The 144,179-nt window shown below is 44.3% G+C and overlaps 3 protein-coding genes across 7 annotated transcripts in view; 1 reads left to right on the top strand and 2 right to left on the bottom strand.

The window, feature by feature from the left end:
- Nucleotides 1–8,747: 8,747 nt before the first annotated feature.
- On the bottom strand, nucleotides 8,748–37,031 carry LOC109904284 (transmembrane protein 229b). 2 transcript variants are annotated; one of them, XM_020501525.2, is made up of 2 exons: nucleotides 36,641–37,031; nucleotides 8,748–12,927 (listed from the first exon to the last, which is right to left on the bottom strand). In XM_020501525.2, the coding sequence occupies exon 2, from the start codon at nucleotides 12,726–12,728 to the stop codon at nucleotides 12,156–12,158; it is 573 nt and encodes a 190-aa protein (XP_020357114.1). In that variant the 5' UTR covers nucleotides 12,729–12,927; nucleotides 36,641–37,031; the 3' UTR covers nucleotides 8,748–12,155. The 2 variants fall into 2 exon arrangements, with proteins under 2 accessions (XP_020357114.1, XP_020357112.1); XM_020501523.2 differs by lacking the exon at nucleotides 36,641–37,031 and adding an exon at nucleotides 24,390–25,157.
- Nucleotides 37,032–47,370: 10,339 nt separating this feature from the next.
- Nucleotides 47,371–120,812, bottom strand: LOC116353342 (metastasis-associated protein MTA1). Of its 3 annotated transcripts, XM_031787859.1 has the most exons (18): nucleotides 120,684–120,812; nucleotides 120,501–120,591; nucleotides 109,273–109,340; nucleotides 108,237–108,330; nucleotides 86,266–86,398; nucleotides 84,022–84,085; nucleotides 83,024–83,141; nucleotides 81,416–81,518; nucleotides 78,961–79,060; nucleotides 72,256–72,444; nucleotides 62,851–62,984; nucleotides 62,449–62,630; nucleotides 61,966–62,117; nucleotides 61,222–61,411; nucleotides 59,750–59,839; nucleotides 59,378–59,533; nucleotides 52,585–52,733; nucleotides 47,371–48,108 (listed from the first exon to the last, which is right to left on the bottom strand). In XM_031787859.1, the coding sequence occupies exons 2-17, from the start codon at nucleotides 120,526–120,528 to the stop codon at nucleotides 52,624–52,626; spliced, it is 1,911 nt and encodes a 636-aa protein (XP_031643719.1). In that variant the 5' UTR covers nucleotides 120,529–120,591; nucleotides 120,684–120,812; the 3' UTR covers nucleotides 47,371–48,108; nucleotides 52,585–52,623. The 3 variants fall into 3 exon arrangements, with proteins under 3 accessions (XP_031643719.1, XP_031643718.1, XP_031643720.1); XM_031787858.1 differs by having other exon boundaries at nucleotides 120,501–120,811; XM_031787860.1 differs by lacking the exons at nucleotides 108,237–108,330; nucleotides 109,273–109,340; nucleotides 120,501–120,591; nucleotides 120,684–120,812 and adding an exon at nucleotides 104,388–104,573.
- Nucleotides 120,813–143,144: 22,332 nt separating this feature from the next.
- The window catches only part of LOC109904281 (cysteine-rich protein 2), a 25,410-nt gene continuing 24,375 nt past the window's right edge, over nucleotides 143,145–144,179 (top strand). The window contains exon 1 of one of the 2 annotated variants that reach the window (XR_004202683.1): nucleotides 143,145–143,323. Coding sequence is in view for 1 of the 2 variants with exons in the window: in XM_031787862.1 (XP_031643722.1) it covers nucleotides 143,281–143,323 (43 nt within the window). In the remaining variant the exon portion in view is untranslated. The remainder of the gene's footprint in view (nucleotides 143,324–144,179) is intronic. The other variant, XM_031787862.1, reaches the window with a different exon arrangement.

Consider the following 144,179-nt stretch of genomic DNA (forward strand, 5'->3'; position numbering starts at 1 on the left):
CAATTGACTGCTGTAGGTAAGTTCACACTCTAAATATGCTCCCAACAATTGACTGCAGTAGGTAAGTTCACACTCTAAATATGCTCCCAACAATTGACTGCAGTAGGTAAATCTAGGGTTTAGCACTGCCTTCTTCAGGCGTTGGTAGCAGTATATAGAGTACCATTTAGTTATTTTTCTAGAGCTATATGCTTGAACAGAAAGGTCACTCAGACCAACCAGAAAACAGTTCCTCTTTGACTGCAAGTGGGATTAATCAGGGTCACACAGAGTGTTTCTTAGTAGTTTTAAACAAATCTATAGAAAAGTATACACCTCAGACACATGGTTATGGGCTTAAAAAAAGAAGACACCTGTACCATGTCAGATATAGAGTTGCAATGTATTACATGTTGAGTTTGCACCCAGAGTAGGTGTAATCTATAACACACACCCTGGTCTTCTGTACCGTCCAAACCAGACTGGAGGAGGAGAGACCCGGTTCAGTTTTCCAAGTGGACCAGATGGGGAAAGAGTGACTCAATGAGTCCTAGTTTTCCATAGGTCTTCACTAGACACACACACACACACACACACACACGCAAGCAGGCATGCATGCACACAAACACTCACTGCCACTGTTGACGGCTTATACAACCCCACGCTCCTGCCCTCATACCACCCCCACCCCTGCCCTCATACCACTCCCACCCCTGCCCTCATACCACCCCCACCCCTGCCCTCATACCACCCCCAACCCTGCCCTCATACCACTCCCACCCCTGCCCTCATACCACCCCCACCCCTGCCCTCATACCACCCCCACCCCTGCCCTCATACCACCCCCAACCCTGCCCTCATACCACCCCCCAACCCTGCCCTCATACCACCCCCTAACCCTGCCCTCATACCACCCCCACCCCGGCCCTCATACCACCCTCAACCCTGTTCTCATACCACCCCCACCCCTGCCCTCATACCACCCCACCCCTGCCCTAATACCACTCCCACCCCTGCCCTTATACCACCCCCACCCCTGCCCTCATACCACACTGCACCCCTGCCCTCATACCACCCCCACCCCTGCCCTCACACCACCCCCACCCCTGCCCTCATACCACCCCCACCCCTGTTCTCATACCACCCCCACCCCTGCCCTCATACCACCCCCACCCCTGCCCTCATACCACCCCCACCCCTGTTCTCATACCACCCCCACCCCTGCCCTCATACCACCCCCACCCCTGCCCTCATACCACTCCCACCCCTACCCTCATACCACTCCCACCCCTGCCCTCATACCACCCTCCAGCCCTGCCCTCATACCACCCTCCAACCCTGCCCTCATACCACCCTCCAGCCCTGCCCTCATACCACCCTCCAACCCTGCCCTCATACCACCCTCTAGCCCTGCCCCCATACCACCCTCCAGCCCTGCCCTAATACCACCCTCCAGCCCTGCCCTCATACCACCCTCCAGCCCTGCCCTCATACCACCCTCCAGCCCTGCCCTCATACCACCCACCAGCCCTGCCCTAATACCACCCTCCAACGCTGCCCTCATACCACCCTCCAGCCCTGCCCCCATACCACCCACCAGCCCTGCCCTCATACCACCCTCCAGCCCTGCCCTCATACCACCCTCCAGCCCTGCCCCCATACCACCCTCCAGCCCTGCCCTAATACCACCCTCCAACCCTGCCCTCATACCACCCACCAGCCCTGCCCTCATACCACCCTCCAGCCCTGCCCTCATACCACCCTCCAGCCCTGCCCCCATACCACCTTCCAGCCCTGCCCTAATACCACCCTCCAACCCTGCCCTCATACCACCTCCAGCCCTGCCCTCATACCACCCTCCAGCCCTGCCCTCATACCACCCTCCAACCCTGCCCTCATACCACCCTCCAGCCCTGCCCTCATACCACCCTCCAACCCTGCCCTCATACCACCCTCCCTTCCTCAGTGATTCTTGGTTCAATTGAAAACTTGCCATGAATAACTCAAACACACAATGTTTAAAGACAAATACAGTTGCTGCTGGGAAAGTGGATTCCATTAATACAGGTGGATAACACCCCCTTTCCATATTTGAGCTGGACTGTGGTTGGAGGAGAGCTGGTAAAGTAAGGTACAGGTGAAAGAGGGTGGGGCCTGACGTGTGTGTGTGTGTGTGTGTGTGTGTGTGTGTGTGTGTGTGTGTGTGTGTGTGTGTGTGTGTGTGTGTGTGTGTGTGTGTGTGTGTGTGTGTGTGTGTGTGTCTTCAGGGGCAGAGAGGACACACCCTCTCTCACCTCACCTGTGATTCAAGTGAGCTCATATCTCTACTGGCAGGGCCGTGACTGAACTGAGGGCCAAGCCCTGAGCCCAGGGGCCAGCAACTTAAAGGATCTGTCTAGATAAGTAATAAACCAAGATCCAGGCTTTAAAAACACACACGCAAACACACACACAAACACACACAGACACAGAAAAGGTGATGGATGCAGTGTAAGGAGATGATGAAGAAATCCCTTCAAGGCCGTAATGTCATTGACAATTTAAAAACAGAGGAAAGTCAATTCCCATGAAGATGACGTGAAACAGGAAATTGCCTTAAAGGACCATCTGAACATGTGGTATGTATGGTAACTGATATTTCTGCTTGTGCTCAAGCCTAACATCCCTTTTCGAGTACCACTGATGCATTCCCCATTGTCTGTTATCTCGCGTTGTCATGTGTAATTTGAGTTGCCTCTCAGATGAGAGCTCGCATCTGTATTAGTTAGCGATATTGATTATTTATGTTCATGCTTAGACCGAGGCATCTCTTATTTTTCCTAAAAAAACACTGTTTAATTTGTACCATTACTACCGCCATGTCTAGGCCTAGGACAGTGGTTGCCAACCCGTGGTTCCTCTTTTCTTTAAGGAACTCAATTTTGAAAGTTGTAATATTAGAATGCACAAGTGGAAATTGTAGACCTTAGAGAGCTCTTTATACCTTGTCAGAAACGTCCAGATCCACGACCCCAAGTCAGCTAACGTTTGTTTTTATCTACGTGTTTAAGCCCATAGAGTCACTCAAATATCACACGAATACACATAAGACATGGCAAAATGTGTAGAATTCCAAGAAAATTAGCTTTACAACTGCAAATTGTTCTCTGTACCCCATGATAAAATGTACAGAATTCCAGGAAAATTAGCTTTACAACTGCAAATTGTTCTCTGTACCACATGACAAAATGTATAGAATTCCAGGAAAATTTGCTTTACAACTGCAAATTGTTCTCTGTACCCCATGACAAAATGTGTAGAATTGCAGGGAATGAACTTTAAACCTGCTAAATGTTCTCTCCACCAACAAGAGAGTTGTGAACAGTTTGTGTCATGAACAGTGCTCGTGCCCTTTGAAACAGACGTGGCGTTTGGGAGCCCCTGGCCTAGGCTCCCCACCAGTTTGAGAATCTTATGTTCTAGAGAGCGCGTACTTCACCCATGTAGGCCTAGATCACCGCCCATTCTGAAATGTCAGTGACATAATATTACGTTTTGTACTATTTATTACTTTTTTTCATGTTAAATAAATGCTTATTGTAGCCTATCTAGTTTTAAGGTGATATTTAAGCCATTTGCTCTTGTTGGTCGGGTTGGTTGGTCTGGTATAGAGCTCTTGCTTTAGCTCATGTATGTGTGAGTGTTTAAGTTTTTGCCTAGGCCTACTTTGGATGATTTTTTAAAACTACAACCATTTCTGATGCCAAACTAAAACTATTTTTGGAATTTAATTAGTGGGCCTACACTGTAGACCTAAATAAAACCAGAAGCACCCAAACTGTGTGTTCTGAAACCCAACATGCAACTGGCCTCTGACAAAACAACCCCGCTGATCTCATTATTTTGTAGTGAAAGAGCGACACCGTGTGGCAGAACAACGTTAATGCACTGCAACACTGTGCAGCTTGAGGTGGGTGAGAATGAGAAATGTCAAATCAAATCAAATTTTATTGTCACATGCACCGAATACAACAGGTGTAGACCTTTCAGTGAAATGCTTACTTACAAGCCCTTAACCAACAATGCCATTTTAAGAAAAATACCAAAAAATGTAAGATATAAAGTAACAAATAATTCAAGAGCAGCAGTAAAATAACAATAGCGAGGCTATATACAGGGGGTAACCGGTAAAGAATCGATGTGTGGGGGCACCGGTTAGTTGAGATAATTGAGGCAATATGTACATGTGGGTAGAGTTAATGAAGTGAAGTGACTCATGCATAAATAATAACAGAGAGTAGCAGCAGAGTAATGGGGGGGCCAATGCAAGTAGTCTGGGTAGCCATTTGATTAGATGTTCAGTAGTCTTAAGGCTTGGGGCTAGAAGCTGTTTAGAAGCCTCTTGGACCTAGACTTGGCGCTCCGGTACCGCTTGCCGTGCGGTAGCAGAGAGAACAGTCTATGATTAGGGTGGCTGGAGTCTTTTACCATTTTTACCGCCTTCGTCTGACACTGCCTGGTGTAGAGATCCTGGATGGCAGGAAGCTTGGCCCCAGTGATGTGCTGGGCCATACGCACTACCCTCTGTAGTGCCTTGCGGTCAGAGGCCGAGCAGTTGCTATACCAGGCAGTGATGCAACCAGTCAGGGATGCTCTCAAACTTTTGAGGATCTGAGGACCCATGCCAAATCTTTTCAGTCTCTTGAGGGGGAATAGGTGTTGTTGTGCCCTCTTCATGTCTGTCTTGGTGTGCTTGGACCATGTTAGTTTGTTGGTGATGTGGACACCAAGGAACTTGAAGCTCTCAACCTGCTCCACTACAGCAACGTCGATGAGAATGGGGGTGTGCTCGGTCCTCCTTTTCCTGTAGTTCACAATCATCCTCCTTGATCACATTAAGGGAGAGGTTGTTATCCTGGCACCACACGGTCAGGTCTCTGACCTCCTCCCTATAGGCTGTCTTGTCATTGTCGGTGATCAGGCCAACCACTGTTGTGTCATCGGCAAACTTAACGATGGTGTTGGATTCGTGTCTGTCCGTTCAGTCATGAGAGAACAGAGAGTACAGGAGGGGACTGAGCACACACCCCTGAGTGGCCCCCGTGTTAAGGATCAGCGTGGCGGATGTGTTGTTACCTACCCTTACCACCTGGGGGCGGCCCGTCAGGAAGTACAGGATCCAGTTGCAGAGGGAGGTGTTTAGTCCCAGGGTCCTTAGCTTAGTGATGAGCTTTGAGGGCACTGTGGTGTTGAACGCTGAGCTGTTGTCAGTGAATAGCATTCTCACATAGGTGTTCCTTTTGTCCATGTGGGATAGGGCATCGTGGAGTGCAATAGTGATTGCATCATCTGTGGATCTGTTGGGGCTGTATGCAAATTGGAGTGGGTCTAGGGTTTCTGGGATAATGGTGTTGATGTGAGCCATGACCAGCCATTCGAAGCACTTAATGGCTACATATGTGAGTGCTATGGGTCGGTAGTCATTTAGGCAGGTTACCTTCGTGTTCTTGGGCACAGGGACTATTGTGTTTCGCTTGAAACATGTTGGTATTACAGACTCACAGGGAGAGGTTGAAAATGTCAGTGAAGACACTTGCCAGTTGGTCAGTGTATGTTCGGAGTACACGTCCTGGTAATCCATCTGGCCCTGCGGCCTTGTGAATGTTGACCTGTTTAAAGGTCTTACTCACATCGGCTGTGGAGAGCTTGATCACACAGTCGTCCGGAACAGCTGGTGCTCTCATGCATGTTTCAGTTTTACTTGCCTCGAAGCGAGCATAGAAGTAATTGACCTCATCTGGTAGGCTCATGTCACTGGGACCTCTCAGCTGTGCTTCACTTTGTAGTCTGTAATAGTTTGCAAGCCCTGCCACATCCGACGAGCGTCGCAGCCAATGTAGTACAGTACAATTCTATCTTAGTTCTGTATTGACACTTTGCCTGTTTGATGGTTCGTCAGAGGGCATAGCAGGGTTTTCCTATAAGCTCCCGGGTTAGAGTCCCACTCCTTGAAAGCAGAAGCTCTACCCTTTAGCTCAGTGTAGATGTTGCCTGTAATCCATGGCTTCAGGTTGGGGTATATACGTACAGTCACTGTGGGGACGACATCATCGATGCACTTATTGATGAAGTCAGTGACTGATGTGGTGTACTCCTCAATGCCATCAGAAGAATCCCGGAACATATTCCAGTCTGTGCTAGCAAAACAGTCCTGTAGCTTAGCATCTGCACCTGACCACTTTTCTATTAACTTTTCTATTAACCGAGTGAGCAAAAGCTTGAGACTTCCTTAGATATCATGCACCAGCTGTTGTTTACAAATATACATAGGCTAACACCCCTTGCCTTACCAGATGCTGCTGTTCTATCCTGCCGATGCAGTGTATAACACGCCAGCTATATGTTAGTCATGTCGTCGTTCTGCCATGACTCTGTGAAATGTCCGGTTGGTAGGATATACATTCTTTTAGATCGTCCAATTTATTTTCCAGCGATTATACGTTGGCCAGTAGTACTGATGGCAAGGGCACCCCGATCTCTTTCCGCAATATCTTTTCCGTCTCTTTCTCCTGCGAATGACAGGGATGAGGGCCTGTTCGAGTAAATCCCTCTCGTCCAGAAGCTCTTTTCGGTCATAAGAGACGGTAGCAGCAACATTTATTTCAAAATAAGTTACAAAAAATGCTAAAAAACTAACAAAACAATATGGTTGGTTAAAAGAACCCATGAAACGGCAGACTTCCTCTCCGGCGTCATCTTACACAAAGGCTCTTATTAGTGAAGTTCATCATATACTGTATGTAGGATAACTGCATTGTTTACTTTCTAAATGACCACATGATTTGAGCCGAGGAAATATGACTTTCCCATTTATCCTGTTTCACATCTATCTTAGTTTTTTAAAATCATTTTGGTACTATTTTCACAAGTATGTAGTAAAATGTCACAACTCATAGTACAAAACTCAAAACAGATCATCATCATCTTGTTTTTTCAAAACGTGAAGCACATTTTCAATTGACTATGTACAACACACCAAATCACACAATCACTTTTTCACCAAAACTAATCAGTGTTTCATCTAGAAATACCTTTCATATAATGTAATTGCCTTTCACAATGCAATGCTCACAATACTTTCCATATGATTCTCTTCTCATTTGTTTAAACACATTTCACTTAATCCAACTGTGCTTAATGGTTAATCACTTAAACGTTTGTTAAATCTATAGATTATAAACTGGTTTGTCTACTATATATAGATTTTAAACTGGTTTGTCTACTATATGGAGATATGTCCACAGACGACGCAATCGCAACCACACTGCACACTGCCCTAACCCATCTGGACAAGAGGAATACCTATGTGAGAATGTTGTTCATCGACTACAGCTCAGCATTTAACACCATAGTACCCTCCAAACTCGTCATCAAGCTCGAGTCCCTGGGTCTCGACCCCGCCCTGTGCAACTGGGCACTAGACTTCCTGACGGGAAGCCCCCAGGTGGTGAGGGTAGGTAACAACATCCCCACCCCGCTGATCCTCAACACTGGGGCCCCACAAGGGTGCGTTCTGAGCCCTCTCCTGTACTCCCTGTTCACCCACGACTGCGTGGCCATGCACACCTCCAACTCAATCATCAAGTTTGCAGACGACACTACAGCGGTAGGCTTGATTACCAACAACGACGAGACAGCCTACAGGGAGGAGGTGAGGGCCCTCGGAGTGTGGTGTCAGGAAAATAACCTCACACACAACGTCAACAAAACAGGAGATGAACCTCAGGAGGCTGAAGAAATTCGGCATGTCACCAAAAGCACTCACAAACTTCTACAGATGCACAATCGAGAGCATCCTGTCGGGCTGTATCACCGTCTGGTACGGCAACTGCTCCGCCCACAACCGTAAGGCTCTCCAGAGGGTAGTGAGGTCTGCACAACGCATCACCGGGGGCAAACTACCTGCCCTCCAGGACACCTACACCACCCGATGCCACAGGAAGGCCATAAGGATCATCAAGGACAACAACCACCCAAGCCACTGCCTGTTCACCCCGCTATCATCCAGAAGGTGAGGTCAGTACAGGTGCATCAAAGCTGGGAGACTGAAAAACACATCTCAAGGCCATCAGACTGTTAAACAGCCACCACTAACATTGAGTGGCTGCTGCCAACACACTGAGTCTCCAGCCACTTTAATTATGGAAATTGATGGAAATTGATTGCCACTTTAAACAATGCTACTTATAATGTTTACATACTCTACATTACTCATCTCATATGTATATGTATATACTGTACTCTATATCATCTACTGCATCTTTATGTAATACATGTATCATTAGCCACTTTCAATTATGCCACTTTGTTTACATACCCTACATTACTCATCTCAGATGTATATACTGTACTCTATACCATCTACTCTATCTTGCCTATGCCGTTCTGTACCATCACTCATTCATATATCTTTATGTACATATACTTTATCCCTTCACACTTGTGTGTATAAGGTAGTAGTTTTGGAATTGTTAGGTTAGATTACTCGTTGGTTATTACTGCATTGTCGGAACTAGAAGCACAAGCATTTCGCTACACTCGCTAACATCTGCTCGCATACACTGCTAACCATGTGTATGTGACAAATACATTTGATTTGATCTGAGACTGTAGTGAAGCGAAGTGGTTATTTACCAAACTCACAAATGTATTTTATAAAGTTCTTTTGAAATCACCAGTTGTCATTGAGTGCTTTACAGATATCCAGCCTAAAACCAAAGAGCAACAGATTTATGGTCAAATAAATACATTTATTCCACAAACTATACACAATACATTGTTAAACTGTGTGATATAATACAGTGCAGTATTTCATAATATTGTTTTTTTTTTGTCGATCCAAGAAAACTAAAGTTAGGAAATAAGTACACCTGACAATAACTTTGTTACATGCATACTAAGTCTTAGGTTTATGTGGTGAGAGATCAGCCTCTCCCCCACCATCACTAAACATGCAGACACACACACACACACACTTTCCATTGCATATTTAATTTGTGTGGCTTGTAAATTCTCATTACTATAATTGTATCATCAAAGCAATGGGTTTCTTGTATAAAGACATTAGCAGCACCCAATGTTCTAGGCCTACTGACATATACCGGTAGTTGTACATTAGACTCAAATAACCAGTTAGGGCCTACATGTTTGAATACATTTTTAAATCAAATTTTTAAAATACCTTTGGCGCAATTTTCACAAATATGTGGTACATTTTCACAACTGTTCAACAAAACTCAAAACAGATCATGAAAAAGGCAGTTGTTTCAAAACTATAAGCTCCTTTTGAATTGCCTAAGTACAACACACAGAATGATACAATCACTTTTTCACCAAACAATCTGTGTTTCATCTAGAAATATATATTTACGCATTGCAAGACATGCTCATATACGGGTAATTTCGTTTCACAATGCAATGCTCACATGGCTTTTTATATCATGCACGTCTCATTTGTTAAAATACATTATACTATTACTGAATCCGACTGCTCTTAATTGCTCATCACTGAACAGTTTGTTAAACCTATAAAGTGTTTTGTCTACCACAGATTTTGTACATAATGAAAATGTATGTCTGTAAACTAGAAACACATCAAGTATGATATACCGTAGACTATAACGCACAATAATGATGACTAGGATTTGACTTCACAGTAAGTTTGAAAAAATGAGATGTGATAACTGCATCCCCTATACAGTAAATATGTGTCCAGAATGAAGTTGCTGGGGTCTTTTTGATGTGGGGGGGGGGGGGGTCACACCGCTTAAATAAAATTGCATTGTAACTTTAATATATTCCATTTACATAGCATGCGTCTTTATCCAAAGTGACAACTGTGAGTCTGAAGATTTTCATCTGTGACCCCAATGGGAATTGAACCCACAACTCTGGTGTTGCTTGTGCCGTGCTCTTATGAACTGAGCCACGTACAGGACCATTATAATACATATAATTACAATTCAATACTGTAAAATACAATACATGATTACAATACAGGCAGAAGATGTATGATTGCAATCCCCATGAGCGTACCACCCTCATTCAGGCCATGGATGAGGCATGCAGTGACATCAAGTCCAGAACTAAGGCTTGGATTCACCATGCCAAAATGTTTTTCTCCACGAGCATGAACAATGAGGACATTTACTGCTATGTCGATATGAGCCTATGGCCAAATTCTCAAGACAACCTAATGCCTGTTAAACATTGTTTTGTTTTTTTACATTCCTTTCAATTGGTTACAATACACCTACAGTATGCTGTAATGATATTTGAACAATACATTACATTTCTGCATCAATGATTGTGAAAGATGTCTTCCATTTTCACACCTTTGATCACACATGGTATAGAAATTATGGACATTTGAGGTTCAGTATATTTGAATGGGTAGTGCAAGTGTAATGTGAAAACAGTGTAATGTGAAAACAGTGTAATGTGAAAACAGTGTAATGTACTGTAATTTATAGTACAGTAGCATGTTACATTCAAAGGGCAATTTTTAAACATGTCGTTTTTGCATTTTTTTACTATTGATTAACTGGTTGTTAAAATAACTAAATTGAGAATCATTGTTGTGTTTTGGTGATTAAGTCAATGTTCTTATTGTATTTCACAGTAAACTTGGATCTTTGGATCAATGGTTGTGTGGTGAAAGATGTCTTCAAACAAAATGAATGCACAAAAAGTTTCACAAGTGCAGTACAGTTTGGAGTTTTGTACGAAGAGTTTTGAAAATTCCCCACATACTTGTGGAAATAGCACCAAAGCAATTGAAAAGAAATAAATACTATAATCGTCATCACTTTGCATTGTTGATCTACTGCTTTTGAATCCGCGTGGCTTGAGGTATCCTGGTTGTCCCACACACAGAATGGAATTCTATCTCTAAGGTCCCTCATCTGATTGTGCTGTCTTGTCAAATCCTATGGTTGTTGTTGGGGCCAATATAATCTCTGAAGGAACCCAGAACCAAATCCTATGGTTGTTGTTGGGGCCAATATAATCTCTGAAGGAACCCAGAACCAAATCCTATGGTTGTTGTTGGGGCCAATATAATCTCTGAAGGAACCCAGAACCAAATCCTATGGTTGTTGTTGGGGCCAATATAATCTCTGAAGGAACCCAGAACCAAATCTCGCACCAACTACAGGACTTGGATGTTGGGAAAGATTTGTGGTAATACAGTATTCATATGACACTTCAGATCAAGCGTTCAGGTGCAGTATTTTATCAATTCCTAGAGCACTACTCTCCTGTAAGTTTTCACCCCAACCCTAGTCTACCACACCTGATTCTAATAATTAGCTGGTTGATAAACTGAACCAAGTTCAGCAGGTAGCCTCGTGGTTATAGTGTTGGGCCAGTAACTGAAAGGTTGCTAGATCAAATCCCCGGGCCGACAAGGTGAAAATATGTCATTCTGTCCCTGAACAAGGCAGTTAACCCACTGTTCCTAGGCCGTCATTGTAAATAAGAATTTGTTCTTAACTGACTTGCCTAGTTAAATAAAGGTAAAATACAATGACAAGTGGGGTTAGAGTGCAAATCCACAGGAGGGTAACTCTAGACATTGCCATGGTTCTGGTTCTGAACATAGAAATCCTGATTTCTTTCATTTGGAAGAACAGTAGATACAGCCCACAGTTAATGTAGGTACCTGAGACATCATTCATATAGCATGCTAGGGCATGTGCAATACATACAGTACATTATAAGAGTACACCTAACTGAGTTGTAGACTACCCTAAATCAATTGCTTTTTGAAACAGACTGCAGTGCATACAGAACTCTATCACTAACTTTAGAAAAACATTCTCCACATGACAATGAATTGAAGCTATTGCATTGCTTTAGGACCCAGTCAAATTTGATAGTCAATACAGAACTTACTTCAGATTGCAACCTGAAGCTACATAACTACAGTACTTTGAATGTTGTTAAATAAAAATTCAATGTACATTTCCCAGAAGGAAGAGTTACGATTCAGGGACCGTTTTTCTGGACCCAGATTAAGCCTAGTCCTGGACTAAAAAGCCCTTTCAATAGAGATTATCCCTTGAGAAGGCTATTTAGTCCACTATTAGGGTTATCAGTGTCTTTAAAACCGGACCTCAGTGTTCTTTGCTCAGTCCTCAGTCCACTTTCAGGAAACCATTGACCTCTGTACCTCCTTGTTCAACCCGTTGTCTCCTCCCCCCTCCTCCCCCATCTTCTCCCCCGCCTGCTTCAGACTTGACGTCCTCTGTTCCGTCTGTGTCCATCCTTAGCCGCAGTGTGTTGCGTATAACCAGTTGCTCCGTCATGAACGACGCACAGAACCATGGCAGGGCGTACTCTGCCGTGATCAACCCCATGAAGTTATACTGAAAATGGGAATAATCCCAGGGACATGCCCCGAACTGGGTCAACAACAGCCCTGTACTGAACTCCCAGATGTACGTCCATAGGGTATAGATGAGGCATCGCAGCAGCAGGGGGCATTGGAGAGCTCGGAGGGCCAGGTACATGTGCTCCACAATGAGGATGCAGGTCCCGTAGATGAACAGAGCCCACACACTGGTAACACCAGGGAACTTCCAGTCGCGGTTGACCACAAACTCCCAGGCGGCGGTGAACATGACCTCACAGAAGTAGCCGTGGATGGCGTACAGGTACCAGCGACACAGGACAGTCAGAGGCACCGGTGTAGGGGCTGTGGTTGCCATTGTAGTAGGGGTTATTTGGAATCGCCACGCCTTCGTGATGAGGTAGTCGTGCCTGAGAGTTTTATGCCCAAATGTCACTTTGAGACCTGAAGGATTTTCTCTTGCTCTAATGGTTGTTTTGGTGTATGAGAGGTCCCCTGTTCAATTACACCATTATGACCATCCCTCTCCTTTTATCCCGTGGACGAGAAATACAGGTCTGAGAGGGATAAAGGAGAGAAAAGTGAGTTAGGCAGTGTGGCGTTATAGAACGAGACAGGAGTAACAGAGGTTCTCTGGCTCTCTAAAACCTACCTTGTGTCCTTGTGGTGATGGTGCACAGAGTATTACAAGGACTGTTTTAAGTACAGACAATAAGCCTATTGTGGAAAGTACACCGACTGCTAATGATTAAACTGTAGGTGGGTATAGGACTCTGACCATTCCTTTCTAATGTTGTTGGCTACCGGTCCTCAATCAACATCAGTTTGCATTTCAAACCATGTCAGTTTTCAATTATAGAACCATGAGAAGCAGTAAAACGACGGATCATAAAGTTTAGAATAACCTTTATTCACCAAATACATTTACACATAATAAAAAAAATTATTGGTGATATGGTGCTGCTAGTGATAGACAACATTTAGAGAGACAATACAGACAGCGGAGTTTACGCAAAGTTTACATACAGTACCAGTCAAAAGTTTGGACACCTACTCAGTCAAGGGGTTTTTCTTTATTTTGACTATTTTATGCATTGTTGAATAAGAGTGAAGACATCAAAACTATGAAATAACACATATGGAATCATGTAGTAACCAAAAAAAGTGTTAAACACACCCTTTGCCTTGATGACAGCTTTGCACACTCTTGGCATTCTCTCAACCAGCTTCATGAGGTAGTCACCTGAAATGCATTTCAATTAACAGGTGTGCCTTGTTAAAAGTACATTTGTGGAATTGATTTCCTTCTTAATGCGTTTGAGCCAATCAGTTGTGTTGTGACAAGGTAGGGGTGGTATACAGAAGATAGCCCTATTTGGTAAAAGACCAAGTCCACATTATTTATGGCAAGAAGGTCAGTCAATCTGGAACATTTCAAGAGCTTTGAACGTTTATCCAAGTGCAGTCACAAAAACCATCAAGTACTATGAGGAATCTGGCTCTCATGAAAAAGGAAGACCCAGAGTTACCTCTGCTGCAGAGGATACGTTCATTAGAGTTAACTGCACCTCAGATTGCAACCCAAATAAATGCTTCACAGAGATCAAGTAACAGACACATCTCAACATGAACTGTTCAGAGGAGATTGTGAATCAGTCCTTCATGGTCAAATTGCTGCAAAGAAACCACTACTAAAGGACACCAATAAGAAGAAGAGACTTGGTTGGGCCAAGAAACATGAGCAATTGACATTAAACTGGTGGAAATCCGTCCTTTGGTCTAATGAGTCCAAAAGTAAGATTTTTGGTTCCAACCGCTGTGTGTTTGTGAGGTGCAGAGTAGATGAACGAATGATTTCCGAATGTGTGGTTCCCACCGTCAAGCATGGAGGAGGAGGTGTGATGGTATGGGGGTGCTTTGCTGGTGGCCATGTCAGGGATTTATTTACAATTCAAGGCACACCTAACCAGCATGGCTACTACAACATTCTGCAGCGACATACCATCCCATCTGGTTTGTGCTTAGTGGGACAATAATTTGTTTTTCAACAGGACAATGACCCAAAACACACCTCCAGGCTGTGTAAGGGCTATTTGACCAATGATAGAGATGGAGTGCTGCATCAGATGACCTGGCCTCCACAATCACCTAACCTCAACCCAATTCAGATTGTTTGGGATGAGTTGGACCGCAGAGTGAGGGAAAAGCAACCAGCAAGTGCTCAGCATATGTGGGAACTCCTTCAAGACTGTTGAAAAATAATTCCTCATTAAGCTGGTTGAGAGAATGCCAAGAGTGTGCAAAGCTGTCATCAGGGCAAAGGGTGGCTACTTTGAAGAATCTAAAAATATAAAATATATATTGATTTAATACTTTTTTGATTACTACATGATTCCACTGGGTTATTTCATAGTTTTGACGTCTTCACTATTCTACAATGTAGAAAATAGTAAAATAAAGAAAAACCATTGAATGAGTAGGTGTGTCCAAACGTTTGATTGGTACTGTACATTTTATACAACTAAGTAGAGTGAGCATAGAGCTATAGTCCCACAGTTGACAGTGCAGGTCAGAGCATAAAACCAAGCCATGAGGTCGAAGGAATTCTCCATAGAACTCCAAGACAGGATTGTGTCGAGGCACATATCTAGGGAAGGGTACCAAACAATTTCTGCAGACCTGAAGGTCCCCAAGAACACAGTGGCCTTCATCATTTTTAAATGGAAGAAGTTTGGAACCACGAAGACTATCACTGGAGCTGGACGCCCAGCCAAACTGAGCAATCAGGAGAGAAAGGCCTTGGTCAGGGGGTTGACCAAGAATCTGATGGTCACTCTGACAGAGCTCCAAAGTTTCTCTGTGGAAATGGGAGAACCTTCCGGAAGGACAACCACCTTCCGGAAGGACAACCACCATCTGTCAGGCCAAAGTGTTCAATCTTGGTTTCATTAGACCAGAGAACAAGATTCTCTGGTCTAATGAAACCAAGATTGAACACTTTGGCCTGACAGATGGTGGTTGTCCTTCCGGAAGGTGGTTGTCCTTCCGGAAGGTTCTCCCATTTCCACAGAGGAACTTTGGAGCTCTGTCAGAGTGACCATCAGATTCTTGGTCAACCCCCTGACCAAGGCCCTTCTCCCCTGATTGCTCAGTTTGGCTGGGCGTCCAGCTCCAGGAATAGTCTTGGTGGTTCCAAACTTCTTCCATTTAAGAATGATGAAGGCCACAGAATCTTGTTCTCTGGTCTAATGAAACCAAGATTGAACACTTTGGCCTGACAGATGGAGCTGATCATGTTCAGCTGGGAGAGTTTGTCTTGTAGCAGTTCTGGGATGATGGTGTTGAACGCAGAGCTTAAGTTGACAGCGTCGTCCAACAACCTGTTGGCACTGTAGGCGAACTGCAGTGGGTCGAGGGAGTGCTGGTTTTGTGATGAGAGTACCAGGAGCTCAAAGGTTTTCATGATGAGCGAGGGGAGCGCTACAGGTTCGTAGTCGTTCTGGCAGGACATCTTTTGTTTCTTCGGGAGGAACAGTGCATTACGCTAGTGACTGGTTGAATACATCCATGGAAACCGGGAAGAGCTGGTCAGTGCAGCGCTTAAGTGTGGCTGCATGGAGATACCTTATCTGGGCCAGCAGCCTTCCTGCTGTTCTGTTTTATAAATAATCTGTTGACCTCCTGCTCTGTGATGACAAGTGGTTGGGGAAGGGGAGGGCGGCCTTGGACAGGCTGGGGGAGGGAGCGTGGGGGGTTCCTGGGATGGCAGAGACCTAGAGGAGAGAGGAACCTGGAAAGGAATGGGGAGGTAGGGGTGGGGTAGATGTGTAAGAGTGGGAAGTGGCAAGGAGGGAGATGTGGGTGCTATTGTCTTTGTGATTGAAAAGCCTTTGTGAGTCAAATCTGAAATAAAGTTGGTTTAGTTTATTTGTCAGTGAGTCATCTGCTGCCGGGGGAGCTTTAGGTTTGTAGTTGGTCATGTATTTTAGATTCCAGACAGACAAGCAGCCGTTGTTGGAAGACTGCTGCTCTAGGCTGACTTTGTACTGATGTTAGTTCCTTCATTCCTGAGTGGAGCTTTTTCTTGGTCCCCCTGTTCCTGTTGTTCTTGTACTCTTCCTCTTTGGCAGAGCAGTGAGCCCTGTAGGATTCCTTTTTCGCACTGCGGAGACCCTTAATATTACATATCTGGGGCTATATGTATCAAGAGTCTGAGAGTAGGCGTACAGATTTCAGATCAGTTTTGCTTTTAGATCACAATGAATAAGATTGCATAAAGAGGGGGGACCTGATCCTAGATCAGCACCCCTACTCTGAGAAGCTACATATGGCCCCTGGAATCAGGCTCAACACAATGTTATCATATAAAGAGAGTAATCAAACAATCAATCAAACAAGAAATGCGTCAGTATAGAGAAAGTGGAGTCGACAACTTATGTGGCAGTGTCTACAAACAATCACAGATTACAAAAAGAAAACCAGCCCTTTTGTGGACATCGACGTCTTGCGGTCACATCCTGACCGTAGAGATCCTTTTATTCTCTATGTTTGTTTGGTCAGGGTGTGACTCGGGTGGGAAAGTCTATGCTTTCTGGTTCTTTGTTTTTGGTATGATTTGTTTTTGGTATGATTCTCAATCAGGGACAGCTGTCTATTTTTGTCTCTGATTGGGAATCATACTTGGGTAGCCTTTTTTTCCTTTTCTCAGTTGTGGGTTGTTGTCTTTGTTAGTGGCATGTATAGCCTTACAGAGCGTCACGTTCGTTTTGTTGTATATTGTTTTGTTGGCGACATTCAAAATAAAAGAATGTAAGCTTACCACGCTGCACCTTGGTCCAGTCATTTCCTTGACGACGATCGTGACACTCCCAGACAAATTAAAAAACTTCTTTGCACGCTTTGAGGACAATAAAGTGCCACCGACACGGCCCGCTACCAAAGATTGTGGGCTCTCATTCTTCGTGGCCAACGTGAGTAAAGCATTTAAATGTGTTAACCCTCACAAGGCTGCCGGCCCAGAAGGCATCCCTAGCTGCGACCTCAGAGCATGCGTAGACCAGCTGGCTGGTGTGTTTACAGACATATTCAATCAATCCCTATCCCAGTCTGTTGTCCCCACATGCTTCAAGATAGCTTTCTTCGGAACAGGAACAATGGTGGCTAAGGTAACTGAACTAAATGGCTATCGCCCCGTAGCACTCACTTCTGTCATCATGAAGTGCTTTGAGAGACTAGTCAAGGATCATATCACCTCCACCCTACCGGTCCCCCTAGACCCACTCCAATTTGCTTACCGCCCCAATAGGTCCACAGACGACGCAATCGCCATCACACTACCCTATCCCATCTGGACAAGAGGAATACCTATGTAAGAATGCTGTTTGTTGACTACAGCTCAGCATTCAACACCATAGTACCCTTCAAACTCCTCATTAAGCTTGAGACCCTGGGTCTCGACCCAGCCCTCTGCAACTGGGTCCTGGACTTCCTGATGGGCTGCCCCCAGGTGGTGAAGGTAGGAAACATCTCCACTCCACTGATCCACAACACTGGAGCCCCACAATGGTGCGTTCTCAGCCCTCTCCTGTACTCCCATGACTGCGTGGCCATGCACGCCTCCAACTCAAATCACCAAGTTTGCAGACGACACTACAGTGGTAGGCTTGATTACCAACAACGACGAGATGGCCTACAGGGAGGAGGTCAGGGCCCTCGGAATGTGGTGTCAGGAAAATAACCTGTCACTCAATGTCAGCAAAACAAAAGAGATGATCGTGGACTTCAGGAAACAGCGAAGGGAGCACCCCCTATCCACATTGATGGGACAGCAGTGGAAAAGGTGGAAAGTTTTAAGTTCCTCGGTATACATATCACCGACAAACTGAAATGGTCCACACACAGAGACAGTGTGGTGAAGAAGGCGCAACAGCGCTTCTTCAACCTCAGGAGGCTGAAAAAATGTGGCTTGTCACCGAAAACCCTCACTAACTTTTACAGGTGCACAATTGAGAGCATCTTGTCGGGCTGTATCACCACCTGGTATGGCAACTGCACCACCCAAAACCACAGGGCTCTCCAAAGGGTGGTGCGGTCTTCACAACGCATCACCAAGGGCAAACTACCTGCCCTCCAGGACACCTACAACACCCGATGTTACAGGAAGGCCAAAAAGATCAATCATCAAGAACAACAACCACCCGAGCCACTGCCTGTTTACCCCACTTCCATCCAGAAGGCGAGGTCAGTACAGGTGCATCAAAGCTGGGACAGAGAGGTTGAAAAACTATTTCTATTTCAAGGCCATCAGATTGTTAAACAGCCACCACTAGCACAGAGAGGCGGCTGCCTACCTACAGACTTGATATCATTGGCCACTTAAATAAATGGAACACAAGTCACTTTAATAATGTCACTTGAAGAATGTTTACATATCTCACATTACTCATCTCATATGTATATACTGTATCCTTCACTATCTATTCTTTACTATCTATTGCATCTTAGCCGCTCTGTCACTGCTCATCCATATATTTTATACTTATATATTCTCATCCCATTCCTTTACTAGATTGTGTGTATTATGTTTTGTTGTGGAATTAGATATTACCTGTTAGATACTGCTGCACTGTCAGATCTAGAAGCATAAACATTTTGCTAGACTCACAATAACATCTGCTAACCATGTATATGTGACCAATAACATTTGATTTGAGTAACCCACATGATCTGTGTGAATCACGTGCCCTTGCTTTCTGTAGTGTAAATACCCAGGTCAGACCAGAGACTGTATAAATAAGGGATGCCAGGCCAGACACATAGGCAGTAGGCACCACTAGTATCAGGTGTCTGGAGGCCCTATCATCCTTCAACCACTTTGTCAAAGAACCACTCTGTCATACAACCACTCTGTCATACAGGTACACAGAGCTGTCAGAGACAGTCATGTCATGACCGCAGTAAAATTCCACGTGACCATTGAGTCACGGTAATGTCCTCTTATGCACTCTGGACTTGCAGTGGTAGTATTCAATTCCCTAATGACAATCAGCCAGTCGAACTCTCCATGGTACATGGACCAACCAGAGTGATGTCATCTGCAAACGTCAGTGGTTTGACCGATGCGATGTTGGAGATGCAGTCGTTGGTGTGGAGTGAGTAGAGTAGAGGTGAGAGCACACATCCTTGCGGCGCTCCGGTGCTGAGGGATAAAGAGTCTGAAAGGGATTTTCCAAGCGTCACGTGTTGCATCCTGTTGGACAGGAAGTCAGTGATCAACTGACAGATTGAGCTGAACATGTTCAGCTGGGAGAGTTTATCTTGTAGCAGTTCTGGGATGATGGTGTTGAACGCAGAGTCCAATATCCTTGTATACTGTATGTCTTTGGGTTATCGAGGTGTTTGAGGATGTAGTAAAGGCCCATGTTGACAGCGTCGTCCAACAACCTGTTGGCTCTGTAGGCGAACTGCAGTGGGTCGAGGGAGTGCTGGTTTTGTGATGAGAGTACCAGGAGCTCAAAGGTTTTCATGATGAGCGAGGGGAGCACTACAGGTCCGTGGTCGTTCTGGCAGGACATCTTTTGATTCTTCTGGACAAGAACAACGATGGAAGATTTGAAAAAGGCAGGAACAGTGCATTGCGCTAGTGACTGGTTGAATACGTCTGTGGAAACCGGGGAGAGCTGGTCAGTGCAGCGTTTAAGTGTGGCTGCATGGAGATACCTTATCTGGGCCAGCAGCCTTCCTGCTGTTCTGTTTTATAAAGAGTCTGTTGACCTCCTGCTCTGTGATGACAAGTGGTTGGGGAAGGGGAGGGCAGCCTTGGACAGGCTGGGGGAGGGAGCGTGGGGGGTTCCTGAGATGGCAGAGAGCTAGAGGAGAGAGGAACCTGAAAAGGAATGGGGAGGTAGGGGTGGGGTAGATGTGTAAGAGTGGGAAGTGGCAAGGAGGGAGATGTGGGTGTTATTGTCTTTGTGATTGAAAAGTCTTTGTGAGTCAAATCTGCAATCTGCAAGCTGTTTTAGTTTATTTGGCAGTGAGGGTGTCTGCTGCCAGGGAAGCTTTTAGTTTATCAACTCAGCAAAAAAAGAAACATCCTCTCACTGTCAACTGCGTTTATTTTCAGCAAACTGAACATGTGTAAATATTTGTATGAACCTAACAAGATTCAACAACTGAGACATAAACTGAACAAGTTCCACAGACACGTGACTAACAGAAATGGAATAATGTGTCCCAAAAGTAACAGTCAGTATCTGGTGTGGCCACCAGCTGCATTACCTACTGCTGTGCATCTCCTCCTCATGGACTGCACCAGATTTGCCAGTTCTTGCTCTGAGATGTTCTTGCTCTTGCTCTGAGATACTCCATTCTTCCACCAAGGCACCTAAAAGTTCCCGGACATTTCTGGGGGGAATGGCCCTAGCCCTCACCCTCCGATCCAACAGGTCCCAGACGTGCTCAATGGGATTGAGATCCGGGCGCTTCGCTGGCTATGGCAGAACACTGACATTCCTGTCTTGCAGGAAATCACGCACAGAACAAGCAGTATGGCTGGTGGCATTGTCATACTGGAGGGTCATGTCAGGATGAGCCTGCAGGAAGGGTACCACATGAGGGAGGAGGATGTCTTCCCTGTAACGCACAGCGTTGAGATTGCCTGCAATGACAACAAGCTGAGTCCGATGATGCTGTGACACACCGCCCCAGACCATGACAGACCCTCCACCTCCAAATCTCTCCCGCTCCAGAGTACAGGCATCGGTGTAATGCTCATTCCTTCAACGATAAACGCAAATCCGACCATCACCCTTGGTGAGACAAAACCGCGACTCGTCGGTGAAGAGCACTTTTTGCCAGTCCTGTCTGGACCAGCGATGGTGGGTTTGTGCCCATAGGCGATGTTGTTGCCAGTGATGTCTGGTGAGGACCTGCCTTACAACAGGCCTACGAGCCCTCAGTCCAGCCTCTCTCAGCCTATTGCAGACAGTCTGAGCACTGATGGAGGGATTGTGCGTTACTGGTGTAACTCGGGCAGTTGTTGCCATCCTGTACCTGTCCCGCAGGTGTGATGTTCGGATGTACAGATCCTGTGCAGGTGTTGTTACATGTGGTCTGCCACTGTGAAGACGATCAGCTGTCCATCCTGTCTCCCTGTAGCGCTGTCTTAGGTGTCTTAACAGTACGGACATTGCAATTTATTGCCCTGGCCACATCTGCAGTCTTCATGCCTCCTTGCAGCATGCCTGAGGCACATTCACACAGATGAGCAGGGACCCTGGGAATCATTATTTTGGTGTTGTTCAGAGTCAGTAGAAAGGCCTGTTTAGTGTCCTAGGTTTTCATAACTGTGACCTTAATTGCCTACCGTCTGTAAGCTGCTAGTGTCTTAACGACCATTCCACAGGTACTGTACATGTTTATTAATTGTTCTTGGTTCATTGAACAAGCATGGGAAACAGTGTTTAACCTCTCTAGGGTACGTGGGATGCTAACGTCCCACCTGACCAACATCCAGTGAAAGTGCAGGGAGCCAATTTCAAACAGAAATTCTCATAATGAAAATTCCTCAAACATACATGTATTATACACAATTTTAAAGATAAACTTGTTGTTAATCCCACCACAATATCCGATTTCAAAAAGGCTTTACAACAAAAGCATACCATGCGATTATGTTAGGTCAGTACCTAGTCACAAAAAAACAGCAATTTTTCCAGCCAAAGAGAGGAGTCACAAAAAGCAGAAATAGAGATTAATCACTAACCTTTGATGATCTTCATCAGATGGCACTCATAGGACTTCATGTTACACAATACATGTATGTTTTGTTCGATAAAGTTCATATTTATATCCAAAAATCTCTGTTTACATTGGCGCGTTGTTATGTTTTGCCTCCAAAACATCCGGTGAAAGTGCAGAGAGCCACGTCAATTTACAGAAATACTCATCATATATATTGCAGAAAATACAACTGTTATACATGGAATTAAAGATATACTTCTCCTTAATGCAACAGCTGTGTCAGATTTCAAAAATGCTTTACGGAAAAAGCACACCATGGAATAATCTGAGTACAGAGCTCAGAGACCAAAACAAGCAATACAGATACAGATAACGTATGTTATGGAGTCAACAAAAGTCAGAAATAGCATTATAAATATTCACTTACCTTTGATGATCTTCATCAGAATGCACTCCCAGGAATCCCAGTTCCACAATAAATGTTAGTTTTGTTTGATAAAGTCCATCATTTATATCCAAATACCTCCTTTTTGTTCAAGGATTTAGTACAGTAATCCAAATGCGCAGGCACAAGGTCCAGACAAAGTCAAAAAAGTTATATTACAGTTCATAGAAACATGTCAAACGATGTATATAATCAATCTTTAGGATGATGATGATGTTTAGGATGATGTTTAATTTAAATTGAATGTTTCAACCGGAGAATTCCTTTGTCTTTAGAAATGAAAGGGAACGGAACTAACTCTCACGGGCGTGCGCCTGACTGAGCACATGGCCTTCTGGCAGACCTATGACTCAATCAGCTCTCATTCTCTCCCACTTCACAGTAGAAGCCTGAAACATGGTTCTAAAGACCGTTGACATCTAGTGGAAGCCTTAGGAAGTGCAATATGACCCCACAGACAGTGTATATTGGATAGGCTAAGACTTGAAAACCTACAAACCTCAGATTTCCCAACTCCTGGTTGGATTTTTTCTCAGGTTCTTGTCTGCCATATGAGTTCTGTTATACTCACAGACATCATTCAAACAGTTTAGAAACTTCAGTGTTTTCTATCCAAATCTACTAATAATATGCATATCCTAGCATCTGAGCCTGAGTAGCAGGCAGTTTACTCTGGGAACTGCCCCCTACCCCAAAGAAGTTAAACCCTTTACAATGAAGATCTGTGAAGTTATTTGGATGTTTACGATTTATCTTTGAAAGACAGTGTCCTGAAAAAGGGACGTTTCTTTTCTTGCTGAGTTTAGTTGGTAATGTGTTTTAGTCCGAGGCAGTAGGCACCACTGGCAGTAGGCACCACTGGCAGTAGGCACCACTGGCAGTAGGCACCACTGGTATCAGGAGTCTGGAGACCAGTCTGTCATACAACCACTCTGGCATACAGCCACTCTGTCATACAACCACTCTGTCATACAACCACTCTGTCATAAAGGTACATAGGACTGTTGACACAGCAACACTGGCAGTCATGAGTCATGACCGCAGTCAAATTCCACGTGACCATTGAGTCACGGTAATGTCCTCTTATGCATTCTGGACATGCGTTGGTAGTACCCACTCGCTAACGACCATCAGATAGCTAATGGCCTGGTACTCAGGGCTCTATTGTCCCTTTAACCACTCTGACATCAATGCAAACGTATTTGAAAATCACATCAAACACTTATCATCAAAACAGTATTGTTCTTTTAAAACTCACATCACTGTGATGATCAATTTCAAGAAAGAAGTTCAACAACAAGTTGAAACTAAGTGGAATCCATGGTCCTTGTGGATGTTTTTTCAAAGACTAACACAAAGATAATGACAGTGCTTTCTACGGTGATGATTCATTCAAAACTCCCATATGCATATTAGGGCCTATATATGAGCCCAAGCCCCACAAAAAAACTGAAATAAAATAATGATTGTGCCATTATATAATACCAGATTGATTTATTTTGGCAGGGATGGCATCTTGTGAAGTCATTTGGAATTTTACGATTTATTACAGACTTTATTTTTTTAAACTGATTTTAAGATGTCTTTAGTACATAATTGGTCTAGCCTATACTCCAGAATTAAACAAATTCTAGTATGTGTGGACTGTATTATTATGCATACTGGATGGACTGGTTACCTTCTGCTACGCTCCTTTCTATTCATGAGTCTGGGGGAGAACTTATAGGCCTATGCTATGCTGTTGGTTCGCCTACAATTACATAGAATTTGTATTTGATTTTGTATAGCCTAGTAAAAAGGCATATTTTTATAATTAATAGGCTGACACATTACCTTTAGCTGCAGAATATCTATTCTTCGTGCATTTCCATCTCCTCCTCTCTCTCCTTCATTCCTTTCTCCAGCGTACAGAAAGAAGGGATGTCAAACAGTTTAATGAAATATGTTTTGTTGTGAAAACATGTTACTATTGATGTTCCCAAACAGATTTCACTTGGTTTCCCAAATTAAGCACTGGTTAGCTGCATGAACAGGGTTGGAGAGCCCATGGCATACAGAGCACTGGTTAGCTGCATGAACAGGGTTGGAGAGCTCATGGCATACAGAGCACTGGTTAGCTGCATGAACAGGGTTGGAGAGCTTATGGCATACAGAGTACTGGTTAGCTGCATGAACAGGGTTGGAGAGCTCATGGCATACAGAGCACTGGTTAGCTGCATGAACAGGGTTGGAGAGCTCATGGCATACAGAGCACTGGTTAGCTGCATGAACAGGGTTGGAGAGCTCATGGCATACAGAGCACTGGTTAGCTGCATGAACAGGGTTGGAGAGCTCATAACATACAGAGTTTGGGGCGAAAGTCCCACAGCAAGTGGCTGCATGCACTTCGAACAGTGGTTGATGCAGGGAATGAAACAGTAGCCTACCTGCATTATTGAAAAATGAACCGTAGGAAAGTGGACTCCATTTTTCTTCTGCCCCTGTTCCTGCCCATTTGATAATGGAGCATTCTGAATCTAAACTAATTTGACATATTAGTAAAGACAAGATTAAATTGAGAATAGTCTGATGGGTGAAAATATGATCACTTGATGAGAGAACAGCGACTTTCTCAAATCATCAAGAGCCTATAGTCACATCATGCTGCCCATATATATTTTGATTTAAGACATTCCAGGTAGAATGGCCTTACTGAAGAGCTCAGTGACTTTCAACGTGGCACCGTCATAGGATGCAACCTTTCCAACAAGTCAGTTCATCAAGTTTCTGCCCTGGTAGAGCTGCCCCGGTCAACTGTAAGTGCTGTTATTGTGAAGTGGAAACGTCTAGGAGCAACAACTGCTCACCCGCGAAGTAGTAGGCTACACAAGCCCACAGAATGGGACCGTTGAGGGCTGAAGCAAGTAAAAATTGTCTGTCTAGTGTTGCAACACTCACTACCGAATTCCAAACTGCCTCTGGGAGCAACGTCAGCACAAGAACTGTTCATCGGGAGCTTCATGAAATGGGTTTCTATGGCCGGGCAGCCGCACACAAGCCTAAGATCACCATGCACAATGCCAAGCGTTGACTGGAGTGGTGTAAAGCTCGCCGCCATTGGACTCTGGAGCAGTGGAAACACATTCTCTGGAGTGATGAATCACACTTCACCATCTGGCAGCAGTCCGGCAGACGAATCTGGGTTTGGTGAATGTCAGGAGAACGCTACCTGCCCGAATGCATAGTGCCAACTATAAAGTTTGGTAGAGGAGGAATAATGGTCTGGGGCTGTTTTTCATGTTTTGGGTGAAGGAAAATCTTAATGCTACAACATACAATGACATTCTAGATGATTCTGTGCTTCCAACTTTGTGGCAACAGTTTGAGGATGGCCCTTTCCTGTTTCAGCATGACAATACCCCCATGCACAAAACAAGCTCCATACAGAAATGGTTTGTCAAGATCAGTGTGGAAGACCTTGACTGGCTTGCACATAACCCTGACCTCAACTCCATCGAACACCTTTGGGATGAATTGGAATGCCAACTGTGAGCCAGGCCTAATCGCTCAACATCCGTGGCCGACCTCACTAATGCTCGTGGCTAAATGGAAGCAAGTCCCTGCAGCAATGTTCCAACATCTTGTGGAAAGCCTTCCCAGAAGAGTGGAGGGAGATATAGCAGCAATGCTGGGACCAACTCCATGTTAATGTCCATGATTTTGGAATGAGATGTTCAACAAGCAGGTGTCCACATACTGTACACTACATGACCAAAAGTATCTGTAGACTAGGTGGGAATCTTATGACTAAAGAGGCTTCACCTATAGCTTTTATTTTGACCCATAAGAGTAGGATTAGAATGTTTCTATTCTCAGCAGTTTCCTACTCTGAGACACGTTGTGGATACGGGGCCAAGGTATTGACCTCCGGCCAGTAACAGTTGTATGGCTTCCTAAGTCACTCTTTATTTATCCTGATTTTGGGATGCAGGTACTGGGTTCCTGTCATGTGCTGTATGCAGCAGCGGTTCACACACAGCAGCACAAAAATAAGTTGTTCCAAATGAATAGGAAAGATGTTTCGATTACTCCTGGACAGTCTCCTATGTGTTTTACAGTAGCTCTGATACAGTGAAGCCCTAGTGGAATACAGAAGGAATAGAATAAATGAAACAGTGACCTTCCTGAGGTCACTGACTGTGAGAGTCATACCCACTGAGAGAGAATAGCATTGAGGATTATATAAAAAACAACAGAGTGATGCTGATGGAAGAGAGAGAGAGATTTTTGGAGTGCTTAAAAAGCTCATGTAACACTCCAGTAGGCATCAGTGTACTCTCCTCAAGGTGAATCCTAAACAAACACAGAGAGAGAGAGAGAGGGAGAGAGAGAGAGAGAGAGAGAGAGAGAGAGAGAGAGAGAGAGAGAGAGAGAGAGAGAGAGAGAGAGAGCGGGAGGTAGAGAGAATAGTTAGGTCTATATAATTTAGTCATTATTTTCTTCATCAGGGGCATGAGGCACACCAAAAATCTGAGGGGGCACAAAGTACGCGAGGATGGTCCATAGGGGGACGAGGCCATCCAACCGTATATTGGAGAATTTTGCATTTTTCAAACACCTTGAAACAGTTTTTTTTCTGTAATCTAGAGCCATAATCAAACATAAAAATGTCTGCATATCTAAGTATACCTTTTGAGCCTCTGTATCCTCCTGAGAACAATATATTGCTTCTCTGCATGTCTGCTAAAATCTGGGTAAAACATTGAAAGGAATGTGAGTCTTATTCAGCACATTTAGTTATTGCTTGCTTTTCTAAAGTCTACCAACCTTGCCAGCAGTCATGCCAGCTATGATAGAGTAGCCAGCTTGTCAAACTAACTTGATTGATAGGCTGAAATGTCTTCTTGGTATCTAGTTATGAGGTTGGGAACCTATCTAGACTAGCTAAAGCCAACTTCATAAAATAGGTGGCTAGTAGTATTACAGAGAAACAATATATATTTAATAGGACAAATCTGAGGGGGAATGTGCCCCCCTTTGGGCTTGACACCTCTGCTCTTCATGATGGGTATACAGTACATACATTGTTGCAGCGTGTTAGGGAGAGGTCTACATTTCCATTATAGTTATCTGGAGGCAATGGGTTTCATTTCAGTCGGGGAGGTTTTAGTATCTGTTTTATTTTGTCCAGGGGATGTAAGTCATGTAATTTGTAATCAATTGAATGTCATATTGCTCAGGCTTTGAAAATTAGTTGCTTATTATAATATCTCATGTGTGCCCAATGATGCCCCTCATCCATGATTTTCTGCTGGGCGTGCAATATCAAGTGCACCTGGTTTGGTCTCAGTAAAATGATCCATAGCCTATTACCGGCCTTTCTCTAACCCCGGTTCTGTGGAGGAATGCGTGTCTGACTGCAGCATATTTGTATTGAATATGATTTGGGTGGGGGGGTTTATGGTCTGCGCCCTATCTGACTCAAATAAATACTTGCCATAGGCCTACCTTCGTAATGCGCTGAACTATGCATGCCGCAATAAAATAATTGTGTTGCCATGACTAAGTCTAGCTACACCATAACACACACACACACGCTCTCTCTCTCTCTCTCTGGATTTGTTTCAAATAACAGCTGCCCGCCAAAACCGGTCTGTGTGTTATGTCAGATTTGCCTCAGCAAGGATGCCATCGAAAATGCATTTAGAAACAAAGCATCCATATCCCAAGGATAAACCAGACCATTAAAAAAAAAAGATTATCAAAAGAGATGAACCAATCTAACAAAAAAGATGCACAATAGTTTCCCAGACAATGAGAGTTTACTGAAGACCTCATACATACTCTGAAAACCTTGTGAAGACTTACAGAAAACATTTCACCTCTGTCATTGCCAACAAAGGGTATATAACAAAGTATTGAGATAAACTTTTGTTATTGACCAAATACTTATTTTCCACCATAATTTGCAAATAAATTCATTAAAAATCCTACAATGTTGATTTTCTGGATTTAAAAAAAGTTGAAGTGTACCTATGATGAAAATTACAGGCCTCTCTCATTTTTTAAGTGGTAGTAGAACTTGCACAATTGGTGGCTGACTAACTACATTTTTTCCCCACTGTATATTCACTACATGAAGAATGTCTTTGTTTTAAAGAGTTGCCTCAGAATACAAATTCAGGTGAAATATTATGTGTTCTGAATGACTACATAATAGGACATGGATTATGATGGGACTGTTATATCGGGATCTGTAAGTCTACCGACGAGAATGCGGCTCAACCTATCCATGCAGGGAAGCGCAAGTGACAACTTCCCAGCAAACAATAAAAATGCTGATTTCAAGAAAAAAAACTAGGCATCTGGAGAGACCGAGAGGATAGAATAATTTTCGATATGCTCCCCCTATTCTCAATTCTGGCTGACATGGGTTATGTAGACATGGATCACATTTGTAAATTGATGAGGTCACATCTGAGCCAAACTCTGCTCAAATTCGAGGATTACTTCCCTTCACAATCTGATCTAAGCCCGGGAAAGCAGTGGATGTGTAATCCCTTCACCCGCACTTAAGCATGTCACTGGTTCTTGATGATAAACTATTGGAGCTGTCCAGACCAAGTCCTGCGCACTTGTTTTAATGAGATTCGCCTGTCGACATTCTGGCTGTTCAGAAGCAGAGAATACCCGCAACTCAGAGAGATGGCTGTGAAGACGTTAATCCTCTTTCATTCTACCTACTTACAGTGCATTTGGAAAGTATTCAGACCCCTTCTCCTTCTCTACATTTTGTTACGTTACAGCCTTATTCTACAATGGATTGGACATGATTTGGAAAGGCACACACCTGCCTATATAAAGGTCCCACAGTTGACAGCTCTGGATTGGCGCCCCCCCTTGGGTTGTGCCGTGGCGGAGTTCTTTGTGGGCTATACTCGGCCTTGTCTCAGGATGATAAGTTGGTGGTTGAAGATATCCCTCTAGTGGTGTGGGGGCTGTGCTTTAGCAAAGTAGGTGTGGTTATATCCTCCCTGTTTGGCCCTGTCCAGGGGTATCGTCGGACGGGGCCACAGTGTCTCCCGACCCCGCCTGCCTTAGCCTCCAGTATTTACGCTGCAGTAGTTTATGTGTCGGGGGCTAGGGTCAGTCTGTTATATCTGGAATATTTCTCCTGTCTTATCCGGTGTCCTGTGTGAGGTTGTATGCTCTCTCTGATTCTCTCTCTTTTTCTCTCTCTCTTTCTTTCTCTCTTTCTTTCTTTCTTTCATTCTTTCTTTCTTTCATTCTCTCTCTGAGGACCATGCCTCAGGACTACCTGGCCTGATGACTCCTTGCTGTCCCCAGTCCATGTGGCCGTGCTGCTGCTCCAGTTTCAACTGTTCTGCCTGCGGCTATGGAACTCTGACCTGTTCACCGGACGTGCTACCTGTCCCAGACCTGCTGTTTTCAACTCTCTAGAGACAGCAGAAGCGGTAGAGATACTCTAAATGATCGGCTATAAAAAGCCAACTGACATTTACTCCTGAGGTGCTGACCTGTTGCACCCTCGACAACCACTGTGATTATTATTATTTGACCCTGCTGGTCATCTATGAACATTTGAACATCTTGGCCATGTTCTGTTATAATCTTCACTCGGCACAGCCAGAAGAGGACTGGCCACCCCTCATAGCCTGTTTCCTCTCTAGGTTTCTTCCTAGGTTCTGGCCTTTCTAGGGAGTTTTTCCTAGCCACCATGCTTCTACACCTATATTGCTTGCTGTTCAGGGTTTTAGGCTGGGTTTCTGTACAGCACTTTGTGACATCAGCTGATGTAAGAAGGGCTTTAAAAATTGATTTGATGATTTGATTTGACAGTGCATGTCAGAGCAAACACCAAACCAATTGTCCGTAGACAGTTCCAAGACAGGATTATGTTGAGACACAGATCTGGGGAAGGTTACCAAACAATTTCTGCAGCATTGAAGGTCCCCTAGAACACAGTGGCCTCCATCATTTTTATATGGAAGAAGTTTGGAACCATCAAGACTCTTCCTAGAGCTGGCCCCCTGGCCAAACTGAGCAATCTTAGGAGAAGGACCTTGGTCAGGGAGGTTACCAAAAACCCAATAGTCACTCTGACAGAGCTCCAGAGTTCTTCTGTGGAGATGGGAGAACCTTCCAGAAGGACAACCATCTCTGCAGCACTCCACAAATCAGGCTTTTATGGTAGAGTGGCCAGATGGAATCCACTCCTCAGTAAAAGGCATATGACTGCCCGCTTGGGACTCTCAGGCCATGAGAAACAAGATTCTCTGGTCTGATAAAACCCCTATTTGGCCTGAAAGCAAAGCGTCAAGTCTGGAGGAAACCTGGTACCATCCCTACAGTGAAGCATGGTGGTGGCAGCATCATGCTGTGAGGATGTTTTTCAGCAGCTGGTACTGGCAGACTAGTCCGGATCGAGGGAAAGATGAACGGCATAAAATACAGAAAGATCTTGGATGAAAACCTGCTCCAGAGCACTCAGGAACTCAGACTGGGACGAAGGTTCACCATCCAACAGGACAACGACCTTAACTTCTGTCATGACGTTGGCCTGGGGGGAATTTTGGGAACGTCAGAAGGTGGGGGGAAATTAACTATATTCTGGTAATCCGAGCAACGGAACATATGCGGTGGTACTTAATGAATATGATGTCAGTTCGGTTGTCATCTGAGACATTCTCATCAATGATCAGATGACATAAACTCTACAGTGGAAAGTCTACACATCAGAGTTATCGGATTCACATGGAATTGTTGTTCAATTTAAATGTTTGAATATGAAATTATTTGTGATGGGATGAAATGTGATGTTAGCTTCTAAAATGAGAGATTGGGTTTTCATAAGATAGGGCTGCTCAATCAGTGGCCCGCCCCTGTGAAGGGACGTAGGCTATAAAACCTTTCAAACACGCACTCCTCTCCCTTCCTATATAAGCCCTTGACGACAATATAACTTCCTGTTCCGAGGATGTAGGACAATGGTCCTATGTCAGAATGTATCAGATAATAACTACAGAACAAAGCCAACATCAGCTTGAGCTTTGGTTGCGAATGGTATGATCTTTGAACTCTTATTCACTACAGATATGATACCTCCTAGCCGTTGAGTTAGCAACAGCAGATGCAACGAGGGTTAGGAAGGAACAGACAGAGTATCCCGCCTATCACCCAAAGACGCTACTACAATGTATCCAATTGACAACCAGAGACATTCTTCAAAGGACTCGGTTTGGCAACACGGCCTTCCATCTTCCACCAACCTACCGAAGCTCAGCACAGAGTAAATATTTATTGTATTTTCCTTTTCCAAATGGGCGGTAATTTATAATGCATCAGATACTCTATTTACGATAGCACAGCTTCTCCCTGTGTCCCTCAGTCTTCCCGCTCTTTCACTCAAACCCTGTCCTTTTCCTTTGTGTAACAAGCTGTCATATCTGTTCCGCCCGCTAGGGACGTTTTCCTTTATGACGTAATTTGTAATCAAGTTATGATTGAATTATGTGTGTGTGTAATTCTGTGTGATTAGTTAGGTAGTTAGTAAATAAATAATTAAACCCAATTTTGTATTGCTGATTCAAATTGTTAGCCAGGGTTCATGCAGAATTTACAACTTTCAGATGAGACTGAATTAAGACGACGATTGATATTGACTGCTATTGATGTAAAATATGACTAGGTCTTTAAGAGTTTATTCGGCAGATAACAGCTCTATAAATATTATTTTGTGGTGCCCGACTCTCTAGTTAATTACATTTACATGATTAGCTCAATCAGGTGATACTAATTACGGATAAATTATATTATAGAATAGCATGTCATATCACTTAATCCGGCATAGCCAAAGACACAACACTTCTCCAGGGTAGGGGGCAGCATTTGGAATTTTGGATGAAAAGCGTGCCAAAATTAAACTGCCTTCTACTCAGGCCCAGAAGATAGGATATTTATATAATTGGTAGATTTGGATAGAAAACACTCTAAAGTTTCCAAAACTGTTACAATAGTGTATGTGAGTATAACAGAACTGATTTGGCAGGCGACAACCTGAGAAAAATCCATTCAGGAAGTAGGATTTTTTTTGTGTGTGTAGTTTTCTTTTCAATGCCATTACAGTATCCATTGACTTAGGACTCAAATTGCAGTTCCTATGCCTTCCACTAAATGTCAACAGTCTTTAGAAATTGTTTCAGGCTTTCATTCTGAATAATGAGGGAGTAAGAGCAGACGGAATGAGTGGACCCTGCCGTGTCACAAAGCTTTTTCATGCGCGCAACCGAGAGAGTGCCTTTCTTGTTTACCTTTTATATTGACAACGTTATTGTCCGGTTTAATTATTATCGATTATTTAGGCCAAAAACAACCTGAGGATTGAATATAAACATCGTTTGACATGTTTCTATGAACTTTACGGATACAATTTGGATTTTTTTGTCTGCCTATTGGGATTGCGTTTGAGCCTGTGGATTACTGAAAAAACGTGCAAACTGTATTATCCTGCAGACTTTATCGAACAAAAGGAACATTTATTGAATAAATGAATGTCTTCTGAGTGCAACCATATGAAGATCATCAAAGGTAAGTGATTAATTTGTTCTGACTTGTGCAACTATTCTACTTGGCTAGTTACTGTTTGTAATGATTTGTCTTCTGGGCGATGTTCTCAAATAACCGTAAGGTATGCTTTCGCTGTAAAGCATTTTTTAAATCTGACACCGTGGTTGGATTCACAAGAAGTTCATCTTTAAACGTGTGTAAAATAGTTGTATCTTTTCTGAATTTTTATAATGAGTATTTGAATTTGTATTTGAATTTGGTGCTCTGCAATCTCACTGGATGTTGGCCAGGTGGGACGCTAGCGTCCCACATACCCTAGAGAGGTTAAGGACACAGACAATGGAGAAGTGGCTTCTGGACAAGTCTCTGAATGTCCTTGAGTGGCCCAGCCAGAGCCCGGACTTGAAACCAATCGAACATCTCTGGAGATACCTGAAAATAGCTCCCCAAATACAGGTGTGCCAAGCTTGTAGCGTCATACCCAAGAAGACTCAAGGCTGTACACGCTGCCAAAGGTGCTTCAAAAAAGTACTGAGTAAAGGGTTTGAATGGCATGCCCTGCGCTTGCTGATGTAAACTCTTTTTGTGCTGCCTAACCAATGACTCCTTAAATATCTCAGTGTCAGTTAAGGGCTTAAGGTGTTAAGTTAAAACCAGGGCTCTATTTGAGTGGGTATGTGAGGGTATTGTGGCTTTTGTTTAGGAAAATCGCTAAAAGCATAGGTCTACCCTTTGTTAACTTAAGATTTAAAAAAAATTGAACTGATTATATAAGGTGATCTATAACGATGCTGGATGGAAAATGCCGGGGAATGACTTGACTCCGATGCATATGGGATATATTTGGTTTGCCTCTGTGACATTCAGAGGCTGCGCTACAACCTTCTGTAGCAGAGGAGGAGACAAAAAAAATGACTTTACTAGGGAAGTAAGGATTTTGTCACTATCAATTGAGGTTCGCCATCTGAACAGGCTATTAAACAACATACTAGCTCTAAATCTGTCAGAAGCAAGCAAGGTAGCCTAAAATGAATTATTTAGGCTATATTATTAGTTCAATGATATTGCCTGCCATTTAAGAATTCAATTGTGAAACATTTGTGACACGCTATAGGCTGTCAGGAGCACTCAGCATTTCAACAACACTTCAACAACAACACATCAACAACAACACATCAATAACACTTCAACAACACATCAACAACAGCACTTCAACAACACATCAACAACACATCAACAACAACACATCAACAACAGCACTTCAACAACACATCAACAACAACACATCAACAACAGCACTTCAACAACAACACATCAACAACAGCACTTACACAACACATCAACAACAACACATCAACAACAGCACTTCAACAACACATCAACAACAACACATCAACAACAGCACTTCAACAACACATCAACAACAGCACTTCAATAACACATCAACAACAACACATCAACAACAACAACACATCAACAACAACAACACATCAACAACAACACAACAACAACATGCCCTTCATTTTGCATTTAGGCTGTAAAAAAATGTTACAAAATAACTACTTAGAGTTAAATAACAATGAAATGAAAAATGTCTTATTTGACATTGAATTCACTTTAAGAAACATGAGTCTGGCCAGTGTTTGGTTTGAGGATCATGTGGTGAGCTAGCTATGCATGCCTAGCTTGTTAATTTAGCCTAGCAGATGCTCTTATTGAACCACAGTCAACACAAATCTGTTTTTTTAACAACAATAAAATAGAATGAATTAGAAAACGATAGTTGCCAAATGAAAAATAAATGACAAGTGAATACCTGATGATATGTGTCTGCTGTGTTAATCAATTCATGGATTTTTCTCCAATTCATTAACGATCAGATACTTCAGATGTAACTGGTTCTGTTGCTCTACATTTTTTACACTTGATGGACAACTTTTCCAAACTTAGCCTATCCTCTTTTTGAACATTAGCCTGTATAGAAACCACCACGTGTCTGGTGTTGCAGCATGTACTCATTAGTTTTCATGCTCTGTTGTGGTACTAAAAAAGCTTGTCTCCAGTCAGGTAAATGGAGGTATAATTACATGAAATGCATGAATAAAAGGCAATTATTTTCTCGGATCGCAAATAAGATGATAGATTCATGCAGTGCTTTTATTATAATGGATATCTTTCTACCCTTGTCGTCTGTGGTCTGCGAATCCACAACCTTCTGGCTACTTTGTCATGTGATGCTTACAAAACCAAGAACAGTTCCTAAAACGGCATACCCAAGGCTCTGGTCTGTCCTAGTAGGAGTGAGGGTAAACCGTAGGCATGTTCTCTGCTATCCACTTCGTTTTAATTGAGGGAGGATCCTTTTTTCTCTCCAATTGTTCAGGAAGGGTCGGGAAAATATATATTGTATTTTACTGAAGGGACGGCCATCCATTTTAATTTCAGAGAGATACAATTTCGTCTATGTATCCCTCATTATAAATAATGTACAGTCCCTTAGCAGTCTATCATTTTGCATCTATTTTAGCAGAAAAACAAAAACAAAAAAACTTTATATGACTAAAAGAGTATGCAAAGTTTGATGTGAAAATGTGGATGCGATTTGGTTATTTGGTAGGCTACTGTGCTGTGTGGAAATTAATTCAGTAAAATGAATTACTAGCCTGTGGCCCCGCACCCCTCTCTCTCGCTCTCTTCCTCTCTCTGTGTCATTAAGTTCAGGGACCCTGAAAGACCCTGATATGTGGAGTTAAATAACTAAGCCCTCCAACCTGTAACATGGTTTATATCCATGAGATTAGGAATCGTGGACACTCAAATTAAAAGAGGAAGAAGGAGGGTTGGCCACGACACCTTGACCAGGCTTGTGAACGAGGGGGAGGGGAGACCGCAGCATTACTGCGCGGATGCAAGAATCTCCATCTCTCCTGTCCCGGTTCTAAACGCCGCATTGGCAAACTCACAAAGCCTAGCTGATAGTGGAGGAAATGTCGATGACATGACACAAATAGGCTACGGTGGCCTACCCTACTGAGTACTCCCCCAAATCAAAATATTGATTGCTGATGATGGCTTTGTGTGCATTTATTTTAGGCTACACTACATAATGCCAATGCGACAAACTGTTCCTATAAAATCAGTGTGAGAATAAACATGCGCGAATGTTATCTGGAGAAACTGGAAATATCGGGGAAAACGCTGGTTATAATCCTTATAGATAAACATGAATAGTCTTGTTCGGTGATGATTGCAGCGTTGTAAAATAAATTGGACAGAGTAAAAAAAAAATGACAGCGAACCGCGGACACAAGCTGGCCCATATTTTATTTGGCTACAATTCATTCCATTGGTTCAATATGTCACTGCTGCATACCCATATTATCCTCGGGTCGTTTTGCAAGAGGAGATTTCAGTTAAATAAATATTAATTACTGTAGTGATGAAAAAAGTAGTCTTGCACAATGTCCTGTCCATTAATTTAAAGTGGAACAAAAATGATACAAACCTAAACATCTTACCGTAATATTGTCGCTGCGGTGGTCCCACCGGATGCAGCACAGCCAATAATTTATGTGATATATGGACCAACAGTCCATGCGAAGTCTCACCGTCCTGCTACCGGCGCACCGTTCCCGGTCCCCCCACTGTCCGATCCTTCACCGACTGCAGTAGTAGCCACTAGCCAGGACAGCAGCACATGTTTAGAGACGGCTCGAGCACCGGCTCCACTCACGCGGTTCTTGTATCTTAACTCTTTCGTCACCTCAACGAACAGTGCCTTAAACACTGATTAGCACACAGAGCTGGGTCTTGTTCAGTAAGGGAGAAACATTTTGAAACTGAGTGAGAGTGGAAAGGGGGGATACCTAGTCTGTTGCACAACGGAATGCCTTCAACAGAAATGGGTCTTCCACATTTAACCCAACCCCCCCTGAATTATAGAGATGCGGGGGCTGCTTTAATCGATATCCAAGTTATTGGCTCCCGGGGAGCACTTATTGTTGGCGGTTAACTACCTTGCTCATGGGAAGAACGGCAGATTTTTCCAACTTGCCGGTTCGGGGATTCGAACCAGTGACATTTCGGTTACTGGCCCGACTCTCTTAACCGCTAAAGTGCTACCGAAACTTGTCCAATTAGAACAAGTGTAGTTTCAATCTACCGTTGTGAAACGTTTTGCTCCAGTGTGCCCTACTGAACAGGATCCAGGCCTTTCTACCCCAGGTAACCAATTTGTCATGGGATAATCAGAGGACAGAGCAGATCCTTTTTATGGCACTAACCTCCAGGGACCCTGACCTGAGGTATTATTGATTGATATGATTTATTTAAGTGTCATACACCTACTACTAAACAAGGTACCAATTTCCTTGTACTCGAAACATGTTTTTTGTTTTTTACAAATTGTGCAAATATACAATAATTGTACAGCCACAAACAGTACATTTCTCCTTCTCCTCCAGTCATTGTGAACAAACGGTGCAATCTCAAACACTGAAACAAAAGTTACACCTCTGCTCGTCCCTTAACCAGAATAATTTAGGGTTAGCACCAGAAATGAACAAAAAAAGTACGTCTCAGATCGCCATACAGAGGGCAATAAAACACTAGATCACACCGTAGGAAAATTGTCACCTCTTCAGGCACTCTGTTGAATGTACCCGTATCTATAGCCAGAGGGAGGGTGACGGATCTGAGTTGTGCACAAACTGACCCATTGGCTTTTTGTTAGGTTCAGTTTGTTAGGTAAACCCATCTAGTACAAGGTCGGTCCCCCCTTCACCTCCAGAACAGCCTGAATGGTTGCACCTGGCCAGCAACAATGTTCAGATACGCTGTGGCGTTCAATAATTGCTACATTTTTATCAAGTGTCCTAAGGTGTACCAGAAAAACATTTACCACACCAGAAGGCTACATCACTGCCACGGATCAATGGACTCCTGCTGGATTCATTGCGGTTTACGTCAAACTCTGCCATCAGCATGACGCAACAGGAACCGGGATTCGTCGGACCAGGAGATATTTTTCCACTCAGCCTGTCTAAAAATACAACACCGCCCATTTAAGACAAAAAAAAGCTCTTTATCTGACAAGCTTTTCAAAGATGTCTAGAAATGTATGTCACTCCCCTACTGCTGACTACAAATGATTTATAACGTGGGGCTAACAACTCACTAAACAGCAAAGGATATGAACAAAATGTGCACGCCTGGCTACATGCAGCTCTCGCATTGATCTCAAAACACAAAGGGAAAGGGGGATACCTTGGTTGTGGTCCAAACACTTAAAAGACACACCCTCATCTTATGCCCCATCACAATCCTTTTTATTTCACCTTTATTTAGTTGAGAATAAGTTCTCATTTACAACTGCGACCTGGCCAAGATAAAGCAAAGCAGTGCAACACAAACAACACAGAGTTACACATGGCATAAACAAACATACAGTCAAAAACACAATAGAAAAGTCTATATACAGTGTGTGCAAATGAAGATTAGGGAGGTAAGGCAATAAATAGGCCATAGAGGCAAAATAATTACAATTTAGCAATTAAACACTGGAGTGATAGATGTGCAGAAGATGAATGTGCAAGTAGAGATACTGGGGTGCAACGGAGAAAAAAAACAATATGGGGAGGAGGTAGTTGGGTGGGCTATTTACAGGTGCAATGATCTGTAAGATGCTCTGACAGCTGATGCTTAAAGTTAGTGAAGGAGATATGAGTCTCCAGCTTCAGTGATTTTTGCAATTCGTTCCAGTCATTGGCAGCAGAGAACTGGAAGGAAAAGTGGCCGAAGAGGAGTTGGCTTTGGGGGTGACCAGTGAAATATACTTGCTGGAGCATGTGCTATGGTGACAAGTGAGCTGAGATAAGGCGGGGCTTTACCTAGCAAAGACTTATAGATGACCTGGAGCCAGTGGGTTTGGCGACGAATATGAAGCGAGGGCCAGCCGATGAGAGTATACAGGTCGCAGTGGTGGGTAGTATATGGGGCTTTGGTGACAAAGCGGATGGCACTGTGATAGACTGCATCCAATTTGCTGAGTAGAGTGTTGGAGGCTATTTTGTATATGACATCGCCGAAGTCAAGGATCGGTAGGATAGTCAGTTTTACGAGGGTATGTTTGACAGCATGAGTGAAGGATGCTTTGTTGCGAAATAGGAAGCTGATTCTCGATTTAATTTTGGATTGGAGATGCTTAATGTAAGTCTGGAAGGAGAGTTTACAGTTTAACCAGACACCTAGGTATTTGTAGTTGTCCACATATTCTAAGTCAGTACCGTCCAGAGTAGTGATGCTAAACGGGCAGGCAGGTGTGGGCAGCGATTGGTCAAAGAGCATGCATTTAGTTTTACTTGCATTTAAGAGCAGTTGGAGGCCACGGAAAGAGAGTTGTATGGCATTGAAGCTCGTCTGGAGGTTTGTTAACACACTGTCCAAAGAAGGGCCAGAAGTATACAGAATGTTGTCGTCTGCGTAGAGGTGGATCAGAGAATCACCAGCAGCAAGAGTGACATCATTGATGTATACAGAGAAAATAGTCGGCCCGGGAATTGAACCCTGTAACAGCCACATAGAGACTGCCAGAGGTCTGTACAACAGGTCCTCCGATTTGACACACTGAACTCTGTCTGAGAAGTAATTGATGAACCAGGCGAGGCAGTCATTTGAGAAACCAATGCTGTTGAGTCTGCCGATAAGAATGCGGTGATTGACAGAGTCGAAAGCCTTGGCCAGGTCGATGAATACGTCTGCACAGTATTGTCTTTTATCGATGGTTATGATATCATTTAGGACCTTGAGCGTGGCTGAGGTGCACCCGTGACCACCTCGGTTTCATCTCTGGAGGCATCAGTTAACCTAGTTAACCTAGGTGTGGTCTCTGCATGTGTGGGGGGTGGGACGAAAGAGCTATCTAAGGCATTTTGAGCGGGACTGAGGGCTCTACAGTGAAATTAAACAAAAACTAGCCAAGACAGCAGTAGACAAGGCATATTGGCATTTGAGAGAGGCATAAAGCAATCGCAGGTGTTGATCAGGAGAGTTAAGACAACAACGGGTAAACGGCGATGAATGGGCAGGGCGGGTCAGTTAGGTACATACAGGACCTGAGTTCTAGGCTGGAGCCGACGGGTAAATGGCGATGAATGGGCAGGGCGGATCAGTTAGGTACATACAGGACCTGAGTTCGAGGCTGGGGCTGGCAGGTAAACAAAACAAGGTAGCTGTGTAGCCGACTGATCATGGGGTCAAAAGAGCAGCAATAGGTGAGTCAGGAAGCTCTTCGGTAGTCACTACTACGCTAGGCGAGCAGGGGACACAACGTTCAGAAAATCTAGCGGGCCGGGGCTAGTAGATGGTTCTTCGGCGATATCGTAACAGAATAGCCTGTTGAGACCACATCGGGCGATCACGTCAGTGGTCCAGTTGTGATGGATCGGCGAAGCTGCGTGTTGACAATAAAGGAATCCGGTGATATGGTAGAGAGAAGAAGTCCGAGATGCTCTGGGTTAATATCGCGCTGTGCAGACTGGCAGGTCATTGTCCGAGCTAAGGCTAACAAAGACTAGCAGCTAGTTAGCTGGCTAGCTCCTGATTGAAGTTCCAGTTATAAGGAATAAAAATAGCAGATCCGTACCACATTGGGTGAGGCAGGTTGCAGTAAAGTATATTTAGTTCGTAGATAGAAAGAGAGATTGAGATATATAGGAAAAAGACAGGCTATTTACATGGGATAAAATCGTAACGATTGTACATCCCCTAAGAAAAGTCAGTGAAAACTTAAAAACAACATCAATGGAGAAGTCAACATACAAAAATACAAAAATATCCCTTCAAAAAGAAGGGAAATAAGTTAGACATTGTGATACTTATGTACATGATGGCACAACCCCATCTAAGTAGACATGCAATCATATCTATATATTTTTTTTACCTTTATTTAAATAGGCAAGTCAGTTAATAACAAATTCTTATTTTCAATGACAGCCTAGGAACAGTGGGTTAACTGCCTGTTCAGGGGCAGAACAACAGATTTGTACTTTGTCAGCTCAGGGATTCGAACTTGCAACCTTTTGGCTACTAGTCCAACGCTCTAACCATTTAGCTACCCTGCCGCCTGTAGCGCATAGAAAGCACCCACAAATGACCGCTGCTGCAGCTCTGATTGTTTATGCTGCACCAGTCTGTGTAGAGTACTGGGTGAGTAGTTCGTGTCAATGCAATAGAATCCTTCTCCGATGCGTTCTGCCTACAACCAAATTCTGTTGCATAGTTTGTTTGGTTTCGGTATGTTGTATTTAAAGTGGCTAATATTGAGTGTTACTATTGGCAGAATAAAGGGAAACGTTGATAGTGTTAACAGGGAAAAATATAGAACAGTGGTCACCAACCTTTTCTGAGTCAAAATGCAAGCCGAGATCTACCGCTCAGATTATTTTCTAACATTACTTAAAAAACGTAAACCTACGCAACATTAACCAATTAAAACAGTACTGTAACAATGAGGTTTGTGCAGTAAGCTATAGGTCCAATACATTACCACCGCATATCGGCTTTGCTTGAATTGCCATGCCAATGCATTATTGTTCGTGCCATAATTATTATTTTTTAAATCTAAATTTGATGCAGACTGTATGATCACACCGGTAATATATCAGTTATTGTATTACTTGTGAAGCACAGCTGAGTGAGCATACATTTACATAATTAGCTTTGTATTTTTATTTTACTAGGCTGATGGTGCCTGTATCTGATGTTCGGTATCAGCGAAGGGAGAGAGCAGCAGACTGAGGGTCAGCCTCTCGACATCCCTCTGCTCTCTCTTTCCTCCGCGGACCAAAAAGGGAGTCTTTCAGCTCATGACGAAACTGGAGTCGTTATTTCTGCCTCGTGTACAAATTACTGGTGTTACTCCTATGAGCAGAGAAAGTGAAATATTCCTCGACACTCATAAAAAAACAGCATCTCTTTGCTGTATTTGTTGACAGTCTCTCTCTAGTCGTGGTTTTAAACGTTTTCAAATCTCACAGTATCAACTTTGCTGTAGCTTTCTTTAATACCTGCTACTTTATTGCAGACACCGTCATCTGTGCCATCCGATTGGCCAGCGGTAACTATATAATACACTTGATTTGCTCTCTGGGCCCGCCCGGAAAACAGCGTTTGTGCCTTCAGACACATGAAATGGTTCAAAATAGCAACATTTCGCCAACCCGCGCGCAGAGCAGCTGAATCGGGTGCATCTACATACAACGGACATAGACAAAAAAAATAGGAACACAAGGCTTTATCGTTGGGTTTTTTACAGAAATGTTTGGCGATCTACTGGGAACGCTTTGGAGATCGACCAGTCGATCGCGATTGACGGGTTGGTGACCACTGCTCTAGAACGTTGAGTGAAGTTACAATCTCGTGCTTCTCTCTGTGGCCTGATATTTCTGCGCTGCAGTCCCGGGGGAGCTGCACGGCAGCCTCGGTACCACTGCGCGCGCCTGCAGTTTGGCTGTAAGGTCCCAGTCGAACACTTTATTTTGTCATTCTGTGTTCAGGCATATTTAAAATATGAATATTTTAGTTGTCTGCTGTGTGAACAGTATAGGAATACCAGGTGTTAATAGCAGAGGTACCCCATCCACAAATTAGTCACTTTACAAGAGAATGCAGAGTTTAGCTGTTCATTTCATTTCAGAGAAACTTGAATTACAACCTCATCTCTACAACTGTCAAAGACAGAACAGAACCTCTGTCTTTCTCCTTCACACAGACAAATTAGACATTAGGTGACCGCCAAGGCAACATTGATTTTGGAGGGGGCAGGGCTAGACTTCTGGAAGTACTATATTCCAGCAGCATACCACCCTGCATACCAATGCTGGCTTGCTTCTGAAGCTAAGCAGTGTTGGTCCTGGTCAGTCCCTGGATGGAAGACCAGATGCTGCTGGAAGTGGTGTTGGAGGGCCAGTAGGAGGCACTATTTTCTCTGGTCTAAAAAATATCCCAATGCCCCAGGGCAGTGATTGGGGATACTGCCCTGTGTAGGATGCTGTCTTTCGGATGGGATGTTAAACAGGTGTCCTGACTCTCTGAGGTCATTAAAGATCCCATGGCACTTATGGTGAGAGTAGGGGTGTTAACCTAGGTGACTCAAGGTCACCTAACAATCCCCAGTTTACAATAGGCTCATTCATCCCCCTCCTCTCCCCTGTAACTATTCCCCAGGTCGTTGCTGTACATGAGAATGTGTTCTCAGTCAACTTACCTGGTAAAATAATGGATACATTAAAAAAAATATATACAGTTGACGTCGGAAGTTTACATACACTTTGGTTGGAGTCATTAAAACTAGTTTTTCAACCACTCCACAAACTATAGTTTTGGCAAGTTGGTCAGGACATCTACTTTGTGCATGACACAAGTAATTTTTCCGACAATTGTTTACAGATTATTTAAATGATTATTCACTGTATGCCAATTCCAGTGGATCAGAAGTTTCCATACACTAAGTTGACTGTGCCTTTAAACAGCTTGGAAAATTCCAGAAAAGGATTTCATGGCTTTAGAAGCTTCTGATGGGCCAATTGACATCATTTGAGTCAATTTGAGGTGTACCTGTGGATACATTTCAAGGCCTACCTTCAAACTCAGTGCCTCTTTGCTTGACATCATGGGAAAATCAAAAGTAATCAGCCAAGACCTCAGAAAAAAAATTGTAGACCACAAGTCTGGTTCATCCTTGGGAGCAATTTCCAAATGCCTGACGGTACCACGTTCATCTGTACAAACAATAGTACGGAAGTATAAACACCATGGGACCACGCAGCCGTCATACCGCTCAGGAAGGAGACGCGTTCTGTCTCCTAGAGATCAAATCTAAATCAAATCAAGTTTATTAATATAGCCCTTCGTACATCAGCTGATATCTCAAAGTGCTGTACAGAAACCCAGCCTAAAACCCCAAACAGCAAGCAATGCAGGTGTTGAAGCACATTGGCTAGGAAAAACTCCCTAGAAAGGCCAAAACCTAGGAAGAACCCTAGAGAGGAACCAGGCTATGAGGGGTGGCCAGTCCTCTTCTAGCTGTGCCGGGTGGAGATTATAACAGAACATGGCCAAGATGTTCAAATGTTCATAAATGACCAGCATGGTCAAATAATAGGTCTGGGACAGGTAGCACGTCCGGTGAACAGGTCAGGAATCCATAGCTGCAGGCAGAACAGTTGAAACTGGAGCAGCAGCACGGCCAGGTGGACTGGGGACAGCAAGGAGTCATCATGCCAGATAGTCCTGAGGAATGGTCCTAGGGCTCAGGTCCTCAGAGAGAGAGAAAGAAAGAGAGAATTATAGAGAGCATACTTAAATTCACACAGGACACCGGATAAGACAGGAGAAGTACTCCAGATATAACAAACTGACCCTAGACCCCCGACACATAAACTACTGTTTTTATTGATTTACTTTTCTGCTCTTTTGCACACCAATATCTCTACCTGTACATGACCATCTGATCATTCATCACTCCAGTGTTAATCTGCAAAATTGTAATTATTTGCCTACCTCCTCATGCCTTTTGCACACATTGTATATAGACTCCCCCTTTGGTTTCTACTGTGTTATTGACTTGTTAATTGTTTACTCCATGTGTAACTCTTTGTTGTCTGCTCACACTGCTATGCTTTATCTTGGCCAGGTCGCAGTTGCAAATGAGAACTTGTTCTCAACTAGCCTACCTGGTTAAATAAAGGTGTTCTCAACTAGCCTACCTGGTTAAATAAAGGTGTTCTCAACTAGCCTACCTGGTTAAATAAAGGTGTTCTCAACTAGCCTACCTGGTTAAATAAAGGTGTTCTCAACTAGCCTACCTGGTTAAATAAAGGTGTTCTCAACTAGCCTACCTGGTTAAATAAAGGTGTTCTCAACTAGCCTACCTGGTTAAATAAAGGTGTTCTCAACTAGCCTACCTGGTTAAATAAAGGTGTTCTCAACTAGCCTACCTGGTTAAATAAAGGTGTTCTCAACTAGCCTACCTGGTTAAATAAAGGTGTTCTCAACTAGCCTACCTGGTTAAATAAAGGTGTTCTCAACTAGCCTACCTGGTTAAATAAAGGTGTTCTCAACTAGCCTACCTGGTTAAATAAAGGTGTTCTCAACTAGCCTACCTGGTTAAATAAAGGTGTTCTCAACTAGCCTACCTGGTTAAATAAAGGTGTTCTCAACTAGCCTACCTGGTTAAATAAAGGTGTTCTCAACTAGCCTACCTGGTTAAATAAAGGTGTTCTCAACTAGCCTACCTGGTTAAATAAAGGTGTTCTCAACTAGCCTACCTGGTTAAATAAAGGTGAAATATAAAAAATACTGGAGGCTGAGACAGGAGACTGTGGCAGACACTGTGGCCCCATCTGATGATACCCCCAGACAGGGCCAAACAGGAAGCATATAACCCCACCAACTTTGCCAAAGCACAGCCCCCACACCACTAGAGGGATATCTTCAACCACCAACTTACCATCCTTAGACGAGGCCGAGTATAGCCCACAAAGATCTCCGCCACCGCACAACCCAAGGGGAGATGAACGTACTTTGGTGTGAAAAGTGCAAATCAATCCCAGAACAGCAAAGGACCTTGTGAAATGCTGGAGGAAACAGGTACAAAATTATCTATATCCACAGTAAAACAAGTTCTATATCGACATAACCTGAAAGGCCGCTCAGCAAGGAATAAGCCACTGCTCCAAAACCACCATTAAAAAGCCAGACTACGGTTTGCAACTGCACATGTGGACAAAGATCATACTTTTTGGAGAAATGTCCTCTGGTCTGATGAAACAAAAATATAACTGTTTGGCCATAATGACCATCGTTATGTTTGGAGGAAAAAGGGGAATGCTTGCAAGCTGAAGAACACCATCCCAATCGTGAAGCACGGGGGTGGGCAGCATCATGTTGTGGGGGTGCTTTGCTGCAGGAGGGACTGGTGCACTTCACAAAATAGATGGCATCGTGAGGGAAGAACAATTATGTGAATATATTGAAGCAACATCTCAAGACATCAGTCGGGAAGTTAAAGCTTGGTCGCAAATGGGTCTTCCAAATGGACAATGACGGCAAGCATACTTCCAATGTTGTGGTAAAATGGCTTAAGGACAACAAAGTCAAGGTATTGGAGTGGCCATCAAAGCCCTGACCTCAATCCTATAGAACATTTCTGGGCAGAACTGAAAAAGCGTGTGCAAGCAAGGAGGCCTACAAACCTGACTCAGTTACACCAGCTCTGTCAGGAGGAATAGGCCAAAATTCACCCAACTTATTGTGGGAAGGATGTGGAAGGCTAACCGAAACATTTGACCCAAGTTAAACAATTTAAAGACAATGCTACCAAAAACTAATTGAGTGTATGTAAACTTCTGACCCACTGAAAATGTGATGAATGAAATAAAAGCTGAAATAAATCATTCTCTCTACTATTATCCTGACATTTCAAATTCTTAAAATAAAGTGGTGACCCTAACTGACCTAAGACAGGGAATTTTTGCAAGGATTAAATGTCAGGAATTGTGAAAAACTGAGTTTAAATGTATTTGGCTAAGGTGTATGTAAACTTCCGACTTCAACTGTATTCCACATTTGGCTCCTGAGTGGCGCAGCGATCTAAGGCACTGCATCTCAGTGCTAGAGGCTTAACTACAGACCCTGGTTCGATTCCAGGCTGTATCACAACCGGACGTGATTGGGAGTCCCATAGGGCGGCACACAATTGGCCCAGCGTCATCCGGGTTATGGTTTGGCCGGGGTAGGTCGTCATTGTAAATAACAATTTCTTCTTAACTTGCCTAGTTAAATAAAGGTTTTTAAGAAAGTAAAACTTGGACTCGGCCTTAGCCTTGATTTGACTTCACCAGGTAAAAACAGCTCTTATGGAATTGACCCATACCCTGAACCTGACATACAGCCTGGTCTCTAAAAAATCTGTCATCAACAGAACCTGCGTGACCTGGAAGTGGTTTAGGAGAGAGGGGGCAGGGCAAAACCTCTAGCTGTTGTATTTCTGTTAACACAAGCATTGACATCACCACCACTCATAGCACCTCATATAGGGATGCGTCCCAAATATCATATTCCATATATAGTACACTACTTTTGACCAGAGCCATGGTCAAAACGAGTGCACCATATAGGGTTTAGGGTGCCATTTGGGACGCCATATAGCAGTTCCAGAACCAGAACAGTAATCCCACACAAGGCGAAAAAAATCTATTATCATTTTAATTACATCATTGAAGCATAGATGCATTACTTGTGAAAAAGGTAGAAAAAACAGCATGTTTCAGTTTTTCTCAATAAGTTAAACCTCTCTGGTCAAATAGGGTCGGGCCTGCTCACAAAACAGAATCAGAATCCTCTTGAAGATTTCAAAATAATAATAAAAATAACCAAGGAAGTATACTTATGTCATTGAAATTAATGTTCATCTCCTTGCCATATGTTTAATAAACCTGTTAAAAAAAGATGCAAGTGGCTTATATTACAATACAGACAGTCCTTCTTTCACCCTTTTCCACAGGGGTTTTCCACGCAACAACGAAAGCAGTTTTCATGAAACTAAGTTTAATCTTTATTTTTTTTATTTTATTATCAACAATTAAACTTAAGCTTCGGGTTATAGTTGGTAAAAAAAAATTAACAAAAATAAACAAAATAATAACGATAATAATAATTACAGTAATGACAGTAATAACAAGAAAGGTTAAGTAATAAGCACAGTCCTGTACAGTCAGGCAGTCTTCTGATAGGCCACAGCCTTAGTTCTATTCCTTCCATTCCAAAAGACGATTGGTTGGTTGGTCTTTGACAGTTTGCAGGCTCATGCTGATTGTGTGAGATGGTGGCCAATCATTGATGGTGCTGCGGCCTCCAGCCCTGCTCCACTCAAATCCCCCCCAACTCCATCTTTGGATGTGGAAAAATGCCTTCCCATTTCATTTACCTGGGGTAAGAAAACACAAGAAGAGGGTTGAGACTTAATAATCCACTATATGATTGTAGTGCACAATACTGTATTATTTAACACACTGTGTATACTTTTGGAATATCTAGTATTTTATAAGCCCATATGGACAAATGCATCTTAATATATAATATATTATACAACGGGTGGTTCTAATCCTGAATGATGGTTAAAACCGCATTCCAGCCGGTGTCTATTCCACAAGTTACCACCGGCAAAATCTATGACGTTAAAATGCCTATTTATCCATCTGACTGCGCAATCCACTGTCTCATCAGCCCAGCCAGGCAATTTATAAACTTGATCTCCACTATAACCCTAGACATTATCTCTCATTTATTTTAGAGTAACATGTAGTTTTCAACAGTTAGAGATTTGTATGAACCTTGCTGTCTGTCTCTCCGACATTTGCAAAATTGTTTCAATGTTCAAATTTGATCTCCAGCTAATGAACGTGTCGGGACGAGACAGACAGGCAGGCAGCATTTCTAAGCCAGTCAAAATCATGAATCAGCTAGCATCATTTTTATGGATATAAACAAAGAAATGTCAATTGAAGAAAGGTAAAAAAAAAAACAAGGTGCAGCTAGTTTGCAGTCTTTCTAGCTTCAGTTTGAAGTGTTTGTGTTAGCTGTGTTGGTGGATAGCTCCTCTGAACAACAGCGTCCTAATGAGAGAGCACATTTTCTATGCCAGGCAAAATCGCACCTCATTAGGTCATTATTATGGATGTATCCAAATAAATGTCACTAGAAAACAGCTTAAAAAAATGAAAATGTATTTATTTTATTTTTTATTTCACCTTTATTTAACCAGGTAGGCCAGTTGAGAACACCTTTATTTAACCAGGTAGGCCAGTTGAGAACACCTTTATTTAACCAGGTAGGCCAGTTGAGAACAAGTTCTCATTTACAACTGCGACCTGGCCAAGATAAAGCAAAGCAGTGCGACAAAAACAACAACATAGAGTTACACATTAAAAAAACGTAGTCAATACATTTTTTTTTTTGAAAAATAGAAAGATATATGTACAGTGTGTGCAAATGTAGAAGAGTAGGGAGGTAGGCAATAAATAGGCCATAGAGGTCGAAAATAATTACAATTTAGCATTAATACTGGAGTGATATGTGTGCATATGGGGGTGAGGTAGTTGGGTGTGCTATTTACAGATTGGCAGTGTACAGGTACAGTGATCAGTAAGCTGCTCTGACAGCTGATGTTTAAAGTTAGAGAGGGAGATATAAGACTCCAGCTTCAGAGATTTTTGCAATTCGTTCCAGTCATTGGCAACAGAACTGGAAGGAAAGGCGGCCAAAGAAAGTGTTGGCTGTGGGGATGACCAGTGCAATATACCTGCTGGAGCGTGTGCTACGGGTGGGTGTTGCTATGGTGACCAGTGAGCTGAGATAAGGCGGAGCATATAGATGACCTGGAGCCAGTGGGTTTGGCGACGGATATGTAGTGAGGGCCAGCCGACGAGAGCATAAAGGTCACAGTGGTGGGTAGTATATGGGGCTTGGTGATAAAACGGATGGCACTGTGATAGGCTACATCCAGTTTGCTGAGTAGAGTTTTGGGGTATATTTTGTAAATGACGTCGCCAAAGTTAAGGATCGGTAGGATAGTCAGTTTTACGAGGGTATGTTTGGCGGCATGAGTGAAGGAGGCTTTGTTGCGAAATAGGAAGCCGATTCTAGATTTAATTTTGGATTGGACATGCTTAATGTGAGTCTGGAAGGAGAGTTTACAGTCTAACCAGACACCTAGGTATTTGTAGTGCAGCTGCAAATGCAGCTACTTTGCTGTTATTCTGGCTGAACTTTTTGACGTGACTGTAAGTTATCCCTTGTTTGCTAGCTAGCCAACTATGGCAAAGAATGTAGCCAGTATGGCAATGGAAACATTTAGAACAAACAACAGGGTCGCGTCCATAGATACAGAACAAAAAGACTGAACGACTGGGTCACGTCTCTGGCAACCGAACCGATAGATCGAACGACCAGCCGGCTTGGGTATCGACCCTAGATATCGGGACTGTATCTTGTGGAAGGATGAAATAGTATGACTAAATTCATTTAAATAAATAAATAAATAAAAATATGTCAATCATTATTTCAATATGTTGGTAACCCATTGTATAAAGTGATAATCCCCTCGTCTCGGGCCTAACAACACCCAAAACGTTATATGCTCTGGTATTATCACTTCATTACACCACAGATCGTCATCCTGTCAACGGGACAGTTGTAAATCATGCAGCGCGTTGTGTCAAGATCTCAGATTTTAGAGAAACAACAAATTATCGTCTGAAAGATTATATATATATGTTAATATAACTGCACTGTCCAATTTACAGTAGCTATTACTGAGAAAAAAATGCCATGCTATTGTTTGAGGAGAGCTCCTAACAACAAAACAATTTTTTCACCGCGATAGTTTTGATAAATTCACCTCTGAAGGTGAAATGTGTACTTACATTCTGAAATCTTGCTCTGATTTATCATCCAAAGGGCCCCAGAGATAACATAAAGTGTCGTTTTGTTAGATAAAATCCTTTTTCATATCCTAAAAAGGTCCATATAGCAAGCACGATTGATTTTGTATTTCAACTGCAAAGAAAGGAATCTGTGAAAATCTCACTCTAAACGTTGTTTGAATGAGTCAAATCACGTTCGTTATCTATTCCTCAGAGATCCTAGAAGGTAGCAAGACTTCACTATTTCATTAGGGGTGTAGTATATCCTATAGGACACCATATTTGGTCAGAGAGCGACGCCTTCATGGCACACCGATGACGCGGACAGCCATCTCTTGGGCGACTGTATCTTTGTGAAATAAGCAACAATCGGGGTCAAACAAAGCTAGCTAGATAGCCAATGAGCTGGGCTTTACGGGAGTATCCTAAAACCGTGTACATGTCGTAAAATGTAGCTTCTAACCTTCTAACAGCATGCCTTTTCATTTTGGACAAAAATGATAAGGATATTCAGAGTTATGAAGTTATGAAAACTGGTTGTTTTGCAAATGTTGCACTTATAATATGGCTACTAATACTTGGAAAGCTAAATCAAAGTCCAAGTATACAGATTTGATGATATTCTTGCAGAAAAATGGAATATGAATGTGAATGTCTTCTTTACAATTTGCCCAAATGTACCTGGGGACTTCACACTAAAAGTCTTGTGGATCAGTCATACTCCAATTTATCCATCTGAAACGTTGCACATACACTGCTGTCATCTTGTGGACACTATTAGAATTACATTCAGAGTGATAGCTATAACAGTGGCCTTTCTCTTGCATTTCAAAGATGGTGGTAAAAAAACACTGGTTGGTTTTTTCTTTGTATTTTCTTCTATCAGATCATTTGAAAGGAAACACTTTGAAGTTTGTGTATATGTGAATTGAATGTAGGAGAATATAACACAATAGATCTGATAGAAGAAAATACAAAGAAACACTGGTTGGTTTTTTCTTTGTATTTTCTTCTATCAGATCTATTGTGTTATATTCTCCTACATTCAATTCACATATACACAAACTTCAAAGTGTTTCCTTTCAAATGGTACCAAGAATATGCATATCCTTGCTTCAGGGCCTGAGCTAGAGGCAAGTTAGATTTGGGGCTATCCCTAAGATTTATTGAAAACAGGATGCATGTTTTGGAATATTTTTATTCTGTACAGGCTTCCTTCTTTTCACTGTGTCATTTAGGTTCATATTTTATTACCTTTATTTAACTAGGCAAGTCAATTAAGAACAAATTCTTATTTTCAATGACGGCCTAGGAACAGTGGGTTAACTGTCTTGTTCAGGGGCAGAACGACAGATTTTTACCTTGTCAGCTCAGGGATTTACTAGTCCAACGCTCTAACCACTAGGCTATTGTGGAGTAACTACAATGTTGATCCATCCTGTTTTTTCCTATCACAGCCATTAAACTCTGTAACCGTTTTAAAATCACTATTGGCCTCATGTTGAAATCCCTGAGCGGTTTCCTTCCTCTCCGGCAACTGAGTCAGGAAGGACGCCTGTATCTTTGTAGTAACTGTATTGAACATATAGAACGAACAACTGGTTCGCATTCATAAATATTGAACCAATCAAACTAACATCTCTAGCAACCAAAAGATGAGAAAGTATGAGTTATCTTATAAAAAAAAATCCCAACTGGTAAATGTGTGCTTTAGTATTGTTTTCTTTGGCAACTGTGGTGTAAGCAAGATAATCACCTCAGTTCTGTACATTACCTTGGAACAATTAACTCTGCAAAGGGATGAAGCGCCGTTCATTATTTCCAAGGTAATGTACAGAACGTCGCCGTTTATGCCTTACATAATATACCATATAGCAGACGGTTTTATCCAAAGCGACTTACAGTCATGCGCGAGTGTCCATTTTACGTCAAATCAATCAGCAATCAATCAATTCGTCCTTGAATGAGAGGTTTCCTACCTTATATGAAGGTTGTAGTGAGGTGCCTGCTGTGGTCAGTCAGTCCAGTTCATGTACCTCATCCTGCTGCATGGGGGCAGAAGCGGTCCTGCCTGGCTCAGCTGTTCTCTTGGCCATGATGTCCCACTGTGGGGCTTTGGGCTTTGTTCCTAGCAGAGGACAGAGGGATATTAATTCACACACAAACACACGCATGGCAAATGCACACAGCCACACTATGTAGTCTATCCTTAAGCCTTTGCCGCATTCATCACTTTGTGACTTATGCTGATGGAGCAGCAGCAATAAAATATGACCTCTCCTGCCCCCTGGTGGTCTATGTAGAACTGCATGTTCATGTCTACCATGTCTCTGCCCTGCACTGCAGGAGAGCCATTCTACCCAGTGACACACCTCTTGTCCCAAACCCCAACCCAGAGGACAGAAAGACATTGCTACAGACAGACAATTACAGACTCAGACTAAACAGGACTCTAATCCAACTGCTCTGTTCATACAACATATCAATGAGATTGACCCGAAACTTGCAGTAGCCTATACATGTTATTCATGTAGTAGTGCAGTCTGTGATGTGTAGCACATTTCTTTAAGCTCAGAGGATGTTTCCAAAACGAAGGAGAGAAAGACATGGAGTGCCGGTCAGACAGCACATATCCATGGAGACTTGGCTCACGTCCAAACTCCAAACCCAGAGAAGATGTCTGTAGCCACTAGCTAGTCTGCACTGCAGAACTAAAACAACCACTCAGTGTAGGTAGCCTATTGACTTATCTCCCCCTCCACATATCACTCTCTCTCTGCAGGACATATTAACACACATTTTGTATTATTTTTTATATATGCTCTTCCTTTCTGAACAGAGCATGGACATAGTCCCTAATGAGTGTGGTCTGGTCCAGGAGAGGAGGGTTGTTACCGGTGAGGTCCCACCGGACCAAACTACCCCTCTAGTCTCAGATAGTTCCTGGCTACCTTCCGTTACCATGACAACACCCACCATATAGCCTGGAGCTATATAAACCACAGGGAGAGAAACCAGCATTCACTACAACCTACTGAGATGGATATACAGAGACAAAGAGAGAGACAGAGAGAGAGAGGAGATATGGAGATGAGAGAGCGAGATGGGGAGAAAGAGCGAGAGATATGGAGGGAGAGTGTGAGAGAGAGGGAGATGGAGGGAGAGAGATGGAGAGAGGGAGAGAGATGGATAGAGAGAGGGGGAGAGATGGAGATGGAGGGGGTGATGGAGAGACAGAGAGATGGGTGGGAGAGAGAGATGGGGAGGGGGAGAGAGATGGAGAGGGATGAGAGAGAGAGATGGGGGAAAGAGAGAGATGGGGGATGGGAGAGAGAGAGAGAGAAGAGAGCAGGGAGGGGAAAAGAAACTGGAGAGGAAGAAGGTTGGGTAAGGAGAGTAAGAGAAAGAGAGTGAAAGGTGAAGAGTTGGTGAGAGAAAAAGTAGACATCCGTAACCACAATTACAGTAGTACAGTATATTTCCCTGAAAGGGAAACTGAAAGGGAGTGGAGGGGTGGAGTAAGGTAGTGGTGGGGAAGGGGTGGAGTAAGGTAGAGGTGGGGGAGGGGTGGAGTACGGTAGAGGTGGGGGAGGGGTGGAGTAAGGTAGAGGTGGGGGAGGGGTGGAGAAAGGAGGGGGGATGGAGAAAGGGGTGGGGAGGGGGTGGAGAAAAGGGGGGTTGGATGTTGTGGGAAAAGAGAGGCAGCAAAAAAGTAGAGGGAGACAAATACAAAAGATACAAGATGTTGGGGAGCAGATTCAAACCAGAGGAGGGTTAGCCAAGATCTAGGGCTGTGGCGGTCACAACATTTTGTCAGCCGGTGATTGTCAAGCAAATAACTGTCGGTCTCACGGTAATTGACAGTCAATTAGCATTAACACATTTAGCATCTCCTGGTTTCCACACACAGCCTACAAGTCATTTTAAAAAGTCTTAATAAATCCATGTAATATAGCCTACACCTTCACAATGAATCCATTATTTATTTTAGACCGGTCTAAAGAAACATGATATGAAGAAAATGTAGTCTATTTCAGAGGAACAGAATAGCATACTCTGAGTTGTCCTTATGTTAGGTCCTGATGTGGCAATGTCAAATGGCTGTGGGATACACTAGTTCATTTAGCAGTTTACTGACACTGGCCATATTCAACGGGTGTTGTACACACGTCACGTAACGTTAGCTAACGAGCCAGCCAGCCAACGTTAGCCATGGCATTATTTTATATTATTTCAGTGTATGAAGAATTCAATTGAACAAAGCTGAATAAATGTAAATATTTTCTACAAACGATCTGAGGGAGTACGCACATGCGGCTATTCTGTGTTGAGCGGTTAACAAAGAAATAAGTACTAGAGGTCGATTATGATTTTTCAACGCCGATACCGATTATTGGAGGACCAAAAAAAAAAGCTGATACCGATTAATCGGACAATTTTTTAAATGTATTTGTAATAATAACAATTACAACAATACTGAATGAACACTTATTTTAACTTAATATAATACATCAATAAAATCAATTTAGCCTCAAATAAATAATGAAACATGTTCAATTTGGTTTAAATAATGCAAAAGCAAAGTGTTGAAGAAGAAAGTAAATGTGCAATATGTGCCATGTAAGAAAGCTAACGTTTAAGTTCCTTGCTCAGAACATGAGAACATATGAAAGCTGGTGGTTCCTTTTAACAAGTCTTCAATATTCCCAGGTAAGAAGTTTTAGGTTGTAGTTATTATAGGAATTATAGGACTATTTCTCACTATACGATTTGTATTTCATATACCTTTGACTATGTTCTTATAGGCACTTTAGTATTGCCAGTGTAACAGTATAGCTTCCGTCCCTCTCCTCACTCCTACCTGGGCTCGAACCAGGAACACAACGACAACAGCCACCCCCGAAGCAGTGTTACCCATGCAGAGTAAGGGGAACAACTACTCCAAGTCTCAGAGCGAGTGACGTTTGAAACGCTATTAGCGCGCACCCCGCTAACTAGCTAGCCATTTCACATCGGTTACACCAGCCTAATCTCGGGAGTTGATAGGCTTGACGTCATAAACAGCGCAATGCTTGAAGCATTGCGAAGAGCTGCTGGCAAAACGCATGAAAGTGCTGTTTGAATGAATGCTTACGAGCCTGCTGCTGCCTACCATCGCTCAGTCAGACTGCTCTATCAAATCATAGACTTAATTATAACATAATAACACACAGAAATACGAGCCTTGGGTCATTAACCCACCGTTCCTAGGCCGTCATTGAAAATAAGAATGTGTTCTTGACTGACTTGCCTAGTTAAATAAAGGTGTAAAAAATAAATAATACTTTTAAAAAAATCGGCCAAATCGGTGTCCAAAAATACCGATTTCTGATTGTTATGAAAACTTGAAACCGGACCCTAATTAATCGTCCATTCCGATTAATCGGTCGACCTCTAATAAGTACTCCTATATGCTTAATTTAGAGTTATTAATGCAACTTTAATTGTTCTACAAACATTGAGCTATATGTAACTCTCCACCTGGATTCGGTCTTATGTAGCAAAATTTGAAATTGTGTTTTTTACATTATATAAAAGTAGAGACTCAGAGCTACAAAATGGTATATAATACACTGTATTTGAAGAACAATGGGAAAGTAATTTGAAAGTTGATCAACTTGTAAACTCACTTTTGAGGAAATCGCCTTTGAATGTTCTGCTAAAGAGCCATCTACACCCATTCAGCATCGTTCACACCCTCACCCTAACCTTTAGCCCCACCGATCTCGTTTCGCTCTCTAAGTGCACACTTGACGCTCTGGCCGATGATTTGTTTACCTCTGGATAACATGAAAACAGCCTAACCAGCTCTGCTGTCAACAATTTCATTACGCTTTTTTGCAGAAGTTTACTGACACCGGCCATATTCAACAGGTGTTGTACACACGTCACTTAACGTTAGCTAACGAGCCAGCCAGCCAACGTTAGCTAGTTAAACAATAAACAGTGCCAACAACGCCACACTTCTGGGAGCTAACCAACCATGTTCAATGTTAGCTAGCTAACATTAGTCTCTAACTAGAAAAGCATACGGCTCTGGGAAACTAATAATAATGTCAGCTAGGGAGCCTGCCAGCTAATGTTAGCTAGCTAGCTAACAGTACACTTTAGTTTAAGATATATAGCTTGCTAGCTAGGTAAACAAAGTGTACGTTCACACACGTCACATAACGTTAGCTAACGAGCCAGCCAGCTAACGTTAGCTAGTCAAACAACAATGAACAGTGCCAACAATGCCATAGTGCTGGGATCTAACCAACCATGTTCAATGTTAGCTAGCTAACATTAGGCTCGAACTAGAACAGCAAATGGCTCTGGGAAACGAATAATAACATCAGCTCGGGAGCCAGCCAGCTAATGTTAGCTTGAAACAACTTTCTGTCAAAATTACAAAACGTGTAATATCTTAAAAGGTAACGTTAGCTAGCTAACGCTAGACTATCTTACCTGTATACATCATTGTGCATGGGCGGGTCTCCCTGTCAGGAATGCCATGCCACGGTTTGAAGATGAAATCCAGAGACAGGTGTTTCCTCCATCTCTTTAGCTATCATACTCTAATTCCACTGATTTCAAAACTTGATCCTCCAGAAAGTGGACAGCCACACTTATGCAGCTCCATTACACAATACATTTTTTAAAAAGCTGTGTTCGACAGGATTACCAACACAGACTGACCAGCTTCTATGGCAGACCAATCTGAACTCCGCTTTCGGGATGTCCAGCCCACTCATTATCTCAGCCAATCATAGCTAATGGGAAGGTTGCTGACTTTTTCTGTGGCTTTAATCAACAAGGCTCGTAATTTAACAATTGTATTCATATTTACAGATGGCATACCAGTTTGTTATCAAGGCACATGAAAGTTCACATGTTCAAGAAGGCATTTCTGCAACAAACAAAAAACGCATTTTGATAAAAAAATATTTTTCACATTCAAACGGCTCTCCTGTTAAGTCGTGACTTGTGACAAATGCCTCGTTTCCTGAATCGGGTCACATATGTTTTGATTTTTAATACATTGTAAGACTGCATGATGAGACTAATGATGATTAGTTGCTTGAAAGACATGAGCTCTGCTTTGTTTTTTTTGCGCAGGCTGTACACACTCCAATAGTCTCTCATTCATAATTTGACAAGCACTTGATAATGCCTTGAATTTCCCGGCGGCATCCCCTTTGTGGCAGTAATGCACCCTAAAAAGTCCATGCCTTTTGCGGACCGGGGGGCAGCGGTGTGCCCTTCTCCCTGAGTGTGATGCGCAGTCCGAAGCGTCTCTCATGGCTCTTCGTCACGTGATCAGGTCTTTCTCACAGGCTACAAGACAGGCACATCAGAGACGCAACTGTGCATGTCCTTATCCAATTCCGAGGTGCATATTGAAGATATTGGATGAGCTGTCCACATTTACTTTTCGTCAGCCAACAAGATGAGTAGGCCTAACGAACAGGAAAATAACTAGCCTATGTCAATCTACTATCACCATAGTACAGAATTTGACCTATGCTATGCGAGAAATAACGCAATTTAATAAAGCCCCTTCAATTTGAATTGAATTGAAATAAATATTCCAAACCTTTCTGGGACAGTTGTGGGATGCGATAGATCCCAAATTACTTCAACCACTAGCATCAACAAAAACTTTTTTACGCAATGTGGCTGACGCAAACAGATCAGAACCATTAGCTTAAAATGTTGATCAACTATTAGGCTATTTCTTCACATTATAAGCGCAGCAATGCACACATGTACAAATGTTCCATTAGCCGCACCTGTGACCGCACCTGTGACCGCACCTGTGACCGCACCTGTGACCGCACCTGTGACCGCACCTGTGACCGCACCTGTGACCGCACCTGTGACCGCACCTGTGACCGCACCTGTGACCGCACCTGCAATTATCCATGTAATTCTTTATTATTAAGGTTCATTTTATGGTGAAAATGATCTTCCCCAAACTTAAAACTCTCACGCTGCATACAGTATGCCAGTTAGGCTCTACTGTATGCTGTATGCTCTACTTATTGTCACCCATCACACTAGTCTTGATTTAATCTTGTCTTTACATATACTAAATAATATATGTGTGACATTTGTTATGATTTAGAATTGACCATAATCACGTACCTGTATCGAAACAGGGGCAGCGGGGAAAAATACATGTCATCTATGCACATAAATAGCCAATGGAGGATGTTTTTCCCTGTGGTTTATTTTCATGCCAGCCAGTTAGGCTATACTCCTGTTGTAAAGAGAAGCAATGTGCTTAACATCAGGAAAGTTGAGAAATAAATATAGTAGGCCTAACCTATAGAAAGCTGATAGGATCCTCCTCTTTTTAATAGAGGCCATCACTCTGTTTTCTGCCACAATTGTATAGCCTATAGAAATGTGGCGCAACATGAGCTCATGGGCTCTCATGAAGTGTTTGATTCGATTTTCGAAACTTTTGCATTGATGTCAGAATGATTAGAGGGACAATAGAGTGCTGAGTACCAGACAGTTATCAAGTTTGGTAGGCTACTAACGACCAGCAGCAGCATCAGAGCTTGGAGAAGCCTAATTACCGTGATTAAACGGTCATGTGGAATTTGACTGCCTTCATGACTTGTGACCGCCGGTGTGGCGGTAATATGGTCATCGCAACAGCCTTAGCCATGACCACACTGTCTTCCATCTACGTCATCCTCCTCCAGCCCCTCTCTACCTCTGACCCTCTCCTCGGTCTCTCACCGTCCATGCCGTTGTGCTGCTCGTAGGTGCGTTTGCCCAGGATGGTAGGTGATCCGTTGTTGAGGATGTTAGGTGTCGACTTGATGGGTGTCAGGCTGCCCGTGGTTACGGTCTGGCCGCGCGGGAGGTCAGGTTTGGGTGGGCACGGGTGGGCCTCTGGGCATGGAGAGAGGGAGGGGAGAGAGAGAGGAAGGGAGGGAGGGAGGGAGAAAGAGGAAGGAGAGAGGGAGAGAGAGATGTTTGAGTTTAATCAGCAAAGTTATGAATTTCAAATCAACACTGGCTAAAACAGACTATTATATTTAATATATGCCATTTAGCAGACTGAAAATTAAAGACTTCTCTATAGATGGGTGAGAATGAGATTCCCACCAAGATATCGGACCACTGACTCCAGAGGCTTCCTGTCAACCGGCTTCAGCGGCAATGGCTTTTTGGGCTCGTCTGGCAACCGCAGTGCACCTGGAAAACACCACAGCACAGGGTATGTGTAGCTGTTACAAAAGACCTTAAAAAAAATAAAAAATACAACAGAAAAGGAAAATGGCATTTCTTATTGGACAATTACAGTCTCTCCCTGTTTTACTCAGTCTCCTTTGTGTGGTGCTTTAATGAACAGGACCCAGGTCTACTCTCAATAGGCCTTGATTTGACCTGTGTTGAGGGGGAGGTAGGAGTGGAGAGGGAAGGTAAAGGTGGATTTTTTTTGTGGAGGACAGGGGTGAAGGATTCGACAATAGGGGTGGAGGATATGGGTGGAGGAGCAGAGGATAGGTGTGGAGGAGCAGAGGATAGGGGTGGAGGAGCAGAGGATAGGTGTGGAGGAGTAGAGGATAGGAGTGGAGGATATGGGTAGAGGATAGGAGTGGAGGATAGGGGTGGAGGATAGGGGTGGAGGAGCGGAGGATAGGAGTGGAGGATAGGGGTGGAAGAGCGGAGGATAGGAGTGGAGGATAGGAGTGGAGGATAGGGGTGAAAGAGCTGAGGATAGGAGTGGAGGAGCGGAGGATAGGGGTGGAAGAGCGGAGGATAGGAGTGGAGGAGCGGAGGATAGGAGTGGAGGAGCGGAGGAAGGGAGTGGAGGATAGGAGTGGATGGGTGGAGGATAGGAGTGGATGATAGGAGTGGAGGATAGGAGTGGAGGATAGGAGTGGAGGAGCGGAGGATAGGAGTGGAGGATAGGAGTGGAGGAGCGGAGGATAGGAGTGGAGGATAGGAGTGGAGGATAGGGGTGGAGGAGCAGAGGATAGGAGTGGAGGATAGGGGTGGAGGTTAGGGGTGGAAGAGCGGAGGATAGGAGTGGAGGATAGGAGTGGAGGAGCGGAGGATAGGAGTGGAGGATAGGGGTGGAGGAGCAGAGGATAGGAGTGGAGGATAGGGGTGGAGGAGCAGAGGATAGGAGTGGAGGATAGGGGTGGAGGAGCAGAGGATAGGAGTGGAGGATAGGGGTGGAGGTTAGGGGTGGAAGAGCAGAGGATAGGAGTGGAGGATAGGGGTGGAGGAGCAGAGGATATGAGTGGAGGATAGGGGTGGAGGTTAGGGGTTGAGGAGCGGAGGATAGGAGTGGAGGAGCAGAGGATAGGAGTGGAGGATAGGGGTGGAGGAGCAGAGGATAGGAGTGGAGGATAGGGGTGGAGGTTAGGGGTGGAAGAGCAGAGGATAGGAGTGGAGGATAGGGGTGGAGGAGCAGAGGATAGGAGTGGAGCATAGGGGTGGAGGAGCAGAGGATAGGAGTGGAGGATAGGGGTGGAGGTTAGGGGTGGAAGAGCAGAGGATAGGAGTGGAGGAGCAGAGGATAGGAGTGGAGGATAGGGGTGGAGGTAGAGGTGTAGTATGTTACTCACATTCCTGTTTGATTTGGGCTGTGTTGAGGGGGAGGTAGGGGTGCCTGGCGAGGAAGCGTGGTCTGATGATGTCCTGACAGACGCGTCGGGCGGCGCGCGTCACCTGAGTGGTCATCAGGTAGAAGGCCTGTTTCGTCTTTACAGCAAACTTGGGGCTCCCGCTGTGACGCATTGGAACACCGTGGGGAGACTGGATAGGAGGGGAGGGGGGTGGGAGAGAGAAGCCAGAGAGACATATTGAGAGGGAGGGGGTGGGAGAGGGAAGCCAGAGAGACAGAGTGAGAGGGAGGGGAGGGGGGTAGGAGAGAGAAGCCAGAGAGACAGAGTGAGAGGGAGGGGAGGGGGGTGGGAGAGGGAAGACAGAGAGACAGAGTGAGAGGGAGGGGAGGGGGGTAGGAGAGAGAAGCCAGAGAGACAGAGTGAGAGGGAGGGGAGGGGGGTGGGAGAGGGAAGCCAGAGAGACAGAGTGAGAGGGAGGGGGGTGGGAGAGGGAAGCCAGAAAGACAGATTGAGAGGGAGGGGAGGGGGGTGGGAGAGAGAAGCCAGAGAGACAGAGTGAGAGGGAGAGGAGGAGGAAGAAGAGAGAGTTAGAGAATGGACAATCAGATAAGAGGAGTCCAAGACAAAGAGTTGTAGGTTGACATTAAGGAGGGCCAGGAGTTTCTCCTGCTCAGTTTACATTACTTGGGAAAACCTTCTCTTCCTAATCATGATCTCAGTTTGTGTTGTTTACATGTTGTTTACCATGTTGTTGCGGTTGGGTCCAGGCCTCTCTCCTTCCAGTCTTGTTGGCATCTTCAGTCCTCCATACTTCTTCCAGTAGGTCCAGCAGGAGGCACACAGACGACACTGCATGTTGGGGGGACCCCACGAGTACCACTGATACGAGCTGATGGCTACACACACACAGAGAGACAGAGACACATGGGGACGGACACACACACACACAGACAGACACATACGCAGAGACACGTGCACACACACACAGAGTTAGTAACATTCTTTAATCATTTAAGACTGAATTAATTAACACTAAAATAGCTGACTAGATTACACTGAGCTCACTCACTCGCTCTCACGCACTCTCTCTAACTCACTCCATTGTTAAAGGAGAGCCATAGAGGCAATGGCTTGGAGCCTTACTACAGTATGGAATGAATCACTCATTTCCATGCGGTCTAAATGAAGCCAAAACACTGAGTGTGGGTAGAGGGGAGTGGTACTCACTGTAGCAGCTCTCACAAGCGCGGCCCAGTCCTGGGGTCTGTCCTGGGGGCACTGGTAGCACCCCCGGGACACCCCCAGCTCCGACTGTGGCTCCAGCTGCAGCCCCGGAGCCGTTCACTAGGCCTCCCACAATGCCAGGCTTGACACTGTTAGCACTCAGCTGGTTGGGGTTGGGTTTGTTGCTATGAGGAAGTGGGCAGAGGATCAGAGTCTCAGAAATGCAACATACTGCAGCCAGTCCCATTTTGCTCCCTGTAAAGTATAAGCAATATGGTGGAAGCTCCACCACAACATGGCTTATGCCCATACAGAGCCTTCCGACCTGCAGACTTCATAAGAGTTAACGTTGGGGGTTTGGGAGGAGCTCATTAGGACCTGCTGTCTCAGTCTGTAGATACTCACTAGTTGGGGATGTAGACTTGCTTCAACTTGCTCTCTGCCTCTGCTGCTTTTAACCGTTTCTGCTGTACGTATCTGTCTGTGGTCTTCCACATGTAGTAATACTCTATGATACTGGTCAGGGACTTCCAGGGCAGCTGCAGGGGAAAACAAGAGAGACAATATTCTCAGCATAACATCTTCATCATCATGCTTTAAAAAGGCACCACCTTTTGTTTTTTCTCTAAACTTTTTCTATTCAATACAATCTTTGTAAAGTGATATTTTACAGTTGAATTAAGACTGCTCTCTTTAAAAAGTTTCAAAGAGGTAACTGAATTGTCAGAATACCAGAGCTGGCAGGCCCCACCCCTAATGGCAGCACATGGTTTGCTGTGACTGTGGGCTTGAGTAGAACAGAGAACTACACTGACTGTAACTGACCACCAGGTGGCAGAGTGAGACACAGTGTAAAGACAGCAGAACCCTAATGTATTCCTTCCCCTCAGGGTAACAGCAGCATAGATACTGTATGGCTATATATTGCTCAGCCAGTTGTATCTATCTCTATGGCTGAGAGAGATACACTACATGACCAAAAGTATGTGGTATGTGCTCGTCAAACATCTCATTCCTGAGTGGCGCAGCGGTCTAAGGCACTGCATCTCGGTGCAGTCCCTGGTTTTCGAATCCAGGCTACATCACATCCGGCCGTGATTGGGAATCCCATAGGGCGGCGCACAATTGGCCCAGCGTTGTCCGGATTTGGCCAGGGTAGGCCGTCATTGTAAATAAGAATTTGTTCTTAACTGACTTGCCTATTTAAATAAAAAATGTAATCCTAAATCATGGGCATTAATATGGAGTTGCTCCCCCTTCGCTGCAATAACAGCCTCCACTCTTCTGGGAAGGCTTTCCACTAGATGTTGGAACATTGCTGCAGGGACTTGCTTCCATCAGCCACAACAGCATTAGTGAGGTCGGGCACTGATGTTGGGCGATTAGGTCTGGCTCACAGTCGGCGCTCCAATTCATCCCAAAGGTGTTCGATGGGGTTGAAGAAAGTTCTTCCACACTGATTTCGACCAACCATTTCTGTGTGGATCTCGCTTTGTGCACAGGGGCATTGTCATGCTGAAACAGGAAAGGGCCTTCCCAAACTTTTGCCACAAAGTTCGAAGCACAGAATTGTCTAGAATGTCATTGTATGCTGTAGCGTTAAGATTTCCCTTCACTGAAACGAAGGGGCCTAGTCCGAACCATGAAAAAAAACAGACTATTATTCCTCCACCAAACTTCACAGTTGGCACTATGCATTTGGGCAGGTAGCGTTCTCCTGGCATTCGCCAAACCCAGATTGGTCCGTCGGACTGCAAAATGGTGAAGTGCGATTCATCACTCCAGAGAACGCGTTTCAACTGTTCCAGAGTCCAATAGCAGCGAGCTTTACACCACTCCAGACGACGCTTGGCATTGCTCATGGTCATCTTAGGCTTGTGTGCGGCTGCTCAGCCATGGAAACCCATTCCATGAAGCTCCCGACGAACAGTTCTTGTGCTGACGTTGCTTCCAGAGGAACTCGGCAGTGAGTGTTGCAATAAAGGAGATAATGTTTTTTACACACTACGCACTTCAGAACTCGGTGGCCCCATTCTGTGAGCTTGTGTGGCCTACCACTTCGCAACTGAGCCGTTGTTGATCCTAGACGTTTTCACTTCACAATAACAGCACTTACAGTTGACCAGGGCAGCTCAAGCGGCGCTGAAATTTTCCGAACTGACTTGAAAATGTGGCACCCTATGACGGTGCCACGTTGAAAGTCACTGAGATCTTCTGTAAGGCCATTATACTGCCAATGTTTTTCAATGGAGATTGCATGGCTGTGTGCTTGATTTTATACACCTGCTAGCGACGGCTGTGTCTGATATAGCCGAATCCACTAATTTTAATGGGTGTCCACATACATTTGTATATATAGTGCATCTCTATGGCTGAGAGATATAACCATACAGTATCTATCTCTAAGCCTGGAGAGATATGACCACACAATATCTATCTCTATGGCTGAGAGAGATATGACCATACAGTATCTATCTCTATGGCTAAGAGAGATATGACCATACAGTATCAATCTCTATGGCTGAGAGAGATATGACCATACAGTATCTATCTCTAAGGCTGAGAGAGATATAGCCTTACAGTATATATCTCTATGGCTAAGAGAGATATGACCATACAGTATCTATCTCTATGGCTGAGAGAGATATATTCAGTGGTGGAGGGTATACGCCGTATACCCCTTATTTTTCAGTGGGCATTGTGTATACTCACTTTTTAATCCCCATGATGTGTATCAAAGTAGTGTAGTTGAGGTTAACACGGCTGATGGAACAGATCAGATTGCTGAACAAGTTGATCAACTATTATTTCTTGACATTTTATGGGCAGCAATGTGCAAAGTGTGGTAGGCCGACGTGCAAATGTTAGAAAATGCTCACCGCACATGTGAGCAGTTTCTTGGACAGAGATGGAATTTTATCCGTTAGAAATGTAGAAATAGGGGAGATCTAAAGATGCAACAACACTCATGGGCTGCTAATATAACTAGGATAATGCCTTTGACTGCTAGACAATGAAAGAAAGTTGAAAGAAAACCAATAGAACAGGAGAACACATATGAGGAAGTCGTTATAAAAGAATTGCCTCCACATTCGTATGGTGGGAAATTGAAGCAAGGTAAAACGTCCAGGTTTCAAACAATTAAGGAACCGGAAAAATACAGCGATACTAACGATAGATCTACCAGTCTTCTGGCAGAACGATATCAAGATTACTTGTATCAATCCAGTGCCCATTTGTTTTACAAACTCCATCTCATGTGCTACAGAAACACCACCAATCAAACAGTGCTAGGTGCCTGTGGACTTGATTTAAAGGGCAACTACTCTCAAAAATCTTCCCAGACCTCAAAAGTGGTCTCCTAAAGTGGTTTAGCATTGTTATGGACTTACATTTTGTGTTTTTACTATTTTTTTAAAGTGTGAATGCGAGCAAAAACCTGGAAAAAAATGTAAACCAGAAACTTCTGAATTTCTGACTCAGTTGACAGCCTCATTTATCTGTTTCAATAGTAGGCTTACTATTAGCCTACTGTACAGTACAGCTGACTGTGAAAAAGCAATATGAGATTTATAATTTTAGCTCATTCAGAGTGTACAGTACCAGTCAAAAGTGTGGACACTTACTCATTCAAGTCTTCTTCGGTATGACGCTATAAGCTTGGCACACCAGTATTTGGGGAGTTTCTCCCATTCTTCTCTGCAGATCCTCTCAAGCTCTGTCAGGTTGGATGGGGAGTGTCGCTGCACAGCTATTTCAGATCTCTCCAGAGATGTTTGACCGGGATCAAGTCCGGGCTCTTTCTGGGCCACTCAAGGACATTGAGACTTGTCCTGAAGCCACTCCTGCATTGTCTTGGGTGTGTGCTTAGTGTTGCTGTCCTTTTGGAAGGTGAACCTTCGCCCTAGTCTGAGTTCCTGAGCACTCTGAAGAAGGTTTTCATCAAGGATCTCGCTGTACTTTTCTCAGTTCATCTTTCGATCCTGACAAGTCTGCCAGTCCCTGCCACTGAAAAACATCCCCACAGCATGATTCTGCCACCACCATGCTTCACCGTAGGGATGGTACCACGTTTCCTCCAGAAGTGACGCTTGGCATTCAGGCAAAATACTTTTTGACTCATCAGACCAGATAATCTTGTTTCTCGTGGTATGAGTCCTTTAGGTGCGTGCCTTTCCAAATCATGTCCAATCAATTGAATTTACCACAGATGGACTCCAATCAAGTTGTAGAAACATCAAGGATGATCAATGGAAACAGGATGCACCTGAGCTTAATTTTGAGTCTCATAGCAAAGGGTCGGAATACTTATGTAAATAAGGTATTTCTGCTTTAAATTTTTAATACATTTGCAAATATTTCTAAAAACCTGTTTTTGCCTTGTCATTATGGCATATTGTGTGTAGATTGATGAGTATTTTTTAAATGTAACTTCTTATGGCTGTAGGGGCAGTATTGAGTAGCTTGGATGAAAGGTACGCAGAGGTGCCCAGAGTAAACGGCCTGCTCCTCAGTCCCAGTTGCTAATATATGCATATTATTATTAGTATTGGATAGAAAACACTATGAAGTTTCTAAAACTGTTGTCTGTGAGTATAACAAAACTCATATGGCAGGCAAAAACCTGAGAAGAATTCCAAACAGGAAGTGAGAAATCTGAGGTTGGTCAATTTTCAACCCAGCCCCTATTGAATTCACAGTGGAATATGGATGAAGTTGCACTTCCTAGGGCTTCCACTAGATGTCAACCGTCTTTAGAAACTTGAATGAGGCTTCTACTGTGTTGTGACTGTGTTGTGATGCTGAATGGGAGCTGAATGAGCCAGGTGTCTGGCAGAGAGCCAAGGGCTGGTCACACGCAATTCACATGATAGCGACCTGTGTTCCATGGCTTCTCCACAGACAAAGGAATTCTCTGGTTGGAACGTTATTGAAGATTTATGATAAAAACATCCTAAAGATTGATTCTATACTTAGATTGAAATGTTTCTAAGACCTGTAATATAACTTTTTGAAGTTTTTGTCCGACGTTATGCTGGACCTGCATGAGCGTTTGGATTTGTATACCTAAGTCCTAACAAAAGTAGCTACTTGGAAATAAATAATGGACATTATCGAACAAATCAAGCATTTATTGTGGAACTAGGATTCCTGGGAGTGCATTCTGATGAAGATCATTAAAGGTAAGAGAATATTTATAATGTTATTTCTGATTTCTGTTGAATCCAACACGGCGGATATTTCTTTTTCTGAGCGCCATCTCAGATTATAGCATGGTTTGCTTTTTCCGTAAAGTTTTTTTGAAATCTGACACAGCGGTTGCATTAAGGAGAGGTATATCTATAATTCCATGTGTATTTTCATCTACATTTATGATGAGTATTTCTGTTGAATTGATGTGGCTATGCAAAATCACTGGATGTTTTTGGAACTAGTGAACGTAACTCATTTTTTTATATAAATATGAACTTTATCAAACAAAACATACATGTATTGTGTAACATGAAGTCCTATGAGTGTCATCTGATGAAGATCATCAAAGGCTAGTGATTCATTTTATCTCTATTTGTGCTTTTTGTGACTCCTTTCTTTGACTGGAAAAATGGCTGTGTTTTTCTGTGAGTTGGTGGTCACTTAACATAATTGTTTGTGGTGCTTTCGCTATAAAGCCTATTTGAAATCGGACACTGTGGTGGGATTGACAACAAGACTACCTTTAAAACGGTATAAGATACATGTATGTTTGAGGAATTTAAATTATGAGATTTCTGTTGTTTTGAATTTGGCGCCCTGCACTTTCACTGGCAGTTGTCATATCGATCCCATTAATGGGATTGCAGCCATAAGAAGTTTTAATCCATTTTAGAATAAGGCTGTAACGTAACAAAATTTAGAAAAAGTCAAGCGGTTTGAATACTTTCTGAATGCACTATATAGCCATACCGTATCTATCTATATGGCTGAGAGAGATATAGCCATACACTATCTATATCTACGGCTGAGAGAGATATACACAAACTATCTATACCTATTGTTGAGAGAAATATCACCATACAGTATATATTTATATGGCTGAGAGAGAGATATAGCCATACAGTTTCTACAGTCGTGGCCAACATTTTTGAGAATGACACAAATATAAATTTTCACAAAGTCTGCTCCCTCAGTTTGTATGATGGCAATTTGCATATACTCCAGAATGTTATGAAGAGTGATCGGATGAATTGCAATTAATTGCAAAGTCCCTCTTTGCCATGCAAATGAACTGAATCCCCCAAAAAACATTTCCACTGCATTTCAGCCCTGCCACAAAAAGACCAGCTGACATCATGTCAGTGATTCTCTCGTTAACACAGGTGTGAGTGTTGACGAGGACAAGGCTGGAGATCACTCTGTCATGCTGATTGAGTTCGAATAACAGACTGGAAGCTTCAAAAGGAGGGTGGTGCTTGGAATCTGTTCTTCCTCTGTCAGCCATGGTTACCTGCAAGGAAACATGTGCCGTCATCATTGCTTTGCACAAAAAGGGCTTCACAGGCAAGGATATTGCTGCCAGTAAGATTGCACAGAAATCAACCATTTATCAGATCATCAAGAACTACAAGGAGAGCAGTTCAATTGTTGTGAAGAAGGCTTCAGGGCGCCCAAGAAAGTAAAGCGCCAGGACCGTCTCCTAAAGTTGATTCAGCTGCGGGATCGGGGCACCACAAGTACAGAGCTTGCTCAGGAATGGCAGCAGGCAGGTGTGAGCGCATCTGCACTCACAGTGAGGCGAAGACTTTTGGAGGATGGCCTGGTGTCAAGAAGGGCAGCAAAGAAGCCACTTCTCTCCAGAAAAAACATCAGGGACAGACTGATATTCTGCAAACGGTACAGGGATTGGACTGCTGAGGACTAGAGTAAAGTAATTTTCTCTGATGAATCCCATTTCCGATTGTTTGGGGCAACCGGAAAAAAGCGCGACCATCAGTCCTGTGTCATGCCAACAGTAAAGCATCCTGAGACCATTCACGTGTGGGGTTGCATCTCAGCCAAGGGAGTGGGCTCACTCACAATTTTGCCTAAGAACACAGCCATGAATAAAGAATGGTACCAACACATCCTCCGAGATCAACTTCTCCCAACTATCCAGGAACAGTTTGCTGACGAACAATGCCTTTTCCAGCATGATGGAGCACCTTGCCATAAGGCAAAAGTCATAACTAAGTGCCTCGGGGAACAAAACATATATATTTTGGGTCCATGGCCAGAAACTCCCCAGACCTTAATCCCATTGAGAACTTGTGGTCAATCCTCAAGAGGCAGGTGGACAAACAAAAACCCACACATTCTGACAAACTCCAAGCATTGATTATGCAAGAATGGGCTGCCATCAGTCAGGATGTGGCCCAGAAGTTAATTGACCGCATGCCAGGGCAGATTGCAGAGGTCTTGAAAAAGAAGGGTCAGCACTGCAAATATTGACTCTTTGCATCAACTTCATGTAATTGTCAATAAAAGCCTTTGACACTTATAAAATGCTTGTAATTATACTTCAGTATTCCATAGTAACATCTGAAAAAAATATCTAAAGACACTGAAGCAGCAAACTTTGTGAAAATTAATATTTGTGTCATTCTCAAAACTTTTGGCCACGACTGTACAGTTGAAGTCTACATACACTTAGGTTGGAGTCTTTAAAACTCGTTTTTCAACCACTCCACAAATTTCTTGTTAACAAACTATAGTTTTGGCAAGTCAGTTAGGACATCTACTTTGTGCGTGACACAAGTCATTTTTCCAACAACCGTTGACAGACAGATTATTTCACTTATAATGCTTCTGATAGGCTAACTGACATTGTTTGACTCAATTGGATGTGTACCTGTGGATGTATTTCAAGGCCTACCTTCAAACTCAGTGCCTCTTTGCTTGACATCATTGGAAAATCAAAAGAAAATCTTTTTTTTTTTTTGTAGACCTCCACAAGTCTGGTTCAACCTTGGGAGCCATTTCCAAACGCCTGAAGGTACCACGTTCATCTGTACAAACAATAGTACGCAAGTATAAACACCATGGGACCACACAGCCGTCATACTGCTCAGGAAGGAGACTCGTTCTGTCTCCTAGAAATGGATGTACTTTGGTGCGAAAAGTGCAAATCCCAGAACAGCAGCAAAAGACCTTGTGAAGATGCTGGAGGAAACAGGTGCAAAAGTATCTATATCCACAGTAAAATTTGTCCTATATCGACATAACCTGAAAGGCCGCTCAGTAAGAAAGAAGCCACTGCTCCAAAACCGCCATAAAAAAGCCAGTCTACAGTTTGCAACTGCATATGGGGACAAAGATCATACTTTTTGGAGAAATGTCCTCTGGTCTGATGAAACAAATATAGAACTGTTCGGCCATAATGACCATTGTTATGTTTGGAGGAAAAAGGGGGAGGCTTGCAAGCTGAAGAACACCATCCCAACCGTGAAGGACGGGGGTGGCAGCATCATGTTGTGGGGGTGCTTTGCTGCAGGAGGGACTGGTGCACTTCACAAAATAGATGGCATCATGAGGGAAGAACAATTATGTGGATATATTGAAGCAACATCTCAAGACATCAGTCAGGAAGTTAAAGCTTGGTCACAAATGGGTCTTCCAAATGGACAATAACCCCAAACATACTTTCAAAGTGAGTGGCAAAATGGCGTAAGGACAACAAAGTCAAGGTATTGGAGTGGCCATCACAATGCCCTGACCTCAATCCTGTAGGAAATGTGTGGGCAGAACTGAAAAGGCGTGTGCAAGCAAGGAGTCCTACAACCTGACTCAGTTACACCAGCTCTGTCATGAGGAATAGGCCAAAATTCCCCCAACTTATTGTGAGAAGCTTGTGGAAGGTTACCCGAACTGTTTGACCCAAGTTAAACCATTTAAATGCAATGTTACCAAATACTAATTGAGTGTATGTAAACTTCTGACCCACTGGGAATGTGGTGACAGAAATAAAAGCTGAAATAAATAATTCTCTACTATTATTCTGACATTTCACATTCTTAAAATAAAGTGGTGATCTTAACATACCTAAGACAGGGAATTTTTACTAGGATTAAATGTCAGGAATTGTGAAAAACTGAGTTTAAATGTATTTGGCTAAGGTGTATGTAAACTTCCGACTTCAACTGTATCTATGGCTGAGAGAAATATAGCCATACACTATTTATATCTATGGCTGAGAGAAATATAGCCATACACTATTTATATCTATGGCTGAGAGAAATATAGCCATACACTATTTATATCTATGGCTGGAGTAGACATGCAGTATTATCTTTTCTGCTCTCAATAGATGCCTGCCGGATCATCTCTGAGTTGAGTCTCACCAATAGTTACATTATTATGAGCCTTTAACAGTTCCTCTCAGTCTAAGCATCGTTTCCTTTACATTTGTGAGAGTAGTTCTAGAAATAAATAATGCAATCTGATTGGTCCCTAGTGGTGGACCAGGCTGGCAAGCTGTAGCCCAACAATTCCCCTGACGATTTGGTGATATGCACATCAGAGTTTCCTTGTGGAGGGTAGTCCAAGCCAAGGCAGCAGAACCGTACCTGTCTGTCTGAAACCTGTCTGTCTGCCTGTTGTCCGTCTGTACTCACAAAGTCCTGTTGTATGTCTGTCTGCCCGTTGTCCGTCTGTACTCACAAAGTCCTGTTGTATGTCTGTCTGCCCATTGTCCGTCTGTACTCACAAAGTCCTGTTGTATGTCTGTCTGCCCGTTGTCCGTCTGTACTCACAAAGTCCTGTTGTATGTCTGTCTGCCCGTTGTCCATCTGTACTCACAAAGTCCTGTTGTATGTCTGTGAAGTCTTTTCCGTATTTCTCCAGGGCCTCTTCAAACAGGTTGGCCTCGGAGGCGCTCCACTCCTCCATCTCGTCCCGGCAGAGAATAGGTCCTCCCTGGGGAACCAGGGCAGCGATGGCCCGCGTCATGTCATAACCCGTCTTATCCAAGGTGTCCATGGCATGGAACTAGGGAGAAAACAGTAGGCAGAAAACACGAAGAAACAGGGTGGTACCATCTGTATTTGTCCAATAAGAAACACTTCCATGGGGTTTACTGTGTGCCCTAATGAACATGTATGCCCCTGGATTTCACCTATACCCAGCCAACAAAACACACCCTTGTAACAAACAAACCAAGCAAAAGGTCCCTATTTTTCTGTCTGTCAAAGCCACCAAGGTTAATGGTGCTGAATAGTCTATTATGGATGTGCTATTATCTTGTCACTTGTCTTAGTCAGTGTGAGGGTCTCTCTATTCATGAGTGTAAGAGTTGATTTGTGTGCTGTGTGCATGTTGTTTTCATGTATATGTATGTGTGCTGTGCGCATGTTGTTTTCATGTATATGTATGTGTGCATGTTGTTTTCATGTATATGTATGTGCGCATGTTGTTTTCATGTATATGTATGTGCGCATGTTGTTTTCATGTATATGTATGTGTGCATGTTGTTTTCATGTATATGTACGTGTGCATGTGCTTTTCATGTACAGTACCAGTCAAAGGTTTGGACACCTACTCATTACCGACCATTTCGAATCTCACCGTACTTTCTCCGCTATGCAATCTGGTTTCAGATCTGGTCATGGGTGCACCTCAGCCACGCTCAAGGTCCTAAATTATATCATAACCACCATCAATAAGAGACATTACTGTGCAGCCATATTCATCGACCTGGCCAAGGCTTTCGACTCTGTCAATCACCACATTCTTATCGGCAGACTCAACAGCCTTGATTTCTCAAATGACTGCCTCACCTGGTTCACCATCTACTTCTCAGACAGAGTTCCGTGTGTCAAATCAGAGAGCCTGTTGTCTGGACCTCTGGCAGTCTCTATGGGAGTGCCACACGGTTCAATTCTCGGGCAGACTCTCTTCTCTGTATATATGAATGATGTCGTTCTTGCTAATGGTGATTCTCTGATCTATCTCTACGCAGATGACACCATTCTGTATACTTCTGGCCCTTCTTTGGACACTGTGTTAACTAACCTCCAGGCGAGCTTCAACGTCATACAACTCTCCTTCCGTGGCCTCCAACTGCTCTTAAATGCAAGTAAAACTAAATGCATGCTCTTTAACCGATCGCTGCCCACACCTGCCCGCCCGTCCAGCATCACTACTCTGGACTAGAGGTCGACCGATTAATCGGAATGGCCGATTAATTAGGTCAGAGTTTTCATAACGATCGGAAATCGGTATTTTTGGGCGCCGATATTTTTTTTTTTTTAAATGTACACCTTTATTTAATCTTTATTTAACTAGGCAAGTCAGTTAAGAACACATTCTTAATTTCAATGACGGCCTAGGAACGGTGGGTTAACTGCCTCGTACAGGGGCAGAAAGACAGATTTTCACCTTGTCAGCTCGGGGGATCCAATCTTGCAACCTTAAAGTTAACTAGTCCAACGCAATAATGACCTGCCTCTCTCTCGTTGCACTCCACAAGGAGACTGCCTGTTACGCAAATGCAGTAAGACAAGGTAAGTTGCTAGCTAGCATTAAACTTATCTCCAATCCAAAATTAAACCTAGAATAGGCTTCCTATTTCACAACAAAGCATCCTTCACTCATGCAGCCAAACATACCCTCGTAAAACTACCCATCCTACTGATCCTCGATGATGTCATTTACAAAATAGCCTCCAACACTCAACTCAAAAATTGGATGCAGTCTATCACAGTGCCATCCGTTTTGTCACCAAAGCCCCATATACTATCCACCACTGCGACCTGTACACTCTCGTTGGCTGGACCTCGCTTCATACTCGTCACCAAACCCACTGGCTCCAGGTCATCTACAAGTCTCTGCTAGGTAAAGCACCGCCTTATCTCAGATCACTGGTCACCATAGCAGCATCCACCTGTAGCACGAGCTCCAGCAGGTATATCTCACTGGTCACCCCCAAAGCCAATTCTTCCTTTGGACCGCCTTTCCTTCCAGTTCTCTGTTTCCAATGACTGGAACGAACTGCAAAAATCACTGAAGCTGGAGACACATATCACCCTCACTAGCTTTAAGCACCAGCTGTCAGAGCAGCTCACAGATCACTGTATCTGTAAATAGCCCATCTATAATTTAGCCCAAACAACTACCTCATCCCCATACTATATTTATTTATCTTGCTCCATGGCATCCCAGTATCTCTACTTGCATATTCATCTTCTGCACACCTACCATTCCAGTTTTAATTTGCTATATTTTAATTACTTCGCCACCATGGCCTATTTATTGCCTTTACCTCCCTTATCCTACCTCATTTGCACACACTGTATATAGACTGTTTCTACTGTATTATTGACTGTACGTTTGTTTATTCCATGTCTAACTCTGTGTTGTTGTATGTGTCGAACAGCTTTTCTTTATCTTGGCCAGGTCGCAGTTGTAAATGAGAACTTGTTCTTAAGTTCTTAACTAGCCTTCCTGGTAAAATAAAGGTGAAATATTTTTTTTAATACAAATTCAAGGATTTTTCTTTATTTTTACTATTTTATACATTGTAGAATAACAGTGAAGACATCAAAACTATGAAATAACACATATGGAATCATATAGTAACCAAAAAGTGTTAAACAAATGAAAATATATTTTATATTTGAGATTCTCCAAAGTACCTAGATGCTTGTTCTAGATCCCAAGAAACAAAGAGATCTTCTGTTGAATCTGACAATTAATCTTGAGGGTTGCACAGTCGTCTCAAATAAAACTGAAGGACCTCGGCGCTACTCTGGACCCTGATCTCTCTTTTGACGAACATATCAAGACTGTTTCAAGGACAGCTTTTTTTCCATCTACGTAACATTGCAAAAATCAGAAACTTTCTGTCCAAAAATGATGCATAAAAATCAAATCAAATCAAATCAAATTTATTTATATAGCCCTTCGTACATCAGCTGATATCTCAAAGTGCTGTACAGAAACCCAGCCTAAAACCCCAAACAGCAAGCAATGCAGGTGTAGAAGCACGTATGGAATGTATCCATACTTTTGTTACTTCTAGGTTAGACTACTGCAATGCTCTACTTTCCAGCTACCCGGATAAAGCACGAAATAAACTTCAGTTAGTGCTAAATACGGCTGCTAGAATCCTGACTAGAACCCAAAAAATGTATCATATTACTCCAGTGCTAGTCTCCCTACACTGGCTTCCTGTTAAGGCAAGGGCTGATTTCAAGGTTTTACTGCTAACCTAAAAAGCATTACATGGGCTTGCTCCTACCTATCTTTCCGATTTGGTCCTGCCATACATACCTACATGTACGTTACGGTCAGAAGAAGCAGGCCTCCTAATTGTCCCTATAATTTCTCAGCAAACGGCTGGAGGCAGGGCTTTCTCCTATAGAGCTCCATTTTGATGGAATGGTCTTCCTACCCATGTGAGAGACGCAGACTCGGTCTCAACCTTTAAGTCTTTACTGAAGACTCATCTCTTCAGTAGGTCATATGATTGAGTGTTGTCTGGCCCAGGAGTGTGAAGGTGGCCGGATCCCCTCTCTCCACTGGGATTCTCTGCCTATAACCCTATTACAGGGGCTGAGTCACTGGCTTACTGGTGCTCTTCTATGCCGTCCCTAGGAGGGGTGCGTCACTTGAGTGGGTTGAGTCACTGACGTGATCTTCCTGTCTGGGTTGGCGCCCCCCCCCCCTTGAGTTGTGCCGTGGCGAGTTCTTTGTGGGCTATACTCGGCCTTGTCTCTGGATGATAAGTTGATGGTTGAAGATATCTCTCTAGTGGTGTGGGGGCTGTGCTTTGGCAAAGTGGGTGGGGTTATATCCTGCCTGTTTGCCCTGTCCAGGGGTATCATCGGATAGGGCCACAGTGTCTCCTGACCCCTTCTGTCTCAGCCTCCAGTATTTATGCTGCAGTAGTTTATGTGTCGGGGGGCTAGGGTCAGTCTGTTATATCTGGAGGACTTCTCCTGTCTTATCCGGTGTCCTGTGTAAACTTAAGAATGCTCTCTCTCTCTCTCTCTCTCTCTCTCTCTCTCTCTCTCTCTCTCTCTCTCTCTCTCTCTCTCTCTCTCTCAGGACCTTAGCCCTAGGACCATGCCTCAGGACTACCTGGCATGATGACTCCTTGCTGTCCCAAGTCCACCTGGCCGTGCTGCTGCTCCAGTTTCAACTGTTCTGCCTGCGGCTATGGAACCCTGACCTGTTCACCGGACGTGCTACCTGTCCCAGACCTGCTGTTTTCAACTCTCTAGAGACAGAAGGAGCGGTAGAGATACTCTTAATGATCGGCTATGAAAAGCCAACTGACATTTACTCCTGAGGTGCTGACCTGTTGCACCCTCGGCAACTACTGTGATTATTATTATTTGACCATGCTGGTCCATTTATGAACATTTGAACATCTTGGCCATGTTCTGTTATAATCTCCACCCGGCACAGCCAGAAGAGGACTGGCCATCCCTCATACCCTGGTTCCTCTCTAGGTTTCTTCCTAGGTCTTTGCCTTTCTAGGGAGTTTTTCCTAGCCACCGTGCTTCTACACCTGCATTACTTGCTGTTTGGGGTTTTAGGCTGGGTTTCTGTACAGCACTTTGAGATATCAGCTGATGTAAGAAGGGCTATATAAATACATTTGATTCTTTTTTTTTTTGCCACCCTTTGCCTTGTTGACAGCTTTGCACACTCTTGGCATTCTCTCAACCAGCTTCATGAGGTAGACACCTGGAATGCATTTCAATTAACAGGTGTGCCTTGTTAAAAGTACATTTGTGGAATTTCTTTCCTTCTTAATGCGTTTGAGCCAATCAGTTGTGTTGTGACAAGGTAGTGGTGATATACAAAACATAGCCCTATTTGGTAAAAGACCATATTGTTGGACTAGTAACCAGAAGGTTGCATGTTCAAACCCCCGAGCTGACAAGGTACAAATCTGTCGTTCTGCCCCAGAACAGGCAGTTAACCCACTGTTCCTAGGCCGTCATTGAAAATAAGAATTTGTTCTTAACTGACTTGCCAGTTAACTAAAGGTAAAAAACTATATATATATTATGGCAAGAAGGTCAGTCAATCTGGAACATTTCAAGAGCTTTGAACGTTTCTTCAAGTGCAGTCACAAAAACCATCAAGAGCTATGATGAATCTGGCTCTCATGAGGTCCGCCACAGGAAAGGAAGACCCAGAGTTACCTCTGCTGCAGAGGATACGTTCATTAGAGTTACCAGCCTCAGATTGCAGCCCAAATAAATGCTTCACAGAGTTCAAGAAACAGCCACATCTCAACATCAACTGTTCAGAGGAGACTGTGTGAATCAGGCCATCATGGACTAAAGGACACCAATAAGAAGAAGAGACTTGCTTCGGGGGAAAAAACACGAGCAATGGACACTAGACCAGTGGAAATCTGTCCTTTGGTCTGATGAGTCCAAATTTGAGATTTTTGGTTCCAACCGCCATGTCTTTGTGAGACGCAGAGTAGGTGAACGGATGATCTCGGCATGTGTGGTTCCCACTGTGAAGCATGAAGGAGGAGGTGTGATGGTCCTTTGCAGGAGACACAGATTTATTTAGAATTCAAGGCACACTTAACCAGCATGGCTACCACAGCATCCTGCAGCGATATGCCATCCCATCTGGTTTACGCTTAGTGGGACTATCATTTGTTTTTCAACAGGACAATGACCCAAAACCCACCCCCAGGCTGTGTAAGGGCTATTTGACCAAGAAGGATAGTGATGGAGTGCTGCATCAGATAACCTGGCCTCCACAATCACCTGATCTCAACCCAATTGAGATGATTAGGGATGAGTTGGACTGAAGAGTGATTGAAAGCAGCCAACAAGGGCTCAGCATATGTGGGAACTCCTTCAAGACTGTTGGAAAAGCATTCCTCATGAAGCTGGTTGAGAGAATGCCAAGAGTGTGAAAAGCTGTCATCACGGCAAAGGGTGGCTACTTTGAAGAATCTAAAATATATTTTGATTTGTTTAACACTTTTTTGGTTACTACATGATTCCATATGTGTAATTTCATAGTTTTGATGTCTTCACTATTATTCTACAATGTAGAAAATAGTCTAAATAAAGAAAACCCCTTGAATGAGAAGGTGTGTCCAAACTTTTGACTGGTACTGTATATGGATGTGTGTTGTGAGCATGTTGTTTTCATGTATATTGATGTGTGTGTTTGTGTGTACGCTGTAGCTCGGAGGCCTGTTTTCCATGTTTTATGTATGAGGTGCAGAATTGGGCCGGAACATGGCCACATGGGTCGTCTGGGGCCGCTGAAGCCTGCTCGTTACTGATACTCAGACACACACACGCAATATCACACACACGCTCAGTCACACAAAGATGCCCCATACACGCACACAGACACACATGCGCACGAATGCACCCACGCACACCCACTCACACCCGCTACTGAAGCTCCCAGCATACCCCTGGGCTAATAGCAATCCTGCCGAGCACTCACCTCTGGCCTGACCCTGACCTTACCTAGGGCAGTGGGCAATGTGTGTATGTGTGTGTGTCTTACCAGGGTGATGTCTCTAGAGGCAGCAGCAGCACTCATGTGAAGACTGGGCTGCCGGACAGAACTACTGCAGTCTAGAGCCCGCGCAAAGGTACCCACTGACCTGAGAGACAGAGGAATGGAGAAAGGAAGGGGGAGAGAGGGAGGGATGACAGAGAGAGAGGGGGAAGGATGAGAGAGACAATGGGTGGCGAGACAAGGAGGAAAAGAGATGGGGGAGAGAGACAAGGAGGGAAAGAGATGGGGGAGAGAGAAACAAGGAGGGAAAGAAATGGGGGAGAGAGAGAGAAGAGGAGGGAGAGACAAGGAGGAACAGATATGGGGGAGAAAGAGAGAGACAAGGAGGGAAAGAGATGGGGGAGAAGAGAGAGATAAGCAAGAGGAGTTTGTGTTAACCCTCCAGATTTAGAGGTATGACAACATAGTGCAGAGCTAAGAGGAAGAGGTGGCAATAAACCTCTCCACCTCCCACCAGACCGGTCTTTTAACCCCTCCACCAGACCAGTCTTCTAACCCCTCCACCTCCCACCAGACCAGTCTTCTAACCCCTCCACCTTCCGCCAGACCAGTCTTCTAACCCCTCCACCAGACCAGTCTTCTAACTCCTCCACCAGACCAGTCTTCTAACCCCTCCACCTCCCACCAGACCAGTCTTCTAACCCCTCCACCAGACCAGTCTTCTAACCCCTCCACCAGACCAGTCTTCTAACCCCTCCACCAGACCAGTCTTCTAACCCATCCACCAGACCAGTCTTCTAACCCCTCCACCTCCCACCAGACCAGTCTTCTAACCCATTCACCAGACCAGTCTTCTAACTCCTCCACCTCCCACCAGACCCGTCTTCTAACTCCTCCTCCTCCACCTCCCACCAGACCAGTCTTCTAACCCATCCACCAGACCTTCTAACCCCTCCACCTCCCACCAGACCAGTCTTCTAACCCCTCCACCAGACCAGTCTTCTAACCCCTCCACCAGACCAGTCTTCTAACTCCTCCACCAGACCAGTCTTCTAACCCCTCCATCAGACCAGTCTTCTAACCTCTCCACCTTCCACCAGACCAGTCTTCTAACGCCTCCACCAGACCAGTCTTCTAACCCCCTCCACCTCCCACCAGACCAGTCTTCTAACCCCTCCACCTTCCGCCAGACCAGTCTTCTAACCCCTCCACCAGACCAGTCTTCTAACTCCTCCACCAGACCAGTCTTCTAACCCCTCCACCTCCCACCAGACCAGTCTTCTAACCCCTCCACCAGACCAGTCTTCTAACCCCTCCACCAGACCAGTCTTCTAACCCCTCCACCAGACCAGTCTTCTAACCCATCCACCAGACCAGTCTTCTAACCCCTCCACCTCCCACCAGACCAGTCTTCTAACCCATTCACCAGACCAGTCTTCTAACTCCTCCACCTCCCACCAGACCCGTCTTCTAACTCCTCCTCCACCTCCCACCAGACCAGTCTTCTAACCCCTCCACCAGACCAGTCTTCTAACCCCTCCACCAGACCAGTCTTCTAACTCCTCCACCAGACCAGTCTTCTAACCCCTCCATCAGACCAGTCTTCTAACCTCTCCACCTTCCACCAGACCAGTCTTCTAACGCCTCCACCAGACCAGTCTTCTAACCCCCCTCCACCTCCCATCAGACCAGTCTTCTAACCCCTCTACCTCCCATCAGACTAGTCTTCTAACCCCTCCATCAGACCAGTCTTCTAACGCCTCCACCAGACCAGTCTTCTAACCCCCTCCACCTCCCATCAGACCAGTCTTCTAACCCCTCCACCTCCCACCAGACCAGTCTTCTAACCCCTCCACCTCCCACCGGACCAGTCTTCTAACCCCTCCACCAGACCAGTCTTCTAACCCCTCCACCTCCCACCAGACCAGTATTCTAACCCCTCCACCAGACCAGTCTTCTAACCCCTCCACCTCCCACCAGACCAGTCTTCTAACCCCTCCACCTCCCACCGGACCAGTCTTCTAACCCCTCCACCAGACCAGTCTTCTAACCCCTCCACCTCCCACCAGACCAGTATTCTAACCCCTCCACCAGACCAGTCTTCTAACCCCTCCACCAGACCTGTCTTCTAACCCCTCCACCAGACCAGTCTTCTAACCCCTCCACCAGACCAGTCTTCTAACCCCTCCACCAGACCAGTCTTCTAACCCCTCCACCAGACCAGTCTTCTAACCCCTCCACCAGACCTGTCTTCTAACCCCTCCACCAGACCAGTCTTCTAACCCCTCCACCAGACCAGTCTTCTAACCCCTCCTCCCTTATACCACAACAGAGTCTATCTTACCAACGACTACCCCAAAAACCCTGCTCCATCTCCTCCTAGTCCCACCAGAGCCTTTTACATTTCCTATCCATCTCACAGCAGTCTTACCAAGCTACTAGCACCTCACAGTAGAGCCACAACCCTTCCACCATAGCCCACCGAACCGGACCCACTTACCGAGCCACAACCAGGAACTGGTCGATCTGTTTCTCTGTGAGGGGACTGCTGGGGTCCCACACCTTCTCCTCCAGCTTGGCCAGGTCCCTGCCATCCTCCTCACCTGAAGGTCCAGTTAGCACAATTACGCATTAGAAACCAGTTAGCAGTTACCCCATACAAACCAGTTAACACAGTCACGGTTAGAAACCAGTTAGCAGTTACCCCATACAAACCAGTTAACACAGTCACGGTTAGAAACCAGTTAGCAGTTACCGCATACAAACCAGTTAACACAGTCATGGTTAGAAACCAGTTAGCACAGTTACCCCATACAAACCAGTTAACATAGTCACGGTTAGAAACCAGTTAGCAGTTACCCCATACAAACCAGTTAACACAGTCACGGTTAGAAACCAGTTAGCACAGTTACCCCATACAAACCAGTTAGCACAGTCACGGTTAAGAAACCAGTTAGCACAGTTACCCCTTATAAACCAGTTAACAGAGTCACCCCTTATAAACCAGTTAACAGAGTCACCCGTTATAAACCAGTTAACAGTCACCCCTTATAAACCAGTTAACAGAGTCACCCGTTATAAACCAGTTAACAGAGTCACCCCTTATAAACCAGTTAACAGTCACCCCTTATAAACCAGTTAACAGAGTCACCCGTTATAAACCAGTTAACAGAGTCACCCCTTATAAACCAGTTAACAGAGTCACCCCTTATAAACCAGTTAACAGAGTCACCCCTTATAAACCAGTTAACAGAGTCTCCCCTTATAAACCAGTTAACAGAGTCACCCCTTATAAACCAGTTAACAGTCACCCCTTACAAACCAGTTAACAGTCACCCCTTATAAACCAGTTAACAGTCACCCCTTATAAACCAGTTAACAGTCACCCAGTCTGCAACACTACACCAACCTGACTAAACCGCCCTGTGGGTATTTAAACTAAACTTATGACGGTGCAGCAAAGTGAGGAGACAGACATGCCCTCTGGCTCTCCATCAGTCTTGGGGTGATGTGGTTCTGGTTCCTCATAAAACTTGCTTGTAGACACATCCACACTCTTTGACATAACGTATATCCTGCCCTCTGGCCCTCTCAAACACTATTGGGGTGACATGGCTCCTCACTAAAACTCACACTCTGATCCACACACTTTGACATAACGTATATCCTGCCCTCTGGCCCTCTCAAACACTATTGGGGTGACATGGCTCCTCACTAAAACTCACACTCTGATCCACACACTTTGACATAACGTATATCCTGCCCTCTGGCCCTCTCAAACACTATTGGGGTGACATGGCTCCTCACTAAAACTCACACTCTGATTCACACTCTTTGACATAAGGTTGCATAATAGCGTCCAGTGCAGTGTGATAGACGCCCATGCCCTCCCACTGACTGCACCCTGAGATGAGATAGGATCCTGCCTGCAGTACCAAAGAGAATACTAGCCAAGAGACTAATCTACAGGTTGGCATGACACATTTTGCTATGGGAAATGCTAACAGTTCAATCTTTCATATGAGTGTCTTTGGCGCACGTACCCTAATTGCTCCTGTAAGTCACTCTGGATAAGAGCGTCTGATAAATGACTCAAATATAAATGTACCCTCTTTGAGGAAGTCTGTGATGTCTGCCTGGTACTTGTTCCCCACCCTGATCTCCCCTTTATCAGCCAGAAGAGTCTTCTGCTGGGGGTCGTAGACCAGGGAGTAGAAGAACGCATCCTGGAGAGAGGGATGGAGAGAGGGAGGACAAGAGAGAGGGACAGATAGGGAGGAGAGAGGGATGGAGAGAGAGATGGAGAGGAAGGACAAGAGAGAGAGACAGATAGGGAGGAGAGAGGGATGGAGAGAGAGATGGAGAGGGAGGACAAGAGAGAGAGACAGGGAGGAGAGAGGGATGGAGAAAGAGGTGGAGAGGGAGGACAAGAGAGAGAGACAGATAGGGAGGAGAGAGGGATGGAGAGGGGGGACAAGCGAGAAGGACAGATAGGGAGGAGAGAGGGATGGAGATAGAGATAGAGAAGGAGGACAAGAGAGAGACAGATAGGGAGGAGAGAGGGATGGAGAGAGAGATTGAGAGGGAGGTGAAAGGGATGGACAGGGAGGACAAGAGAGAGGGAGAGAGGGAGGAGAGAGGGATGGAGAGAGAGATGGAGAGGGAGGACAAGAGAGAGAGACAGATAGGGAGGAGAGAGGGATGGAGAGGAGAGAGTAAGAGACAAAGGATTGAAGAGGTTGAGTGGGGTTGTGTGTGTGTGTGTGTGTGTGTGTGTGTGTGTGTGTGTGTGTGTGTGTGTGTGTGTGTGTGTGTGTGTGTGTGTGTGTGTGTGTGTGTGTGTGTGTGTGTGTGTGTGTGTGTGTGTGTAGCAGCTAGTCTCTCGTCTTCTCATTACTGACTGTGAAAAGAACATTCTGGTTCAACACACTGAATTATTCATCCAGCATCAAGACACACACACATTAATTTAATATGGAGTACATTTAGACAGTACATCCCATTCTCCATCCAGCAGTTCTATGTGAGGACAGTGTGTGTGTGTGAGTGAGAGATTGAGAGTCAGTGAGAGAGAGAAGGGCAGTGTTTGAGAGGCGAGCCACCTACCTCTCGGTCCAGATAGGACTTCAGAGCCTCCGTCTCGTTCAGCAGAGTGACACAACACTTCCCCCTGAGAGAGAGAGAGAGAGAGAGAGAGAGAGAGAGAGAGGGAGAGGGAGAGAGAGAGAGAGAGAGAGAGAGAGAGAGAGAGAGAGAGAGAGAGAGAGAGAGAGAGAGAGTCAGAAACAACCCCTTACTAATATTATATAATGAAGCACAGTACAGCCTATATTAGGGGTGTAACGGTTCACCAATCCCATGCTGCGGTACATATTACGGTTTTGGGGTCATGGTTCGCCTTCGGTACACAAGTTTCCCACTATTATTTACCAGTTTGAGGGCCGGAATTTACCAGTCGTATGTGGTAAATTCCCACTTGCTTACACTGCCTAGTTCAGTGCAAGATTCGTACTTGTGCCTCTCATAAAGGGGGCGTATCTGTACCCACTCTGGGGTAATGTGATGGACTGTCACTGATAAGCAAGCACAACTCATTGGAACCTTCGGCTTTGGTTTACTTATATAAAGCGAGTACTACCGGTTTGCTGAATTGGGTGCAAAAGGGAAGTTCTAAAAGGTGGCTCAAAATCTTTCATGAGGGCCTGAAAGCCCCTATTCTCTCACCCACCGAGAATGGATGCATATCCGCAGCTATAAACCAAAGGTTGTTAGAAATAAAAACATAGCCTACCTGTCGCTCTTGTAATTTCTTTTGCCCGTTCAGAATCAGCTGGCCAGGGCTAATCTACTGGTGAGCCAAAATGGAGATTTAAACGAAGCCGGAGGATCCTCCAACTCTGGTTTATCGACCCCACCACTAGGCATCATAAAGAACTAGTTCCTGGCTGCGCCTCACACAAGGACAGTGTAAAATGTGTCAGTTAACCTCTTCATCCTACCCCTCACTTTTTCGAACATTCTGTTAAAAATCGCGCAACATTTCAGCGCCCTGCTACTCATGCCAGGAATATAGTATATGCATATGATTAGTATGTGTGGATAGAAAACACTCAGACGTTTATAAAACTGGTTAAATCACGGCTGTGGCTATAACAGAACGTGCGTTTCATCGAAAAGCGCAGGAAAATCTGATCACTGAAAATGGGAAAATATATCCATGCGCCACTTGAACCCATTGTTAAACGTGAACCACATTAAATGGAGCAGAGGTTGCAGTACCTACAGCTTCCACACGATGTCAACAGTCTTGTCATTTGCCTACGAATTGTTTATTTGTCAAACGGACACGAGGCATCACATTTCTTCCGGTCTCCAACCGGATATTTTGGTGGAGATTTATCCGGACATCATTTCCAGAGGTACAGCTATAGAATATACATCGCCTTGTGATCAATTTGATCGCTTATTAACGTTTACTAATACCTAAAGTTGCATTATAAAGGTATTTCGAAGTGTTTTGTGAAAGTTTATCGTCTACTTTTTTAATTTAAAAAAATGACGTTACGTTATAAAACGCTATTTTTTCCTGGATCACACAGTCTTCATAGATCGATATCTAGGCTATATATGGACCGATTCCCTGCATGTGTATTTTAATGAACGTTTGAGTTTTAACGAGTGCTATTAGCATGTAGCGTAGCACATTTGCATTTCCTGATGTCTAGATGGGACGTCTGCGTCTCAGGTAGGAGCAAGAGGTTTTAAGATGAAAATGTTGATTACGTGTGCATAGGCTGTTAGTTGTTTTAACGGAATAGCCTGGGAAAAAAAATTTCGCCTCAGATTTACTTAAGAGGCATAGGCCTACAACACAGAGTAGGCATAGCTTATCTAAAAGTATGTATTCATTAGGATTCACAGTGCGGATCAATCAGAGGTCCCCAAACGGTTCGGTACGAATATGTGTACCGTTACACACTAGCCTATATGCCGTGAGAGGAAGAGTCGTCCATTTTCCAGGCTGCGTTAACACAAAAAAGGGAATACAGTGTACCTAAAGTGTGTAGCTAGCTGGTATAAAGGTGTATCTGATGTGTGACTAACTGGTCCAGTAAGAGGTATATAATGTAGTGGGTAGTGACTCTGGCTGGTCTAGTAGTAGGGATATAATGTAGTGGGTAGTGACTCTAGCTGGTCTAGTCGTAGATATATAATGTAGTGGGTAGTGACTCTGGTTAGTCTAGTAGTAGGTATATAATGTGTGTCATGGTGTACCTGATGTGTGTGTAGCAGGTATATAAGGTGTGATGGATTAAGGGTAAGGTAAGGTGTGACAGTGTCATGGTGTACCTGATGTGTGTAGCGGGTAGTGACTCTAGCTGGCGGGACAGGAACAGCTCTCGGTGTCTCAGCTGGTGTTTCTGTTTCTCTGGCAGGTCAACTGGGTTCAACTCTGGGTTCTCCATCTCCTCCTCCATCTCTCCTGGATAGGGGTCAGAAGTCAAACACACTAACGTTAGTTAGGCGTGCGCACACACACACAAAACGGGTGCACACACAGAGACACAGACACACACACAGTTCAGCATCTCCTCCATCTCTCCTGATATGGGTCAAAAGTAAATACTCACATTTGGTAAGCTCCACTGAGTTTTCACTAAACCAGTAGAATCTTGCCACACACATGAAAAATATATGTTTTTTAAAAATAATAATATGGTTAATGTGTTAGAACAGTTAAGTCCCATCTACACAGAACAAAAATAGAAACACATGTAAACTGTTGGTCTCGTGTTTCATGAGCTGAAATGTAAAAAATGCACAAAAAACTTACTTCTCAAGAAAGAAAGAAATGCTACAAATGTGTTTCTATCCCTGTTTAGTGAGCATTTCTCATTTGCCAAGATAATCCATCCACCTGACAGGTGTATTATATCAAGAATCTGATTAAACAGCAGGATGATTACACATGCATCAAGCACCCCAGAAAAGTGCAAAAAATTGCCCATGTTGACATTCGTAACCTAAGAAACAAGGTTCATGAAGTCAATAACTTGCTAGTAACACATGATATTCATATTCTGACTATCTCTGAAACTCACTTAGATAATACCTTTGATGATACAGTGGAAGCAATACATGGTTATAACATCTACAGAAAAGACAAATGCCAATGGGGGCGGTGTTGCCATTTATATTGAGAACCACATTCCCAGCAAAGCTTAGAGAGGGGCTCATGTTAAATACTGTTGAAGTAATATGGCTACAGGTTCATTTGCCTCACCTAAAGCCCATTCTGGTGGGAAGGTGCTATAGACCACCAAGTGCTAACAGTCAGTATTTGGATAATGTGTGAGAAATGCTTGATAATGTATGAGATAAACAGAAGTAATTTTCTGGGTGATTTCCATATTCAAATCAAATCAAATCAAATTTATTTATATAGCCCTTCGTACATCAGCTGATATCTCAAAGTGCTGTACAGAAACCCAGCCTAAAACCCCAAACAGCAAGCAATGCAGGTGTAGAAGTCACTGTTATATTGACTGGCTTTCATCAAGCTGCCCACTCAAGAAAAAGTTTCAAACTGTAACCAGTGCCTGCAACCTGGTTCAGGTTATCAGTCAACCTACCAGGGAAGTTACAACTAGCATAGGAATGAAATCATCAACATGTATTGATTAGAGGTCGACCGATTAATCGGAATGCCCGAATAATTAGGTCCGATTTCAAGTTTTCATAACAATCGGAAAGCGGTATTTTTGGACAATGATTTGGCCAATTAAAAAAAAAATGTTTACACCTTTATTTAATCTTTATTTAACTAGGCAAGTCAGTTAAGAACACATTCTTATTTTCAATGACGGCCTAGGAACAGTGGGTTAACTGCCTCATTCAGGGGCAGAACAACAGATTTTAACCTTGTCAGCTCGGGGGATTCAATCTTGCAAACTTACAGTTAACTAGTCCAACGCTCTAACCACCTGATTACATTGCACTCCACGAGGAGCCTGCCTGTTAAGTGAATGCAGTAGGAGCCAAGGTAAGTTGCTAGCTAGCATTAAACTTATCTTATAAAAAACAATCAATCAAATCATAATCACTAGTTAACTACACATGGTTGATGATATTACTAGTTTATCTAGCGTGTCCTGCGTTGCATATAATCGATGGGTGCGTATCGTTGCTCCAATGTGTACCTAACCATAAACATCAATGCCTTTCTTAAAATCAATACACAGAAGTATATATTTTTTAACCTGCATATTTAGCTAAAAGAAATCCAGGTTAGCAGGCAATATTAACCAGGTGAAATTGTGTCACTTCTCTTGCGTTCATTGCACGGAGAGTCAGTGTATATGCAACAGTTTGGGCCGCCTAATTTGCCAGAATTTTACGTAATTAAGACATAACATTGAAGGTTGTGCAATGTAACAGGAATATTTAGACTTATGGATGCCACCCGTTAGATAAAATACGGAACGGTTCCGTATTTCACTGAAAGAATAAATGTCTCGTTTTCGAAATTATAGTTTCCGGATTCGGCCATATTAATGACCTCCGGCTCGTATTTCTGTGTGTTATCAGGTTATAACTAAGTCTATGATTTGATAAAGCAGTCTGACTGAGCGATGGTAGGCACCAGCAGGCTCGTAAGCATTCATTGAAACAGCACTTTCATGCGTTTGCCAGCAGCTGTTTATGACTTCAAGCCTATCAACTCCCAAGATTAGGCTGGTGTAACCGATGTGAAATGGCTAGCTAGTTAGCCGGGTGCGCGCTAATAGCGTTTCAAACGTCACTCGCTCTGAGACTTGGAGTGGTTGTTCCCCTTGCTCTGCATGGGTAAAGCTGCTTCTAGGGTGGCTGTTGTCGATGTGTTCCTGGTTCGAGCCCAGGTAGGAGCGAGGAGAGGGACGGAAGCTATACTGTTACACTGACAATACTAAAGTTCCTATAAGAACATAGTCAAAGGTATATGAAATACAAATGGTATAGAGGGAAATAGTCCTATAATAACTACGACCTAAAACTTCTTACCTGGGAATATTGAAGACTCATGTTAAAAGGAACCACCAGCTTTCATATGTTCTCATGTTCTGAGCAAGGAACTTAAACATTAGCTTTCTTACATGGCACATATTGCACTTTTACTTTCTTCTCCAACACTTTGTTTTTGCATTATTTAAACCAAATTGAACATGTTTCATTATTTATTTGAGGCTAAATTGATTTTATTGATGTATTATATTGGGTTAAAATAAGTGTTCATTCAGTATTGTTGTAATTGTCATTATTACAAATACATTTAAAAATCGGCCAATTAATCGGTATCGACTTTTTTTGGTCCTCCAATTTTTTTTTATATATTTTTTTTTATTTCACCTTTATTTAACCAGGTAGGCTAGTTGAGAACACCTTTATTTAACCAGGTAGGCTAGTTGAGAACACCTTTATTTAACCAGGTAGGCTAGTTGAGAACACCTTTATTTAACCAGGTAGGCTAGTTGAGAACACCTTTATTTAACCAGGTAGGCTAGTTGAGAACACCTTTATTTAACCAGGTAGGCTAGTTGAGAACACCTTTATTTAACCAGGTAGGCTAGTTGAGAACACCTTTATTTAACCAGGTAGGCTAGTTGAGAACAAGTTCTCATTTGCAACTGCGACCTGGCCAAGATAAAGCATAGCAGTGTGAGCATACAACAAAGAGTTACACATGGAGTAAACAATTAACAAGTCAATAACACAGTAGAAAACAAAGGGGGGGTCTATATACAATGTGTGCAAAAGGCATGAGGAGGTAGGCAAATAATTACAATTTTGCAGATTAACACTGGAGTGATAAATGATCAGATGGTCATGTACAGGTAGAGATATAGGTGTGCAGAAGAGCAGAAAGGTAAATAAATAAAAACAGTATGGGGATGAGGTAGGTGAAAAGGGTGGGCTATTTACCAATAGACTATGTACAGCTGCAGCGATCGGTTAGCTGCTCAGATAGCTGATGTTTGAAGTTGGTGAGGGAGATAAAAGTCTCGGTATCGGCTCTGAAAAATCAGAATCGGTCGACCTCTAGTATTGATCACATCTTTACAATGCTGCAGAAATGTCCTTTAAAACAGTATCCACATCCATCGGATGTAGTGATCACAATATAGTAGCCATATCGAGGAAAACCAAAGTTCCAAAGGCTGGGCCTAATATAGTGTATAAGAGGTCATACAATAAGTTGTGTAGTGATTCTTATGTTGATGATATAATAATATTTGCTGGTCTGTGGCGTGTAATGAAACTACTTATTCCAGTTACTGATAAGCATGCACCCATTATGAAAAGTACTGTAAAAACTGTTAAATCCCCTTGGATTGGTGTTTGAGCAGATACAATGCTATTTTACTGTAAACAAATTGACAACAGACTTTGAGCACGCTTATAGGGAAGGACATTCAACAAGCACAGCACTTAAACAAATTACTGATGATTGGCTGAGAGATATTGATGATAAAAAGATTGTGGGGGCTGTTTTGTAAGACTTCAGTGTGGCTTTTGACATTATCGATCATAGTCAGCTGCTGGAAAAACATATGTGTTATGGCTTTACACCCTCTGCTAAATTGTGGATAAAGAGTTACCTGTCTAACAGAACACAGAGGGTGTTCTTAAATGGAAGCCTCTCCAACATAATCCATGTAGAATCAAGAATTCCCCAGGGCAGCTGTTTAGGCCCATTACTTTTTTCAATCTTTACTAACGACATGCCACTACTACAGCAAAGAGCTGCAAATTATTTCAGAATGGGTGGCAAGGAATAAGTTAGTCCTAAATATTTCAAAAACTAAAAGCATTGTATTTGGGACAAATCATTCACTAAACCCTAAACCCCAACTAAATTGTGTAATAAATCATGTGGAAATTGAGCAGGTTGAGGAGACTAAACTGCTTGGAGTAACCCTGGATCGTAAACTGTCATTGTCAAAACATATTGATATAACAGAAACTAAAATGGGGAGAAGTCCGTTCATAATAAAGCGCTATTCGACCATCTTAACAGCACTATCAACAAGGCAGGTCCTACAGGCCCTAGTTTTGTCGCACCTGGACATCTGTTCAGATGTATGGTCAGGTACCACAAAGAGGGAGTTTATGCATGTCAATCTCTCCTGACTCAAAGTGGAGGAGAGATTGACTTAATCACTACTTGTATTTGTGAGAGGTATTGACATGTTGAATGCACCGAGCTGTCTGTCTAAACTACTGGCACACAGCTCGGACACCCATGCATACCCCACAAGATATGCCACCAGAGATCTCTTCACAGTCCCCAAGTCCAGAACAGACTATGGGAGGTGCACAGTACTACAGTCGTGGCCAAAAGTTTTGAGAATGACACAAATATTAATTTCCACAAAGTTGGCTGCTTCAGTGTCTTCAGATATTTTTGTCAGATGTTACTATGGAATACTGAAGTATAATTACAAGCATTTCATAAGTGTCAAAGGCTTTTATTGACAATTACATGAAGTTGATGCAAAGAGTCAAAATTTGCAGTGTTGACCCTTCTTTTTCAAGACACCCTGACATGATGTCAATTAAGTTCTGGGCCACAATGGTGGCAGCCCATTCTTGCATAATCAATGCTTGGAGTTTGTCAGAATTTGTGGGTTTTTGTTTGTCCACCCGCCTCTTGAGGATTGACCACAAGTTCTCAATGGGTTTAAGGTCTGGGGAGTTTCTGGCCATGGAACTAAAATATTGATGTTTTATTCCCCGAGCCACTTAGTTATCACTTTTGCCTTATGGCAAGGTACTCCATCATGCCGGAAAAGGAATTGTTCGTCAGCAAACTGTTCCTGGATGGTAGGGAGAAGTTACTCTCGGAGGATGTGTTGGTACCATTCTTTATTCATGGCTGTGTTCTTAGGCAAAATTGTGAGTGAGCCCACTCCCTTGGCTGAGAAGCAACCCCACACATGAATGGTCTCAGGATGCTTTACTGTTGGCATGACACAGGACTGATGGTAGCGCTCACCTCGTCTTCTACGGACAAGCTTTTTTCCGGATGCCCCAAACAATCAGAAAGGGGATTCAGCAGTCCAATCCCTGTACCTTTTGCAGAATATCAGTTTGTCCCTTATGATTTTCCTGGAGAGAAGTGGCTTCTTTGCTGCCCTTCTTGACACCAGGCCATCCTCCAAAGTCCTTCGCCTCACTGTGCGTGCAGATGCACTCACATCTGCCTGCTGCCATTCCTGAGCAAGCTCTGTACTGGTGGTGCCCCGATCCCGCAGCTGAATCAACTTTAGGAGACGGTCCTGGCGCTTGCTTGCTGGACTTTCTTGGGCGCCCTGAAGCCTTATTCACAACAATTTAACCGCTCTCCTTGAGGTTCTTGATGATCTGATAAATGGTTGATTTTGGTGCAATCTTACTGGCAGCAATATCCTTACCTGTGAAGCCTTTTTTGTGCAAAGCAATGATGACGCACGTGTTTCCTTGCAGGTAACCATGGGAGACAGAGGAAGAACAATGATTCCAAGCATCACCCCCCTTTTGAAGCTTCCAGTCTGTTATTCGAACTCAATCACCATGACAGAGTGATCTCCAGCCTTGTCCTCATCAACACTGTGTTAACGAGAGAATCACTGACATGATGTCAGCTGGTCCTTTTGTGGCAGGGCTGAAATGCAGTGGAAATATTTTGGGGGGGATTCAGTTCATTTGCATGGCAAAGAGGAACTTTGCAATTAATTGCAATTCATCTGATCACTCTTCATAACATTCTTGAGTATATGCAAATTGGCATCATACAAACTGAGGCAGCAGACTTTGTGAAAATTAATATTGGAGGTGTAGCGGAGACTGTGAAGAGACAGGCACAGACAGATGCATACACACGATAACATACGCACTATACACATGTATTTTATGTTGTAGATATGTGGTAGTAGACTGGCCTGAGGGGACACAGTGCTGAGGAGTATTTCGGTCTAAGAAAACCCTTGTGGGGGAAAACTCATTCTGATTGGCTGGACCTGTCTCCCCAGTGGGTGTGCCTGGCTGCCAAGTGGGTTGGCCAATGCCCTGCCAGGCCCACCCATGGCTGCACCCCTGCCCAGTCGTGTGAAATCCATAGATTTGGTGCCTAAATAATTTATTTCAATTGACTGATTTCCTTATATGTTGTGTATTGCGTGTATGTATTTGTTCAGTATAATACAACTGTTGCAAGCTCGCTCCCGCTCGGTTTCCACTAGCATCCACAGCCACAAAGCATCCACAGCCCACAGTGAGGACAGAACCTCACCGGTGGAGAGGCCCACAGTGAGGACAGAACCCCACCTGTGGAGGGGCCCACAGTGAGGACAGAACCTCACCGGTGGAGAGGCCCACAGTGAGGACAGAACCCCACCTGTGGAGAGGCCCACAGTGAGGACAGAACCCCACCTGTGGAGGGGCCCACAGTGAGGACAGAACCTCACCGGTGGAGAGGCCCACAGTGAGGACAGAACCTCACCGGTGGAGAGGCCCACAGTGAGGACAGAACCTCACCGGTGGAGGGGCCCACAGTGAGGACAGAACCTCACCGGTGGAGAGGCCCACAGTGAGGACAGAACCTCACCTGTGGAGAGGCCCACAGTGAGGACAGAACCCCACCTGTGGAGGGGCCCACAGTGAGGACAGAACCTCACCGGTGGAGGGGCCCACAGTGAGGACAGAACCTCACCGGTGGAGAGGCCCACAGTGAGGACAGAACCTCACCTGTGGAGAGGCCCACAGTGAGGACAGAACCTCACCAGTGGAGAGGCCCACAGTGAGGACAGAACCTCACCGGTGGAGAGGCCCACAGTGAGGACAGAACCCCACCAGTTAGTGCACCATAGGAGAAAATAAAAGGCCCAGGAAGTCTTTGTGGAGCTTTTTCAAGGGAAGCGTCACAGCAGCTTCAACATCTGTCCCCGCTGTGTCACTACGGGAAGCAGAGATGAATAGCTACATGTTTACTCCTTTGGTAGACAGCCAAGAGGATCCACTAGCTTGGTGGAAGTTGCATCATATCCACTTTGGCTGTTGTAGTTTTGGTTCAAATAAAACGGCATAGATGAAAGTGTCTTTTTCTATGCCATTTTGCTTTCATATATGCCGTGCCGCTCTGTAGCCTATTGTTTAATGCACAAATGAATATTGTGTAGGCTAATCACCAAAAATGACCTACATATGCAAAATTGCTTTGGTATGATGTCGGTGTCTGTAATTTCTACTTTGTGGCTGTGTTAACTAGTGATGACCCTCTCCCGCCTCGATTTAGAGCCACGCCTCATAGTTGTGACACCTGTGTTTCGCTCAGAATTTAGGGTGAGGTTAGGGCACGACATATTAAACCAGAGAATCGAGACAAACAAGAGGATTAGATACTACAGGGATTGGTTTTCCAGGAAAACAGTGAAGACACCTTGTGACACTGCAGGTACCTGGCTCACTTAGGAATAAATAGGGATATAGATCCCTGCCTGGACTGGTGTGTTTCTCTATAACCCTCTTCTCTAGAACACCCTCTCTCCCCACTCCCCTCTTTTCTATAACCCTCGCTCTCCTCTATAACCCCGTCTCTCCCCTCTCTCCCCCTGAAGGAAAAAGAGACTGAGGGGGACAGAGAGGGGTGGGGACCAGAAACCAGTTGAAGCATGATCCAGCTCATTTGGAGTTTCATTAGAGAAGGTGAGAGACAGCGAGGGAGACAGAGAGCAGAGCAGAAGCAATCAAAAGGGATTTTCAGGAGAAGGGATATAGGGCCAAAATCAATAAGTTCTCTCTCACTCACACTCATAGACTATTGTACACACACACCATCACAGAATGAACATGCACCCCAATCCAAGAGCCCCAGAGCCGATTCAATCTTACAGGCAGCCAGGCAATCCAAATCTGATATCAATTCAGTACAATAGATTCATAGTCACCATTGATGTCTATTGTTTTGTGAAACTAAGGGCCCAGAGTTCTAGACTTAGAATATAAAGGCCAATTTAAGAGAGGCTAAAGGCGGCCACATGCTTCCCAGCCAAAACAGTTCAGAAGAGTTTGTGCATATTTTATGACAACATTTTCTGAAATTTTTGTTCGTTTTGGAGATCGGTTAGGGTTTTTTCGGGTGTTCGGGCACACACATTTTTGCTCAAGGGCCAGTCAAAGTTCGGAAGCCGAAGTCTACGCCCCTTCATCCGTGATTGGTGAACAGTAGGGGGTGACGCAAGTTTCTGCTTCTTGTTGATTCAGCCTGACATTCAGTATGGGTTCAACATGTGGAACGACAACTTGGAGCATCGATTGACCGAGGAGGTACAAAAGTACCTTCACCAGTACGATTCTAGCCATGCATTATATAAAAACATGTATGTAAATGCCAATTCATGGAAAGAGATTGCAGAGACGCTGGGGTCCGACCCAACCACTTATGATAAAAATGGGGTAGGATTCGCAACAAGTTCGTCAAGGCAAAGAAAATACATAAAGGCCACAGTGGAAAGGCTACTCCACAGTGGAGATGCCGTTAGAAAGGCTACTCCACAGTGGAGATGCCGTTAGAAAGGCTACTCCACAGTGGAGATGCCGTTAGAAAGGCTACTCCACAGTGGAGATGCCGGTAGAAAGGCTACTCCACAGTGGAGATGCCGTTAGAAAGGCTACTCCACAGTGGAGATGCCGTTAGAAAGGCTACTTACTCCACAGTGGAGATGCCGTTAGAAAGGCTACTCCACAGTGGAGATGCCGTTAGAAAGGCTACTCCACAGTGGAGATGCCGTTAGAAAGGCTACTCCACAGTGGAGATGCCGGTAGAAAGGCTACTCCACAGTGGAGATGCCGTTAGAAAGGCTACTCCACAGTGGAGATGCCGGTAGAAAGGCTACTCCACAGTGGAGATGCCAGTAGAAAGGCTACTCCACAGTGGAGATGCCGGTAGAAAGGCTACTCCACAGTGGAGATCCCGGTAGAAAGGCTACTCCACAGTGGAGATGCCGGTAGAAAGGCTACTCCACAGTGGAGATCCCCCCCCTCTTCTCATCCACTCTCCACATACTCCTAACCCACCTCTTCTCATCCTCTCTCCACACTCCTAATCTCCCCCCTTTCTCATCCTCTCTCCACATACTCCTAACCCCCCTCTTCTCATCCTCTCTCCACACTCCTATTCCCCCCCTTCTCATCCTCACTCCAGACACTCCTAATCCCCCCCTTTCTCATCCTCACTCCAGACACGCCTAAACCCCCCCTTCTCATCCTCTCTCCAGACACTCCTAACCCTCCCCCTTCTCATCCTCACTCCAGACACTCCTAATCCCCCCCTTTCTCATCCTCACTCCAGACACTCCTAATCCCCCCCTTTCTCATGCTCACTCCAGACACTCCCAACCCCCCTTCTCATCCTCTCCAGACACTCCTAAACCCCCACTTCTAACCCTCCCCTTCTCATCCTCTCTCCAGACACTCCAGACACCCCCTTCTCATCCTCTCTCCAGACACTCCTAACCCCCCCCCCTTCTCATCCTCTCTCCAGACACTCCTAAACCCCCCCCCCCTTCTCATCCTCTCTCCAGACACTCCTAAACCCCCCCCCCCCCCCTTCTCATCCTCTCTCCGGACACTCCTAACCCCCCCTTTCTCATCCTCTCTCGAGACACTCCTAAACCCCCCCTTCTCATCCTCTCTCCAGACACTCCTAACCCCCCCCCTTCTCATCCTCTCTCCAGACACTCCTAACCCCCCCCCCTTCTCATCCTCTCTCCAGACACTCCTAATCCCCCCTCCTCTTCTCATCCTCTCCAGAGGGTCCTGGCACCTATAGCTGATTTCATGGATGAACACTGGCCAAAACTCCAGAACTCGATCCCCAGCTGCATGACTTCAAGAGGACATGGACAACACGACTGAGACCACAGTGAAATTAACAACTTGTTCTGTTGTTCAGACATCTCAGGAGTCAGAAACTAGACACTTTCATTTTATTCCAAAGACACTTGTTATTTACATGTCTTTTCATAAAGAAATTTCTATTGTTCACAAAATATTTATATTCAGAAATGTGTAACTACACTGACACTTTATTCACTTGTTTTCATGTCGGTCATCAGCAGACACTTTTATTGTGGTTTACTTCCAGAAGTAAGAATCAAGGTTTATTTGTGTGCTGAAAAAGCTCTGTTGGCATTTGTTCAAGGTGTTTCAATGCATTCTATTTGAATATCAAAGTGCTGACAATGTACAGAAGAGCTGTGCCACAGGCTTTCTACCTGTGGTGTAGTTCAATCTAAATGACTGCACACAGACCTCCCAGAATCAGGTTAAAACTCTACTGGCTCACAAAGAACTGAGTCTGTGCGGCCATCAAGAATCCTCATCCTTGCAGCCATGATGCCGAATGCTTGCAGCCATGATGCCGAACGTTTTCTCTTGACTCTCCGTCAACGAGAGTGAAAAGTTCCAGGTATGCCCAGGTTTACTGAGATGGACACCTGTGAATGAGAGGTAAAAATGGAATGTCAGATATATAGTGTATATTTCAGTAAAACCTCCCCCCCCCCAAAAAACATACCATATTCCAAAAGCCTTGATAAAAATGGCATTTCTCAGAGGTTCATTCATGTATGCAGTAACAAGGGAAATTAGAACCAGAAAAAGTTAAATTGATTCCAACATTCTATTATCAACATACCTGGATAAGGGCGCATGATGTTCTCATGTTGGGGGAAAGCTGCATCTCCCAGGAAAACATGTGGAGTTGGAGTTGTGCTACCTGGCAGGACAGCTCACGGTGGTAAATGCAGCAGTTTGGACCCAAAATAACTCTTGTAACACTCCACCATAGCGCTCTGGGCCGTATGCCCCTACATCCACCATTGTGAACCTGTAGCGGGCATCTTCTGTCTCCGTCTCCTATTATACAGTGCATTCAAAGTGTTACGACTCCTTCCTTTAACATTTTGACTTAAAAAAATTATAATAATTCAAAATTCAATCTACACAAAATACCCCATAATGACCAAGCGAAAACTGGTTTTAGCACATTTTAAAAGTTACGTTATTTAAATAAGTATTTTTTATTTATTTAACTAGGCAAGTCAGTTAAGAACAAATTCTTATTTACAATGACGGCCGGGGAACAGTTAACTGCCTTTTTCAGGGGCAGAAGGACAGATTTTTATCTTGTCAGCTCAGGGATTCAATCCAGCAACCTTTCAGTTACTGGCCCAATGCGTTAACCACTAGACTACCTTCCGCCCCAAAGGGTATTCAGACCCTTTGCTATGACACTCGAAATTGAGCTCAGGTGCATCCGGTTTCCATTGATCATCCTTGAGATGTTTCTACAACTTGGAGCCCACCTGTGGTAACATCAATTGATTGGACATGATTTGGAAAACACACACACACACACACACACACACACACACACACATCTGTCGAGATTAAGGTCCCACGTGTCATAGCATGTCAGAGCTAAAACCAAGCGGAGGTCGAAGGAATTGTCCGTAGAGCTCCGAGACAAGATTGTGTGGAGGCACAGATCTTGGGAAGTGTACCAAAAAAATGTCTGCAGCATTGAAGGTCCCCAAGAACACAGTGGAGTTCATCATTCTTAAATGGAAGAAGTGTGGAACCACCAAGACTCTTCCTAGAGCTGGCCGCCCTGCCTAACTTAGCAATCGGAGTAGAAGCACCTTGGTCAGGAAGGTGACCAAGAACCCGATGGTCACTGACAGGGCTCCAGAGTTCCTCTAGAGATGGGAGAACCTTCCAGAAGGACAACCATCTCTGCAGCACCAGAGAAGGAATCCACTCCTCAGTAAAAGTTACATGACAGCCAGCTTGGAGTTTGCCAAAAGACACCTAAAGGACTCTCGGACCATGAGAAACAAGATTCTCAGGTTTGATGAAACCAAGACTGAACTCTTTGGCATAAATGCAAAGCGTCATGTATGGAGGAAACCAGGCACCGCTCATCATCTAGCCATTATTATCCCTTCGGTGAAGCATGGTGGTGGAAGCACCATGCTATGAGAATGCGTTTCAGTGTCAGGGACTGGAAGACTAGTCAGGATCAATGGAAAGATGAACAGAGCAAAGTACAGAGAGATCCTTGATGAAGTCCTGAGCGCTCTGGAACAGGTTCTCAGACTGGGGCAAAGGTTCACCTTCCAGCAGGACAACGACCCTAAGCACACAGCCAAGACAACGCAGGATGGGCTTCGGGACAAGTCTCTGAATGACCTTGAGTGGCCCAGCCAGAGCCCGAACCCAATCGAACATCTATGGAGAGACCAGAAAATAGCTGTGCAGCAACGCTCCCCATCCAATCTGACAGAGCTTGAGAGGATCTGCAGAGAAGAAATGTGAGAAACTCCCCAAACACAGATGTGCAAAGCTTGTAGCGTCATACCCAATAAAACTTGAGGCTGTAATCGCTGCCAAAATGTGCTTCAAGAAAGTACTGATTAAAGGGTCTGAATACATATGTACATGTAATATTTCAGTTCTAAAAAAATACTTTAGAAAATGTATGAAGGCCTGTTTTTGCTTTGTCATTTTGGGGTGTGTCAATAGATTAGGGATTTTTTTTTTAATCCATTTTAGAACAAGGCTGTAACGTAACAAAATGTGGAAAAAGTGAAGGAGTCTGAATACTTTCCCGAACGCATGCATGTCTGTTGCTAGGTACAGCAAATCTAGTAGATCCCAGGAATTTCGCACAAATTAAATTCGCCAGTCAAGTGTCTCTCTGGGGAAACTATTTCATTCTCCCGCGCATGTCTTCCTTGTTTGGGTGTGTCGTCCCATCCTTGTTTGGCCATAGATGGCTAGTACCAGCTCACCATCCTCTACTGTCGCGGGGTAATATCCAGTTTTATTTTTTTTCAAGGGAATGTCTTTTGAGGGAGCCGATAGCCGAACTGAAGCATGCTGACGCCTAGCGTTGCACATTTTGGGGAATATTCAGAGGTGGAAACTTTCTGTGGGAATTAACGGGAATATATGCAAATTTATATTAATACCATTTAAATGTAGATTTATTTGGCATTGGATATATTACCATATGGAAAACACCTTATGTTATAAATATTAAATGTAGATTTATTTTGCATTGGATATATTACCATATGGAACAAACACCTTTTATGTTATAAGTAGACAATTGCAAATGATTAAATCCTTCCAATAGCAATAAAAAACATAGTTAAGAACTAGTTTAATTAAATAGTTTAATTAAATGAGTTGACTCGTCACATGATGATTTCACTGAACAAAATAAAGGGAATATTGAATGATCCTAATGATCCATCGCATCTCCCAAAAACGTTTTCAACATACATCTGTAAAATGATAGTCTAGAAACTAAAGCTTTGGTTGTCTTCCTCTCAAGCTTCTCCCTGGACCTCCTCAATGTCCACCTCTTGAACATCAGACTGAGGCCTGATCTTCACGGTCAGTTTCCAACCTTGTTGAGGATGGCTCGTTGTCAGGCTCAAAAAGCCTCAAATTTGTCCGGATGGCCCCCAATTTTTCAACCCTTGTATTGGTCAGAATGTTGCGTGCTTTGGTGTGTGTGTTCCCAAACAAGGACCTGTTGCACTGAGGTGGATGATGTTGGTGGGATTTGGAGGCAACAGGGGAAAGAGCCTCAGATCCACAAAGTCCCTTCCACCAGGTGGCTGATGAGATATGTTGGCACGACTGCCATATTGCATCTCCATCCCAAAGCCCTAACTTGGATGTGTACTTCACCAGACTGCCAAGAACCTTGCCCTCATCCAGGCCAAGGTGGCGAGACACGGTAGTGATGACACCATAGGCCTTGTTGATCTCTGCCCTAGACACGATGCTCTTGCCAGAATACTTGGGGTCAAAAATGTACACTGCGTTGTGTATGGGCTTCAGGCAGAAGTCTTCACATTTTTTAAATGTATTTCAGAACTGCAGTTTCCTCTGCTTGGAGCAACAGTGAAGTGGGCAGGGCAGTACATATTTATTATCTTACAAGCAGAATCTGAACATCAGACAGGATGGCATTGTCTCCCTCAATCCGTGCAATGGCTACTGCTATAGGTTTCAGGCTGCTTAACACTCTCTCCCAATATGCATAATCCAGGAGGATCCTCTTGATGGGGCTGTCCATATCAGAAGACTGTGATATGGACATTTCTTGGAGAGACTCCTTCCCCTCCAGGAGACTGTCAAACATGATGACAACACCACCCCAACAGATGATGCTGGCAGCTTCAATGTGGTGCTCTTAATTCTTCTCACTTTGCTTGGTGAGGTAGACTGCTGCTATAACTTGATGACCCTTTACATATCTAACCATTTCCTTGACTCTCGTGTAGAGTGTTTCCATTGTTTTCAGTGCCATGATGTCCTTGAGGAGCAGAATAAATGCATGAGCAGCACAGCCAATGGGTGTGATGTGAGGGTAGGACTCCTCCACTTTAGACCAAGCAGCCAACATGTTTGCAGCATTGTCTTGTCACCAGTGCAAATACCTTCTGTGGTCCAAGGTCATAGATGACTGCCTTCAGCTCAACTGCAAAGTAGAAACCAGTGTGTCTGTTGTCCCTTGTGTCTGTGCTCTTGTAGAATACTAGTTGAGGGGTGGAGATGTAGTTAATTATTCCTTGCCCACGAACATTTGTCCATCCATCAGAGATTATTGCAATACAGTCTGCTTTGCTATGATTTGTTTGACCTTCAGTTGAACTCTGTTGAACTGCATCCAGCAAATGAGTAGATTAAAGCATGTCTGGTTGGAGGGATGTATGCTGGGCGAAGAACATTCAGAAATCTCTTCCAACACACATTGCCTGTGAGCATCAGACGTGAACCAGTTGAATATCTTGCTCGAGCTGTGTATGCGTCAGCATTTCTCTGACTACGTTCCTCCATTGAATCAAAAAAACTTCTGATTCCAGGAAGACCATGAGCTGTTGCTATCGATAAGGTGTCTGATTCATCATTTTCACCTTGAATAAAAGTAGATTGCTTGTGAGCCCTGAGGGAACTTTATGCACTTGGCCAGATGATTCTGCACCATTGTCGCATTCTTCACATATGATTTGGCACAGTATTTGCAAATGTACACAGCTTTTCCTTCTACATTAGCTGCAGTGAAAGGTCTCCACACATCAGATAGTGCCCGTGGATTTTTCCTGTAAAGATTAGAAGAAAAGAGTAATAATAATACAATTCCATGTCCAGATAAATAGTTAAGCAGTTAGATTAAAACAACTCCTTTGTAAGATAAATGTTTTTAAATGAAACATGTATGGAAACAGGTGAATTAACACTCAGGCTCAAGCAAGCTAAAACCCACATGATAGCAACTAGCAGAAATTGTTAAGTTAAATTATTTTAAAACACACTTTACTGTAGGATACTATTTACAAATTAACAAAAAAATCATGTCATAAAATATATTCACCCCACCCAGTATTTTGTATCAAAACTTACCAGAAAGCATGTAGTCCTTGGCTCAGACATTGCAGTAGTGTGGGCTCAATAGCATCTCATTAGTAGCATCTCATTAGTGGGCTCAATAGCATCTCATTTAGATATTGAGAATCAGCTGTAAATGTGATGGAAGAATGCACTGTGCATGCAGAGGGTCGCAATTCCAATGAATTTGGGATAGTTTAACCAAAATATGTCACAATACCTAGAATTGCCTTTATGTGCATCCCACAAAAAAAGGTTCACTGTTAAGCTAACTTTTTGAGGAATTTAAGCAAAATTCCCGGGCTTAACTTGTCATGGAACATTTCTGGAAAGTTTTTGACCCTTTGCAACCCTACTGACGCCTTAAGTCATATGACTGGAGGGAAGGGCCAGAGGAGCCAAAGGCTATGTCAATCACTGGGACCGACCACTCAGGAGGCATCTCTGCCGGCAAGGGTGGGGCTAAGACACGTAGGGGCCCTCTGAGCTAAGGCTCTAACCAAATCATAGCAAGGAAAATATTTGATCAATGACTCACAGCACACACAGACAAAGACAAGCACACAAACAGACGAGAATACATACACACAGCCATTCTGAAATGATCCAGTCCAGCAAGGAGAAAGAAAGCCATCCAGTACTACACAAGGACAATATTCCACAGCCCCCCCCCCCCCCCCCCCCTCAATATCTTCCAAATGTTCCATTCTGAAAATAAATAACTATTCTCCCAGGTAACCCGGTAATTCCAGCCAAAACCAGAAGTGTCATTCTAAAGCATATAAAACCAATGGGACATAATCATATGCCATTCCAATGTGTTATTATACATCAAATCTAAAATGTTCCAATGGCATTCGTATCATTTGTTAGCCTAGCATAACAGATAACAGTAATTCTAAAGTATCCTTTGTATCATTCGTTAGCCTAACAGTAATTCTAAAGTATCATTTGTATCATTCGTTAGCCTAACAGTAATTCTAAAGTATCATTTGTATCATTCGTTAGCCTAACAGTAATTCTAAAGTATCATTTGTTAGCATAACAGTAATTCTAAAGTATAATTTCTTAGCATAACAGTAATTCTAAAGTATCATTTGTATCATTCGTTAGCCTAACAGTAATTCTAAAGTATCATTTCTTAGCATAACAGTAATTCTAAAGTATCCTTTGTATCATTCGTTAGCCTAACAGTAATTCTAAAGTATCATTTGTATCATTCGTTAGCCTAACAGTAATTCTAAAGTATCATTTCTTAGCATAACAGTAATTCTAAAGTATCCTTTGTATCATTCGTTAGCCTAACAGTAATTCTAAAGTATCATTTGTATCATTCGTTAGCCTAACAGTAATTCTAAAGTATCATTTCTTAGCATAACAGTAATTCTAAAGTATCCTTTGTATCATTCGTTAGCATAACAGTAATTCTAAAGTATCATTTGTATCATTCGTTAGCATAACAGTAATTCTAAAGTATCATTTGTATCATTCGTTAGCATAACAGTAATTCTAAAGCAATGAAGACATTGATAATCTCGCAAGGTGTTATTTGTTAACGAAGGCTATTCATAGGAATGTTATGATAATTAAATCAATCAATCAACATCTGACATCCATAAAATAAATACATTTGGGATTTTCATCAGATATGCTAAATTAGGGTTGGACCGAAAACCTACAGGACAGTAGATCTCCAGGAAGAGGGTTGGGCAGCCCTGCCATAGGCCCACCAACTGCAGTTCAAGGTGGCGTGTGAAGTTTCAGTATAAAAAAATATGCTTAAACAACATAGTAAATACGATAGGCAAGTACAACAGCACACACACACTCACTCAGACACACACTGAGCGTTGATGATTGATCATGCAGTTAGTAAAGAAGGCTGTGAGAAGCCAGATTTAGACATGGCATATAACAGATCCATTTCACCTCATGCTGTTCATAGAAATAAATTATAATAATATACCGGTTTCTCCAAGTTATTTTACCCGGTTGCCGCTGTTAAACACACAGAAAGTTTGGACAAGACACCAGGTCCTCTGATCATCCCCTCTTCTCTCTCGCAGGTCCTTGGTGTCGGTCTGGGCAGCTGGCTCCAGGATACAGCAGCAGCCCACCAGCACACCATGTACACACGCACACACACACACACACACACACACACACACACACACACACACACACAACCCAGCCCACCATGTACACACACACACAACCCAGCCCACCATGTACACACACACACACCACACACACACACACCAGCCCACCATGTACACACACACACACACACACACCAGCCCACCATGTACACACACACACACCCACACCAGCCCACCATGTACACACACACACACACACCACCAGCCCACCATGTACACACACACACACCACACACACCAGCCCACCATGTACACACACACACACACACCAGCCCACCATGTACACACACACACACCCACACCAGCCCACCATGTACACACACACACACACACCACCAGCCCACCATGTACACACACACACACACCACCAGCCCACCATGTACACACACACACACACACACACACACAGGTTGGGAGTAGGTGGAAGGACGCAGGTTGGGAGTAGGTGGAAGGACGCAGGTTGGGAGTAGGTGGAAGGACCCAGGTAGGGAGTAGGTGGAAGGACCCAGGTAGGGAGTAGGTGGAAGGACCCAGGTAGGGAGTAGGTGGAAGGACCCAGGTAGGGAGTAGGTGGAAGGACCCAGGTAGGGAGTAGGTGGAAGGACCCAGGTAGGGAGTAGGTGGAAGGACCCAGGTAGGGAGTAGGTGGAAGGACGCAGGTTGGGAGTAAGTGGAAGGACGCAGGTTGGGAGTAGGTGGAAGTACACAGGTTGGGAGTAGGTGACTGGAAGGACTTACTGCTGGTTCTAGCAGCACAGAGTAGGACAGAACAGAGGGCGTACTGCTCTAGAAGGATTCACTTTTTTCCAGTCAGGCCCTCACAGCTACAGACAGCCCTCACAGCTACAGTCTACTGCACTCTGATAGAACAGATACAAGCAGCCCAAAACAGCAAGAGCTCGAAGATACAGTACACAGCTAGCTACAGCCGCTACACTGCAGAGCCAGCTCTCTCACACACACGGATGAGTACACAGTTACGCTGGCCTGAAAATAGTCATTCACACACAGTTCTGCTTAGATGAGCAAACGTAAACAAACACTGACATTTGCCTAGACTAGTCTAGGACTAATACTGAGATATTAGCTGTGTTCGAATACCCATACTAACATCCTGTATACTACATACTATTAGTTCATTTTAGTATGGTGTAAACTAACGGTATCCTTTCAGTTGCGCATACTAGCGCTTCACCTAGTCTACCGGAAGTTGATGCTGTTGCTATGCAACCTCTTGCTAGCTTGTTATCATAACAAATTACTAGCTAGACTTCGGGTGTGTTCATAAATTCAATCTGATGTGCCAGGGTGCGCTCTGGGCGTTTGTATATTCAGGGAGTTGTTAGATTGTCAGTTTATAAATTCAGAGCATTTCGCTCTTGGAGTGTTCAGAGCGCACACTGGACGCTCTGGCCGAGGAGAATGGTTGATCCGAGCGTACTGACCTCAGAACGGCAGTAAAGCACCCAAACTAACTGGCTAAAGTTGGCTAGCTATTCCCAGACACAAATGAGAGAACACATCACTCTGACCATTTTCCTCACCCTAAGCAGAGCTGGTTAGGGTGTTTTCATGTTATCTAGAGCAGTTGGTGACTGTAACTGTTCTGCTGGCAACAATTTAATTACACTTTTTTACTGACGTTTACTGACACCGGCCACATTCAACGGGTGTTGAGCGTTTGTCAATTCATCAGTTGTTCTGAGCTCTGCCTCTGGCAGTCAAACGAGAATGCTCTGTAATTAGAGTAGATAGCCAGAGCGAATTTACGAACAAATCCAAAAACGACTATGCCGAGCTATGACTGACGTGAATAATCAAGTCAATAAACATTGGTTAGTTAGTTAGATAGCATAAAGTAAATATACTGGCAAGTTCGATGTTCTAGTAGCCAACTAACGTTACAGTAGGTAGCCAACATAGCATATCATTAACGTAAACTCACCCCATTCCGTACAATGCGCAACCGCAACATTCAAACTAATGGGACTGTAGCGACTGTGTTCACGTCAAAATCGGGGGTGTGAACTAGGTTTCTATTCAAGTGTTGATCGATATGGTAATGGCTCTATAGTATTGGAGAAATGTTGAAAAAAACTGACCCTCCGTTACATCTTGACGTGTCATGTCGTAACGTACAGCACGCATAAAGCAACTATTTCTGTCTTACAATCTCTCTCCACCAGGTGTAGCACTTCTCTCATCCTTTAAAAACAAGAAATGGACAGTGACGGGGGTAAGGGGGGATACCTAATTATTTTTTCCGGCATCATTGCATGCGATCATCATTCTCAAAGCCGCTGTTTACTTCTAAGATCACTTTAGCACCGCCCTAAAAACCCGATTCAAATTTGACACAAACCTTCAAATAGGTATGTAATGACACATTATATAAACTCTTTATAGTGTTTTATTTACATTTTAGAGGCGATAAGGTGATAAGTTGGACAGATCGAGTGAAAAAAAAGCCATTTTCCCACAACATCTGTCCTTCTCACTACCACGCATTAGTTTCGCTTACCCACCCGCCATTTTTAAAAAGACCCGACGGGGATCATTGCCTGCTTGAATTATACAGAAACAGGCAGCGTAGAGGTCATGTAATTGATTCTGTTGGAAAGGGGAGAAATTGTGCTTTACAATGGTATTGACATTACAGTTGATCTGGAAGTATTACGTTTTTGGGGCGCCAAAATAAGGGCAATTGTACGGACCAAGGCGATGTACGAGTTTACGTTACAGCAGTATGTACCGGGTATGCGGTTTGTAAGCTAACAAATTGTCAGCCAACATAACGTGTAATGTAACTTATTTGAAAAGTAATTTGTTTATTACATTACTCAACATTTTATTTACATTTATTATAATTGGTTAAAGCAATAAAGATTAAATACAGTTAATATAGTTAAATTAATATATAAAGCAACGAATTTGTATACCCTCTCATCGGACTGCATATTTTTCGCCATTTTCTTCAAATCTGAAAACATTGAAGCCACGCCCATTTTCTGAAGAATTGCATTATGGGCCTTAAAAGCACAGAAATACTGTCCACTGCGTGTATACTTCGTATTTTGGTGAATTTAGTAAGACTTCCGGGAACTTTTGGCATACTAACTATATCCTCAATTCACATCACAAATAGTAGTTAGTATGAGTATTTGAACACAGCTATTGTCTTTCACTATACATGACAGAACTCAGATTTAAATGTGCTATTTCATTTTTTTATTTGACCTTTATTTAACTAGGCAAGTCGGTTAATTAAGAACAAATTCTTATTTTCAATGATGGCCTTGGAACAGTGGGTTAACTGCCTGTTCAGGGGCAGAACAACAGATTTGTACCTTGTCAGCTCGGGGTTGCAACCTTTCGGTTACTAGTCCAACGCTCTAACCACTAGGCTACCCTGCCGCACCAACAGTTCAGTCCAACCATCTCTCTGTGAACTAGCCTATACAAGGGAATGAAGTGGCATTGGATGCTGAATGGTGCTTAGTCAATCAGTGTAGAGGGAACTGGTCTCTCTTGCAAGAGGTTTAATCTGAATGACAATAGCTTAACCTGTATAAATAAAGGGGATTTGAACGCTGACATTCAATGTTGAACAGTCACAGTGGTTAGCTGGTGAAGAAATAGTGGATTCTGACTGAACAGTGAACCGTGCGTGTCACTCACGTGCGTGTTTGTCAGCGAGGGCGATGAGCGTTGAGGAGATGTCTCTGCGTCGGTAGAAACAGACCACTTTAGCCTCCACGTTTCCATTGGCCGTCTGTAAACAATACGGGACAGAGAGAGAGAACTGAAAACGGAGGGTTGCCATGGTAACTGACCACAAGCCGTGCGCCTGCCACACCGTCATTGGTCACACACACAGAGAGTGTCGAGTTGGAGTTCAGGTTTGCTTACGATATGTGGGTGAAATTGGTTACGAACAGAAACTCTGGTGAAGTCTGGTGAGCAACAGTAGAACTAGGCTAGGTTGTATAATAACTATGCTACAAGAAGTCATTTACATGCCAGTGTTGATTGATCAAAGTGGGGTGACTAATGATTTATGGTGTTAAACCTCGTCACCTTCTCAAACCATATTGGAGAAGATCCAAGGGCCCTCCCCTCTGACCTTCTCTTCCAATGCATTTTTTTTTAGGAGTGGAAGAAAGAGGAAGCAAGGGAGACTATTTGAGACTATTTGGGAAAGAGCCACTGCTATGCCGGTCTGGGCAGACTGACAGTGGCGTGAGTGAGTACAGCAGTTTAGCTAGGCCTAGGGTCAGGTCTGTGTCCATCTATTAAAGGGACACTTCGGATATTGGCAATGATTGGCACTTTATCTCCTTCCTCAGAGTCAGATGAACTCGTGGATACCATGTGTATGTCTCTGTGTCCAGTATGAAGGAAGTAAGAGGTAGTTTTGAGAGTCAATGCTAACTATTATTAGCACAATGACTGGAAGTCTATGGGTATCTGCTATCAATTGCGCTAGCGCTAGTTTGCAACTTCCTTCAAATGGCACACAGAAACATAAAAATGGTATCCACAAGGTCATCTGACTCTTGGAAGGTAGATAAAAGGGCCAAAATCCCGAAGTGTCCCTTTAATCACAGCAGACAGACACTAGTCTCCAGTACCTTCAAACAGCCAAACATTGAGGACAGTTGGCACCTGTCTGGACTCGAGAGACTTCGCGCACACACACACACCACCGTCTCACCTTGTTGAGCTCTTCTATCCGCCGGATCAGCAGTGGGTTACTGGATGAGTTTTCAAAATAAACATAATCTGTGGAGGAAGAGGGAAGAAAGGAGGGAGAGAGAACGTCAGTACAGTGTCGTAACAAGGTTACTCTGTATATCCAACTGACAGACAGTGGCAACTGGAGTCTCACTGAGTGGTTTAGCCCCTCTGACCAATGGATGACTTCAATAGCTTGTTGTACAGTAAATCAAAACACGTGCCGACCCACAATTCAATATTTTTTTCCTTTTTCCATTTCCAGCTCCCTCTACCTCAGTCTGTGCTCTTGACCCAGCTCCTTTTTCTCCCCTCTCCCATTGCTCTCCTATCCCCTCCCATTGCTCTCCTATCCCCTCCCATTGCTCTCCTATCCCCTCCCATTGCTCTCCTATCCCCTCCCATTGCTCTCCTATCCCCTCCCATTGCACCCCTCCCCTCTCCCCCTGCTCTCCCCCATCCCCTCCCTCTGCTCTCCTCCTCTCCCCCTGCTCTCTCATCCTCTCCCCTCTGCCACTTCTCTCCCATCCATCCCCTTCTCTCCCATCCCCCCTGCTTTCCCCTCTTGCTCTGCTCTCCCATCCCCTCCATCCTTTGCTCTCCCACCCCTAGCCCCACTTTTCCACCCGCCGCTTCTGTCCCATCCCCTCCATCCATTGCTCTCCCATCCCCTCCATCCCCTGCTCTCCCATCCCCTCCATCCCCTGCTCTCCCATCCCCCCTGCTCTCCCCCCTCCCCTCTCGCTCTCCCCTGCTCTCCTATCCCCTCCACCCTGCTCTCCTACCCAAATGCTCTCCCCTCTCCCCCTGCTCTCCCGTCCCCTCTCATTGCTCTCCCCTATCGCTTCTCCCCTGCTCTCCCCTCCACCCTGCTCTCCCCCCTCCCCCTGCTCTCCTATCCCCTCCACCCTGCTCTCCCCCTCCCCCTGCTCTCCCCCCTCCCCCTGCTCTCCTATCCCCTCCACCCTGCTCTCCTACCCCAATGCTCTCCCCTCTCCCCCTGCTCTCCCGTCCCCTCTCATTGCTCTCCCCTATCGCTTCTCCCCTGCTCTCCCCTGCACCCTGCTCTCCCCCCTCCCCCTGCTCTCCTATCCCCTCCACCCTGCTCTCCCCCCTCCCCCTGCTCTCCTATCCCCTCCACCCTGCTCTCCCCCCTCCCCCTGCTCTCCCCCCTCCCCCTGCTCTCCTACCCCATTGCTCTCCCCTCTCCCCCTGCTCTCCCCCTGCTCTCCCATCCCCCCTGCTCTCCCCCCTCCCCCATTGCTCTCCCCTCTCCCCCTGCTCACCCATCCCCCCTGCTCTCCCATCCCCCCTGCTCTCCTGTCCCCTCCACCCTGCTCTCCTACCCCAATGATCTCCCCTCTCCCTAGTCCCCTCTCATTGCTCTCCCCTATCCCTTCTCCCCTGCTCTCCTACCCCAATGCTCTCCCCTCTCCCCCTGCTCTCCCGTCCCCTCTCATTCCTCTCCCCCTGCTCTCCCCTATCCCTCCATCCCCTGCTCTCCCATCCCCCCCACTTCTCTCCCATCCCCCTCCAATCCCTCCTGCTCTCCCATCCCCCCCACTTCTCTCCAATCCCCCTCCAATCCCCCCCTGCTCTCCATCCCCCCTCTCATTGCCCCCCCCTCCCCCTGCTCTCCTATCCCCTCCACCCTGCTCTCCTACCACAATGCTCTCCCCTCCCCCACTCCTCTCTCCCTGATCTTGGCCCAGCTCCAGGCCCATAGCAGCCTCAGTACTCAGCCTGACATCCCTTTAGGCCCTGGGCTTGGTAGGGTGCCTAGTCTTAACCCTGCATGCGTCTTGGCTAACGTCAGATTATCACACCGCACACTTGGTAGGCTGCCTGGAGCTAAACCCCCCCTCGTCTCCTCCTCTATTCCCCTACATCCATTCACTCTCACCCCCCCCCCCCCCCCAACCTCCACAGTCTACTCCCACCCACTCAACCCTCCGTCTACCCTACTCTCTCACCCCTCCACAGTCTACTCCCACCCCCTCAAATATCCCCTCTCCACACTACCTAGACTAAGCCCTCCAACGTCCCCCCTCCACGCTCCCTAGTCGACCCCTATCCAGGCCTCCCATTTTCATGCCTTGCAGCAAAAGTGGCTGTTGTGCCATGAACATAATAATTATAATTCCATTCTCCCGTCTGCCAATCCCCCTGTTCCGAAGCACCTCTCACTCACATGGCTCTTTCAGATATCTCAATTCTTATTAGCCAATGCCCGTCACATGATCGGGTCCTTCTCACAGACAGCTCCGAAGTAGGCTACTAGTGAAGACAGATCGGGGAGGAAACGGAGCACATCCTTATCAAATTCGAAGACGGTAGAAGAACTCTCCACATTTACTTTTCGTAAGCAAACAAGATGAGTAACAAACAACAAAAGCACTAGCCTGTCAATCTACTGTCCCCCATAGTACAAAAGTTGACCAATTCTATTAGTCAGCTTGTCATTCCCGGCGAGAAATAAATACACCAAAAAGAATGGGACAGTTGTGTGATGATAGATTCCAAATGAATAAACCCACTGTACATCAAAAACATTTTTAAAAACAATTACGCTGATGCAACAGATCAGAACATTTAGCTTAAAATGTTGATAAGCTATTAGGCTATTTCTTCACATTATAAGCGCAGCAACGCGCACAAGCCGGTAAGCCATGTCTATAAGCACGAATGTTCCAAAATGCAATTAGCGGGAATACACCGGTTCTCCAAATTGCGCCGCAAATGAGAGTGGTTTCATAAATGCGAGATGAAAATCTCCTTTAGAAATGTAGAAAGAGAGAAGATGTAGAAAGAGAGAAGATGTAGAAATGCAACAACTAGCACAGGGTTGTTAATATCACTAGGAGTGTGTCTTTGGCTGCTGGACAACAAAGGAAAATTGAGAACATGAGAGAAATACTGGTTTCAATGGCATATGAGGAAGTGTTTATAAAACAATCCTCTTAACATTCCTATGGTCAGAACATGGTAAAACACACACACATATACACATATATACATATACACATATACACATATACACATATACACATATATACATATACATATATAATATAAATAAATACAAGTCCAGGTTTTGAACAATTGCATTTATGGTTAAATAGTTTTAAAAAATGATAAGTGCCTCTGCTCAGATTGCAAGGTGGGTAATGTGGTGCGGAACAGGCCCTTCTCTGCTATCTGAAAACAGTGGCGCTAGTACTACAGAATCAAGCCTTAGATGTCCATGTTCGTTGTCCTGCATTCTAATTGTTAAACAAGACTGCTGTTTAGCCTGTGTGTGTGTGTGTGTGTGTGTGTGTGTGTGTGTGGATCTGTAAATACATTTTAAAAAGTCTCATTCAAGTTTGGCTACATTTTCAGGCACCTTCCTCCTGCCAGTGTCAGTGTGGACATGACAAACTGTAACCAATTCCCATAGGCTATCACCTACCCTTTGACCTGTAGGATAATTACTTATGTACACTTACATACACTTGTGTTTTTTTTAACAGAACAGCTAGTCTTTTTTTAGGTTTTCAAATCTATTTAAAATTGGCAATTTTTGGTTAATGGCCTTGCCGGCATAGGGCCTTGCCCCTGAAAATCACATAATTCCAGGCCTGCCCCATTCCCTCCAGTCCGAGTCTTCGTCTCGTCTGAGTAGGTCTCCACTCTCCCAGGAAGGGAGGAACACACACACACACACACACACTTCAGGGTCCATGTAAACAAAGAGCGAGAGAAAGATGGGATGGGAGAGAGAAAGAGGGGCTCCTAGAAAAACAACAACATACAAGCAGAAAACTGTTATACAGCCAAAATACAGAACATGCTCCATGCAGACCAAACTGTCTGTCTGCCTACCCTCCTGCCATCTCAGCCTACATGTGCCCACAGCCAGCGTCTGCTACACCCACCCCTCCCCCACTGCCAGCCTCAACCAATCACGGGCCCTCATTAACCGCTACGTCACAGTGCAGTCAAATATCCTCTGAGCCAATCATACCATGTTGCTGAGCTGAGACCCAAAGAGACAGTCAGCCCGCTCCAAACCAGGCCAGAGTCAGACAGAAAGACAGACGTGTAGAGAGACAGACAAACAGAGACGGAATGAGAAAGAGCCAGACAGACATCGACTGACAGATAAGCAGAAATAAGTAAATAAGTAAGCAATTAAAAACAGACAAAGACATGGGCATAGGGACTAGTGGGAGAAACAGACGAGAGGTAGAGAACATCCTCCCACGCAAGTCCAGTCCACACTTACACAGCGGTATGTTCTTGTGGAGAGGAGCAGACACCACAGGCCATATCAGGGTCAGTCTCAGTGTGCAGGGATATGGTATGGGGGTTACTATGGCAATGGCAGTCAGGTAATTCAATCCCCCACTGAACCTATCACACTCTTCTTTTCCCACTTACTCTCCAACTCTCATATACACTCGGTCCATCCATCTCACTAAAATAGGTCCTGCGTTTCCTCTTATGAACAACAGCCGAACATACTATGATAACCTGTGCTGTCCGTGACTGTTGGGAAATAGGTGGAGGCGATGCCTTCTATCAGAGACACACGGTGTCATGTTCTCTCTCTCTAGAACCTGCAGCAATCCTGCTGACAATCTATGCTGTGTGTTTACCACCTGTGTGATGGAGTCTGTTCGGCTCCATGGAGACGTGTGTGTGTGTGTACAGTTGTGCCCACCTCTGTGTGGCCGCAGGTCATTTGTTTGTCACCTAACCCTCACACAATATGTTACTGATCTGCTGAGGAAATGTTCTACAGTTATTTCTGCTGTTATATATATAAATCACATCTCTATCACAGTGACTGGCCGTCGGGGGACTTGTCACTGAAGACAGTGATGCTCTTTGTCCTAACAGTGTTCTTCATCGAAACATCGATCCCACCATGGGCTGTCTCTGCATGACATGAAGCCTATTCTGATGAGCCAATCCCATTTGTCAGGAAGATGCCATGTGACCGTGCCATCTTTTTTTGTTTTTTTTTCACAGGAGAGCCAATCCAACTAAACACTTAGTAGAGCTTGTTCAAGCAACTAGCTGGATCCTCTCCTGGCCTTTGATCCCAGGGCCTGAGGGAAACTCATCTGTTTTGGATATTATGATGGTACAGGTAACTGCCAAAATAATGGAAACATTTAAGTAAATGAGGGATACAAAGTATATTGAAAGCAGGTGCTCCCACACAGGTATGGTTCCTAAGTTAATGAAGCAATTAACATCCAAACATGCTTTAGGATCATCTATAAATATGCTGGGGAGGCCATTATTTTGACTACCATGGCTATGCCCCCATAGGATGACAATGTCCCCATCCACAGAGCACGAGTCCTCACTGAATGGTTTGATGAGCATGAAAACGATGTAAACCATTTGCAATGGCCGTCTCAGTCACCAGATCTCAACGCAATTTAACACTTACGGGAGATTCTGGAATGGCGTCTGAGACAGCGTTTTCTACCACCATCAACAAAAATTAAATTTCTTGTGAAGAAGTGTCGCATCCTTCCAATAGAGTTCCAGACATTGGTAGAATCTACACCACGTGCATTGAAGCTGTTCTGGCTCCTTGTGGCCCAATGCCCTACTTTATATATATATATATATATGTTGGTGTTTTCTTTATTCTGGCAGTTACCTGTAGTTCACAATATTGATGTGTGACTAACATCCAATAACGACCATCCAGACTCTTGTTTTAAAAATGTTCCTTGGGTTTTGGAGGATAAAATGTTCAGGGTACCTAAATGCCAGAGGTGGTTCTCTCTCTCTCCAGAAGAGTGATGTACTAGAAAAGACAAATGATCTATTGGATGAGGGCCTCCCGGGTGGCGCAGTGGTCTAAGGCCTGATCTAATGGGGGAAACAAAGACATTAGGGCCTGGCGGGCGTACTGTGTTCATACTTCAGCCACAAGGAAAGTCCTCAGTGCCTCTGATGATCTAGCATTGTCTTGCTAAGTGTTGGCCATCTTTGAGAGGAGCCAGGTTTTTTGATGCCAGCCAAGCCAAGGCCTTAGACTGGAGGAGGGGACAAGGCAGCCACAGAGGCATCTGTTTTATCTTGGATCCTTGCACAGAGTTTCAAAGCGTGTCATGGGTGCTTCTTCTGACAATGGTTCACTAACATGTGGGACTCTCTTCAGAACCCTAATTGTGACCAAAGCCATTTCTGAACATCAGTGTACTGCCATTGTACCGAAGAGCTAAGGCAATGACTGGGGTGGTAGGTCCAAACAGGAGACCTATGGTGAATGTAGAGGGTCAGAAGAGAACCGTCCACCACTTGGTGCCTGGTTCCTCCCTAGTTTCCAGCCTTCTAGGGAGTTATTCCTGGCCACCGGGCTTCTGCATTGCTTGCTCTTTTGGGTTCTAGGCTGGGTAACTGCTGATGTAAAAAGAGTTTTATAAATGTTATTGACATGGAAATTCAAAACCATTTCCCTCCTTAAAATCTAGGCCTTAAAATCTAGGCCTACTTTTACTATCTTGGTACTGATTGATTGGCCATAAATCAGAGCTTCTTGAGAAACGGTCAAACAGTTCCATCATTCCTAAAATGAGTGTAAAGCAGTAGTGAATCTACTGTCAAAAGTTGCATTTCGAGCTATCAATTAAAATGAAACGGAAACGGGGGGGGGGGGGGGGGTGTAGCTCATCTCAGTGTGCACCAAGTGACTGTTTAACACAGAAGAGGAGTGGCTTCAATTCACCTGTTTCCACAACAACTCATGGGTCTCTTCTATACAGCAGCATGGGCCTGATCGCATGCAGACAGGCTCAACTACACACACACACAATCCTCACCATTTCAACACAGTGCCTGAACCAAACCGTAGGCTATTTTTTATGAAAGCTAGCTATCTTAACAGTGAGTTGTCTCACTTGTCTGAAAAACAACTTGTTCAGAACAGCCGACAGCCAGTTGACATGTATGAATAATAAGAGTGGGAAGACTAGGCTGTGTTGTTATATAGTATTGTCTACTCCATGACTGGTCCCATTGACCCCATCTGTCACATTCACAATCTACAACTGGTGCTGCTGACACTGTTGTTGAGGTTATGGAATTTTGGATGATGGTTATTGGTCAGCAAAATGACCGTGGTCACCGTTAACAATTGTTTGAAAACACTTTTAAAAAACAGAACAAAAATATAAATGCAACATGTAAAGTGTTTGTCCAATGTTTTATGAGCTGAAATAAAAGATCCCAGAAATGTTAGACGCACAAAGCTTATTTCTCTCAAAATGTTGTGCACAAATGTGTTTGCATTCCTGTTAGTGAGCATTTCTCCAATGCCAAGATAATCGATCCACCTGACAGGTGTGGCATATATCAAGAAGATGATTAAACAGCATGATCATTACACACGTGCACCTTGTGCTGGGGACAATAAAAGGTCACTAAAATGTGCAGTTGTGTCACAACACAATGCCACAGATGTCTCAAGTTGAGGGGAGTGTGCAATTGGCCTGCTGACTGCAGGAATGTCCACTAGAGCTGTTGCCAGAGAATGTAATGTTAATTTCTCTACTCTAATCCGCCTCCATTGTAATTTTTGAGAATTTGGAAGTATGTCCAACCGGCCTCACAACCGCAGACCACATGTAACCACGCCCAGGACCTCCACATCCAGTTTTTTCACCTGCGGGATCATCTGAGACCAGCCACCTGGACATCTGATGAAACTGAGGAGTATTTCTGTCTGTAATAAAGCACTTTTGTGGGGGGAAAAAAACTCCTGATTGGCTAGGCATGGATCCCACGTGGGTGGGACTATGTCCTCCCAGGCCCCACCCATGACTGCGTCCCTGTCCAGTCAAGTGAAATTCATAGATTAGGCCCTAATGAATTGATTTAAATTGACTGATTTCCTTATATGAACTAACTCAGTAAAAGCAGACATTTGAGTTTTTATTCAGTGTAATTTTTGATATATATATATATATATATATATAGTGGGGCAAAAAAGTATTTAGTCAGCCACCAATTGTGCAAGTTCTCCCACAAAAAGATGAGAGGCCTGTAATTTTCATCATAGGTACACTTCATCATAGGTACACTACAGACAAAATGAGAAGATTTTTTATGAATTTATTTGCAAATTATGGTGGAAAATAAGTATATGGCCAATAACAAAAGTTTCTCAATACTTTGTTATATACCCTTTGTTGGCAATGACAGAGGTCAAACATTTTCTGTAAGTCTTCACAAGGTTTTTACACACGGTTGCTGGTATTTTGGCCCATTCCTCCATGCAGATCTCCTCTAGAGCAGTGATGTTTTGGGGCTGTTGCTGGGCAACACAGACTTTCAACTCCCTCCAAAGATTTTCTATGGGGTTGAGATCTGGAGACTGGCTAGGCCACTACAGGACCTTGAAATGCTTCTTACGAAGCCACTCCTTCGTCGATGCCTGGGCGGTGTGTTTGGGATCATTGTCATGCTGAAAGACCCAGCCACGTTTCATATTCAATGCCCTTGCTGATGGTAGGCTTTATTACTTTGGTCCCAGCTCTCTGCAGGTCATTCACTAGGTCCCCCCTGTGGTTCTGGGATTTTTGCTCACAGTTCTTTTTTCTTTTTCCCCCCCCCTTTATTCTCCCCAATTTCGTGGTATCCAATTGTTGTAGTAGCTACTATCTTGTCTCATCGCTACAACTCCCGTACGGGCTCGGAAGAGACGAAGGTTGAAAGTCATGCGTCCTCCGTCCAATCCAACCAGCCGTACTGCTTCTTAACACAGCACGCATCCAACCCGGAAGCCAGCCGCACCAATGTGTCGGAGGGTACACCGTGCACCTGGCAACCTTGGTTAGCGCTCACTGCGCCCAGCCCGCCACAGGAGTCGCTGGTGCGCGATGAGACAAGGACATCCCTACCGACCAAGCCCTCCCTAACCCGGACGACACTAGGCCAATTGTGCGTCGCCCCACGGACCTCCCGGTCGCGGCCGGAGACTGGGCGCGAACCCAGGGACTCTGATGGCACAGCTGGCGCTGCAGTACAGCGCCCTTAACCACTGTGCCACCCGGGAGGCTGCTCACAGTTCTTGTGATCATTTTTACCCCACGGGGTGAGGTCTTGCGTGGAGCCCCAGATCGAGGGAGATTATCAGTGGTCTTGTATGTCTTCCATTTCCTAATAATTGCTCCCACAGTTGATTTCTTCAAACCAAGCTGCTTACCTATTGCAGATTCAGTCTTCCCAGCCTGGTGCAGGTCTACGATTTTGTTTCTGGTGTCCTTTGACAGCTCTTTGGTCTTGGCCATAGTGGAGTTTGGAGTGTGACTATTTGAGGTTGTGGACAGGTGTCTTTTATACTGATAACAAGTTCAAACAGGTGCCATTAATACAGGTAACGAGTGGAGGACAGAGGAGCCTCTTAAAGAAGAAGTTACAGGTCTGTGAGAGCCAGAAATCTTGCTTGTTTGTAGGTGACCAAATACTTATTTTCCACCATAATTTGCAAATAGATTCATTAAAAATCCTACAATGTGATTTTCTGGATTTTTTCTCATTTTGTCTGTCATAGTTGAAGTGTACCTATGATGAAAATTACAGGCCTCTCATCTTTTTAAGTGGGAGAACTTGCACAATTGGTGGCTGACTAAATACTTTTTTGCCCCACTGTATGTATGTATATATATATATATATATATATGCAACAATTTCACTGAGTTACAGTTCATAAGAGATCAGTCAATTGAAATAAATAAATTAGGCCTTAATCTATTGATTTCACGACTGGGAATACAGATATGCATCTGATACCTAAAAAAAAAAGGGCCTTAGGATCTCATTACGGTATTTTAGAGCATTCTAATTGCCATCAATAAAATGTAATTGTATTTGTTGTCCGTAGCTTATGCCTGCCCGTACCATAACCCCACCCGTGGGGCACTCTGTTCATGACGTCGACATCAGAAAAACACTCACCCATGACCCCATACATGTGGTCTGCGGTTGTGATGCCAGTTGGACGTACTGCCAAATTCTCTAAAACGAAGTTGGAGGTGGCTTATGGTAGAGAAATTAACATCAAATTATCTGGCAACAGCTCTGATGGACATTCCTGCAGTCAGCATGCCAATTGCACACTCCCTCAAAACTTGAGACATCTATTGTGTTGTGTGACAAAACTGTATATTTTAGAGTGGCCTTTTATTGTCCCCAACACAAGATGCACCTGTGGACTGACCATGTTGTTTAATCAGCTTCTTGATATGCCATACCTGTCAGGTGGATGGATTATCTTGGTAAAGGAGAAATGTAAACACATTTGTTGACACAATTTGAGAGAAATACACTTTTTGTGCATATGGAACATTTCTGGGATCTTTTATTTCCATTTATGAAACCAACACTTTACACACACACACAGTTGTGGTCCAACAAACATTTTCACACTAGCTAACAAGCTTGGTTTAAAAACTGGCTTGACTAACGTTTGCCTACTAGATACAGTCACCAATTTGCTGTCAAACTCCTGTTCAAATGTATTGCAGGAGAGTGAAACACCTGACCCCAGTCTTCTAACTATAATCAATCCCCCAACACTAAAATATCCAGGTGAGTTGGATAGCTAGACTCTCAGGTAAATTAACTCAACCTGAACAGGCTAAATTGTAATTTATTATAATTCTGAAAGGCACCTTATTTAAGTTAGCTAACTTCAGAGACCAGCAGTAGTCATCCTGCCCTGCCTCATAACACTCGTACCAGAGATAGTATTAAATTAGTTTAATACTAATTCCTTTAATTCTGACTCACTCTATCCAGAGCCAAATAACATGTTAGCAACCTAGCTAGCTAACGTTTGGTAGCTGACTGGCAAGCCAAACTTTACTTTTAAAAGCGAATCGCGGTTGAACTATTTTAGTGAAAACAAATGCTGTTAGGCCTACCAAAGACGATCATATTGGTTTGTGTAACAACAATAGCGATACGGGATGGAAACAACAACAATAAAAACCCGGGGTCGATCCCTAGCGCTACGAGACTCCCCTTCATCACCATCCTCCTCCTCACATAGTCACCATCGTCTTCATCACTCTGACTGAAACACAAGGCGCTTTAGGAAATAAAAGGAAGGGTAAAAACATGCTGCAAATCCTGAGACGAACCGGACGAGCGCAACATAAAGGATACAAAATTGTCCCAAAATGTGTTCCCCCTTACCTCCAACCCGGTACATGTTCGCTGCCATGACTGCCCCGGGTCCTGGCGTCTCCAGGTAGGGTTAGCTGTCGCTGTGTTACCACTGCCGCCGCTGTGTGTTGGAAAATGGTGGATTGATCAATACGAAGCAAACTAGCCAAGAGATCTTAAAGAGACAGTACACGTTATTTCTCAAAATCCTACTTCTCTGGGGCTACTGTATTTTAATTGAGTCGGACTTGGGTAACCCGCGTAAAATTTGGATACGGTTGGTAACAAAGCGGTTTCCCCTGGAGGTCGGTGCAGGAGCGAGGAGTGGGCAGACGCTAAATCGGCGGAATTGGGAAGGGGAGGAGGGCACTATTCAGCGTCACTGCCCTCTCACTACCCGCCTCCCTCACACAACACAACAATGCTGTTGCTGGTGTGACCTTGCTGGTTACTTACCTCAGACTCACTACTAGATGGAAAATGTATAAAGTATTCAACTGTTTAGCTGTTTGATTGAATTAAACTTTCATATGAGTAGACTACAATGGTTTTGTGTGGTCAATTCCTTTTAAATGTCTGTTAATCTCCCTTGGCCTCATTGCCCCATCATGTTCAAACGGAAGACAGAGGCGGAGATGGATAATGTTGTAGTCTTAGGCTACATTAACTATATATAACAACCTCTGTTTTCAATGTGTTTTTTATTACTATCAGACAAAGGAGAGTTTCAAATCACATTCATTCTCTTCATCATTCATTTGTTTTCTAAAGGATTAGAGTAAAACAGAATTAGGCAACATGTCCTGAACTGTCCTGAACTGCTAGGCCAACATTGACATCACACAACAGCTAATTCTGAACAGAATTGGGTAAAACGTCATTAGGAGATGTGCTGTTTCGGACAGTTTGATAAAATAGTTAGGTACCCACTACCCACACAGTAGTCTTTCTGGTTTGGACAGCTTCAATGATGCCTCATCTAGAGAGCTATGGTGTGTCATATGTCTGGGTCCAAGTAAGGAGATTATTACTATGAAAACATGTCAGAGGCCAGGGAGATAGACAGGCAGGAGGGAAGGCAGACCGAGACAGACACAGAGATGGACAGAAACAGTAACAGACAGGCAAGCAGACAGACAGAGGCAGACAGACAGACAGACAGACAGACAGACAGACAGACAGACAGACAGACAGACAGACAGACAGACAGACAGACAGACAGACAGACAGACAGACAGACAGACAGACAGACAGACAGGCAAGCAGACAGACAGACAGACAGACAGACAGGCAAGCAGACAGACAGACAGACAGACAGACAGACAGACAGACAGACAGACAGACAGGCAGGCAGGCAGACAGACAGACAGACAGACAGACAGACAGACAGACAGACAGACAGACAGACAGACAGACAGACAGACAGACAGACAGACAGACAGACAGACAGACAGACAGACAGACAGACAGACAGACAGACAGACAGACAGACAGACAGACAGACAGACAGACAGACAGACAGACAGACAGACAGACAGACAGACAGACAGACAGACAGGCAGACTGACAGACCAACACACCAGCAGATAGGCAGAGAGAGCCAGACAGACAAAAAGACATATGGACACAGAGAGACAGACCGACAGAGACACAGATAGATAGGGCATTTTATTGCAGAGATTGTCTCCTAGGTCTCTGGTTCTTCCTCTGATGGTATACTGAATCTGTACTGTGTTTGGCGAGGTGGTTTTAAATGTAAATGGAGGCTTGGAGGAAGTCTGTGGTTAACATCTGATCTATATCATATGGAAACCTCAATTACTAAGCCAAGTGTATAGGAACCAAAAGCTGCAGTCATGTGACCATGGTAAGCCAATCACAGGTCTCTATATTTTTTTTTTTTACCTCAAATGCACTCGCAGTGAAGGAGTTCTATATAACAGTAGGCAGGTATAGTATTGTCTACTTGCACATTCAATATTAAGTAACATTGTGTGTGTGTGTGTTAGTGTGCGCGCTTGTGTATGTGTGTGCTGCTGGGTGGCACTTCTATACATTTACTGACATTGTTGTCCAGTTTATTGGATTTACAACCAGACAGCATTCTCTTGTGACTACACTATCCTAGCCTGCATTCATCAACAGGATCTAATCCAAGACAATCTGCTCTCAAATCAAATCAAATTGTATTTGTCACATTCTTTCTTAACAACAGGTGTAGATTAACAATGAAATGCTTACTTGCAGGCCCTTCCCAACAATGCAGAGATAATGAAATAATAGAAAATTAATAACAAGTAATAATAAATACACAATGAGTAATGCTATATACACGGTGTACCAGTACCGAGGTGATGTGCAGGGGTATGAGATAATTGAAGTATACAGTATATGTACATATAGGTAGGTTTAAAGTGACTAGGCAACAGGATAGATTCAAACAGTAGCAGCAGCGTATGTGACGAGTAAAAATGGTTAACTAACAGCTATTTGGTTAACTATTTAACTAACTATTTAGTAGTCTTATGGCTTGTTGGTTCCAGACTTGGTGCATTGGTACCTCTTGCCGTGCGGTGGTTGGAGTCTTTGACCATTTTTAGGGCCTTCGTCTGACACTGCCTGGTATAGAGGTCCTGGATTTCAGGGAGCTCAGCCCCAGTGATGTACTGGGCTTTACACAGTTTCCATCCCAAGTGGTGATGCAGTCAGTCAAGATGCTCTCAATGGTGCAGCTGTAGAACTTTGAGGATCTGAGGGCCCATGCCAAAACTTTTCAGCCTCCTGAGAGGGAAGAGCCGTTTTCATGCCCTCTTCACGACTCTGTTGGTTTGTGTGGACTGTAATAGATCCTTAGGGATGTGGACACAGAGGAACTTGAAACTCTCCACCCGCTCCAACACAGCCCTGTCGATGTGAATGGGGCGTGCTTGGCCCTCTGTTTCCTGTAGTCCACGATCAGCTCCTTTGTCTTCCTGACGTTTAGGGAGAGGTTGTTGTCCTGGCCAGGTCACTGACCTCCTCCCTATAGGCTGTCTCATCATCGTCGGTGATCAGGCCTAACACCGTTGTGTCGTCAGCAAACTTAATGATGGTTTTGGAGTCATGTGTTGTCACGCAGTCGTGGGTGTACAGGGAGGGGACTAAGCACATACCCCTGAGGGGACCCCTCAACGTGGCGGATGTGTTGTTGCCTCCACTTACCACCTGGGGGTGGCCCGTCAGGAATTCCAGAATTCAGTTGCAGAGAGAGGTGTTCAGTCCCAGGGTCCCTAGCTTAGTGATGAGCTTGAAGGACACTATGGTGTTGAACAATGAGCTGTAGTCAATGAACAGCATTCTCACATACAGTATATCACAAAAGTGAGTACACCCCTCACATTTTTGTAAATATTTGAGTGTATCTTTTCATGTGACAACACTGAAGAAATGACACTTTGCTACAATGTAAAGTAGTGAGTGTACAGCTTGTATAGCAGTGTAAATTTGTTGTCCCCTCAAAATAACTCAACACACAGCCATTAATGTCTAAACCGCTGGCAACAAAAGTGAGTACACCCCGAAGTGAAAATGTCATTTCTTCAGTGTTGTCACATGAAAAGATATACTCAAATATTTACAAAAATGTGAGGGGTGTACTCACTTTTGTGATATACTGTAGGTGTTCCTCTTGTCCAGTTGGGATAGGGCAGTGTGGAGTGCAATAGAGAATGCATCATCTGTGGATCTGTTGGGGCAGTATGTGAGTTGGAGTGGGTCCGGGGTGTCTGTGATGAGGGTGTTGATGTGAGCCATGACCAGCATTTCAAAGCCTTTAATGGCTACAGATGTGTGCTATTGGGCGATAGTCAATGCTATTGGGGATAGTCAATGCTATTGGGGATAGTCAATGCTATTGGGTGATAGTCAATGCTATTGGGTGATAGTCAATGCTATTGGGTGATAGTCAATGCTATTGGGCGATAGTCAATGCTATTGGGTGATAGTCAATGCTATTGGGTGATAGTCAATGCTATTGGGTGATAGTCAATGCTATTGGGTGATAGTCAATGGAAAAGGCAGATTTTTATGGAATATCTACATAGATATTGGAAAGCGGAGTGGGAGGCCCCAGTGCACAACTGAGCAAGAGGACAAGCGCATTAGAGTGTTTAGTTTGAGAAACAGACAACTCACAAGTTCTCAACCGGCAGCTTCATTAAATAGTACCCGGAAAACACCAGTCTCAACATCAACAGTGAAGAGGCGACTCCGGGATGCTGGCCTTGTTTTGTGGGGAACTGGGAACTGTGAATAGGAGTTCCTGCATCATGCTGTTTGTTTGCTTGGCTGCTCTCTGGCTGCTGTACAGATGCTGTCTTTGATTGCCTGGCTTCTCATCCAGATTTTTGTGATGTCAGAGCTCTGTACAATCCAGCTGTTTTCCCTAATGAACCACACTGAGTCAGGCAGTGACGTTTGATTGGCCAGAAAGATACTGCCCCCATTCCAGGTTGACTATATAACAGTCACTTTGTGCTCATCAACCAATGATTACATGCCACACACACTTCACAGTTTATATGTTTTGAGATCTGGCAGGTGACTGTAAGATAATCAGCCTGGAACTCAGCCTTGATGACCTCTCCCCTATCTCTATTCTCCCCAAAACCTTGTCTGTGACACGCTCACAGTCAGACAACTGCGAGAGACATAGGAGAAACAGAAGAAACATTCCAGTTGTCTGAGGATGAGGTTTTCTCTTTAACTTCCCGAGCCACAGCCTGTTCCCCCCCCGCGCCTGTATAGCCGAATCCCTACATCCAGATTATTGTTCCTCCACCATGCCTCACTCCATTCCTGTACTGGTGTGTGTGTGTGTGTGTGTGTGTGTGTGTGTGTGTGTGTGTGTGTGTGTGTGTGTGTGTGTGTGTGTGTGTGTGTGTGTGTGTGTGTGTGTGCGTGTGCTCTGACTCACATAGAGGAAATGTATCATTAAATTACTCATGCCAAATCTGTGGAATATCTAAGTGGGCGACATATCTGTGGAATATCTCAGTGGGCGACAGATCTGTGGAATATCTCAGTGGGCGACAGATCTGTGGAATATCTCAGTGGGCGGCAGATCTGTGGAATATCTCAGTGGGCGACATATCTGTGGAATATCTCAGTGGGCGACCGATCTGTGGAATATCTCAGTGGGCGACAGATCTGTGGAATATCTCAGTGGGCGACAGATCTGTGGAATAGCTCAGTGGGTGACAGATCTGTGGAATATCTCAGTGGGCGGCAGATCTGTGGAATATCTCAGTGGGCGACCGATCTGTGGAATATCTCAGTGGGCGACAGATCTGTGGAATATCTCAGTGGGCGACAGATCTGTGGAATATCTCAGTGGGCGACAGATCTGTGGAATATCTCTGTGGGCGACAGATCTGTGGAATATCTCAGTGGGCGACAGATCTGTGGAATATCTCAGTGGGCGACAGATCTGTGGAATATCTCTGTGGGCAACAGATCTGTTGAATATCTCTGTGGACGACAGGAAATGTAGCAATAATACAGCTGCATTTCCCAACATTATTTTGAGCATGATAAAAATAAATAGAAACCTCTTAGGGCCCCAATTTCCCCATCAGTTATTATTCTACGGATACAATCCTATACCAAGGACACATGATACAGTCCATGGTGTGTGCTATTACTAAGTATACACAGCAGTTATTGAGTAAGCCACCTAAAGTACAGAAGAAGCTCAATGGTACTACCATATTGTTGCAATGAAGTGCATTGTATGCAATTACATGTATCAGACAGCAGTGGGCACTATTGTCGCATTCATGACTTCCATACGATATGATATACTGTACTTTATTCCAGTTACATGGAAATTAATTATGTGACGTCAGCATACAAATACACAAACACAACCCACTATAAAACACGCAGTACGGAAAACTGGAAAATTAGTAAACAAGTTACACATACATTTACACATATTCAAAGTGTGTGCAGCCTCCTGACCATATATTGGGCCTGAATCTCGATGTTATGTCCCACTGTTCAGCAGCCCGATGGCTGATGGAATGAAGCTAGCCTTGCTCCTATTCTTACTGAAGTGAGACCCTTAAGTGGGACCCTACAGTGGGACCCTTAAACTCCTTCCGGAGGGCAGCAGCTCAAATCATTGGGCAAAATTACGTGTGGGGTCCTCTATGATGTGTTTGGCCTTGTCCCTTGCCCATTTATCATAGAGATCTTGAAGCCCCCTGCACTGCAGCCCACAGAGCTTAAACCCCAAGTTCACAGTCCGACTGAGGGTACCCTTATTAGCCACCGTACCAGGCCACTGACTGTCCACCGTACCAGGCCACTGACTGCCCACTGTACCAGGCCACTGACAGCTCACCATACCAGGCCACTGACTGCCCACCGTACCAGGCCACTGACTGTCCACCGTACCAGGCCACTGACTGCCCACTGTACCAGGCCACTGACTGCCCACTGTACCAGGCCACTGACTGCCCACTGTACCAGGCCACTGACTGCTCACCATACCAGGCCACTGACTGTCCACCGTACCAGGCCACTGACTGCCCACTGTACCAGGCCACTGACTGCCCACTGTACCAGGCCACTGACAGCTCACCATACCAGGCCACTGACTGCCCACTGTACCAGGCCACTGACTGCCCACTGTACCAGGCCACTGACTGCCCACTGTACCAGGCCACTGACTGCCCACTGTACCAGGCCACTGACTGCCCACTGTACCAGGCCACTGACAGCTCACCATACCAGGCCACTGACTGCCCACTGTACCAGGCCACTGACTGCTCACCATACCAGGCCACTGACTGCTCACCGTACCAGGCCACTGACTGCCCACCGTACCAGGCCACTGGCTGCCCACCGTACCAGGCCACTGACTGCCCACTGTACCAAGCCAGTAAACAGAAAGTCAGCACACTCTCTATATATCTGGTGCAGTAGTTGGACAGTATCCTGGTGTTGACATTCAGTTGTCTCAGTCTGGTGCAGTAGTTGGACAGTATCCTGGTGTTGACATTCAGTTGTCTCAGTCTGGTGCAGTAGTTGGACAGTATCCTGGTGTTGACATTCAGTTGTCTCAGTCTGGTGCAGTAGTTGGACAGTATCCTGGTGTTGACATTCAGTTGTCTCAGTCTGGTGCAGTAGTTGGACAGTATCCTGGTGTTGACATTCAGTTGTCTCAGTCTGGTGCAGTAGTTGGACAGTATCCTGGTGTTGACATTCAGTTGTCTCAGTCTGGTGCAGTAGTTGGACAGTATCCTGGTGTTGACATTCAGTTGTCTCAGTCTGGTGCAGTAGTTGGACAGTATCCTGGTGTTGACATTCAGTTGTCTCAGTCTGGTGCAGTAGTTGGACAGTATCCTGTGCAGGAGGTACATTTATTGATGTTCTGAGAGTTGGCATGTAAAGAGAGTGTGCTGTCCATGATGGTTCCCAGGTACTTAAAACTCTCCACTCTCTTTCTCTTCACCACCCAGGACTAGGTGGCTCACTGGGTCTGCCTTCCTCTGGAAATCAATAAGCAGTTTTTTTTATTACTTTTTTTAATGTGAGATTGTTGTTATGGCAACAGTCATGAACCCTGTTATCTTCTGTTTGGAAATGTAGTGTGTCATCCGAGAGGTCGACATAGGCAGTGTTATCTGCATATTTCACTGCCAAGAACCTCAGGTCATTGGTGTATATGGAGAATAGCCCTGGAGAGATGACAGTTCCTTGGGGGGAACTGGTAGACGTACACAGAGGAAGGGATGTTGTGTTGTTGAACTTGACATACTTCCCCCTGTAAAGCAGGAAGTCCAGCACCCGCAAGGTAATGCTGGGGTCCACCTGTAGATGGGAGAGTTTGTGGTGAGGCTGCATGCAGTTAAAAGCAAAGAAGAACTCCAGCAAAAAGATGCACACATAATAGTGAGACCTCCCCAGGTGTGTCACGGCACTGTGGATCACCGTCAAGACTGCATCCTTCACTGATCTGTTCTTCCTGTATGCATACTGCATTGGGTCAAGGGCTCCACCCACGTGAGACCTGAGACGTGTGAGTATCATGACTACCATGATGCACTATGGTGCAGGTTCCTCTCTTCGCCAACAGAGGTCACAGCAAACACATTTTTCTCAATTGTCCTCATATGCTCCGTTCACAGCAGTGTTGAGTGGACAGCAGACAGGCAAGGCTGTTCAGGCTTTGCTGCAATCCCTGATGATACGGATATGACACTTCTGTCATTTATTTATGATGTTTTTTTTAGGCTGTTTGAGTCACACAGTCAGCGCTGTTTATCCTGAGCAGGCCAGCTAAAAGAGCTGGAGCCTCAGCTGACCTCCATTAACTCTGACATCATCTTATTCTTATTTATTGAGGCACTGAGTGTTTATTTCCACCATTTTTGCTTTTGCCTTCCTGTTCATTTTCCTGTTGGTCTGTTAGATTAGGAGGAACAAAGAGTTGTGTGTACGTGCGTGCCTGCGTGCAAGTGCCTGCGTGAGAGAGTGCGTGTGAATGGTGAAGATTGTTTGTTTGGGTGTGGAGAGAGAGACCATGGCAAGATAAGGGCAATGCCATGAAGGAGGGTGGTTATGTTAGGGTATGGCTAGTGGAGATCTCACTCACCACCAGAACAAGCATCTGGGTGATTCTCACAAACTTGGTATTACTCTTAGTAAATGTAGAAAATATATGTCTTTTTTTGTAATGGATAAAATAGCATCTTAAATTATTGTCAATGTTAAATTAATCATCTTAACTGTTCAGATTGAATGATTTCTACACATTTGACAAAACCATGCACAAAAAAAACTAATTACCGTTACACTTGTAAAGTTAGAAAAAAAACATAGCAAGGTGAAAATGTAGCAAATGTTTTGCTAATGCTAATTACATTTTGATTTTAAGTATATTTTAAATTTGATCAGTTATCTCATTACCGTAATGTGTCTCATGTTCATAACCTGGATTTTGTATTATTATTTCTGTTTTAAATTCATATTAAAAATAAAGAGCAAATTACACATTTTATGCACAGGTCAAATATTTTGTTTCTGTAATATTATTCAAGGAATATTTTATCATTGATGATACATGTCGGTAATGAGATCAATGTTATGCTAGATGAGAGACCGCATTACGGTAATGAGATCAATGTTATGCTAGATGAGAGACCGCATTACGGTAATGAGATCAATGTTATGCTAGATGAGAGACCGCATTACGGTAATGAGATCAATGTTATGCTAGATGAGAGACCGCATTACGGTAATGAGATCAATGTTATGCTAGATGAGAGACCGCATTACGGTAATGAGATCAATGTTATGCTAGATGAGAGACCGCATTACGGTAATGAGATCAATGTTATGCTAGATGAGAGGCCGCATTACGGTAATGAGATCAATGTTATGCTAGATGAGAGACCGCATTACGGTAATGAGATCAATGTTATGCTAGATGAGAGACCGCATTACGGTAATGAGATCAATGTTATGCTAGATGAGAGGCCGCATTACGGTAATGAGATCAATGTTATGCTAGATGAGAGGCCGCATTACGGTAATGAGATCAATGTTATGCTAGATGAGAGACCGCATTACGGTAATGAGATCAATGTTATGCTAGATGAGAGGCCGCATTACCGTAATGAGATCAATGTTATGCTAGATGAGAGACCGCATTACGGTAATGAGATCAATGTTATGCTAGATGAGAGACCGCATTACGGTAATGAGATCAATGTTATGCTAGATGAGAGGCCGCATTACCGTAATGAGATCAATGTTATGCTAGATGAGAGACCGAATTACGGTAATGAGATCAATGTTATGCTAGATGAGAGACCGCATTACGGTAATGAGATCAATGTTATGCTAGATGAGAGACCGCATTACGGTAATGAGATCAATGTTATGCTAGATGAGAGACCGCATTACGGTAATGAGATCAATGTTATGCTAGATGAGAGACCGCATTACGGTAATGAGATCAATGTTATGCTAGATGAGAGACCGCATTACGGTAATGAGATCAATGTTATGCTAGATGAGAGACCGCATTACGGTAATGAGATCAATGTTATGCTAGATGAGAGACCGCATTACGGTAATGAGTAAATGAGCAAACGGTACTTCGTCAAGATAATTGTTTTGACCATATTAACTGAAGCGGTGTAAAAAATAGATTGTATAGCTCAATATCTTTTTCTGATCCGCATTAGCTATTGAAGAAGCAGCTTCCTGGGGTCCACACGAAACATAGAACATGACAATATGCAGAACACTAAGGGACAGGAACAACAATACACATTTGAACTAAAGAACACTACGACTAAAAAACAACACGACTATTTTAGAAGTAATAAGAAGAAGAAAGAGAAAATAAAGAAAAATGAAGAAATTAATAATACTATGTTTGTGTCTCCACATAGTTGTTTATTGCTTGCCTGAGAGGTGGTAGGTAGCCTAGTGGGTAGAGTGTTGGGCCAGTAACCGAAAGGTTTCTGGATCAAATTCCTGAGCTGACAAGGTAAAAATCTGTTGTTCTGACCCTGAACAAGGCAATTGACCCACTGCTCCCCGGTAGGCCATCATTGTAAATAAGAAATAGCTCTTAACTAACTTGCCTAGTTAAATAAATCAATGAAACCTGAGGTGGAAGAGAATTCCATGTTGTCATTGCCCTATACAGTACTGTGTGCCTCCCAGCCTCTCTTGGGGACTGTTAAGAGACCCTTGATTGTGTGTCTTGTGGGGTATGTATAGGTTTTGAGCTGTGTGTTAACTGGCTGAACAGACAATTCTGTACCTTCAGCACACCAATACTTCTTACAAAGACCAGCAGTGATGCAGTTAATCTCTCTTCCACTCTGAACAAGGAGAGTCTGACCTGCACGTTATTGACATGTGTACATTTGAGGGCCAGACGTTCTGTTCTGAGCCAGCTACAGCTTTTTTACTAAATGTTTTGTCTCACCCGACCATACAAATGCGACAAAGCCAGAGCTTGCAGGACTAGGTTGGTTGTGTTAAAAAAGCAGAGGATCTCTTTATCACAGACAAACCTCTCCCCGTCTAACTCAGTGTTTTGTTTAGCAGTGGTGGGATGTGAAAGAGTCATTGAAGGTGTTAAGGGTGGTGGTTGTTATGATTTTTTTTTCCTTCAGGTTTTCACTTCTCTAATAGAAAAACTAAATTGGATGTGCTAACAATACTTAAACCAGATCCGGATAAGAAGAAAAAAAACATTTAAATGTTGAGTGTAGTTACCCTTTCATTTAAGTGTGCATGCACCTAGCACTGTTGTTTGGTTATCTGTTGCGCACATAGTGTGATGGAGTTATATTGCACATGCATCAGAAACTGTTTTAATCATTGCCATAACTGAACTTCTTATTACCGTAACAGACCACCATATGGCATGGTAATGAGAATTGGGCATTATGGTAATGAAACAGCAGTGGGGTCAAACCTTAGAACCCAGTTCCTACATTTGAATATAAACCTTTATTTTTTCAAACAAAACTACACTATATTTTATGTCTGTGACCCTTAGGATGACAAATCAGAGCAAGATTACTGAATGTAAGTACATTATTTACATTCAGAGGTGAATGTACAGTTGAAGTCGTAAGTTTACATACACCTAGCCTTCCACAAGCTTCCCACAATAAGTTGGGGGAATTTTGGCCCATTCCTCCTGACAGAGCTGGTATAACGCAGTCAGGTTTGTAGGCCTCCTTGCTCGCACACGCTTTTTCAGTTCTGCCCACACATTTTCTATAGGGTTGAGGTCAGGGGTTTGTGATGGCCACTCTAATACCTTGACTTTGTTATCCTGAAGCCATTTTGCCACAACTTTGAAAGTATGCTTTGGATCATTGTCCATTTAGAAGACCCATTTGTGACCAAGCTTTAACTTCCCGACTGATGTCTTGAGATGTTGCTTCAATATATCCACATAATTTTCCTCCCTCATGATGCAATCTATTTTGTGAAATGCATCAGTCCCTCCTGCAGCAAAGCACGCCCCCCCCCCCCCCAACATGATGCTGCCACCCACGTGCTTCACTGTTGGGATGGTGTTCTTCGGCTTGCAAGCCTCCCCCTTTTTCCTTCAAACATAAAGATGGTCATTATGGCCAAACAGTTCTATTTTTGTTTCATCAGACCAGAGGACATTTCTCCAAAAAAGTATGATCTTTGTCCCCATGTGCAGATGCAAACCGTAGTCTGGCTTTTTTATGGCGGTTCTGGAGCAGTGGCTTCTTCCTTGCTGAGCGGCCTTTCAGGTTACATCGATATAGGACTCATTTTACTGTGGATATAGATACTTTTGTACCTGTTTCCTCCAGCATCTTCACAAGGTCCTTTGCTGTTGTTCTGGGATTCATTTGCACTTTTCGCACCAAAGTACGTTCATCTCTAGGAGACCAGAACGCGTCTCCTTCCTGAGCGGTATGATGGCTGCATGGTCTCGTGGTGTTTATACTTGCGTACTATTGTTTGTAAAGATGAACGTGGTACCATAAGGCATTTGGAAATTGCTCCCAAGGATGAACCAGACTTGTGGAGGTCTACCATTTTTTTCTGAGGTCTTGGCTGATTTATTTTGATTTTCCCATGTTGAGGCACTGAGTTTGAAGGTATGCCTTGAAATACATTCACAGGTACATCTCCAATTGACTCAAATGATGTCAATTAGCCTATCAGAAGCTTCTAAAGCCTTGACATCATTTTCTGGAATGTTCCAAGCTGTTTAAAGCACAGTCAACTTAGTGTATGGAAACTTCTGACCTACTGGAATTGTGATATAGTGAATTATAAGTTAAATAATCTGTCTGTAAACAATTGTTGGATACATTACTTGTGTCATGCACAAAGTAGATGACCTAACCGACTTACCAAAACTATAGTTTGTTAAAAATAAGTTTGTGGAGTGGTTGAAAAACGAGTTTTAATGACTCCAATCTAAGTGTATGTAAACTTCCGACTTCAACTGTATGAAACCAGTTGCCGTGATAAAAGTGTTTTGTTGTTGTGCAGTATCCTCAAACAATAACATGGTCTTTTTTTCTGTAATAGTAAGTGAGTAAGTAAATGTAAGTTGGACACTGCAGTTTAGATTAACAAGAATTTGAGCTTTCTGCCCATATAAGATATGTATGTCTATGTCCCGGAAAGTTAGCTGTTGTATACAACGTTTTCTAGTCACATTATTGCGTATTGAGCAACAACCAGTTTTTGGTTACTGCATGAGGATGGTGTTATTTAATAGTTTTGATGTCTTCACTATTATTCTAAAGTGTAGAAAATATTAAAAATAAAGAAAAACCCTTGAAAGAGTAGATGTGTCCAAACTTTTGACTGGTACTGTATTTATTGAATATTATATGAATCCTATACATTTAAAAAGCCAATTTATGTGTAATCAAATAGCCTAATCAAATAATATTTCAACAAAATAATTTAAATCATATTTCTTGTGCTTTTTGAGGTGGAACAACTATCCTTCAGAAACCCTTTCATCAGTTTCAAGAAAGGATACATAGGGATTAACCAACTTGCATATGTCACTGATATTGATATTGAATTAACCATGGCATAGAGCATTATAAAATTCATAGACTGGGTGGGGACTGGACTTGTGAAACCGGATGAATGTGTCTATGTAAAGTCTGGCTCTTAAGATTAGGTGGGGACTGACAGACTGGGAGAAGGATGGAGACAGTGAAATATTTGGCAAAAGGAAATTGCCCCTCCCCCCACCCTCTCCCTTTCAGTTGCCCGGTAGACAAGGACACACACACACCCCAGCTGCTTCGGTAGCCAAGGACCACCATCTTCATCTGCCCTTCCCTGCAGGGGAATCCACCCCCTGCCCAGCTCCCCTCCACTCCACCTTCCAGCCTTCACAGGAGGAACAGCATGTGCCAAGTACACTAGACAGGAGCAGCCTGGACTAGGACACACAGGCCTTCCATGCCTTTTCTTTCTTTGTGGGTTGTAGTCTAATGCCTGTCTTTTCTGAGTGTGTATCTAATACATCTCCATGTTCTTCTCCTGATCAGACAGTTGAAACCAAGGACCACTGTCTCCATCTCCCCCTCCCTGCGGGGGAATCTACACACCCTCTACAGCACAGGAGGAACAGCATGTGCCAAGAATACCAGGCAGCAGCCAACCAAGACCCGGACAAGTCCAGTTGGAGAGGCAGCTGCTACAAACCTCCTCCGAGGGCTGCTCAGTCTTCACAGAGAAACCCAGACAGTTGGTGGGGGAGATGATGGTATGTGCGGTGTATGCTGAAAACTATGAAGTTGAGACCATGAAAACGGTATGAAATGCAATGGCACAGCTATCAATGGAATATGGAATTAGAGGCTCCAATATAGAATTGACAGTATCTTATTCCCGAATTCCACGTCTGTCTTTTTATTGGCTATCACCACACCACCAGCCTTCCAAAGCTGTGATACTTCAAAGTCTGGCATTTCTCTGCTACTTCCATGTCTTCTGGTTACACAGTACACACCCACACACATTTCAAGAGTTGCCAACCATTTGCATTTGATGTAGCTGGCCTCCTCCTAGTTCCGATGCTAAATGATGTAGTCACAGACTGTAGACTTATTTACTGTGTGCCCAGACTACCTATAGTACAGCGTTTCAGATGCATGTTTTTTTTCCACTTGTATCAAGTGGAACAAAACTGTGAATAATACTAGAATGTGACTCGTCATCTAGTTTTACTGGGACCTAAACAGTGTAAAAACTAGGTTCTGTTTGATAATTGTAGAAACACAGCCTAGTCTTTGTTTAACCCTGGCTTTCTGGGAAATATCTGAAGCGTTTTTATTATTTTTATTCGAAAACTGTGTATTGCCATGGAAGGGCCTAGAGGGCGAGACCTCCTTGCTTAAGCAAAGCAGATATTGTTCCCGATTTAGCCTGGGAGTTCCCGGCAGCCGAAGATAGCTGACAGATTACCAGTATGTCAAACAGAGCAGACACTGAACTATCCTTTCTCTCTCTCTCTCTCTCTCTCTCTCTCTCTCTCTCTCTCTCTCTTTTACTCTCTCTCTCTTTTACTCTCTCTCTCTTTTACTCTCTCTCTCTTTTACTCTCTCTCTCTCTCTCTCTCTCTCTCTCTCTCTCTCTCTCTCTCTCTCTCTTTTACTCTCTCTCTCTTTTACTCTCTCTCTCTTTTACTCTCTCTCTCTTTTACTCTCTCTCTCTTTTACTCTCTCTCTCTCTCTCTCTCTCTCTCTCTCTCTTTTACTCTCTCTCTCTTTCTTTTACTCTCTCTCTCTCTCTCACACACACGCAGCCATGTCAAACAGAGCAGAGACTGTTTTGGTCAAAGCCTTTTTTCATGCTTTTTCATAATTTTTGAATGATGTTGGTCTGCTTTATACAGTCATTCTTGAACGATGTACGAGCAGCTTATTATATGAAGATTGTCCTCAATACGAGGTGCTGCATATTCTAGTCTATCTCAATCCAAAGGCAGCAGCTGCCTGCTGCCTTCCTGCCTGCTGCCTTCCTGCTGCCTGCCTTCCTGCCTGCCTGCCTGCTGCCTGCCTTCCTGCCTGCTGCTGCCTTCCTGCCTGCTGCCTGCCTGCCTGCCTTCCTGCCTGCTGCCTTCCTGCCTGCTGCTGCCTTCCTGCCTGCTGCCTGCCTTCCTGCCTGCTGCCTGTCTGCTGCCTGCCTTCCTACCTGCTGCCTGCCTGCCTTCCTGCCTGCTGCTGCCTTCCTGCCTGCTGCCTGCCTGCCCGTTGCCTGCCTTCCTGCCTCAAAAGGCGGCATCCTTGTTGCCTGACGACTCAAATAGAATTCTTCCGTTGCTCTATGTTCGCTACGTACTTCAGTCAGACTGACATCATTGAAGTTGTTTGTGTGGTGAAGTCAAAATGAGGGGTGTTGTACAAAACAAAGTCATCAGTGACTGGATCATCTACAGGTATAACCAATCAGAGTATCAAAGCCAATGATACATTTTCAAAACGCTGCTTTACCCACGTGTTCTGGTTCTGTGCCAACCCATCAGTTTCTGGGTGTAACGGTCGTCCTCTTCCTCTCCTGAGGAGGAGTAGTAAGGATCGGAGGACCAATGCGCAGCGTGGTACGTGTTCATGCTCTTTATTACAACAAGCGAACACTGAATCAAAACAATAAACGACACGTGAAAATATCAACCGAAACAGTTCCGTGTGGAACACACAGACACAGAAAATAAACACCCACGAAACACAGGTGGAAAAAGGCTACCTAAGTATGATTCTCAATCAGAGACAACTAACGACACCTGCCTCTGATTAAGAACCATACCAGGACAAACTCAAAAACGAACATAGAAAAACGAACATAGACATCCCACCCAACTCACCCCCTGACCATCCTAAAACAAAGACCTAAATAAAACAACTAAGGTCAAAACGTGACACTGGGACCATTCAGAATGGTTAGAATGTGTTTGTGTTCTAAATATCGTCGGGGAGGTACACCGATCCAGACTCATTGCGAAGAAGAAACTTGCGTCCGTGGGCGTGGCGTAGCGTTTGGCCGGAGCAAGGAGTTTGGGTAGCCAGGCAAGTATCCTTGGATTGAGACAGATCCCTGCTGTATATCTGTGCATTTCGTTGGATCTGCAGCACCTGCTCTTGAGGATGCACCATGGCCGATGTGAATAGCTCTAAGAATGGTTCAAGAATTATTTCATACAAGTGAGACCAACTGGGCTTCAAACCCAGGTATCCTCCTTCCCCCTACAAGCATGTTAGCTTGTCGACTAATGTCTCTTGGCACTACCTCTGGGAGCAAGCACAAGTCTTCACGTTTCAGACAAGGTTACTCATCACGCCAGGGTAGTTCACCTGAACCACCTCCGTAACATAAGCATGTTAATGAAATGTTTTCCCACATACAAACTGGGGGAGTGGACGGAATATGTTAGCCGTCTGAGCTAAGGTTTAGGCACTAGTTTGGGAAGCTCCTCCTCTGTTACATAAGCATGTTAATACCTAGGAAATTATGACAAATGAGCTTGCCTGAAGGTTTGTCAGTGTTGAATGAGCCATCTGCTGAAGGGGGCAGTATAAAAAACCACATCACATGAAAGAAGGGGACCCCCAGTGGAATGACCACTGACACTTCAGCTGGCTCAGCCAAACCCGGTCAGAACGATGGATCACTGATCAATGTCCAATTAGTTACACTAAAGGCACACAAGACACTGAAGAAAGCTAAGTCTTTAATTCTGTTCATTCCTAAAGACATCAGACGTTTGTATCGTCATTTACTAACAAACAAAGACACAGTGTTTCTAAGACCTACTGTAGACTGCATTCCTCAGATGTAGTATCTCAAAGCTGACGTATCCTATACAGTATATTATTGTATGTTACAATATAGTAACTTTATGTAATAGTATTTCAGTTATTGTTTGTAATATAGTAACTTCATAATAGTATTTCAGTTATTGTTTGTAATATAGTAACTTCATAATAGTATTTCAGTTATTGTTTGTAATATAGTAACTTCATAATAGTATTTCAGTTATTGTTTGTAATATAGTAACTTCATAATAGTATTTCAGTTATTGTTTGTAATATAGTAACTTCATAATAGTATTTCAGTTATTGTTTGTAATATAGTAACTTCATAATAGTATTTCAGTTATTGTTTGTAATATAGTAACTTCATAATAGTATTTCAGTTATTGTTTGTAATATATTCACTTTATGTAATAGTATTTTTGTTATTGTATGTAATAGTGTGTAATAACATAGCAATAGTAGCCTAGAGTGGGAGCTGATGGAGGGAAGGGATCACATAACCTACACTATGGTGGAGATGGGATGGAGCTGGGACTGGAGATGGGATGGAGATGGGACTGGAGATGGGATGGAGCTGGGACTGGAGATGGGATGGAGCTGGGGCTGGAGATGGGGCTGGAGATTGGGATGGAGCTGGGACTGGAGATGGTGCTGGAGATGGGGCTGGAGATGGGATGGAGCTGGGACTGGAGATGGGGCTGGAGATGGGGCTGGAGATGGGGCTGGAGATGGGGATGGAGATGGGACTGGAGATGGGGCTGGAGATGGGATGGAGATGGGGATGGAGATGGGACTGGAGATAGGGCTGGAGATGGGATGGAGCTGGGACTGGAGATGGGGCTGGAGATGGGATGGAGCTGGGACTGGAGATGGGGCTGGATGTGAGGCTGGAGATGGGATGCAGCTGGGACTGGAGATGATGCTGGAGATGGGATGGAGCTGGGACTGGAGATGGGGCTAGAGATGGGATGGAGCTGGGACTGGAGATGATGCTGGAGATGGGATGGAGCTGGGACTGGAGATGGGGCTGGAGATGGGATGGAACTGGGACTGGAGATGGGGCTGGAGATGGGACTGGAGATGGGGATGGAGCTGGGACTGGAGATGATGCTGGAGTTGGGGCTGGAGATGGGATGGAGCTGGGACTGGAGATGGGGCTGGAGATGGGACTGGAGATGGGGATGGAGATGGGGATGGAGCTGGGACTGGAGATGGGGCTGGAGCTGGGACTGGAGCTGGGACTGGAGATGGGGATGGAGATGGGATGGAGCTGGGACTGGAGCTGGGACTGGAGATGGGGATGGAGATGGGATGGAGCTGGGACTGGAGATGGTGCTGGAGATGGGATGGCGCTGGGACTGGAGATGATGCTGGAGATGGGACTGGAGATGGGGATGGAGGGGATGGAGCTGGGACTGGAGATGATGCTGGAGGGGGCTGGAGATGGGATGGAGCTGGAGCTGGGACTGGAGATGGGACTGGAGATGGGGATGGAGATGGGGATGGAGCTGGGACTGGAGATGGGATGGAGCTGGGGCTGGAGCTGGGACTGGAGATGGGGATGGAGATGGGATGGAGCTGGGACTGGAGATGGTGCTGGAGATGGGGCTGGAGATGGGATGGAGCTGAGACTGGAGATGGGGCTGGAGATGGGATGGAGCTGGGGCTGGAGATGGGGCTGAAGCTGGGACTGGAGCTGGAACTGGAGATGGGGATGGAGATGGGACTGGAGATGGGGATGGAGATGGGATGGAGCTGGGCCTGGAGATGGTGCTGGAGATGGGATGGAGCTGGGTCTGGAGATGGGGCGGGAGATGGGATGGAGCTGGGACTGAAAATGGGGCTGGAGAGGGGGATGGAGCTGGGACTGGAGATGGGGCTGGAGCTGGGACTGGAGATGGGGATGGAGATGGGATGGAGATGGGTATGGAGATGGGATGGGACTGGAGATGGGGCTGGAGCTGGGACTGGAGCTGGGCCTTGAGATGGGGCTGGAGCTGGGACTGGAGATGGGGATGGAGATGGGATGGAGCTGGGGCTGGAGATGGGATGGAGATGGGGCTGGAGATGGGATGGAGATGGGGCTGGAGATGGGATGGCGTTGGGGCTGGAGATGGGATGGAGATGGGGCTGGAGATGGGATGGCGTTGGGGCTGGAGATGGGATGGAGTTGGGGCTGGAGATGGGATGGAGTTGGGGCTGGAGCTGGGAATGGAGCTGAGGGTGAGATGGGTCTGTCTGCCTGCCTGCCTTCCTGCCTGCCTGCTTGCTTGCTTGCTTAGGCCTACTCAAATCTGTTCAACAGCGCAGTTTAAAGGGTTAAACGCTTCCCCTTGAACATAGTTGCATGTAATGACTGTTTAAATACTATCAATTATGTATTTTCCACTTGCACACAACACATACAACACACACACAGACAACACACACACACACACACAACACACACACAGACAACACACACACACACACAACACACACACAGACAACACACACCCATAATTTTCTGTCTCCTAGGAGCATGTACTTTAATAGTGCCTACACTCCACACACTCTTCAAAGTCCACACACTCCACACCCTCCACACACTCCACACCCTACACACACTCCCCACTCTCCACACACTCCACACCCTCCACACACTACACACACTCCCCACTCTCCACACCCTCCACACACTCCACACACTCCACACCCTCCACACACTACACACACTCCTCACTCTCCATACACTCCACACACTCCACACCCTCCACACACTCCTCACTCTCCACACACTCCACACACTGACGTATATTATTCTGTAGTGGGAACCTCTCACTAGCTTGTGTTCACTGTGTAGGTGTGATTTCCTTTGAAAAGCCACTGGCACAGGAGAGAGCTGTCCATAACACATCCACAAGAATCAGCTTTCCAAACGTTCCTCTTTTGGGGTGAAGTTCCCATTTATTGCCTATGTAAATATAAATAGCTCCAAAACATATTCCTGTTGAGAGATGCTTTCTATAAGCTTTATCTGTGATACGGTAACAACTGTATGTGCTCTCCTCTCACCTGTGCTACCTATATACACATGTGACTAGTGACCCATGACCCCAACATATAGTGCCCTCAATTGTACAAAACATGTTAAAGTAACCCTTGACAGACAACATATTCACAACACATAAGCAGGCCAAAATGGCTCCTACACACTGGCTGAGCGAGAGGCTAGGGCTGTGTGTGTGTGTGTGTGTGTGTGTGTGTGTGTGTGTGTGTGTGTGTGTGTGTGTGTGTGTGTGTGTGTGTGTGTGTGTGTGTGTGTGTTTGTGTGTGTGTGTGTGTGTGTGTGTGTGTGTGTGTGTGTGTGTGTGTGTGTGTGTGTGTGTGTGTGTGTGTGTGTGTGTGTGAGGCCATAGGCAGGGTAGAGTGTTCTGTGGGATGCCTTCAGGAAACACTGGCTAGAGGATCACATGGCTCACGCCAAAGGGTTCTGACACCTGTTAGCCCTTGGGCCCTCTGGATTATCAGTCTGATGGGTGTGTACGCATGAAGAGTCTCTGGAGCAGGTGTGTGTGCTGCAGGAAGGAATAGGAACATTAACAGACATCCCTGGTTCTGCTCACACCCCTGCCCTGGTTTATAGCCCTTGGCCTAGGCTATACCCCTGGACTGGTTGGTTGGTCTGATGGGGTGAGCGTGAGGAATCTCTGGAGCAGGTGTGTGTGTGTGCGTGTGCGTGCGTGTGTGTATGTGTTGCAGGTAGTAACAAACATATCTCTGGTTCACACACATGTTATCTCCATTTGGACTGACTTCAGTGTCAGTTGTATAGTAGCCTGGTCCCAGATCTGTTTGTTTCATATAGCCAACTCCTAGGCCATTGGCGATAACTTACAGCACAACCAAATCTGAGACCAGGCTAGTGGTGAGGCTGAGACCAGGCCATGTCCTGTCTAACTCTCTCATGATTGGAGAGGAACCTACTTTTTCCCTATGTTCTGTCTAACTCTCTCATGCTCGGTCAGTAACCTACTTTTTTCCTATCACATTGAAGTGTTATGGGGTATATGTTCCTTTCCCAGAAGCTGGGAGGCAAAAGCATCTATTTTAGATCACTAGTTAGTGAATACCCTTCGCCTCAATTTCCCTCCTGTCTTTCCCTTAATTCCAACTCTCTCCGAACCTTTCTGACAATCGTCCTGTTCCGAGCCAGAGCACCGAAGCTGAATGAGCTGAACACAGACCTGCAACCACAGCAACGTGATGGAGGGGACTGACGGACTCGTAATGAAGTCATGTCCTCTCTGGGCACACACACACACACGCACATACACACACACACACACACACACACACACACACACACACACACACACACCCACAAACCACACACACACGCACGCACACACACACACGCACGCACGCACATACACACACACACACGCACCCACCCACATACCACACACACGCACACACATACACACATACACACACACACACACACACACACACACAAAGTGAGACAGACACTCAGCAGACAGACAGACAGCCCGACGGTTATAAAAACAGTAAGTGAGTTTGTAGTGAGATAAGATGAAGTGGTCACAGGCTGAGGCACGCTGCTAATCATCTGGGAAACTCACAGGGCTCTGGGAAATAGCTTCCACTTGGAGAATGTGGGTGTTCTTGGGTTGGGACCTGCAGAATGTCACCAAGAGGCCAGGGCCTAGACATGACAGCACTGTGTGAATGGGTGAGCTAACTAACAGTCATGTAGCTTGGAAAGAAATACATCCACTTCCTCCTCTGGTGAAAGATAAAGGCATATATGTTATGTAGTCAGAGAGGGGAGCATATGTGTTAATTCAACAGCTGCTTGTAGGCATACCATGTGAATACAGATAACATGACCCATGTTTGTATGGAGTTTACAGATTGAACAGTCAAATGTCAGGGCACTGGTCATGAAATACATGTTATATTATTACTAAGCTTCCCTGAACTAGTAAAACAAATATCTCAGCTATTATCCCCATCTTTCTGACTCAGATCAACCATTAATTCATTGTGCCAGCACAATGATTTCAAGTGTCAACATCTGCCATCATCATGCATGCCCTAAAAAAAAGCTAAAAGTCTCCAGTGAAAGAGCGCATTGTGGTTCAACCAACCACTGCCTACTCGCCGGGTGGAAAAAAGAAAAGTGGAAAGTGGGCGTGTGGAAAGACGGAGTGCTCCAGACTGAATCCGAGACCTTTGACATCACTGCCCGGCAGGCGCTCCTGTTCTCCCGCCCTGTCTGTGACTGACGGCGAGCCGGACCAAAGAGGTGCAAGAGGCGGGGGTTATGCAAACGTAGCGCGGTGATGTGAAAGAGATGCTCTCAACGAACAGAGCAGCACTTACGCTTGAATGAGATACAAAGACAACGTGGACACAGAACTCTGTTTTTTCGTCGATAAAACCATCGCAACATGGCTTCAAAGTGTCCCAAGTGTGACAAGACAGTGTATTTTGGTAAGTAACTTGATTTCCTGACTCTTATCTAACGTTATTTTCTGGTGCACATGGTTAGCTGAGATTTATTAGCGAAATAACACCCGTGGGAAATTATGCAAAGAGTCAGTGCAACCTGCTACAGCTAGGTTAGCCCGTTTTAGTTAGCTAAAGCGGTGTTTTATACAAAGAATAATGTAGAAAACATCCATACCCAAAATCACAACATTTGTGGGCACAATTTGTCATTGTTTACAAAAGCTAGCTACAAAGTGTCTGTTCATTATCAAGAAGGGCCAACATGAATAAACAGAAGTCTGCATTATAGCTGGTGTTTTTAATAGCTAATTGGATTTGTAAATGTACTCAATTAGATTATTTTTCTAAACCCTTATGGTCCTATAGTATTCAGCCTGTCACGTTCCTGACATTCCTAAAATAAGAGTTACCCATTTTTAGAACAACCGTTTTAATGGACTAATACGTTGCAGTGTAATTACGTTAGTTGCAATAGAGGATAAGACTAGTGCCTGAAAAACATCCATATTCAATCTCACATAAAAGTCCATGTATGTATGTATGTATGTATGTACAGTGCCTTGCGAAAGTATTCGGCCCCCTTGAACTTTGCGACCTTTTGCCACATTTCAGGCTTCAAACATAAAGATATAAAACTGTATTTTTTTGTGAAGAATCAACAGCAAGTGGGACACAATCATGAAGTGGAACGACATTTATTGGATATTTCAAACTTTTTTAACATATCAAAAACTGTAAAATTGGGCGTGCAAAATTGTATGTATGTATGTATGTATGTATTCATTCAAATTATTTAAAATTACCAAAATATTGCATTAATCTCTGACACTGAACTATG

Source organism: Oncorhynchus kisutch, linkage group LG14 (genome assembly GCF_002021735.2).
Source record: "Oncorhynchus kisutch isolate 150728-3 linkage group LG14, Okis_V2, whole genome shotgun sequence".
Taxonomy (NCBI): domain Eukaryota; kingdom Metazoa; phylum Chordata; class Actinopteri; order Salmoniformes; family Salmonidae; genus Oncorhynchus; species Oncorhynchus kisutch.

Bases quoted from the DNA above. Each gene is read 5' to 3' on its own strand.
- LOC109904284 (XM_020501525.2), bottom strand. From the start codon at position 12,728: ATGGCAACCACAGCCCCTACACCGGTGCCTCTGACTGTCCTGTGTCGC.
- LOC116353342 (XM_031787859.1), bottom strand. From the start codon at position 120,528: ATGGCAGCGAACATGTACCGGGTTGGAG. The intron at 72,445-78,960 runs GTAAGACACACA...TTTTCTCCCTAG, and splicing joins CCTCTAGAGACATCACCCTG to TTCCATGCCATGGACACCTT. The intron at 59,840-61,221 runs GTGAGTAACATA...GGTGTTTTCCAG, and splicing joins AGCCCAAATCAAACAGGAAT to GTGCACTGCGGTTGCCAGAC.